At 40.0% G+C, this 108,882-nt stretch overlaps 2 protein-coding genes across 3 annotated transcripts; one reads left to right on the top strand and one right to left on the bottom strand.

Annotated features, from left to right (window-relative positions):
* Positions 1 to 297: 297 nt before the first annotated feature.
* kcna7 (potassium voltage-gated channel, shaker-related subfamily, member 7) lies at positions 298 to 4,768 on the top strand. The gene is made up of 2 exons (XM_057817432.1): positions 298 to 972; positions 3,902 to 4,768. The coding sequence occupies exons 1-2, from the start codon at positions 298 to 300 to the stop codon at positions 4,766 to 4,768; spliced, it is 1,542 nt and encodes a 513-aa protein (XP_057673415.1).
* Positions 4,769 to 12,983: 8,215 nt separating this feature from the next.
* On the bottom strand, positions 12,984 to 70,788 carry slc1a9 (solute carrier family 1 member 9). Of its 2 annotated transcripts, XM_057817430.1 has the most exons (10): positions 63,148 to 70,788; positions 59,699 to 59,851; positions 59,366 to 59,628; positions 59,184 to 59,289; positions 49,557 to 49,683; positions 43,602 to 43,835; positions 39,044 to 39,238; positions 29,087 to 29,221; positions 25,163 to 25,607; positions 12,987 to 14,107 (listed from the first exon to the last, which is right to left on the bottom strand). In XM_057817430.1, exons 1-10 carry the CDS (start codon positions 63,299 to 63,301, stop codon positions 13,937 to 13,939), a joined length of 1,983 nt encoding a protein of 660 aa, XP_057673413.1. In that variant the 5' UTR covers positions 63,302 to 70,788; the 3' UTR covers positions 12,987 to 13,936. The 2 variants fall into 2 exon arrangements, with proteins under 2 accessions (XP_057673414.1, XP_057673413.1); XM_057817431.1 differs by lacking the exon at positions 25,163 to 25,607 and having other exon boundaries at positions 12,984 to 14,107.
* Between the last annotated feature and the right edge of the window lie 38,094 nt (positions 70,789 to 108,882).

The following is a 108,882-nucleotide window of genomic DNA, read 5'->3' as shown; positions in this document are numbered from 1 at the left end:
CTCAAAGTGGGACGGGTGAGCTGTGAGGGCACCTTGAGAGGTTAGCGGTCATGGCGGTGACACTCAGTTGAATCCAAAGAAATCAAAGTAAGACTTCCATTTCAAGCAGAGAGTCTCAAATGGGGTTATCTGGTCTCCTAGGTTCTGTGAAATACAATTTCAGGGTCTGAAAAACAGCAATAGAGTATTGTGTCATGCACATTTCCAGATGGGAACCATGACATAACGACAATGCCGCCACCGACAAGTTGATTTTGAGTCTTTAAAAGCGGTCTTGTTGTGGTTCTAGGTTGAGAAATGGCGAGCCCCGACGAGGGTGGCAAAGACAAGCTTCCGGCCGAGGATGAGGACAAGCGGGCCAAAGATGAACACAACCAACAGGAAAAGGCGAGCGGAAACATGTTGGGGCCGTCCTCGGGTGGGGACACCAAGCGAGAGAAGCGTAGGCCATCGTGGAGGAGCGGGTGCGCCTTGACCGAGCGTTTGGCCATCAACGTGTCGGGCATGCGTTATGAGACTCAGCTGCGCACCGTCGCCCAGTTCCCCAAGTCCCTCCTGGGGGACCCACGGAAGCGGCTGCGCTACTTTGATCCAATGCGGAATGAGCTCTTCCTGGATCGTAACCGGGTGTGCTTCGAGGCCATCCTCTACTTTTACCAGTCAGGTGGCAGACTGCGGCGACCCGCCAACGTGCCTCTTGATGTCTTCTTGGAGGAGTTACGCTTCTACCAGCTGGGGGAGGACGTCCTGGACCGTTTTAAGGAGGACGAGGGCTTTCCCAAGGAGGAGGAGGAGCGACCTATGCCCAGCGGGGAGCTGCGACGCCGTCTCTGGATGCTCTTTGAGTATCCCGAGTCATCCAGCGCTGCCCGCATCATCGCCATAGTTAGCGTTCTGGTCATTATCATCTCCATCCTTATCTTCTGCCTGGAGACGCTGCCCGAGTTCAGGAACGAGAGGGAGCAGAGAGAGGTGTGTGCCGACATTAACATACATCTCTTCAATTAAACGCAAAACTGACATGGTCCTTAGTTCAAGTTGTGTTAGCTAAACTGTAAAGTTACCATAACTTCCGCGGGTCTGATAGTGATAAATGAAGTTCTCTTTTCCTGATAGTATGAAAATTCCAGGCACCTAATATAATGAACATCAGATCTTGATACTTGCTTCATGGGATAACATCTGCACTTCGTATCACAGCATACTGGAAGTAGCTAGTTGAACTATAACATTTTAGAGGTGATGACCACTCAAACAAAGTTGTCAACTGGGCCTGGCCTGTGGCATGTGTCCAGGTGGACTTAGATAGACTCTAGCATTCCCCCTTTGGCCAAATTCACATACGTTAGGACCACATTGTTGGTAGACTGTGAAAGGGGATCATTCTTGGTTTTCAATTAGATTGAGCCTGTCCCATAGACTAAAAATGTGTACATTAGAATCATAAAATACTGATTTGTCGGTAGATCAGGTTCTTTGGTAGTTGTTTCAGATCCTACGATCGACAAGTGAACAGTACATGTTTTTGTTCGCCCCGTAGATTCCAGGGATAGACTCCTATTTCCCTGTGACCCTGAACAAGATATAGAAAATGCACATACAACTGGATGGACATTCCCAACGTAAACATGTGTGGTGTTAATAGGGAGAATAGGTGACAGGGTGATAAGAGGGTGGTAATGAGGTGAAGGGAGGGGGCATCAGTCGGTGAGTGGTGTCCCCTTTCCAAGCAAAAACTCTGCAGGAGAGACATTTCTGAGGGATTAGGAATCGGCAAAGACATCACTCAGTCAAGAACCAGATTACTTCCATTCCTGAAAGATGGAGTTAAATCGAAATGAGAGAAATCAACCAGATGATCTCTTGAAGACTAAACGAAGCCTGATGGAAGAGATGGGATAGGAGAACACATTTAGATGGAGACGATATTCCAGAAGACAAGGTAAAGCCAAGTGCACAGAGGCAAGGAAAGCAGATAAGGTGTTCTCATGTTACCCTTCTGCGATCTGGACCCCTAAATATAGTCAAAGGATAAGCCATCCAGATATGATTATGTGTATTAATAAACAGACACATGGCAATCTATGAGGACAGTCACCGAAGCAAATCAGGCTTGGGTTTGGGGATTATGGGTTTTATTTGGATTTGATGACAGTATGTTTAGGGTTAGTCATAAGGGTTTGAGTTGGATGAAGGCTGGGGTCCATGGGTTAATCAAAGGTTACAGATCGACTTAGGCAATGGCTTCTGAGTTTTGATGAGAATAGAGTTAGTAGAGTGCAAGGATATGGAATGTAGTGGTGCATCCAAATCCAGCTGAATCCAACTTCTATCCAAGCACAGGCTGGCCGGGAATGCTGACATTTTCCCAGCAAAGAACAGACAGTCAGGACCGACACAGCATAACATAAAAACAGAAAAATACAACAAGTGGAGCGCTGCAATAACCATAAACGTGCATGGTAACACAAACCATCTTATTAGTGCCAGGTTCTGTCAAGTCAAACTCTTCTCAGAAAACTTGCTAGTGTTGGTGTGAAACTTGAGTCCATCTTTTTAAATTTAGACCTGGAAATTAAAGTGTATGTGGAAAACAACCACAAGTCCAAGTGAAAGTGGAGAAGTGGTAAATGTTAGCGTCAATGTCAAATTCTCCCAATGTGCTGGGAAACTACTTCCATACTTGTTTTGATTCGCATCAGCATTTCGAAATAGTGATACCAAGCAAAAACTATTACAAGCGAGTTTTTTCAGACTGTTTCAGAATTCTGACCTTCACACAATATATAGAACTTACCGTAAATTCCGGACTATAGGCCGCTACTTTTTTCCCTCCCTCAGTATCTTGCGGCTTATAGTCCAGCGCGGCTTATTTGTTGATTTATTTGGGTTAATAGGTAACACTTTATTTGAGAGTGGCGTCATAAGACCGTCATAATTATAACACTATCAAGGGCATTAATGTATGCTATGACTGATGTCATTGTCATCCGGCAAACTATGTCACTAACTCCATTCATGTCCAGCTCGAATCTTTTAAATCTATTCAAAAGTGAGATAATTTGCCAATGACACAAAATGACATCTGTCATAAGGATTCATTAATGCTCATGGCAGTGTCATGTCATAATTATGATAGTCTTATGGCACGACTGTCAAATAAAATGTTACCAAATATGTCTTATAAATCTTATGACCGTCATAATTATGACAGGACACTACCAAGCATTACTGAATGCTTATGACAGATGTCATCAAGTGTCATCCGGCAAACTATGTCACTATCTCCATTTATGTTCAGCTCGGATCTTTTACATCCATTCAAAAGTGAGATAATTTTCCGGATAACACTAAATGACACCTGGTATAAGCATTCATTATTTGTCAGAACAGTGTCATAATTATGATTGTCTAATGACAGTTTTATGGCGCCACTTTCAAATAAAGAGTTACCAAATACCATATCTAGCAATAAATGAAACAACCGAAACAGTAACTGAAGAAATAATTTGCATAGAACATGAATTTTGATTGTTATTTACATCTGTAGTGCTTCAATGCATGCTAGGAGGCATGTTGGACGACAACAGTGTTGACAGCAGGTGGAGCAGTGATGGGCAAATTAAGCTTCTCGAAGCAATGAAGCTTTTCAGCCCATTGGTTCAAAGCTTCATGGTGGTCTTATGACAGTCTTACAGTGCCGCTGTCAAATAAAGTGTTCCCGGTTGCTATCTTTTGGTGTAAATATTCCATAATTCAGTGATGAGTGCTGCGGCTTATAGTCCAGTGCGGCTTATCTGTGAACACATGCCGTTTTTGTGTCAAATTTGGTGGGTGCGGCTTATAGTCAGTTGCGCCTTATAGTCCAAAAATTATGGTATTCCTAATCTTTGTCTTTCAGAGGTTAAGCAGCGTTCTTCACTCAGCCGTCAGCAATGAGTCCCTCCCGACCTCGATGGTCTTCGGCCCCTTCCAGGATCCCTTCTTCATCGTGGAGACCATCTGCATCTGCTGGTTTTCCTTTGAACTGATTATACGCTTCAGCTGCTCCCCCAGCAAGATGCACTTCTTCAAAGATGTCATGAACACCATCGACTTCTTCGCCATCATTCCCTACTTTGTCACGCTGGGCACAGAGCTGGCCAAGGACAAAGGTGCTCAGCCCTCAGTGTCGCTAGCCCTCATCCGGGTTATCCGTCTGGTGAGGGTCTTCAGGATCTTCAAGTTGTCTCGACACTCCAAAGGTCTCCAGATCCTAGGCCAGACACTTAAGGCCAGCCTGCGAGAACTGGCCTTGCTCATCTTCTTCCTCTTCATTGGCGTCATCCTCTTCTCCAGCGCTGTCTATTTCGCCGAGGTTGACCGACCCGACACGGCTTTCACCAGCATCCCGGAGGCCTTCTGGTGGGCCGTGGTATCCATGACAACAGTGGGCTACGGCGACATGTACCCTGAGACTGTAGGTGGAAAGTTGGTGGGATCCATGTGCGCCATCGCCGGCGTGCTCACCATCTCGCTTCCCGTGCCCGTCATAGTGTCCAACTTCAGTTACTTCTACCACCGGGAGATGGAGCGGGACGACACGACTGAGTACAAACACGTGTCCACGTCCCTCTGGGAAGACGACGAAGATGATGAGGAAGAGATGGACGAAGGGCACGAGGACAAATGGGAAAGCGTGCCGCTTTACGGAAAAAGCATGGAAGTGGACGGAGATCTTGGTGGAGTGAATTTTCTCCTCAGAAAACCTCTGGTCACTCAGGTGTGAATGAACCGTTGAAAGGGGTTACCACTAGAAGTAGGAGGCATGGACAGGGGGAACCTTGAATCAAGCTTGTTAAAGTAATTTGACGTTTCACTACACCAGATCCCACAACTGCAAAGAAACATTACTTTAAAAACTTTTCTGCCAGCTCTTCATTGAAGAAATTATAATTATTGTTAAGTAAAATTTTTGGGGCACCTGCATAAGTGACACGTGCTATTCGGTGAGGCTGACAGGATATACAGAGGCGTAGCAAGGGTCCCTGGGGCCCCAGGCAACATGGGGCCCTTGGAGCGTGTGCAAGTAAGGGGGACAGATGGACTTGGAACAATAGCATATTTAATAAAAGTATAATAACTAGGGCTGTCAAACGATTAAAATTTTTAATCGAGTTAATCACAGCTTAAAAATTAATCGTAATTAATCGCAATTCAAACCATCTCTAAAATATGACATATTTTTCTGTAAATTATGGTTGGAATGGAAAGATAAGACGGATATATACATTCAACGTACTGTACATAAGTACTGTATTTGTTTATTATAACAATAAATCCACAAGATGGCATTAACATTATTAACATTCTTTCTGTGAAAGTGATAGAAAGACTTGTAATTCTTAAAAGATAAATTTGAGTGCAAGTTATAGTAATTTTATATTAAAACCCCTCTGTATGTTTTCGTTTGAATAAAATTTGTAAAATTTTTAATCAAAAAATAAACTAATAGCTCGCCATTGTGGAAGGTAGTGATTGAAATACACCACAAGGTGTCAAGGGCGAGTTTTAAATTAATTAGGGATCTAGCCAAGTTTTTCTAGTGTGTTTTGCCCCTCGACTGACGCCATAGTTTCCGGGTTCATTGTACCTTACGTTCATTTGAGCGTTGACTTCACAACGTATGAGACCTCTGATAGTTTGTATATTGTGACTAAATATTGCCATCTAGTGTATTTGTTGAGCTAAACGGAATGTTTGAATAGAGTTCGACCAAAGTCTGAGTATTATTTTGCATAGCTATTTTGATTGGGAATGCTAGTTCTCTTTGCATTGAGCGCTTTTCTTTTTGTGAACATTATTTTTTTTTGAGAGATAGGAATATTATTTTTGTTGTGCTTTCAGTAAATGATACTATAGCGATTTAACTGTTCCGCCCAAATGTATGATGGGAAGTTGGTCAACCATGACTGTCAGTGGTGGCTGCAAATGGCATATCTTCTCTGCGTTGTGTTCAATACAGGGTGTTCAGAAAAAGATTATCTCTTGTCATTCTACCCCACATCGCTCGCCACAATAGTTAGAATTGTTGTGGAAGAGATGCCAATATCACTTGTCTCTGCTTCTTAGCTCTCAATATACATAAAACGGCGCCATTGTAGTCTGTTTGCTGCAATGCATGAGTGGGTTGTCCCGCGCATGTGATAAATGCGTTGAATATTTTAATGTGATTAATTTAAAAAGTTAATTACCGCCCGTTAACGCGATAAATTTGACAGCCCTAATAATAACGCCTCGGTCTCATAGAGCGCTTTTTAGGATACTCAAAGTACCCGGCTTCTACTACATTAGGACATAAAACTACAGTAACATAGTACACTCACCGCTGTCTTGCTTCCTTTTCTCCTCTTCTGCTTTTTTATCTTTCTTTTGTCGCTTCCAGAAGGATAACTTTTCTTCATTTTGGATAAACGCCAATTAAAAAAAAGCCAAATCGCCGCTTAATCTCACTCTGAGTCACGTGATGGGTGGGGGGAGTGTAGAGCGAGTGAAGGGGCCCCTTCAGGGAACTCAGACAAAAGGCTTTCACTGGCACTGTCGCACTTGTCGCTGCGACAGTGCAGTAAAGCTGTGTGTGCTAAATCTGTTGGCCCTCTGGGGCCCCCTGCTGGCTGGGGGTCTTAGGCAATTGCCTAATGGGACGCGACGCCTCTGAGGATATAACAACTAATCCAGATAAATGCAGGTCCTGTATAAAGCTAAAAAACATCAGAATCTGTCCAAAAGCTAAACAACTAACTCGCGTTTTCTGTCGAATCGGTCTTTGGCTAGCTATTATTGCACAAATAATACATCGCATAAATTTGCTCAAACTGGCAAAGAAATACTTCTACATGTCTGATGAGTCATTGTTATAATTTTTTTTTTACATGAAGGCCGCATACAATCAACAAACTTTGTCACTTTAAGATTTTGTACGTGAATTGAAAACACTGCAAACTCTTCTGATATTCTGCCACAAGTCACCTTTTTGACAGACACCGTGGCAAAAAGGGGGTGTGTTTGGATAAAATCTGTCCTTGGATTGGTTGAATATGACAAGCGCCAACAACTGTGCCAATAAATTTCTTTGCTCACTTACAACTGTGTACATTGCGTCGCTGTCAGAATGTGTAACACAGTTATTAATACTTTTATGGTTCAATCTAAATCACTATATAAAACTGGTGTGCAGCCATTCCATCTCTAGGGGTCAGCGTAGAGCAGGATGAAACAGCTGCTGCTTTTCATTTGCAAAGTGGTGACATGGACAAACATCAACATCCTTCTTGAAATAATCACTACACTAATGGATGCCACATGGTTCTTTGATTTTCTTTGTTTTGACGCGAAAAGTCACGATTGGTTTTTCTGGGCCAAAAATCCTATGAACTCATTGGCTGCCATTGATTGAAACGTGATTGTTACCTTTTATTGATGCTAATTTAAAAAAATTAAAAAAAATTATACTTGCGAAATGCCAGCTGTTCGTAATCTCCTAGGGACCTTAATTAGCAACAGGAGACGACTCATACTATTGGATCTCCTTAGATTAATATTTCATATTCACGGACACATATATTTTTAATTAGTAATTAATATGTGAGTACATGTGTATTGTTTTAAGTCAATCCCAACCACAAGAGATTGTTTAGCGCTGGAATGTCACACAGAAAGAAAGTCTCCAAATGTTTGTGGGGACTCAAATTGGCTCTCATCTTTTGAAAAATGAATACATAATTGCCCCAATCAGATTACACTGCTATTCATCATGTTATAGTTGCCGTATAAATCAAACCTTTTGTATTGCGTTGTACTACTATATCAATTACTGACGTAAACAGCTCCATAGTTCAACAGAACATCTGATCCTAAATAAAAGTTGACAGACCGTTGGGAATTTGCGAATGATGTAATTACCCTGTTTGGCAGAAGAGGTCGCTGTTGCTCAGCACGACCAAGTTGCATTGAGATCATTGGAAGTACAGTGTAAAAAGTTCAAGTGTGGTATTTAGGGCTCCTATTTGACCAAGCTGCAAATCCTCTATCTGCATCCAAACGTATTATTCTACATACATCTCCAACTTGTCCTAACTCTGACTGAAACCACTTACCTGTCAATTTAGCTACCTAAAACAAGTCTCCTCGAAGCAGTACAATTATGTTTTCATACTTCAGTTGATAACATAAAACATGTAAAATTCACAGGACAAAGAGGATAAAGTAAGTGAACCATTGGAAGGAGAAACTGGTTGACTATCACTTGGCAGCAAAAGCATGAACCAAATGTTTCCTGTAGTTGCAGATCAGATGTTCAGACACAAAATTCCTGAGATGTCTGCTGTGAAGAGCTCTCTTAAAGTGATCCTCGATCTTTACGACAAGTAATTCTTAAAAGATAAATATTAGTATGCGTTATAATAATTTGATATTAAAACCCCTCTTAATGTTTTCGTTTTGATAACATTTCGAAAATTATTTTAAGTGATAGGTCGCCATTCTTGTTACGTCGCAGTGCGTGACGTCACCGGGCCGAACTTCCAGCATGTCACTCTTAGCTACCCCAACATGTTGTCGGTTCTGCAGGACAGCACTGTCGGTCGTTCACATGACGAGCATCAAAGGCAAAATGAGAACGGGAAATACAGTACCTTATAAGAGAAGAATTAGGCAAAACTGGTGATGTACTCGCTGCAAGTGCATCTCATTGACAACGGAGCGAGAGAGTGTATGCTGTTGAGAACTCTGGTTTTTGTTGGAAAATCTTCAAGGTAAGATATTGCGTTTTCAAACTTATCCCAGTATAATTATGTAGATTGTTAGTGTCCAGAGCTGTCGTATGCTTTACATACAGTACAAGCCAACAGTTTGACGGGAACAAATCCTGGAATCGAGTGTAATCCATGTCTTGTACAATGTAACACGTGGTAGGTAGGATACGTGCATAAAAGTACCAAAAAGGGGAGAAGCTTCCACTTATGCACATTTATTCACAAAAAATATATATTTTCACCTTGACCACTCGTCACTCGGGAGCTCAGCGGTACGCACACACGCGTTCCCAGACGAACTTCAACATAAAAGTAAGGTCCATGTCAGAGTCACTGTCGTCACTGTAGCGCGCCATGGTGCTTTAATTATTTGGTATGATTTGGGGAAAACTCCCACGAAGAATAGTCGAAAAAAAAGATAGCAATAGTAATCCAAATCCGCGTTTTTTCACTCACTCGAACATTCAGGAATTAGACCGATTTCATGGCAATTTGCAACCGCGATCAGGCCGTCGAATCCACAAAATAGACTGATCCGAAAAGCTGCTGTGGGACCAACAAATCCAGAAATTCGACAGATTCGAAACCAATATTGCCGCCGCGGTGGGACCGTCGGATTACGGATCCCTTACTTGACTGAGGATCCAGGAAAAATGTCCGGGCGCCAGTTGTAACGTGTGGTAGGTAGGATACAAAAAAGGGGAGAAGCTTCCACTTATGCACATTTATTCACAAAAAATAATAATTCCACCTTGACCACTCACGTCACTCCACTTGTTACCATTTGACTGGAAATTGCATCCAAAAGCAGCACATCGTGGCCTTTTACCTCGCGAGTTTAGGCAGCAATATGCAATTGTTGTATACGCTACACATTTGGAAACATCAGTTTTACGTCATCACTGCGAGCCATCAAAACATGGCGCCAACGATCAGTCTAAATGTGTGCTAAATATTATAATATATTGCCAGTGATTTAACATTTTATGTGTTTCTAACAACATATTTTATTACAAGAGAACAATTGTGGTTAATTAGAGCCTACATGTACTTAAGGTAGAGGATCACTTTAAGGTCATGCAATGACATATCAACTGGGTTACGCTCAGAACTTAAGATGGAAACAGTTCCGAATTATGTCTAAAAGTCTTGATGATCACCAATCCACAGTTAAGACCACTTGACTATAAATGGAGTTCAGCACTGCTACTTCTTTTCCTAGGATTCACCATCATGATCATCATGATCACACACACACACAAAAAAAAAAAAAACACTTCATTTTCTGTCACATAAGCGGATTTCGAGGGGGGGCCAGGCCCTCCCCGGTGGCCGATAAGTGTCATTGGATGTAATTTACTTTTTTATATATGGCGGAAAACACTCAGGTGACTTGTCCGATATGTATGTGTGATACACCATTGGAAAGCTTAAAATCTTAATTTTCTGGGGGAAGAAAAATTTTGAACAGGAGGGCGTTTCTAAAAAAAAAAAAATTTTTTTTAAACAGCAAAACCCAATCTGGAGGTGAGAGCACACGAGAGCAGAATTAAAGATGCCATGACTTTAACAAGGTGTTATCGCATACTTACCTTGTTTCGATCCAAAAACTCCAAATGAGTGTCAAGACACAGCTGGATTTTTTGGAGATTTTAAGGGTGAAACATGGGAATATAACAAGGGTCGCGATGCAGAAATCGCAGACATCAGAGAGTGGTCGAGATGTTCTTTTTCACATAATTACCCTTTTAAATGTTATTTTCAATTTTCTTTGTTTGGATCGATTATTTATCATCTAACATATAGGAGAAAATGCGATAGTAATAAAAAAATACAATTAAGGGATAGTTATGAGGTAGATATCCGTGACTTTTTACAGACACCATTTTTTTTCGTTGTGACGTAATTTGTTTAGAAGTTTAAAATACAGTGCTGCTCAAAAGTTTGTGAACCCCCTCAACATTTTGGAATTTTCTATTATTTCAACCTGATTTCCTAATCAATCAATTCAGTAGTTTTTTTTTGTTTTTTTAACAGTTGTGTTGTCGAGACTAAATTAAAAAGAGTTTTCATCAACTGATGTAGGTGCAAAATTGAACTGTTTGGTCACAACCAAAACCGCCATGTCTGGCGAAAAGTCAACACTGCATACCACCAAAAGAACCTTCTCCCAACAGTGAAGCATGGAGGTGGGAATGTCAAGATCTGGGCTTGCTTTTCATCCTCAGGACCTGGACAACTCCACATAGTCCAGGGAATCATGAATTCTGAGGAATATTGTCAAATCCTAGAACATAACCTGACGCCATCTGTTTTGAAGTTAAAGCTTGGCAGAAGGTGGATCATGCAACATGATAATGATCCAAAGCAAGATTCGTGTTCTGGACTGGCCCAGTCAAAGTCCTGACCTAAATCCCATTGAAATGCTGTGGCGGGACCTGAAGCGAGCAGTTCATGCCAGACGCCCATCAAACCTCTCTCAACTGACTGCGTTCTGCAAGGAAGAATGGGCAAAAATCCCCCAAAGTAGATGTGAGAGGCTGATTAGTCACTACAGAAACCGTTTGGTTGAGGTAATCTCTGCAAAAGGAGGCGCAATATCCTATTAACTGAAGGAGTTCACATACTTTTGCACACATGATATCTGAGTTTTTCTTAAATCAACCACTTTTGTTAAATAAAGAATGACAATATAACTATTTCTTTTGTTTCAGTCCATTATTTGGAATGTCAGTATTGTGGATTTGGGTATAACTTAACATTTAATAAGGTTATTTTAGTTTTTTTTACAAAAAATCTGACCATCGCTGTGGGGTTCACAAACTTTCGAGCAGCACTGTATGCGAGTGAATAATTTTTTAAAGTCGTTTTTTTTAAAAAATGAAATATTAGACATCAATTAATGATTCTAAGCTAAAAATGACAGACATTTTGAATAATAAATATAAATAATTACCTACGTTTTATGGATGGGTTGGAAAAAAAGCGGTTGTGCGACGTCTGTAAAGGGGTGGTTTGAGGGTAAAACGGACATATTAAAAATAGTTGGGGGGCTTAATGTGCCATGAATCTGCTATGGCAGCATAGACATATTGTTCTTTCAAACACAACAATTCTTTTGGCTTAAAATACAGCAGTTTATTTTAAAGAGGGTTGCACGAGCAGAAACTACTTTTTCAGTCTTGTGTTTTCTGCCATCTATAAAAGTTGTAAAGCAATAAAACTGCAACAAAAATGAATGAAATGAACAAAAAAAAAATTTTTTTTTATAATGATTCAAAATTATTTTTCGAACAGATCATGTGACTAACAACTCAGATAGTCATTTGCTTTACATATAATTAAATTAAAAAAAATAGGCAAGCGCAATTTTATTTTTCAAATGATTTTTTTCTTTGATTGAAAATATTTTTTTTTTGATTGAAGCCACTTTTTGGGGGATTAAATGATTTTGTCACAAATGTCCTACCCATAATATGGCCCAAACACAAAATGGATTGCTTCAATCAAAGAAAACTTTTTCAATCTCAAATATTTTTTGCATTCAAAAACCATGATTGAAATCTCTTTTTTGATTTGAAGTGAGTTTCTTTTTGAAAATATATATATTTTTTGAAACAACTTATTTTTTTGGATTGAATAATAAAGACAATATTGTTCTAGCCAAAATGTGGCCCAAACACAAAGCAACATTACTTCAATCGAGAAAAAAAATAAAATAAAATCAATTAAAATAAATAGCTTTCACATGCTTTTTTTTTTCTTTCCCAAATGTATTTATTTTATTTATTTTTTTATTTTATTATTTTATTTTCAAATATATATTTTTTGGTTGAAAATATATATTTAGATTGAAGCAACTTTTTTTATTGAAGCAACTTTTTTTTTTGATTGAATAATAAAGACACAAATCTACCTCCATATGGCTACGCCCAGGGGATACAATTTTTTACTGGGGTAACTACATTGGCACGACACCGGCGGGCGTACCATATTCAATGGATGACCATTTGGCGAAAATTATAGCTGTCCTAAGCAGCCTGATTTAGAATTCCCCTCAAGAATAATGGGAAACAAAAATCGCTCACTGTCAACTTATTATTATAAATATTCTTGTAAGTTAATTTTATTGCTGACACTGCGTTTTGGGGTCATCAACATGTTGTGCCCCCCCGCCTCAAAAGTCAAACTCCGCCTATGGCTTATCGTCACAATGACGTGTTAGCGAGCAGATTAGCGCTTCGCCGCACCAAACTTAAATGACGTGCGTCAAACCATTGTCAAACTTTCACCTTCAACACACACAAACACACAGCCGGCCTGCAACGCAATCATCCGCCGTTCTTATGCTGTCTGGGAAGAATGAAAAGGATTGACGTCTTTCTGGCCATCTGCCGCCCCCCATCTACCACCCCTCCATCTTCTTTGAGAGGATTAAGTGTGTTGATATGTGTATCTTTGTCTCATCAATGGTGTGCGTGCCTGTGTGTGTATGTCCATCCAGTAATTTCTTTGTGATTTTTTTTGTCTTTAACTATGACGTGTGACCCCTTTTGCATGGCAAAACCTCCCACAGAAGGTAAAAGAAAACACTGCTCTTAAAGGAACTCTTGGCGAGGTTTTATTGCATACAAGCACGCACACACACACACACGCACACTTAAGACCTGCCACGTCGAAAAAAAGAAAGGCATTCAAGCGGAGTAGGTGAGTGGGAGGTGTGTGCTCTTGATCTGCGAGATAAAATCGGAATAAAAGTCAAAATAAAACAACAAAAAACTTGTGCGCTTCAGCAACAATGAGTCATCCAGCGTAGGAAAAACATCAGAAGAAAAACTGCAAATTGCTAATAAATGGATAGAAGACACGGGAGGTCAAGTTTGCTTGAAGGTGACGCAAAACAGAGGACTACTTTGGCCATTTTGGCTAGTCGACTTGCAGGTGCCCTAGTATACTTCTGGCGTTTCCTGCAAACCGGATGAAACATTGCCGCTTGGTGGAAACGACGGTTTCACGAGGGAGTTTTAGTTTTGAAAATGACCAATCAAACACAGTGACAGATAAATTAATTTAATCATTTTAGCAACAAAATGAGAGGTGTTTTGATTTTCACATGAATTTCAACAACTGGACGGAATTTGTTTTCACGGTAGGTCGCATGGAAGGATGGCGTGCCGCCGGTCATAAGCTGTGTCGTCGCTTTCCTCGCCGTCGCTGGGCTCACCGAGAACTCGTTCTCGTTCTTCCTCCTCCTCAGTTTCGCTCTCTCGGTGCAGACGGTCACGGTCGCGGTAGCAGCGAGGAAGGCCGGGGACCTGCGGGAACGCATGCATGTCATTCCAGGTCCTCTCTCATTTATAAATGCCCACAAACTAGGGTTGGGAATCTCTGGCATGAAGCCGATTCGATATGTATCTAGATACACAGGTTACGATTCGATTAAAAAAACGATACATTTTTAAAGCCGAGCGATTCGATACAGTTTAAGAACGATACGGTTCGATACAGAGTGAAAACGATACGATAGCAAACATTTGTTGTGTGTGGTCGTAAAGTATTTTAAACATATAAAAAAGACCAGATTTCTAATAGCAAAATTAAACAACAAAATTTCATACCAATGTTATGTTTTATTTAGGGCTGTCAAATTTATCGCGTTAACGGGCGGTAATTATTTTTTTAAAAATTAATCACGTTAAAATATTTGACGCAATTAACGCACATGTCCCGCTCAGACAGATTTAAATGTCAATAGAGTGAAATGCCTACTTGTTAATTGTGTTTTATAGAGTTTTGCCGCCCTCTGCTGGCGCTTGGGTGCGACTGATTTTATAGGCTTCAGCACCCATGAGCATTGTGTAAGTAATTATTGACATCAACAATGGCGGGCTACTAGTTTTTTTTTATTGAAAATTTTACAAACTTTATTAAAACGAAAACATTAAGAGGGGTTTTAACATAAAATTTCTATAACTTATACATGTATCTTTTAAGAACTACAAGTCTTTCTATCCATGGATCGCTTTAACAGAATGTTAATAATGTTAATGCCTTCTTGTTGATTTGTTGTTATAATAAACAAATATAGTCCTTACGTACCGTATGTTGAATGTATATATCCATCTTGTGTCTTATCTTTCCATTCCAATAATTTATTTTACAGATAATTTACAGAAAAATATGGCATATTTTATTGATGGTTTGAATTGCGATTAATTGTGATTAATTAATTTTTAGGCTGTAATTAACTCAATTAAAAATTTTAATCGTTTGACAGCCCTAGTTTTATTTTTTTATGAAAAAAAAAAAAAAGGCTTACTATATGACCGTCATTTTGTTGGATGGGATTGATAATAAAATAAACTCCAGTGACAGACAACAATAAAGTGCAGTAATTCGATTACTGTAATTCCTGGTGTTTTGAATACAAGAGGTAAGTAATTTAAGTACAAACTTTCAACGTAAACATCTTACAAACAAAAATATGCAGCAGCAGAAAAAAAGAATTAAACCTGCAATGTTATCATAAATAAATAATAAATTATGCTTTACCACTGGTATAATTGGGGGAATAAAAACATGGCATTTTAGACAGACAGGTCAATAATCATTACTTTAACCTTATAAGCAGCATGTGCCTGTGCTTCCACATTTTTTTATGCCTCATCATTGTCCATATCTTTTTTGAAGGGCAGATTTTTTTCTTGAGGAAGATCAACTAATCCACATGTTCATGTTTAAGTAGACTGCGTTTCGTGGAAAAAAAATCTCCAGAGGGTCGTGCTGCCCTTTCTACCATTGTTGTGGGTTATTTTTCAGGGTTAGAAACTCACGATCTCTTTACCGCTCCACACTTAACACTAGCTCTGTCCCATGCGAACAGATCTGGCTGCCTTCCTCACCTCAAATTCCGACTTTTGTTTTTCCTGGGTGCGTTGAAAATCAATCGCTGCACGTCGCTGGCGTCGGTGCTCAAACGGTCCATTGTTTTAGCATGTTGCTTCGTTGCGACTACTAGTTTTGTTTTGGGCTGTGAAGAAAACGCTACGGAGCGTGTGTTATAGTGGTTTTGTTAGCTCTCGCGTTGTTATGACACGCCCGTGACGATCGGGTAATGACGGCGAATAGTAGCGGTTCTGCCGAAATTCATGGGAAGTTGAGGCAACCACGACCGTTAGTTGTGCTTGTCCATATTATATCATAATTGCCGTCTCAATCTAAGTGCGCTGTGTGGTAAATGACACAAGCGCAGCATGTGAAGTAAAAGCTAAATTATTATCCCATTAAGCAATGCATTGAACTAGGCATTAGAAGCCGATTCTTGTGCTCGCGATAGCCGAATTCTATCTCTACTATCGGTTCATTGAATATTTAATGGCTAATTACTGTCAAATGGTAACTTTACTATCGATACAGCTGTATTTCTCACCTGTAAAAACTAATATCCGGTCGTATCGGTTTATCGTTCTCAAGCTTACCACAAACTATGGTACTTTCAGACAGGGGTGCCGTATAGGGGTGAAAAGTGAGACTGATTCATTTACTATTGACTGGGGGTTCTGATGCTGTTATGTTAATAGTTCAACCCAGCGAATGCTTTCATTATTTTTTATTTGTCATCATTTTCATCATTATTTAATTTTGTTATTATTATTATTATTTTCTTTTGTCTGTTTACTTCTTCAGCCTTTCATGCTGGGCAAAACGATTAGACACATTGGGGCTACTAATTTAGTGGCACTGTTGCACATATGAGAGTGGGATCGAGATTAAGTGGATAGGAATTAGGAAGTAAATGTATCGTATAGGGAAAGTTAGGAAGAGCTTGCAACTTACTGTTGCTATCTGTAAAGTTTTTTGGAAGGTTTTTTTTGTGTTTTCTTATTTATTTCAATGGGTTGGGGAATGGGGAGGGAGAAGCAGTTCTTCATGCTCTAATTTAGGCACTTTAAGGGCTTGTATTTTTATTTTTTATTTTGATGATGATGTGGCAGCGCTATCACTAAGCTTTATATTATATTATGTCAGTACCATTATACTCTGCAGATTAGACAATACATGAATGGTGATCTTAATTTGGTAAGCTGGAATGTCAAGGGCCTAAATCATCCAATCAAAAGAAAGAAGGTATTTAACCATCTAAAGCAGTTTAAACCAGACATCGTCTTTTTGCAGGAGACACATATACGAGCATCTGAGCACCTCAGGCTTATGACGGGCTGGTCAGGGCAGCACTTTCACTCTGCATTTGAAGCCAAGGCAAGGGGAGTTTCTATTTTGGTTGCCAAACATATGCATTTTGAACCAGACAATGTCACAGCTGACTCAAATGGGAGATATATAATCGTTACTGGGAAACTTTTTAACACCAAAATTATATTTGCTAATGTTTATGCTCCTAATACGGATGATGTCCGCTTTTTTGATAATTTTTTCTCCCTTCTTAATGGGTTGGATACACATTACTTAGTTTTAGGGGGGGACTTTAATTGCTGGCTGGACCCGAGTCTCGACCGCTCCTCCAGCAGATCAGCAGTAGTGAGTAGATCTGCATCATGTATTCAATCATTCATCGCTGAATTTGGGATTTCGGATATATGGCGTTTTCTTAACCCTAGAGAAAAACAATTCTCTTTCTTTTCCAGTGTCCATCACACTTATACTAGAATTGATTATTTTTTTATTGATAGCAGACTTATCCCTCGGGTCAACTCTTGTACATACCAAAGCATAGTCATATCTGACCACGCCCCTATCGTGATGTCGGTGTCATTTCCCAATGTTCCCCGGCCTATGAGGCACTGGCGTTTCAACCCTGTTGTACTTTCAAACCCACAGTTTTTTAATTACATAAAAGACCACATTACTCTTTTCTTTGAAATTAATTGTTCACCTGGTGTATCCTCTCTTCTGGTCTGGGACACATTTAAGGCATATATTAGAGGGCAAATTATTTCATTTACTGCAAACCTGAAGAGACAAACGCAAAAGGAGCAATCAGAGTTGATATCAAAAATTCAGGAGATTGATTGTCACTATGCTCTTGATCAAACCTCAGAGCTATTTAACCAACGTGTAGAATTGAAAACAAAGCTGGACCTTCTCACTACTTACCAAACTGAAAACCTCCTGTTAAAAAGTAAAAGCATGTACTATGAGAACAGTGAGAAGATTGGGAAATTGCTAGCTAATCAATTAAAAGGCCAAAAAGCTAAACAATTTATAACACGTATTCAAACAGACAATGGTGATATTTCTCTCGATCCTACTGAAATAAATGACACCTTTAAAAGTTTTTATGCCCAGCTGTATACCTCGCAATTTAACAAGTACGATGATGATGATGATGATGCAACTATTGCAGCCTTTCTTGACCCTCTACCCATCCCAACCATTCCATCAACATTACTGGGGAAAATGGAGGGTCCTGTGTCCCAGTTGGAGATAACCCGGGCTATTGCATCCATGCAATCTTCGAAGATGCCTGGCCCGGATGGTTTACCATCAGATTTCTATAAGACATTCTCAGCATTACTCTCACCGTACCTTGTCACCGTTTTCTCTGAGTCACTCAGGCTTGGTTCACTTCCTCAGTCCATGAATGAGGCTCGTATAACTCTCATTGCCAAAAAGGGTAAGGATCCCACACGCTGTGCTTCTTACCGACCAATTTCTTTGCTGAATACAGATGCAAAAATTTTTGCCAAGGCAATAGCACACCGGCTAGAGGAAGCTGCCACTTTAATAATAGCGCAGGATCAGACGGGTTTCATTAAAAACCGACACTCCTTCTTTAACACTCGGCGGCTCTTTAATATTTTATACTCAAGCCCGAGTAATGTTCCTGAATGTATAGTCTCACTTGATGCCGAAAAGGCGTTTGATCGGGTAGAGTGGAAGTACTTGTTTAAGGTCCTGGAAAAGTTTGGTCTTAGTCCAACACTCATAGCATCGATAAAATTGCTGTATTCTTCTCCCATTGCAAGAGTTCAAACAAATAGCATAAGTTCTCAGCCCTTTGCATTGGGTCGTGGAACCCGCCAGGGTTGTCCACTAAGCCCCATTCTTTTTGCCTTGGCAATTGAACCACTTGCAATTGCACTCCGGAACAACCAGGATATTTCTGGTATTTGGAGAGGGGGTACTGAGCATAAGGTGTCTCTGTATGCAGATGATCTCCTCCTGTATGTGTCTGACCCCAACACCTCGCTTCCAGCTGCTCTTACATTGCTTGAGCAATTTAGCTCAGTGTCTGGATATAAAATCAATATATCTAAGAGTCAATTATTCCCAGTTAATAGAGAAGCGCTTGTTTTGGACCATAGCAGCACCCCGTTCCAGATTGAAGAGAGACAGTTTACATATTTGGGAGTGGTCGTTACACGGCAGTTTAAGAATCTTCTAAGAGATAATTTTACTGTTTTGTTAAATCAGGTTAAAACATCATTATCACAGTGGTCTCCCATAACATTATCGCTTGCCGGACGTATAAACTCAATAAAAATGAATATACTTCCAAAATTTATGTACTTATTTCAGAATATTCCAGTACTTATTCCAAAAGCCTTTTTTGTTTCTCTAGATTCCATAGTTTCCTCGTACATATGGCAAGGAAAAAGGCCTCGGGTCGGTAAAGCCATATTACGGAGACCAAAGAAGGACGGAGGTATGGGGCTCCCAGACTTTCGTCATTATTACTGGGCTGCTAATATTCGCTGTATCGCTTTCTGGACTCATTTTTATCTTCAACTGGATGGTCCAGGCTGGACGTCTTTGGAGCTGGACTCCTGTGAAAATGTCTCTCTTCCTGCACTTCTAGCTGCATCATCAGACTGTCAAATACCAAACTCACTTAACCCAGTGGTACGTCACACCCTTCGTATATGGGTCCAGTTTAGGAGATTCTTTAACTACAAACTGTTTTCTCTCTTGAGTCCGATTGCCTCCAACCACCTTTTCATCCCCTCTTCTTGTGATTATAACTTTCGGATATGGCATGATAAGGGTATCAAATCATTTGCTGACATGTTTGAAGATGGACACTTTGTTTCATTTACTCAACTGACTGAGAAATATAATCTACCCAGAACTCACTTTTTTCGTTATTTGCAAGTCAGGCATTATGTGCGCTCTAATGTGCCCAATTTCCCCTTAGTACCCAGTCCTAATCCAATCGACCGGTTTCTCTCCTTTGATCCACTTTCCGAAGGTGCACTGTCAAAACTGCATAACTACATTTCGTTATCATTGGGTTCAGCTATTGATAAGGTAAGGGCAGCTTGGGAACAAGATTTGGGGCATCTCCCTGATAATTTGTGGGAATCTATACTATCTTCAATACATAAATCATCAATCTGTGCTAGGCACTGCCTTCTTCAGTTCAAGGTGGTGCACAGGGCTCACATGTCCAAAGCTAAACTGTCCAGTTTTTACTCGAACATTACGGCCACCTGTGATAAATGCAAATTTGGGGAGGCTACATTGATACATATGTATTGGCTGTGCCCCAAACTGCAGAAATTTTGGTTTGATATTTTCCAAACTCTGTCCACAGTACTAAATAAGAATATTAACATCAATCCTACCCTTGCTTTGTTTGGTATTTTTCGTGAAGATAATGATCACTTGTCATCTACAGAACAACGTATGGTCACCTTTGCTCTGCTCTTGGCTAGACGCACAATTTTGCTACAGTGGAAGGGGGCTGCCCTGCCCACGCTTATCCAGTGGCGTCGGGATTTAATGTCTTGCCTCAAACTAGAAATGTTGCGCTTCTCTTTGACTAGGTCAAGGAGAAGGTTCCATACGACGTGGGATCCTTTTCTGACGTACTTTCACAAAACTCAAACAAAGCCATGAGATATGCTCAGATGTTCGGAGGGAACCCTTGAGACGTATGGATAAATACAATCATTCTCCTCCTATTTTTACATTTTCTCTCTCTAAAGATAAAGATATATACAGATATGGACATAAACGCAACAGCTTTTATTTTGTGATGCACTGCCTTTAACTCATCATTGATATGTATTTGTTTGCCTAAATACTATAGTTATTCAGGACATTTGGGGTTGTGGGTGGGGAGGGTTTATCTTGTGTTATCTTGTTTGTAAATTTCTGTTTATATACATGAAAAAATTGAATAAAAATATTTGAAAAAGAAAAGAAAAGTGAGACTGATTCTAAGGGCCCATGCCCTGATGGGGGCCCACAAAGAAAATTAGAACATTAGGTAATCGTTTGCAAATTTAAATATTAATCATGATCATTTTAATAGGAATAAATAGAAGGGTTTCGTTTTCTTGTTTTGTTTTTGCCAAAAAGTAAACACCCAGAGAGCATATTTATTGCCAGGCCCCTCCCCCCAAATTTTCATTAAATGGTTTGGTCCGCCCTTCCTTCGATCAGACCGGGAGCATAGCGGTGCACATTTGCTTTTACACCACTCAATGACTCAAAGTGCGCGCAGCGCAGTACTGAAGAAATGTTTTCAAAACAAAAATCGGGTTTTCAAAAGAGGAAATAAAGCAAAACAGTAGATGGGTAGAAAAGGCCAACAGGATGCGACAAAGTACTTCACAAAGGAAGGTTGCTGTCTTGTGTCAGAGTAGTGCTGAAAATTAACATGTTATCTTAGCTCCGAACCGAGGTCCCAGCTCACTCCGTAAGAAATACGGGATTTTCCCAGCTTCAATCACGGCATTTTTTGGTATCCTACAGATGTTTCAAGTTGGTGTGGAAATTTTCTTTTTTAAAATCGGCTTGAATCCACTTTGTGAAGAATTTGTTGAATTTAGTTTGTCATCAATTGAATTTAGTTTGTTAACAAGGGACCTCGCTTCGGAGCTCTAGCCTATAGTGGAGATCGCAAATTTCCAGTTGAGGCTAAGCCTACTCCATAATGAAATACTGTAATTGTTTGCTAGCTAGTGTTTGCTCCACTTTTAGCTTACATTTAATCTGTACAGCAGGCAAATCCTTAGCAATCTCACTATACTAAAACAGTTGTATACTGTATACTGTAATGTATACTGTAGTATAGTTAAGTTCAAACACAACATTTATTCTAAGTCATTCATTATGGTATTTGCTTTGAGAATATTTCTAATAAAAATATATTTAGATTGTAAAAGATGGCCTTCAGTACATTTCTTATAGATGATATCAGTTTATTCATTATTGTTCTATACGCTGTATGTTTACTTAAATATATTTTCATCTTAAATTAATGCAGAAAATGTACAAATTAGTGTGTAAAGATTCACCAGAATGCAGGAAATTACGTAGTTGATACTGTAAATCTGTGTGTGTGTCCCGGCACTGGTGGTGGGGCCCAAAGTGATATCTTTTCATGGGGCCCAAAATCCCTGCTTTCAGACTACAAGCCACTATTTTTTTCTTTCCCTTTTAATCTTGCGGGTTTATCACCAAGTGGCTAATTGATAGATTCCAAGCGGCCCAAATCGTCATGGTGATTTTGCTACTTTTGGTGCATTCAGTCTCTACCTACTCAAACAATTGTTCCATTATCAAAACTAAAAGTTTCTGAGTGCCGCTCTAAACATAGTAGCGATAACATTCCTAAGACTATGGTTGTTAGAAGTCGAGTAATTTTTAGGTGCATGGCGATTTTTCCTGCCACAACAGAAGGACAATTTTAAGTGCAAAAAGCATGTTTATTTCATATTTCACGCAGTATTTTATGCTCCTGAATGAAATAGATCGCTTGGATATGTGTGGAAGCTATCTATTTAGTTATTCAATTTTTGAATCCCGCGCCATGAAAATGAAGGACTACCTGGATTGAGGAAGAATGTGAATGTGACGTCAGCCGGGTCACCATCTCACAATACAGCCATTACTATGTAGCATGCAAAAGGATTGCGTTTTCAACTGATTTTGCAGATTAGTTTATTTTTTGCATCACGCCAGCCCAATGTGCTGCAGACTTTTGTTGCTGCACCAGGGAGAAGCGTGTGAGCATTTTTGGGTTTCAAAAAGTCCCTGTTCACCACGGAGAATGGCCAAAACAACTGTGGGACTATTAAACCGACGAGGAAGTAAGTAAACTATATGTTTTGTATTATGTCAAATACTGGGCTCATGGCACACGTTTTAATAAGGAGGTGGCTTGCATTTTGTGGGTGACAATGCTCCCTGTTCACCGAGAAGGCCACTCCGCCGACGACCGGCAGCTTGTCACACACCACGGTTACTTTCACCCCCTCGGTCCTCTTCGTGTGCCCGCCAATAGACCACTAACCTCAGCTTGGGCTCGGGAAGCCACGCGCTCCTCCGATGTTGGCCGGTTTGTCCGGCTTTGTCCCTGGCAACGAGCACTCTTGCCGGGGCCGCAGCAGGGGAACGACGAGCTGAAACTTGCTCGCCGCTGGGGGCTGGCCGATTGGTGAGGGCTATCACCCTTGCCGCCGTGTGTGACATGAGTTGGAGTAGTTTGTGTGATTTTTCATTTTCGAAAGGCGAAAAAGATTGGAGGAGACGCTCAGCGGTCATTCTCCAACTGCGTTCCCGGCAACAAGCACTCCTGCCGGAACCGAAACTTGCTCGCCGCCGGGGGCTGGCCGATCGGAGAAGACAATCAACCCCGCCGCCGTGTGTGACATGAGTCGGGGTAGTTTTGTGTGATTTTTTTGTTTTCGAAAGGCGAGAAAAAGACTTGAAAAGCCGTTCGGGTTAGCCTTGAAAAGCCATTCGGGTTAGCACGTGGGCTAGCTGTCGCGCCTCCTGTTTAGTTCACGCTCTTTTCTCTGTCTCCAAAGCCAGGGCAGGGAAATAACAAAAGCTGGCATAAAATACCGTTCAGGAGGTTAAGAAGTCTGAGGTTTTGACCATTATGCAGTAATTTTGCCCTGTCGAACTGAATAAACGCGTTTTTATTATTTCATATTCCATTCATTCATTTGTCATGACTATACCATTATTTAGCAATTGGGGAAAATACTTATATAAATATAAAGAATATTCTGTAAAAGTATTGGAGTAGAGCGATTGAAACAATGATGACATTTTGCCGCTCTCTGTCACATTTTCCTCTTTCTGAATCTTTCCCCTCAATGGGCTGAATTCTAAATCAGCTGAAATCGTTACACTGCGGACGTCATCCTCCAGCTGGGGATGCTAGAGCGCTATAATGACAGGTGAGGCTAAACGGCAGATTAAAAGACTAATTTCTCGTCATCTGCGCTTTGCCAAATTGTTGTATATAGTCTAATTGTCTCAAAATATGATTCACGTAATAATGCTATGTAAGATTTTTTTATGCGTCACAAGCACTTTAAGGATAACAATGGATCACAGTTGACTATGATCAAGTTGCTTGGCTGACACACTGCAGTGTAGGGATTTTATCGGTAGAAAAGCTACATCTGAAGCTTGATGCCATGACAGAAGAACAAATATACACTAGCCAAAAATGCTCCAACAAAAGCTCCTACACTCGTGTTAGCACATGTGTTCATGAAGTATTATGGGGATTTGAAGAGGAATTTGTCTGCTGCAAACTAAGAAGCCAGGGTTCAGTGTATTTCTTTTGCAGTTTGGATGTTGGGTTAGTAGAAAGATTTTGAATCAGTCTTTCTGCGTAAGATCTTTCCATGTAAATATATCCCATGTTAAAATGGGGGCTCCTGTGGCTTATGATCAGGTGTGGCTTATATATTTCTTCAATTTAGTGCTGCAACGATTAATCGATTAACTCGAGTATTCGAGTAGAAAAAAAACATTCAAATTAAATTTTGTTGCCTCGAGGATTCGTTTAATTAAAGTGGCATTGTAATGTTTTATTTTGAAAGTGTTTACATTTAGTTTATTGATTGGGGTGGATACATTGTCCTCTGGTCTGCCTCTTTTCCCATGGCTGAATCCAACTGCTCCCTGTTAAGACCAACGTAAGCTAAGTTTTTCTTTGGGCTAATGATTTTTAAATGCATTCGTAATTTAGTTTATATGTATATTTAGCCGTTTTTTGTGGGAATATGAGTCTGAACCATTTGTTGAGAGCATTGGAAAAAAAAGTTAGCATTTAAGCTTTTGCCATGTAAGTTAGCCAATTGTTCTTTTGTTGTACATAGCTCCTCATTTATTTATTTTTAATACCGTTTAAGGCTCAGCTCAGATATTTTAATTTTTCATGTTCGTTTTCCAGTTACTAGATTATTCAAACTAACTAGTTCATGGATTAATCGACTACTAAAATAATCGATAGCTGCAGCCCTACTTCAATTTAATTCAATTTGTGTGATACAATTGCACCCTACAGTGCAGAATTGACGGTGCGCACCGAGCATACAAACCCAAAATAATGTAGAAGAACAATAAAGCAAAATGAGGAGCAGAAAATGTGTTTGTACCTGGTTATCGTGGCTGGGTAGGGCTGAGTAGCCCGGTTCCGTCCTGCAGAGGAGGCGAGGTGAGTGGGCGCGGAATGGTCGAGGGGAGTGGGAATGGGAACAGATGGAACGCGGAGAGGGCGAACGGATAGAGCGCGGCGATGGGGAACGGATAGAACGAGAAGGCGAGTAGGTGACCGAGTGGGACTGGGACAGGACGTGGCCATGGTGGTTCTGCTTAGGAGGACGGGGCGAACGGGGTGGCAGCTCGGGCGGCTTGAGCGGGTCCACCAGGTCCATCTCGGTCAGGATAGGTGGTGGCGGGATGAAATCCAGCTCTTCCTCCGTAGGGAGGATCTGCATTTCAGCAGCGTCGATTTCCTGGAGCTCCGCTTTGGACAAGTGGTCCACGATGCCTGCCCCGAAAGAGTCGCCCACCACGTTGATGGAGGTGCGCATGCGGTCACTAAGTGGTATAAGAATGGCGTCTTAACTATGTCTCTAGTCAGAGTCAAGTTAAACCAATTTGCCAAAATTAACGCAATGGATGTAAAATTCATTTGAACTGGGAATTCAAATGGATTTGGCATTTATCACTGTCAAAGGTGCTGAATGACTTAAGCGAGTCTTAAGTCAAGTTCTACAGTCTTGCTGAACCACAATAAATAATCGCACATTTGAAATGAGTATCCGTACTTTAGTTGCTGATTTGGCAAAAATATTTGCCCAATGACCAACCAACACATGGTAGTGAACTCATCTGCACTAGGCTAATCAGAAGAATGCTGGTTACATTCGAAGGTTCAGAGGATGGACTGAGTCCCAATCAAGCAAATTCCAAAGTAAGCTGCGTAAAGTTTTACAATCTTGCGCAAACACAAAACATATCGCTATCAGTTGCTTCACTAACACATTCACTATCAATAGCCATGTTTCCATGCAGCCAATTATCCTTTAGTTAATTGTCAATAAGTTTGTATTTTAGCCGTTATCCAGTTGTGCAAGGCCATATAAAACGTTAAAAAGATGACAATACTTACAAATCTGTTTTAAAGTAAAGGAAGTAGATGTTGCTGTCTAATATATGGCTAAAACAACGCAGTGAAAGATTTGAACTAGGGGTGTGACAAAATATCGAAATGGTGATATATCGTGATACTCTTTATCCCAAAAGGTTATCGATATGCTCCTGCTAAGAATCAAGATATCGTTTTAAAAAGGTGTCAATGTTAAAAAAAATTAAATAAAAAGGAACCAACAAGTTGCTACCAAAATCTTCCACCATAATAGTGTCTCAGTTAACTCTAAGGGTGCATTGACGGTGCACGACGCCCAATCCATTTAGACCGGGAACGTTCGTTCATTCGAAACCAGAGCATTTAGTCATTCTGTCCGATTTTCAGGGCATTTACAGGTCACCTGCGGTTCATTTTAGGGCATTGACAGGTAATTTCCTGTTGAGTTTGAGTCACTGCCTATTCATTTGGGTGATTCCCAGGTCACTTCCTGTTCTGCAACTCAAAATAAACAGGAAGTGACCCATAAAATATCCAAAAATCAACAGGAAGTAACTGAACATCAACAGGTAACTGACCTTAAATGACCCCAAAATTAACTCATTGCCTGGTATTGGCTGCCTCTGACCGCCATAGACGCTCAATCCGTTTGAAGTGGGAGGGATGGCAGCGAATGAACGAAAGTTCATTCGCTGCCACCCTCCCACTTCAAATGGATTGGACGTCTACTAGTGACAAACTCATTCCAATTCACAGCAGAAACTTGTTTTTCTGTTGATTATTTGTTTGTAGAATATCCTAGAATGATTTCCTGACCAATGTATCAATAATCGTTGTATCGCCGTATCGTCAGATCATCGTTATCGTGAGCTTTGTATCGCAAATTGTATCGTATCGTGAGGTACCAAGAGGTTCCCACTCCTAATTTGAACATTAAGTCTTTTAACTGGCGCTAGAAAGTACCAGGATAGCAAGATGTAGCGAAAAGTTAAGAAGTTGGCGGCGGGGTTCAGTTGAATGCTGAAATGGTCTAATTAGCATCACCCCGATCTCTGTTGCGTATGGAAAATGATAATTGCAAACATCTAAAAAGAAAAATTGACTATTGACCTGAATATTAGTTGCATGTAAATGTGGCCACTACGTTGTACTCTCAAAGGCAAAACTGACAATAAGCTTAGTTCGTGCTTAAGTTATCAGTGTGCGGATTTATTTTACAGTGGGGCAAATAAGTATTTAGTTAACCACCAATTGTGCAAGTTCTCCTACTTGAAACGATTAGAGAGGCCTGTAATTGTCAACATGGGTAAACCTCAACCATGAGAGACAGATTGTGGAAAAAAAAACAGAAAATCACATTGTTTGATTTTTTAAAGTTTTTTTTTTCCAAATTAGAGTGGAAAATAAGTATTTGGTCACCTACAAACAAGCAAGACTTCTGGCTGTCAAAGAGGTCTAACTTCTTCTAACGAGGTCTAACAAGGCTCAACTCTTTACCTGTATTAATGGCACCTGTTTTAACTCATTGTCGGTATAAAAGACACCTGTCCACAACCTCAGTCAGTCACACTCCAAACTCCACTGTGGCCAAGACCAAAGAGTTGTCGAAGGACACCACAGACAAAATTGTAGACCTGCACCAGGCTGGGAAGACTGAATCTGCAATAGGTAAAACGCTGGGTGTAAAGAAATCTCCCTCGTTCTGGGGCTCCATGCAAGATCTCACCCCGTGGTGTCAAAATGATAACAAGAACGGTGAGCAAAAATCCCAGAACCACACGGGGGGACCTAGTGAATGACCTACAGAGAGCTGGGACCAAAGTAACAAAGACTACTATCACAATGCACCGCCAGGGACTCAAAATCCTGCACTGCCAGATGTGTCCCCCTGCTGAAGCCAGTACACGTCCAGGTCCGTCTGCGGTTCGCTAGAGAGCATTTGGATGATCCAGAAGAGAACTGGGAGAATTGGTTATGGTCAGATGAAACCAAAATACAACTTTTTGGTAGAAACACAGGTTCTCGTGTTTGGAGGAGAAAGAATACTAAATTGCATCCGAAGAACACCATACCCACTGTGAAGCATGGGGGTGGAAACATCATGTTTTGGGTCTGTTTTTCTGCAAAGGGACCAGCACGATTGATCTGTGTAAAGGAAAGAATGAATGGGGCTATGTATCGAGAGATTTGGAGTGAAAATCTCCTTCCATCAGCAAAGGCATTGAAGATGAGACGTGGCTGGGTCTTTCAGCATGACAATGATCCCAAACACACAGCCAGGGTAACAAAGGAGTGGCTTCGTAAGAAGCATTTCAAGGTCCTGGAGTGGCCTAGCCAGTCTCCAGATCTCAACCCCATAGAAAATCTGTGGAGGGCGTTGAAAGTCCGTGATGCCCAACGACAGCCTTAAAACATCACTGCTCTAGAGAAGATCTGCATGGATGAATGGGCCAAAATACCAGCAACAGTGTGTGAAAAGCTTGTGAAGAGTTACATAAAACGTTTGGCCTCCGTTATTGCCAACAAAGGGTACATAACAAAGTATTGAGATGAACTTTTGGTATTGACCAAATACTTATTTTCCACCATGATTTGCAAATGAATTCTTTAAAAATCAAACAATGTGATTTTCTGTTTTTTTTCTTCCACATTCTGTCTCTCATGGTTGAGGTTTACCCATGTTGACAATTACAGGGCTCTCTAATATTTTCAAGAGGGAGAGCTTGCACAATTAGTGGTTAACTAAATACTTATTTGCCCCACTGTACCTACTCGTATCTTATCGATTTATGTGGGGTTCTATCGTTGTAGTTGTCACATCTCCTAGCTTTTAGTTTCAAGACCAAGCAAGTCCCACGTACAGTAGTTCTAAAATCCCCCCCCACCTCTGCAGACTTTTGAAATCCCTGCGAGCGGACACCTGACTCACAGCAGCCAGTCGACGGCGATGAGAAGGCTGATATCTTGCGTAGGGAGGCCCACGGCCGTCAGGATCAGCAGCATCGTGACCAATCCGGCGCTGGGAATACTGGCCGCTCCCACGCTGGCTAGGGTGGCCGTCATGCTGGGACGAGAAAGGACAACTTACTTGCATGTTTCTGTCTTTCGTGTCAGCTCCAACATTCATTGGCAAACAAACGACATTTGCAAAGCTGACAGTCAGCAACACGTCGCATATTTACGACGGTCTCTCGGCCGCAAGAGACAATACAGTATTTCGAGGTTAGGCTTCAGCGGTTATGCTGCCATTGATCAAATAGTTGCACACACACTGAGAATCATTTGTCGGTGCGACCGCGACTGCTCCGTCTCCAAACAGAAGTTTGCCATGACTGAGAAACTTTACGAACAAGTGGACTTGTTGCACTTTCTTCTCCGTATGTCAATCGCGAGCGCTCGTTGTTTTCCTCAAGGACTCCTGAATCAATTTGACCAGCGCCAACGTCGTGTTTTTGACTCGAGCGACATGAAAGCGGGGCCGATTTTAAAAAGCGACTTAACTGCAGACAGATGCGGCGGCCAGTAAAATATTGGGCTTATTCCACCATGCCAGGCTGACAGACCACAGACAACAAAGCGCACACAGAGAATGCTGGGAGCCAGTGGAACGGCCAAAACCTCCGCTGGGAATCTATTATATGCAAATGTAAAACACACACGCACGCACACGCAGCACCCAAACAATGCTGCTAGGAAAACAACAACAATAAGTGGATAATTTAATTTGCCATATTTCTACATGGATTACAGTACTTGGTAATGTGTCACATCTGCTAGAGACGTTTGATTATTTTGGCCAAGCTTTCTTTTGTGCCATTTTTTAACACAAATTGTGGATTTTCCATGACAGTTCTGATGGAGAGCCTCCCAAAAATTAGTGTAATGTGTTTCAAGCCTTGGCAGAGTTCAGCTTTATAGTGGGTGTGGTTGTGTCTCAAATTAGATTCTAAAACAAAGAAGTTGTTTATGCGATTACATTTATTTTATTCTTAGAAATTTTGGAGGTTCCAAATGAAAAAGATTGGGTTTCCATCACCGTCAATGGCACTGAAACTTGAAACCATCCCAGTTCAAATGGATTGGAAGGTTATCACCAGGGTTGCCAACTCCCTGAAATAAACTAAGGGACACTCCATTGGTAAAGCCGGCTGGCCTGATAACTGTTAATCTTTATTTGTTTTGGGTTTTTTTGTATGTGAAAAGTTTTTTTTTTTTTTTAATTATCATTATAATATTACAATAATTTTACTCAAAACTGAATTAATTAGGTACTAGGGGTGTAACGGTACACAAAAATCTCGGTTCGGTACGTACCTCGGTTTTAAGGTCACGGTTCGGTTCATTTTCGGTACAGTAAGAAAACAAAATGCAAAATATAAATGTGCTAGTTGTTTATTACACACCTTTGTGCTTTCAACAATAGGAACATTAGCCTATACAAAGCTAGAATTCTGCTCAAAAAGTAGCGGGTATTTAAAGATAATCCAGCAACAATTTGCCTTTCAGACCCAGCGTATTGGTCAGCTTTCTTTCTGAAAGAAAGAAGAAAAAAGAAGTCCTGTGCTAAAGAGAAAAGCAATCCCAATGACAAAGATTTTAACATGTATTTTACAAATGAAATGCCTCAATGAATCATTTTTTCCCCTTATGAACGGTTTTAAAAAACTTTATTGGTGGATTTTCTCAAAGCACCACACAAAAATTAATAAATTTAATTGTGTAAGCAGGATCTGTGTATTATTCTTATTATTTAATTACTGGTGTTTTAGCTCATTTCAATTCATTTTATTTAAATGGGCTATTATTTATTCTATTGTGTGTATACATTTTACAAATGTGATGTGGTATTCATTTACAGTATATTGTATATTTTATGCTGTATAACTTTAGTTCTTATTTGAATATTAGTTCCTACTTGTTTTGTTGTGGTAGGAGGGTTTTGTATTGAACACGGGACCGTGTTGGTTATTATTATAGCAGAGAAGACAGCAGTAAATCAACAAAGACAAGTCAACTGCTCCCTGATCTACTACTCAAGAGATCTGATGGACTCAAAAAGTGGGTTACGATTGCATATTCGTTTGAAAATCGACCGGATCCACCGTATTTTTACAAGAGTGACTTCCGGTGTGCCCGATCCTAGCTACCGGTAGTAGTATTGACGCAGGAGGGTCGCGTCTCGCGTCAAATAATAAATGCCGTTCTTTTTGCGTGCGTCGTGTTGAGCCGCTTCTGGGACGCGTCTAACACGCGGCCGCACTGCGACTGCTGTGCATTGGCTGATTGACTTTAACGTCCGCGTTTCACTGCGTTGTCACGGCGGCCATGTTGTCGCGCCGTTGACGTTTCTGGGTTATACTGTCCTACCGTGTTGGTCCTCATTATAGCAGAGAAGACGGAGTAAATAAAATCTACACAAAGAAACTGTGACCCGATCGACTCACAGCCTCGAAAAGTAAGGGTTACATTATGTCAGAAACTCGTTTGGTACGCCTCTGTTCCGAACTGAGCACCACGTACCGAAACGGTTCAATACAAATACATGTACCGTTACACCCTTATTAGGTACATATTAGAGTGATATAAGCACATGAAAAATAATAATTATCAGCAATGTATTTTTAATACAAAAAAAATACCAGAATAAAATAACATCTGTCATGCTAAATTTAAAACTGTATAATTTAACCTTTAAAGTCCTGAGCCTTTTTTTGCGTGTGTATGTGTTTTTGGCCGTTTTTTTTTTTTTTTAATACTTTTTTAAAAAGTGCAAACATTAACGCAGAGGTAAACATTTTCTTTTTTTAACAACTTAGGTTCATTCAAAGTTCCCTTAGCAATAACAGGGTCGCAAATGATTACTCCAAATATAATGTAGAAAAGCAAACCAAAATGACAGAACACAAAATTACATAATAATAATAATACAAAAAGTGAAACTAAAGTACAGAGATGAGCAAGAAAAAAAACGAACATCATTTTGAACATGCTTTTTACTCTTGCTTCACTCAAACCTCTTATTTCCCACTTTTATGTTGTCTTCCGTTTTCTTCATGGTACACTACAATACCTCCTCGACCAATGAGATGAACGGGATTGTTGTTGTTCCGTCAGCTCATTGGTCAGAAAGCAGGAGAGGTGGGGTATTACGCTCCCCTATATATTCTTGAAAAGCACCATACCAGTAGGCATGTGCCGGTATGGTATTATAACGGTATGGTAACTTTAAGCCAAAATATCCTGGTTTCACAGTATTGCAATCACAGTATTGCAATTACAGCTCTAAAATGTGCAAAACATATTATGATATTGAAACATAAGTACAGTGGTACCTCTACATATAAAGTTAATTCGTTCCAGGACCTTGTTCGTAAGTCAAAATGGTCGTATGTCGAGCAGGATTTTCCCATAAGAATACATTATAATTCCATTAATTCGTTCCACAGCCCAAAAACCTACAATAAATCCTGAAAAAATACGTCTGTTACTATGGCAAATAGCAATTACAAAGAGCAAAACAAATAAATTATGAATAAAAATCTGAATAACAATTATATAATAATAGTAATAATGATAATAATAATACCTGTAATAATGTAAAGAGTCGAGTTCTAACGTGGTGGACTTTTTTTTGCTGTACCTGAACGCAGCGCGGGGCTGACGTGACTTTACTTTCAGTTTTGATTCTGGCGTCAACGGCAGCAGACACTAGACGAGTTGATGGAATAAATGATTAGAAACCTGACGATGCTGGCGATTTCTTTGGCGATGTTACCACAATAAGAAATGTCACCTTAACTTATAAAGACTGGCGAACGGAGGAGAACCGCCGGCCGAGATCAACATTCTACGGCCATATTGTCGACCCAGTTCATAGATGCACACGCCATGCTTATATTTTCCTATCATTCACATCTTCATTTCTGTTAGGTTTTGTGTTGGTTCCCTCCTAGTGTGTCCCTGTGATGCCCCATTGATTTCACCTGTTGTGCCTGCTCTTAGTGTATCCTCCAACTTGCTTCCTCCTGTGCTCACCTGTTCCTCGTTGTCTCGTTACCCCTTGTCTGCGTGTGTGTATATAAGCTCCCATTTTCTTTTCACTCCTTGTTGCGTCATCGTCAATGTCTATGTCTGTGTCAAAGTCAAGGTCCTGTCCAAGCTCTCGTGTACCCTCCGATAAAGTAAGTTTTGTTTGAACCTTGCCAGTTTGATCCCCAGTACTTTTGGTTGTACTTTGTGTTTTTGTTAGTTATTATTACAAGGTTTTTTTGAGATCACCACCACCTGCCTGGCTGCTTTTTGTTTCCCTGCATTTGGATCCACACCACCTGCCTGCCCGCGTATTCCTGACAATTTCAATGGTAAGCGTCACCTTTTCTTTTTTTTTCTCCACCTGCGCTAACCGTTTTGGATCCAGTGTTGATTTGTCTCACAAGAAAATCAGCCGTGCGTCCGTCTTCCTGCAAAACAAAGAAACTGCGGCGCTGTCAAAAATCGTCGCCTTTCGAGCATGTCGTCGGATATAAAAAGAAATGGTGAATGAAATTTTATGTCGGATGTCGAAAAGATCGTGTGTCGAAGCGATCGTATGTCGAAGTACCACTGTATAATGTTAAGTTAAAATAAATGTAAAAAAACAACATAATATTCTAAATAAAAATAAAATAAATGCAGTCCTAAAGCTACAGCTCAACATTATTACCATCAGAACAAAAATAATTGAATTAATTTCCATAAAAAGCACATGTGTATGACTCGTATCATGTTTACATTATTCACACACTCTTTCTCAACACAGAGAGTTGCCAGGGAGAAACACCACCTTTTACCACCGCTAGACACACTAGACATGCTTGAGTTAACTCTCATAGCAGGTGGGAAACATTCATGACAGTGTTGTTCTAACCTTTAATTTGGTATAAATGCGAAATCATATTGGAGATAATGCCTCCTCGGCAGCCACCCTCTGCAAACGTGTTTTACATGTCGGTTGGCCCTTCTCCTCTAAGCCGCGGCTGTCTGTAACTTTTTTGGTAGCCATAGTATTCCCATACCAGCGATTTCGTTTTCATCGATGGGGGAAAAAGTTCAGGAGTTTCACTTCCTCCATCCATCGTGTAGCACAGCTGACTCACTCACACTGAGCAACAACCGCTGGGGGAAGGTTGAGCCTTACAGCTGCACGCGAGGGATTTCTCTATGCATTTTTGTGACAAAAAAAAAAAAAAAAAGCTAATACCTTACGGACGGTATGACGGAAAATTTTTGTGGTTTTAAAACCTTGACATTTTCATACCACAGTATACATTAAAATCGGTAATCAGCACATGTCTACATACCAGTATTAGTTCGTTCTGCAAATACAACACTATTTTCGATTTTTATAATATGGGATAAAGCTCTTGTAAGCTTAATTCGGGACGCGTACTTTTGTTTTTGAATACCGGGCGATTACCTTTTTCAAAGCACGGTTGGCAACACTAGTTATCGCTTAAGCTAACCCAGAAAAAAATGAGTTTGCACAACAATTTGCATTACAAGCAGTGTTGTAATCTTACTTTAAAAAAGTAATTAATTACAGTTACAAATTACTTCTCCCAAAAAGTAATTGAGTTAGTAACTCAGTTACATGAATGTAAGAGTAATTAGTTACTCGGCAAAGTAACTGGTGTTACCTTTCATGTGTTTTTTTTTCATTCCAAAAAAAGAAACATAGGTCACACTATGTGAAGTTCAAAGGGTTTTTGTGACAATTTGCCCTAGCCCAATTCTTTACCTTAAACTTAACTGGACACAGGGGTATTGCGGGTATTGCGATAACTAGATAATCTACAGTAGTAACCGTTGCTATGTTTGGAAGTCATTTAATGTTGTGACTCAACCGTTAAAGTTGTTAAAATTGCTCCCGTTATTGCATTAGTTCCCTTCTGTCCACTTTTGACATGTGAAAGTTTTAAAACAGTTTCATCACTTAAAGAGTCAAGATTTTCCCGATTTAGGAGAATTTCAGATAAAAAGTTACTTAGGTTTGCTAGGAAGGTTCTCAACAAGAGAGCCTTCCTGAAAAGTCTACTGCTTTAAGATGGCAGCTGTTAACCAACACCGGCGAGTCTATCATTTTGCATCTAGTTTTCTATACATGTGATATCTACTGTAGCATCATGTGGGCGTAGTTTGTAGGCTATCGGCTACAGTCAGGTATTATTGGGGCCACCTAGCATCGCGTTTGCAACGGCGTCACAACTCCCTTCCCTCCACCCAAGATATGTCCAAAGTCCAAATGCGGCCCGTGGTCAAATTTCATCCGGCCCCCAGCCTCTGTCATGAAATCAATAACGTCTGGCCCACACACAGACTTAATAAATTGGTCAGCAGTACTGCTACCGGCATATGAAGTATCTTACACACTACATGCTGCTCCTCATTTACCCAGTAAAATGCAGCAACACTCTAAGAAACATAACCCTTTTGACCCTTTACTCCCAATTTTCTAAAATAGCGACAATCAACAACAACAACAAAAAGTTGACTGAGACGGCCGACGCGTCAAGGATAGGTGGAAATTGGATTTTTCTTTACTAAAATAAGCAACAACTGTCTGCCTCATTTGCAAAACGACAGTCGCTGTTTTTAAAGATTTCAATGTGAGGCGATATTACCAAACAAGACAAGCTGACATGTACGACAAGATACGTAGCGAGAAATTGAAGCAACTTGAAGCTAGTTTAATTTCACAGCAGTAGTATTTCGCAAGAGCCCGAGAGTTGAAAGAGAACGCCATAAAGGCTAGTTGCGAGATTGTTGAAATTATTGATTAAAAAAATAATAAAGCAAATGTGACACACAGAATGGCTAGGTAAAATTTGCTTAAATATATTGTTCTACATAAAGAACGTCAGCCAAGGTCAGACCCCCACATTTTTACCACACCAAATCTGGCCCCCTTTGCAAAAAGTTTGGACACCCCTGCTCCACCCCACTCCCGCTCTGCTCTCTCCGGAAGTCCATGTCTCTCACTTTTCTCACTTCGTTCAACCAACGTAGTAACGCACGCCGTTACATCCTCAGTAACGGTAATGGCATTGCAAAGATGAGAAAAGTTATTAATTAGATTACTCACTACCGAAAAAAATAACAACACTGATTACAAAATGTTATTTTTCAAGCTATTTTAGTTGGTCCTTTTGGGGTTCTTCTGCAGATGTGCAGTTTCTCATTAAGCCCCCGAACTTTTTTAATTTGGGCGTTTTACCCTGGAAACCGTCACGCAACTGCTTTTGTTTCAACCCAGCCATAAAAAGAAGCTGAGTAATTATATTTATTATTTGAAATGTCTGTCATTTTTAGCTTAGAATCATTAATTAAGGTCTAATATTTAGTTGAAAAAAAAAAAAAAAGAAAAAAAGAATGACTTTAAAATATTACTCACTTATTTTAAACTTTTAAACAAATTACGTCACAATGAAAAAAATGGTGTCTGTAAAAAGGTCACAGATATCTACCTCATGCTATCGCTTAACTGTATTTTTTTGTTAACGTCTCATTTTCCTCAATATTCTAGATTATAAACGATCGATCCAAACAAAGAAAAATTGATAAAAAAAAGTTTAAAAGGGTGATTACATGAAAGAGAAAATCTCAACCACTCCTCGATGTCCGCGATTTCTATATCGCGACCCTTGTTATATGACCATGTTTCACTCATAAAATCCCCCCAAAATCCGGCTGAGGCCATTCACAGCTGTGTCACACTCGGTGAAAAATGCTACATGGAATTTTTGGATCGAAAAGAGGTAAGTGCGCGATAATATCTCGTTAAAATCGTGGCGTCTCTAATCATGCTCTCTCATGCTCTCACCTCCAGTCAGGGTTTTGCTGTTTAAAAAAAAAAAGCAATTTTTTTTTTTTTTAAATGCCCACCTGTTCAAATTTTATCTTCCCCCAGAAAATTGAGATTTTAAGCTTTCCAATGATGTATCACACATGCATATAGAACAAATTTGAGTTTGGCCAAATTGGGGGTCTCAGAGCGGAATTTCAAGTCACCTGAGCGTTTTCCGCCATATAGCATATACAGTTGTGGTCAAAAGTTTACATACACTTGTGAAGAACATAATGTCATGGCTCTCTTGAGTTTCCAGTTATTTCTACAACTCTGATTTTTCTCCGATAGAGTGATTGGAACAGATACTTCTTTGTCACAAAAAACATTCATGAAGTTTGGTTCTTTTATGACTTTATTATGGGTGAACAGAAAAAGTGATCAAATCTGCTGGGTCAAAAATATACATACATGGACCTGAAAAAGCATTGACTTGAACAAGTCAGGAAAGTCACTTGGAGCCATTTCAAAGCAGCCGGAGGTCCCAAGAGCAAAAGTGCAAACAATTGTTTGTAAGTATAAAGTGCATGGCACTGTTTTGTCACTTCCACGATCAGGAAGAAAACGCAAGCTATCACCTGCTGCTGAGAGAAAATTGGTCAGGAGGGTGAAGATTCAACCGAGAATCACCAAAAAGCAGATCTGCCAAGAATTAGAAGCTGCTGGAACACAGGTGTCAGTGTCCACAGCCAAGCGTGTTTTGCATCTCCATGGACTGAAAGGCTGCCGTGCAAGAAGGAAGCCCTTGCTCCAAAAGCGGCACCTTAAGGCTTGACTGAAGTTTGCTGCTGATCACATGGACAAAGATAAGACCTTCTGGAGGAAAGTTCTGTGGTCAGACGAAACAAAAATCGAGCTGTTTGGCCACAATGCCCAGCAATATGTTTGGAGGAGAAAAGGTGAGGCCTTTAACCCCAAGTACACCATGCCTACCGTCAAGCACGGTGGTGGTAGTATTATGCTGTGGGGCTGTTTTGCTACCAATGGAACTGGTGCTTTACAGAGAGTAAATGGGATAATGAAGAAGGAGGATTACCTTCAAATTCTTCAAGATAACCTAACGTTATCAGCCCGAAGATTGGGTCTTGGGCGCAGTTGGGTGTTCCAACAGGACAATGACCCCAAACACACATCAAAAGTGGTAATGGAATGGCTAAATCAGGCTAGATTTAAGGTTTTCGAATGGCCTTCCCAAAGTCCTGACTTAAACCCCATTGAGAACTGTGGACAATGCTGAAGAAACAAGTCCATGTCAGAAAGCCATCAAATTTAACTGAACTGCACCAATTCTGTCAAGAGGAGTGGTCAAAAATTCAACCAGAAGCTTGCCAGAAGCTTGTGGATGGCTACCAAAAGCGCCTAATTGAAGTGAAAATGGCCAAGGGACATGTTACCAAATATTAGCGCTGCTGTATGTATATTTTTGACCCAGCAGATTTGATCACTTTTTTTCTGTTCACCCATAATAAAGTCATCAAAGAACCAAACTTCATGAATGGTTTTTGTGATAAAGAAGTATCTGTTCCAATCACTCTATCAGAGAAAAATCAGAGTTGTAGAAATAACTGGAAACTCAAGAGAGCCATGACATTATGTTCTTCACAAGTGTATGTAAACTTTTGACCACAACTGTAAAACATATACATATACACATACTGTATATATTTTTAAAAATAAATGTTGGCAAATTTTGAGGATTTTCTTAAACAAAACGTAGTTTATTTTTTAATATTAATTATCAGGTCAATATCTATCCATTTGTTTTCATTTTTCATATAAACCAATAACACGTCTACTGAATGTAGGTCTATCATTATTCTTTAAAAGAAAAGGGTCTTTTTTTTCCCAATGTAATTAGAATGGGGATCAATTATTAGCGGATTTTTGCCAGCCCAGATTTCCTCTTATCCCATGCTGTCCATTTGACATGTTTCAATCAGGGTTATGAATACTGTAATTGAATTTTTTTTCCCTTTTTTTTTTTGAATGAGGATTCCCCCTGACCTGACAGTGACGATCTGTCCGCCATCCAGCGTGATGTCATTCATCTGCGCGATGAAGATGGCCGCCACTGCCTCATAGAGGGCCGTGCCGTCCATGTTGATGGTGGCGCCGATCGGCAACACGAAGCGTGTCACTCGTTTGTCGATCTTCAAATTCTCCTCCAGGCAGCGGAACGTCACCGGCAAGGTCCCGGCGCTGAACATTCAGAAAAATAGATGGACAGGTGGTGACGTCAAGACTGGCACAGAGACAAAATCACGCACAAAGTCCAACGGGAGCGCGCCTCCTCCTGACAGCTGGCGATCCGCCGTGTGTATTAGAGGAATTTGATTCCCGGCTTGGGCTAAGCTGGGGTCGTAATATAATTAGAGGAAACCTTGATAGGATTTCCCATTTGGATGCAAGTCATGTGCCAAAATAACAGTTTGGAACTACTGGACTTCTCCGCTCTGTTTGTGGGGAAGTCATTTGTTGCCATTGATAGACATCCAGAATGATTAAGTTTCAGTGCCATTGACTGCGGTAGACGTTATATCCATTTTGAAAATGGATATAACGTCTATCGTCATCAATGTCAACCAATGAGTTACAGTGCTGGCCAAAAGTATTGGCACCCCTCCAATTCTGTCAAATAATGCTCAATTTGTCCCAGAAAATGATTGCAATTACAAATGCTTTGGTAGTAATATCTTCATTGATTTTGCTTGCAATGAAAAAACACAAAATTGAATGGAGAAAAAAAAAAATCATTATTATTTTTCACAAAACTCCAAAAATGGGCCACACAAAAGTATCGGCACCCTTTGAAAAATCATGAGATGCTTCTTTAATTTGTGTAATTAACAGCACCTGATACCTGTGGCACATAACAGGTGGTGGCAATGACTAAATCACACTTGCGGGCAGTTATAATGGATTAAAGTTGACTCAACCTCTGTCCTGTTTACTTTTGTGTACCACATTGAGCATGGAGAAACGAAAGAAGACCAAAAAACTGTCTGAGGACTTCAGAAGAAAAATTGTGAGGAAACATTGGCAATCTCAAGGCTACAAGTCCATCTCCAAAGACATGAATGTGCCTGTGTCTACCGTGCGCAGTGTCACCAATACGTGTAAAGGCCATGGCACTGTGGCTAACCTCCCTAGATGTGGACGGAAAAGAAAAGTTGAAAATTAAACGAAAGATTTAAATGACAGGTTGTGCGGATGGTGAATAAAGAACCTCGACTAACATCCAAAAGGGAAGGGTTCAAGCTGTCCCGCAGTCCGAGGGTACAACAGTGTGAACCTATACTATCCAATGGCGTCTGAATGAAAAGGGACTCTATGGTAGGATACCCAGGAAGACCCCACTTCCGACCCAGAGACATAAAAAAGCCAGGCTGGAGTTTGCCAAAACTTAACAGAGAAAGCCAAAAACGTTTTGGAAGAATCTTCTCTGTTCAGATGAGACAAAAGTAAAGCTTTTTGAGAAAAGGCATCAACATAGATTTTAGGCCTTCAAAGAAAAAAACACGGTCCCCACAGTCAAACATGGTGGAGGTTCCCTGATGTTTTGGAGTTGCTTTGCTACCTCTGGCACTGGACTGCTTGATCGTGTGCATGGCATTATGAATCCTGAAGACTAACAACAAATTTTGCTGCATAATGTGAGAAAGCTGGGTCTCCGTCAAAGGTCATTGGTCATCCAGCAGGACAATGACCCAAAACACACTTCAAAAAGCACTAGAAAACTAGGCTAGCACTAGGTTTGAGGGAAAGCACTGGAGACTTCTAAAGTGGCTAGCAATGAGTTTAGACCGGAATCCCATGGAACACCTGTGGTGAGATCTGAAAATGGCAGTTTGGAGACGGCACCCTTCAAATCTCAGAGACCTGGAGAAGTTGGCCAAAAAAATGGTCAAAATTCCAGCAGAGCATTGTGAGAAACTCATTGATGGATATCGGAAGCGGTTGTTCGCAGTTATTTTGTCTAAAGGTTGTGCTACCAAGCACTGTATTAGGGTGAGAGTGCCAATACTTTTGTCTGGCCCATCTGGAGTTTTGTGTAAAATGATAATGATTTTTTTTTTTCATTCTCTTTTGTGTTTTTTCATTGCATGCAAAATAAATGAAGATATTACCACCAAAGCATTTGTAATTGCAATCATTTTCTGGGAGAAATTGAGCATTATCCGACAGAATTGCAGGGGTGCCAATACTTTTGGCCAGTACTGTAACTAAATTCAAAATAATGATTATTAAAATCAGAATGGATGGATGGCCGCATATTTTACCTTACGGTTCCATTACTGTGTTCTTTCCATGAGTGTAATGTAATGTAATGGGTGTTTTCATTCCAAGGTCTGAAATGTTTTAAAAACAAAATGATTAAAAACATTTAAAATAGCTATTTTTAATCGCTTCATGCCAGGGATGTCAAATTCATTTTGGTTATCAGAGTTACGGTTTCTTTCGCTGGGCCATTATGGCTGCATTGAGACCACAGGTCTTAGTATACAATTCAGATTTTTTGTCATGTTTGTCTTTTTTGCGTGACCGTTCAGACTTCAGTCTTTTCTCATTAAGCCCGTTCAAGTATTAAGCATGCGCACTTTGCAGTCCACCATGCATTGAGCAAACTGACTTGCATGTGCAGAAGCATAATGAAAAAAAGGAGGTTAGAAAGGTGAATATTATCTTTTTATTTCTTTAAAAATGTTTATTTTTTTATACTTTTAGAAAAGGAAAAATGACATGAACTCAATGCACATAATTTTCCTTTTCACAAAATGACGCCACGGAACATAACTGGTGCCCGGGTCTTTAGTTTGACACTTGTGCTTTAGGTGAAATTGTGTTAAATGCAGGGGCGTTACCGGGGGCGGGGCTGGGCAGTGCCCACCCACGGACACGCTCTCTCCACCCAAAGAAAAATGGATGTAGTATTAACGGCCAGAGGCGTAGCAAGTGTCCCCAGGGGCCCTAGGCAACAAGCAACATAGGGCCCTTCGAGCGTGTGCAAATAAGGGGGACAGTTGGACTTGGAGCAATAGAAGAAAGAGTATCAACACAAAAATACCACCATCGGATGCGGAGGTATATACATTTGTGTGAAATCAGTAGTCAGATTGGCCCTACGACCCACCAAATTCAAATTATTCCGTAAAAAAACACTGATTGGTGGACTACCGACCGAAATGAGTATTAAAATTGCTAATAAAATCGTTTAGGATTATTTTAGATGCATATATGTTATATTTTTCTTATAAACTAATCAACGAGGAAAACGGTAGACCCATTAATAGACATTTTTGGAAAAATCACCATTTCTTTAAATAGTCACATGAATAATGAGGTGGCCTGTGAAAAACTACCTAAAACAACTCGGCATGGACTTGCTAGAGAGAACTTGTTGAGTCACTCTTTAAACAGTCATGTGGTATCAATAGCTGATTGGACTTTCTTAAACATGGAAAATCTTCGTGACATGGTTAGAGCAGATTGGGATTGATGACAGAATCATTACATAATCTGCCAAATGATTCCATGGTATTGAAACACTCCCTACACTTGTTGCTGCGACAGTGCGGTAAAGCTGAATGTGCTAAATCTGTTGACCCTCTGGGGGCCCCTGCTGGCTGAGGGCCCTAGGCAATTGCCTGGTTTGCCTAATGGGATGCGACGCCTCTGCTGACAGCAGTCTGGGCACCACTTTTGGTATCCCATTCAAATAGTACTGATGTGTTCTAAGTTTTAACCTTTGCGTTGTTATCTCCTCTTTCACCTTAAAAAAAAAAAGGAAATGTTGGTTTTGTTCCTAAAGGGCGCTACACACATTTACGCATATTTGGATTTGTTTTTTATTTTTTTAAAAACATTTTATCAAAGTTTTCACCAGTGTTCACCTGGCTGTTGAGTTTGGTGAGCTTTGAAGCATTCTGATGGGGTCAAAGTAGGGCTCAAAGCATTGGCGGGACAAAGAATGACTGCTAGGGGGGGCGCTACATCGTGTATTTGGAATTTGTCTTTACACGGTATCAAAGATTGCATCTGTCTTGATCTGCCTGCCGATTTTGGAGCATTTTGAAGCATTCTATGGGGGTCAAATTGAGCTCAAAGGGGCTGCAGAACAAAGAATAACTATAATAATTATAATAAAATCGAGGAACCACAATAGGTTACCTAAAAAAAACATTGTCAGCTGCATGTCCATACTGTTCAGTTATGGATGTGTTCTAAGTAAAATAAAATCAAACAAACTTTTATCTGTTTAGACCTAATCACAACAACAGTTATCTCAAGGAGAAAACAAAACGTTTTAAGGTGCAGTAGCCCCGGTGGATTTCGACCTACTTGAGCATTGTAGCTTTTTTTTTTTTTGCCTACCCCCCCAGGTAAGACGAATGCCCACCCACACCTGGCATCCTGGTAACACCACTGATTGAATGTGTACACAATATCATTTGGAATCGACACAAGGCCTTTGAATTGAATTATGGCTGACTGTGCATCGTGTTGTTTTCCAAATAATCTTTACCATATTGTATGGTGATGAAATTGTTGATTTAGTTCTTACCTACTGGCCGTTCCGAGCGCGGTGATCCATGCCTGGAAGATTCCAGAGTAGAAGGTAAAGGGGCTCTTGCGGGTGATACCAAAGAATATGGCGGGCAGGATGAGGCCCCCGTGGATGAGCAGGCCCACCATGACGGTCACCATGTACATGCCCAGCTGCCGTGCCATCACTTCCAGGTCCCCGATGGCAGCGATCTTGCCCGCGATCAGAGAGGCGATCCCCACTGGAGAGTACCTGCCGCACAAAAACACGTTCGTACTCAAAATTTCGTTTATTTCAACCAGTTTCTCAAATTGTCGTCCGGGTCAGCTGCCGTGGTGGTTGTTTTCTCCGAAGCGTGCCGCACGCACTCTGATGGATGTCTTCCTCGGAAGATGCGTGTTTTTGTATACACAGGCGTCTGTGTTTAGCTGCCGGCTAATGTGTTTACACAGCGCGAGTGATGCGAACATGCACGCTTCCTCTGGTGACCAGCTGCATATCTTGGACATTTTTTGTGTGTCACGCCCCACTCTTCTTTATGAAGTTAAGTACAAATACACTGGTACATCGACTTTGAAGTTTCATTCCTTCTGTGACCCAACTCCTACGATATTTTCTTGCCACTTCATTTGGTGTTTGCTGTCATTTTCTGACAAAACCACCATTTTATTATGTTTTTAGCTCGCACTGTATTGAGTGAAAGCTTGCCAAGAACGTGTAACTTTAAGGGGCGTGGCTTAGTGACAGACTTCGGAATCTGGAGTCAGATTGGCTAGTTACTTCAGTGAAATCTATGACAACCACACCTTTATTGTGTTCAAAATAACTCCAAAATGAATATAAGACATTATTATCAAACTTGTAATATATATTAGTGATATTAAATGAAAGAGACTATTAGATTTGGGTTGTATGAGGTCAAAGGTCACAAGGGTCAGAAAAGGAATTTTGTGACAGCTCAATAAGGGTTGAGCCTGTTTAACTCATATTAGCAGGTGATATGATGAAAAGAGAAAGGGTCAAAAGTCACGGAGGTCAGAAATAAAGTGATGCTTTGAATTTGACAGCTTAGGCTGCAGACTGCTCTCAGAGTGATCTTCTAGTTTTCTGGATGAGCTCCTTTTGAAGGTTTCTTTGTACTTTTAAGATATTATCCCTTTCAATAAATGGCTAAGAGTGCATGGAAAGTCTACTACAACAACTAAATTTTAATAGCGTACCGCACGAATGCTATTTTTAGACCGCAAGGCTGCGTGACGTCAGCATCGTAAACCCGAAAAGGGGTGAACGTAGAAGCGCGCTCGCATACAAACCATGCATATACATACTGCTTGTTTTCTGCCGGTAATCTTTCACAAAAGAACATGCCGAGTAAACACTGCTGCTATGGAACTTGTAGAAATGACTCTAGACTTTACAACCATCAACATACGAAGAGTGTTTTGGTCATACGTTTCCCAAAGCCAAAAATTTAGAGGAAAAAATAAAAACAATGGATCAATTTGTGCGGATGTCCAAAAGACCAGTTTAACATCAGCAAGATGAAGCCATTAGCCTTTATATGCAGTAAACATTTTGTTGGGGGCCATGGTCCTACAGATGACAATCTGATCCATTGCCTACCACAGCCGGCCCCGAAAAGGTAAGCCATTTTGAGATATATATATATATATATATATATACACACAGTATATATATATCACAAAAATCATGTAGACTTATTTTTGTAAAATACGGATAATTAAATAAATTAGCCATGTTTGGCCTTGGTCTTTTTGCAGTAAGCCTGTTCATGCCTACAGGTAGGCTCTAGATTTAACAGCTTTACCTTTTCTGTTCAATAGAAACAACCTTAGTAAGGGGTAAGTATAAATAAAAAATTAATAGAATTAAGATTTGTTATGAAAGAAAAAATTTAAAGTGTTCGTTGGCTGTCACCAAGAAACATTTGCGATCACTACACAAAAATATTGGGGGTAATTTATATTAGCAATTGGTCAGAGACGTGAGAAAACCAGAGGATATAATTCATAACTAGCCCTGCAAGCAGGACTGAACGGGCCCTCGCGGTATGGCGCAACTCGGAGCTCAGGCAAAGTGGGACGGCACGCAGGTCAGGGCAGTCGACAACAGACAGATATCCGGGCAGATATATTGCATGTCTGAATGTTCAGAATTAGTGGCGAGACAAATTGGCGACAGTCATTATGACTTTCCTTTTGGACCCCTCTGCTTCAGCGAAACAAAATTGTTCATCAGGCACCTGAACACATGTCTTAAGGCTCTCCCGATTCAGGTTTGAGCAGGGGTCGCGTTAACCGAATATTTTCTGTCGTTGACCGATTTTTTAAAACGGTGACGGAAAAAACTGAAGTCCACCTGTCATTTTGACAGGTTGCAATTCACACCCCAGACCACAGGGTGGCGAGTGAGCATATTAATTAGCTATTGTCTCTCTTGATGCATGACGTCGTTGGCCTTACTCTGAAAAATGTCAAGGCAACTGAGTGTCCGAAGTTTCTTCAAAAAGCCCCAAAACGACGATGGTGTTGATAAAAGAGGTGATAAAACAGGGACTGCACAAGCGGGCACGCAATTCAAGTCCATGCGCACCAGGAGGAAGGTGTAAGACTCCGTTCAGGCCACAGCAGGTGAACTGTTAATTTCATTGTTCCATAATGTAGCCTACCTACTGGGGCCACAGTCAGCTGTTTTTGTCACTGCGGAGAAAAAGTTACATATTCATCTGCTTGATGTGTGATGGCACGGTGTGGATTCTCTGTTAAGCTTGTTCGGACAGAATGTTAATTTAAAATGAATGAAAACTAAATACTATTGAATATGTTGAAGCGGTATGCAATGTTAAGAGTCTTGTTAGCTCGAATTGCTGTGTCCAGCTGCTGTAGCTCTGCTGCTCTCTGTGAACTCTCTATTCAAGCCGGAACGCGCGCGGCTCTTAAGTGTCTCTGTCACGTGACTGTGTCGTAGCCGCTAACGCGCTCGGCCAAATGGACACACAAGTACGGAAGGTGAATTATGCCAAACAAAGGGTCACCACAATGTCATTATCATCATTTTAAAAATTTAAGTGACGGGTAAAAATAGATTATGACCGGATATTTATGACCCTGTCAGTCAAAATGGCAGACGACGCAAAAGTCTAGCGCAACCTCTGGGTTTGATGTCAATTGATTTTTGTCCCCGAGAAGCAGGAGCCTTTCTCGTTAATTAAAAGGGTGTTTCCTGTTCCCACTAGGGGGCGCCAGGCATAATGGGTAATATTTCAATAAGGTCATGTGCAGGTTGAAATATCTCACATTCATGCCAGATATGAAAAAGATTGCACCTTCAATCAGGAAGTTATTAGTCATTTACTGAATTGGCGTGTTGTCAAAAATACGCCGCATTTGCTCCCCTTGCCCAGGTCAGGCCCGTGGATGAAATGTCACCATTTTGATAACCTAACATCTCATATTTGTCATGAACAGTCTGACCAATTTTGAGGAGCATTCAACTTACTGCCTCGGCGTAATGGTCTCAAACGTGCATGCTGGTTTTTGACTAAAATGCCATGTTCTGCAAGATTCAATCCATAATACCCGATTTCCTGTTGGGTTTGGAATATGGGTGCAAGAGACTTTTTGGAGCAGTTTTGCACAACGTATCCACTCCCCAAATTTCATCACTCTACGTCGAAAAAAACTAATAGGAAAGGCCTTTTTGAAAGATTGAAGGGGGCGCCACTGAGCCATTTTATTACATCTTTTCGCAATGTTGCTAAATTCATGAAATTTACATGAAGCCGCATGTATGTGCATATTTTAGTGAGTTTTCGAGCATGTTCAGACCTTGAAATTGGCCATTTTGAGACAAAATGCCGAGGGTCTTTTCACTTTCCTGTTTGGGGACTGGTACATCAACGAAAACTCAATATTTTTTATCAGATACCTAAAGACATGTCTTAAGGCTCCCCTGATGCAGGTTTGAGGTCAATTAATTTTTTTCCCAAGGAGGAGGAGCCTTTCTCGTAAAAAAGGCAGTTTCCTCTTCCCACAAGGGGGCGCCAGGCCTAATGGAAACTATTTCAATGCAGTCGTGTTCAGGTTAAGACACCTTACACGCATGCCAAATATGAAAAAGATTGCACCGTGTATCAGGAAGTTATTAGTCATTTACTGAAATTGGCGCGTTGCCAAAAAAAAAACACCCGACTTTGGTACCCTGCCCAGGTCAGGCCCGTGGACGAAAACTCACCATTTTCAGAACTTCATATCTCATATGTCTCATGAAGCCTTACACCAATTTTGAGGAAGATCCAACGTACTGGCTGGGCGCAATGGTCTGAAACGTGCATGCTGGTTTTCCACAAAAATGGCATGTTTTTCAACATTCAATCCAAAATACCCGATTTCCTGTTGGGTTTGGAATATGGGTGCTGCAGACTTTTTGAAGCGGTTCTGGACAACGTATCCACTCCCCAAATTTCATCACTCTACGTTGAAATACATCAAAGGAAAGGCCATTTTTAAACTTGCAAGGGGGTGCCACTGAGCCATTTCTTGATTTTTTTTTTTTTTAAACGTTGCTAAATTATCGAAATTTACGCGAAGCCGCATGTATGTGCAAATTTTGGTGAGTTTTTGAGCATGTTCAGGCCTTCAAATTTGCCATTTTCATTTGCCATGGGAAAAAAAAAAAAAAAAATCCTTCGAAGAACAATAGGGCCTTCGCACGCGAAGTGCTCGGGCCCTAATAAAGATGGCACATGGTGGTAAAGGATAGCTTGTTGAAACAAGAGAATGTCATTGTCATTGGCGTCAGGCGATGCACACAAGAAAAAGGTGTCGATAAAAAAGCTACCTCTGGATCAGGTCAGCTCTTTTTCCCGTCTTTTTCAGCCCTCGACACTCAAGCCATCTCTTTAACTGAACATTTGTATGTTCTTCCACATCTTTACCAGTGAATTTGGAACCAGGGTCATCATTTTCGGACAGAATTGGTAGGTTGAGCTCAATAAACATCACGTTCGTACAGTATTTATATGCATCGAGCATGAGGGACAAACGTGAGTTTGACCCCCCCTAGCAACAGTTGCTAACGTCATGAATATTAATGAGCAAAGGTGACATGCTACGTGCGGTACGCTATTGGCGTTGATCAGACGCACTTGAAATGGGGTCAGGTGAGTGCCGAGTCCCATTCAACGTGAATTTGAAGGGGATTGTTTATTCTGAACAACACTATATCCCTAGTAAAGGAGGCTGCGCATACATGGGCAACATGTTACATAATGTTAGTTATTAACCTTCTTGAACATTTCTAGAGTTTCCATATCCCAATTCTGTCCCTTTTTTTTTTTTTTTTTTTTTAAGTTGGACAAAGCATGGATAATGTTATTTTTGTACTTCTAGCTACTTGTTCTTAACTCATTTACCACTATTAGCAGCAATAAACGTCCAATCCTTTTGAAATGGGAGGGGTGCCAACGATCGAATGATCCCTGTCGTCCCTCCAGTTCAAATGATTGGACATCTATCGCCATCAATGGCAGCATGAGTTTACTACAGGGCATAATTACTTTTGCCAATACTGCTGAGTGGTTCCATTGCGAAGATGTTCCATGTGGTCCCCTTGGGATGAAGTCAACATTGTTCCTACTCCCCCAACATGTGTGCATACCAGAGAGTCCAGGAGCCCATCTGTGCACGTCCTTCACACAGAGCCCCCCCCAAAGCCACCCTTGATGCTGCTGCCGGTTTCCCACAGTGCGCCTTCTCTGTCACTGTCAGCGGCCGCCATGTGCGTTTTCTCCGCCGTGTCAAAATAGCGCAAGTGAGCCAAAGCAGAGATGTGTGTTTTGGCGTCGGAATGATTAATATGAGAAAATAAACCCATTTAGATCATTTTTTTCCTGTGAAATGCAAACTAAAACTATTCATTATAAGAGAGGTGGTGTAAAAGGAAGCCACTGACCACATGATCATGGACACCATGGTCATGATGATCTCGTTGAGGATGTTGAAGAATTCACACATGACTTTGCCGCGCTCGCCCATCCTGCCCATGCAGATGCCAAAGGTGATGAAGAAGCCGATTAAGCCTGAACACACGCAAGCAGACCTTATGAAACAAAGAACAGAACAACAATTTTTACCTCCACCACTAGGTCAAACCTATGGAAGGCAGAGGTTATGTATTCGCTCCCATTTGTATGTAGGTTTGTGTGGTACGAAAAAGTATCTGAACCTTTAGGAATTTCTCACATTTCTGCATAAAATCGCCATCTAAAGTGATCTGATCTTTGTCAAAATCACATAGATGAAAAAGCAGTGTCTGCTTTAACTAAAACCACCCAAAAATGTATAGGTTTTCATATTTTTAATGAGGATAGCATGTAAACAATGACAGAAGGTGGAAAAAGAAGTAAGTGAACCCTCTGCCTAAGGAGACTTAAAGAGCAATTGAAACCATTTTTTAACAATTTAAGTCAAGTACGTGTCCAATCACTAATGAGTGGTTTACTTTGAAGCTGCCCTGCCCACTATAAAATGCACACCTGGTAAGAATTGTCTTGATGAGAAGCATTGTCTGAAGTGCATCATGGCTCGGTCAAAAGAGCTGTCTGAAGACCTGCTATCAAGGATTGTTGATTTGTATAAAACTGGGGAAGGATACAAAACCATCTCTAAAAGTCTGAATGTTCATCAATCGACAGTCAGAGAAGTTGTCTACGAATGGAGAGAGTTTGGCACTGGTGCTTCTCTCCCAAGGAGTGGCCGTCCACCAAAGAGGACGCCAAGAGTTCAGTCCAGAATACCCAGAGAGGTAAAAAAGAACTGTAGCGTATCTGCTGAAGACTTACCTAAATCACTGGCACAGTCCAATATCTCTGTGCACACATCAACTATATGTAAAACTATGGCCAAGAATGGTGTTCATTCCACGGAGGAAGCCACTGCTGTCTAAAAAAAACATTGTTGCTCGTTTAATGTTCACAAAAAGGCACTTGGACATGCCACAGAAGTTTTGGAAAAATATTTTTTGGACTGATGAAACCAAAGTTGAATTGTTTGGGAGTAACACACAACGTCGCGTGTGGAGGAAAAATGGAAAAGCTCACCAACATCAACACCTCATCCCCACTGTGAAGCATGGTGGAGGGAGCATCATGATTTGGGGCCGTTTTGCTCCCTCAGGGCCTGGACAACTCGCAGTCATTCATGGAAAAATGAATTCAAAAGTTTATCAGGATGTTTTGCAGGAAACCTGAGTCCGTCTGTCAGACAGTTGAAGCTAAAAAGAGGATGGATGCTGCAACAATACTATGATCCAAAACACAGGAGTAAATCAACTTCAGAATGGTTTCAGAAGAACAAATTACGCATTCTGCAGTGGACAAGTCAAAGTCCAGACTTGAACTCCATTGAAATGCTGTGGCATGACCTGACAGCAAGACAGCAATTCATGCCAGACATCCCAGGAATCTGACTGAACTAGAGCAGTTTTGTCGGCAAGAATGGACCAAGATTAGTCCTGATCGAAGTGCCAGATTGATCTGCAGCTACAGGAAGCGTCTGGTTGAAGTTATTGCTGCCAAAGGGGGGGGCAATATATTAAATGTGATGGTTCACTTACTTATTTTCCTCCTTCTGTCATTGTTTACATGCTATCATCATTAAAATGTGAAAACCTATAAATGTTTGTGTGGTTTTAGCTAAAGCAGACAGTGTTTTCATCTGTTTGAGTTTGACAAAGATCACATCACATTTGATGGTGAATTTATGCAGAAATGTGAGAAATTCCGAAAGGTTCAGATACGTTTTCATACCACTGTAATTCAGTGTATAAAGGGAACATTATGACATTTGCAGTATAGGTTTTTAATGTGAAACGGCAGAGGTGATTACATTTTGGTGTAATGAGGTCAAAGGTCACTGAGGGTAGGAAATGATTTTGGCAAAACTTAACGGATTAGCCTATTTAACTCAAATTCGCGGGCTAATTGATATGATGCGAAGAGAAGGGTAAAAGCAGAAAATATGAAATGCTTTGAAGGTCTGCTCACTCTGAGTGCTTTTCAAGTCACTCTTGATTTTGCTAAACATTTGAGGTGTAACGATTCATTTATCTGGATCAATACATGGATTAGTTAAAGAGAAAGACAAAACCTTTATCATGTGCATCAAAAAGCAAAAAGAATCTTTGTTCTTAATCAAGAATCTTAATAAGTTAAAACTAGGGCTGTCAAACGATTAAAAATTGTTAATCGAGTTAATCACAGCTTAAAAATTAATTAATTGTAATTAATCGCAATTTAAACCATCTATAAAATATGCCATATTTTTCTGTAAATTATTGTTGGAATGGAAAGACACAAGACGGATATATACTGTACATTCAAATACTGTACATAAGTACTGTATTTGTTTATGATAACAATAAATCAACAAGATGGCATTAACATTATTAACATTCTGTTAAAGCGATCCATGGCTAGAAAGACTTGGAGTTCTTAAAAGATAAATTTTAGTACAAGTTATAAAAATTTTATATTAAAACCCCTATTAATTTTTTCATTTTAATAAAATTTGTAAAATTTTCAATCAAAAATAAACTAGTAGCTCGCCATTGCTGATGTCAATAATTACACAATGCTCATGGTGCTGAAACCCATAAAATCAGTCGCGCCCAAGCGCCAGCAGAGGGCAACAAAACACCAAAAAACACACGTAACAAGTGGACATGACACTGTGCTGTCATTTTAATCTGTTTGAGCGGGGCGTGTGCGATAAATGCGTCAAATATTTTAACGTGATTAATTTTTTAAATTACCGCCCGTTAACGCGATAATTTTGACAGCCCTAGTTACAGTGGGGAGAACAAGTATTTGATACACTGCCGATTTTGCTGGTTTTCCCACTTGCAAAGCATGTAGAGGTCTGTAATTTGTATCATAAGTTCTCTTCAACTGTGAGGGACGGAATCTAATACAAAAAAAACAGAAAATCACGTTGTATGATTTTTAAATAATAAATTTGCATTTATGAAATAAGTATTTGATACATCACAAAAATAGAACTTAATATTTGGTACAGAAACCTTTGTTTGCTATTACAGATACTAAATGTTTCCTGTAGTCTTGACAAGGTTTGCACACACTGCAGCAGGGATTTTGGCCCACTCCTCCATGCAGATCTTCTCCAGAGCCTTCAGGTTTCGGGGCTGCTGCCGGGCAACACGGACTTTCAGCTCCCTCCATAGATTTTCTATCGGGTTCAGATCTGGTGACTGGCTAGGCCACTCCAGGACCTTAAGATGCTTCTTACGGAGCCAGTCTTTAGTTGCCTTGGCTGTGTGCTTTGGGTCGTTGTCATGCTGGAAGACCCAGCCACGACCCATCTTCAGGGCTCTCACTGAAGGAATGAGGTTGTCAGCCAAGATCTGGCGATACATAGCCCCATCTATCCTCCCCTCAATACGGTGCAGTCGTCCTGTACCCTTGGCAGAGAAGCAGCCCCAAAAAATGATGTTTCCTCCTCCATGTTTCATGGTTGGGATGGTGTTCTTGGGGTTGTACTCATCCTTCTTTTTCCTCCAAACACGACGACCTGAGTCTAGACCAAAAAGTTCAATTTTGGTCTCATCCGACCACATGACCTTCTCCCATTGCTCCTCTGAATCATCCAGATGGTCAGTGGCAAACTTCAGACGTGTCTGGACATGCACTGGCTTCAGCAGCGGGACCTTGCGTGCGCTGTAGGATTTTAATCAATGACGGCGTAATGTGTTTCCGATGGTTTTCTTCGAGACTGTGGTTCCAGCTCTCATCAGGTCACTGACCAGGTCCTGCCGTGTAGTTCTGGGCTGATCCCTCACCTTCCTCATGATCAGTGATGCCCCACGAGGTGAGATCTTGCATGGAGCCCCAGAACGAGACAGACTGACCGTCAACTTGAACTTCTTCCATTTTTTAATAATCGCTCCAACAGTTGTTACCTTCTCACCAAGCTGCTTGCTTATTTTCCTGTAGCCCATCCCAGCCTTGTGCAGGTCTATTATTTTATCCCTGATGTCCTTACACAGCTTTTTGGTCTTGGCCATTGTGGAGAGGTTGGAGTTTGTTTGAGCATGTGAACAGGTGTCTTTTATACAGGTAACAAGTTCAAACAGGTGCAGTTACTTGGAGAACGTGGAGAACAGGAGGGGTTCTTAAAAAACAACTGAGAGCCGAAATATTTACTAGTTGGTAATGTATCAAATACTTATTTCATGCAGTTAAATACAAATTTATTATTTAAAAATTATACAATGTGATTTTCTGGATTTTTGTATTAGATTCCGCCCCTCACAGTTGAAGAGAACTTATGATGCAAATTACAGACCTCTACATGGCTTGCAAGTGGGAAAACCAGCAAAATCGGCAGTGTATCAAATACTTGTTCTCCCCACTGTAAAACGTCCCAAATTTCATTTTTTGGATATGTAACTGGAACCCAAATTGCCGGAGCTTGACTTCAAGGCCTAGTCATGGCGGAGAGGGTTTACAGTTTCATGGGCTGAGGATGGCATCGCTGCTTTTTTGCAGATGATGTGGTCCTGTTTGTGTCATCAGCCTGTGACCTGCAGCACTCACTGAACCGGTTTGCAGCTGAGTGTGAAGCAGCGGGGATGAGGATCAGCACCTCCAAATCTGAGGCTCATGGTTCTCTGCAGGAAACCGGCGGATTGCCCTCTCAGGGTAGGGAATGAGGTGCTGCCTCAAATGAAGGAGTTCAAGTATCTCAGAGTCTTGTTTACGAGTTAAGGAACAATGGAGCGTGAGATTGGACGGAGAATCAGGGCAGCAGGAGTGGTATTGCAGTCGCTTTATTGCACTGTTGCAATGAAGAGGGAGCTGAGCTGAGAGGAAAAGCTCTCCATCTACAGGTCATGACCGACAAAACATGATCGTGGGTACAAGCGGCCGAAACGGGTTGTCTCAGGTGAATAGCTGGCGTCTCACTTAGAGACAGGGTGAGAAACGCTGCTACTCGCGAGAGGCTCAGAGTCTAGTTGCTTCCCCTTCACGTAGAAGGGAGTCAGCTGATGTGGTTCAAGCATCTGGTGTGGATGCCACCAGGGCGCCTACCTAGGGAGGTGTTCCTGACACGTCCAGCTAGAAGGAGACCTCGGGGCAGGCCCAGGACTAAGTGGAGGGATTATACAGTATCTCGACACTGGTTTGGGAGTGCCTCGTGATCCCCCAGTCAGAGCTAGTTAATGTGGCCAGGGAAAGGGAAGTTTGCTGAAACTGCTGCGCCTGCGAACTGACTTCGGATAAGCAGTTAAAATGGATGGATGGAAAATCCTGATAACTATAGTAATGAAAAAGATAATGTTTTAACACAAAAAATGACACCACTTGCAAGTGCAGCTATTGTGTGACAAACGTGACATTAGTTACACCACGCGCGTACAGCACATAGTGTAAATGCCGTTAACCCTCCTGTTACGTGATTTGTTTCCAGGTGTTTGACCCAATGTCAATGTCAATGGCAATGAGCGTTAAATGTATCAGAAACTGAATTTTTAAAAATCTAATTGTAAGCATGTGTCCACTAACTTTCCTTAAGCCAAGCAGAACACATTTTATATTCGGAAAATACCTTTTTTTTTTTTTTTTTTTTAAACAAAAAGTTGGGTCAATTTGACCTCTATGACTAAATATTCTAAGATATAATAACCCCACGAATAACTTCACTGCAACATATGTGTTAAACCTTTCCATTATTAAAAATGAAACTATTCAAAATAGGAAAAAAAGGGGCTCAATTTGAACACTGTGAATATACACATCCAAATGAAAAAAAATATCACAAATATCCATTTCACATTAGAAGATACAGTATGTTAAAATTTAAATGCATTTTAAAAACGTATTTAAAATTCAAAACGGGTCAATTTGACCCCTCGACGTAACAGGAGCAGCTGATTACGATACCTGTAAAGCGTTGCTAATAAAACGCACAAATTCTTTGGTTCTGTACCTATTCAGTATGTCTCTGTCTTGCTCATTTCTCTGTCTGAGACTGAGCATGTACACTGCTGGGCAAAAGTATTGGCACCCCGGCAATTCTGTCAGATAACGCTCATTTCTCCCAGAAAATGATTGCAATCACAAATACTTTGGTAGTAATATTTTCATTTATTTTGCTTGCAATGAAAAAACACAAAAACTGATGTGGAAAAAAATGAAATCATTATCATTTTACACAAAACTAAAAAATGGGCCAGAGAAGAGTATTGGCACCCTTTGAAAAATCATGTGATGCTTCTCTGATTTGTGTAATTAAGAGCACTTGTTACTTACCTGTGGCACATAATAGGTGGTGGCAATAACTAAATCACACTTGCAGCCAGTTAACCCTTGAGAGTCGAAGGACGGCGCGTCCTCAGCGCACGTCGTCTTTGAAGCGCCCTCACGTTTTAATTACGTCACCCACATGCCGTTGGTTGGTCTCGTTTTAAAGTGCGGAAGTTGCGGTTTACTCTCGTTATTATTTGAAGTCAATCGACCAACTAAAACGTGAGATATTGTCATTTAAGTTTTATAGTTTTATTGTCCTCTCAAAAAAACATTAAAACGCTGCATGGATCATTTGTTTATGTCTATATTTCCATCATTTCTTGTCCTTTTTCAAAACGGAAGCTCCATGAAAAAAACACAAATCAAACGAACCCTTTCGAAGTCACAGTGGAAGCACAAAATGTTTTTTTTTTTTTTTAATAAATATAACTGCCGTGCGAGGTTCCACCGAACGAGAGGGAGGAGTGTTCTGAAGCAGCGAGGTGGCGAGCGAAGGCCGTTTGGATCGAGCAGCGACTTTTTGTGACTTTGAGAATGAACGGAAAACTGAATTTAGCGCAAGCAATTGTGCTTTTTGATCAACTTGAGGAAGAGGATGGTCCAAATTCGTCATCATCGTCTTCTTCGGAAGAGTCCTCGAGTGAAGATAGTGATGGATTTGAACACGTGGGTGACGCCATCGACGAGCAGAGGTAAGCCAACTCACTTTTTTTTTTTAATGCTGAAAAAGTTTCTTTTGAAAGTTTCTTTTGATATTGCAAGACAAAGTTAATTTTGATGCAATATAAGTGTGTGTTTGTGTATATAATAATGTGCATATCAGATCAAAGTCGTAAGTGCACTGTGTGTATCCCAGGCAGGAATTTATCATTTGTGGTGTTCTTCTTTCTATATGAAGATTAGGGATGTAGCACATATTCAGCTATGGTATTCTTTCTATTGTCATACATATAGATTTCCATTATTTATTGCTGTATATATTTTTATTTTATACTTTATTATTTTCATAAATACTAACTTTTTTCATGTACATTTATAGTGACAATGAAAGTAAAGTGAAATGAAAATGGAAGGGTGGAAAGAGGACCGACACCCCATGGAAGTGTGGTCTGTGTGATGTAGCCTTGTGTCTAATTCCAGGACGAAACTGCTTTTCGGAGTGGCATGCCTGAAAAAATTTTAACTTGTTTATTGTAACTATTTTTGAAAATACTTTTTTCCCCAATGTTATATATATATATTTTTTTCCCCACAATCAGTCTTCTCAATTTGTGTATATAAATGTGTGTTCAAGAAGCTTGATTGTGTGTACATAGTTTTCATCAGGTGATGGGCCGCAATACCTAAACTCATAAAGAGATGGCCTCTAAACACTTTTTGTGTTAGATGGTATATATTTTTTCACTGTTCTTCACTGTTTGGTCTGCTGTTTATAACCTGTTTTGACTAGAGCATGTATAAAGGCAAAAAACGCCTATGGCTATACCTGTTGTATATGTTGAATTGTCAAATATAAGACTATTTATTCTAAATTTTTTGGGTTGAATGTTCATCCTAACATGTTGAATAAATATTACAAAGTTTCAAAACGGTTCGTTACGCATGTTTGGTTGTCAATTGGACATCAATATTAAAAATTTTGACAAAACAATTTTGGAATTTTGGGTCTTATTGGGCCCAAAATGATGATTTATAATTGGTCAGTGAAGGAAACAACAGTTTGGACATGAAGTTCAAGGTGTCACAAAAAAAGGGACCAAACCAGGCCATCGTAAACAATTCTTTCTTTGAAATATAAAGGCAACTTCAAAGGCATGCAAAATCAGACAAAATAGGCCCAGACCTTAAAGGGTTAAAATGGATTAATGTTGACTCAACCTCTGTCCTGTGTACCATATTGAGCATGGAGAAAAGAAACAAGACCAAAGAACTGTCTGAGGACTTCAGAGGCAAAATTGTGAGGAAACATGGGCAATCTCAAGGCTACAAGTCCATCTCCAAAGACCTGAATGTTCCTGTGTCCGTGCGCAGCGTCATTAATAAGTGTAAAGCCCATGGCACTGTGCCTGACCTCCCTAGATGTGGACGGAAAGGAAAAATTGACGAGAGATTTCAACGAAAGATTGTGCGTATGGTGGATAAAGAACCTCGACTAACATCCAAACAAGTTCAAGCTGCAGTCCGAGAGTACAACAGTGCCAACCCATACTATCTGTCGGCGTCTGAATGAAAAGGGACTCTATGGTAGGATACCCAGGAAGACCCAGAGACATAAAAAAGCCCGGCTGGTGTTTCCCAAAACTTACCTGAGAAAGTCAAAACCATTTTGGAAGAATGTTCTCTGGTCAGATGAGACAAAAGTAAAGCTTTTTGGGAAAAGGCATCAACATAGAGTTTACAGGAAAAAAACGAGGCCTTCAAAGAAAAGAACACGATCCCCACAGTTAAACATGGTGGAGGTTGCCTGATGTTTTGGGGTTGCTTTGCTACCTCTGACACTGGACTGCTTGACTGTGTGCATGGCATTATGAAGTCTGAAGACTACCAACAAATTTTGCAGCATAATGTAGGGCCCAGTGTGAGAAAGCTGGATTTCCCTCAGAAGTCATGAGTCTTTCAGCAGCACAATGACCCAAAACACACTTCAAAAAGCACTAGAAAATGGTTTGAGATTAAGCACTGGAGACTTCTAAAGTGATTCCAGACCTGAATCCCATAGAACACCTGTGGAGAGATCTGAAAATGGCAGTTTGGAGAAGGCACCATTCAAATCTCAGAGACCTGGAGCAGTTGACCAAAGAAGAATGATCTAAAATTCCAGCAGAGCATTGTAAGAATCTTCATTGATGGATACCAGAAGCGGTCATTTATTTTGTTATGCTACGAAGTATTAGGCTGAGGGTGCCAATACTTTTGTCCGGCCCATTTTTGGAGTTTTGTGTAAAATGATAATGATTTTTTTTCATTCTTTTTTTTTTTTTGTGTTTTTCTTTGAAAGCAAAAATAAATGAACATACTACTACCAAAGCATTTGTAATTGAAATAATTTTCTGGGAAAATTGAGCATTATCTGACAAAATTGCAGGTGTGCCAATACTTTTGGCCAGCAGTGTATAGGCCATTGATGTAGCACAGTCTTGCAAATACTGTATCATTGTCCAAAAAATCAATATCTTTTGTGTTGTCATTAAATTTTTGATTAACTCACTTCATGTTAGTAATGATGGTGATGGTGATAATTGCAATATGCTCACCAAGGACATTCATGCCCCATTTATATTCAAGTTTCTTCTTGCCGACAATAATCGGTTCCGTTTGGTTTGGGGCCACCACCGCCGTTTGTTTCAGTACTGTCTGGACCTAGGGGCAAAGTTGAAATCCGGTTAATTCATGAAAAGATGATGGCTTGCCGGCAGACTTTCGGGGTCTAAGCTACCTGCTGAAAGCACGCCTGCACCAAGTTTTCAGGGAAGAGGTTGCGGATGAGATCCAGGAAGGCATCCAGGCTGCTGACTTCCTGGCTCTTAGGTGGGCCGGAGGGAGCACCAGTACCACCGCCGCGGAGCTTGGGATTTCCAGGGTGAATGCTGAGCACAAGGATGACGCCTAGGATGGCGGCAATGATGGTGGTGGTCATGTAGTAGACCATAGCTCTGCTGCCCATTCGGCCGCTAGAGCGAGCGTCCAGACCGGCCAGACCTGAAAAGAATATTTTGTTATTGCCGAGATTTTCCTGGCTGTTACGTGCAGGAGCTCTATTATTAGGGACCTGTGATGAGGCTGGAGATGATGAGGGGCAGGATGAGCATCTTAAGCATCCTCATGAGGATTTCGCCAGGGAAGGAGATGGTGGTGAGGGCTGAGCTTTCCGTCACCTTCATGTAGCGAAGCAGCATGCCAAATACCGCTCCCATAACCACACCTGCCATGCCATTACAACAAAGGAAGATTGTCAAGATTATTTATGATACGCTCACAGACTGACTGGGCATTGTCAAAAGTATTGGAAATACATTCTAACTAACTGGCTGTCAATGACGATGATAGACGTCCAAATATCTATCACTGTCAATGGCGGCTAAACAATTAACAAAAAAAATATTGTATATATAGGTAGAACTAGAAGGACTACTTTTAGTTCAATATATATGTATATACAGTATATACAGTGCCTTGCAAAAGTATTCGGCCCCCTTGAATCTTGCAACCTTTCGCCACATTTCAGGCTTCAAACATAAAGATATGAAATTTAATTTTTTTGTCAAGAATCAACAACAAGTGGGACACAATCGTGAAGTGGAACAACATTTATTGGATAATTTAAACTTTTTTAACAAATAAAAAACTGAAAAGTGGGGCGTGCAATATTATTCGGCCCCTTTACTTTCAGTGCAGCAAGTGGAGTGACAGAAGTTCAGTGAGGATCTCTGAATGATCCAATGTTGTCCTAAATGACCGGTGATGATAAATAGAATCCACCTGTGTGTAATCAAGTCTCCGTATAAATGCACCTGCTCTGTGATAGTCTCAGGGTTCTGTTTAAAGTGCAGAGAGCATTATGAAAACCAAGGAACACACCAGGCAGGTCCGAGACACTGTTGTGGAGAAGTTTAAAGCCGGATTTGGATACAAAAAGATTTCCCAAGCTTTAAACATCTCAAGGAACACTGTGCAAGCCATCATATTGAAATGGAAGGCGCATCAGACCACTGCAAATCTACCAAGACCCGGCCGTCCTTCCAAACTTTCTTCTCAAACAAGGAGAAAACTGATCAGAGATGCAGCCAAGAGGCACATGATCACTCTGGATGAACTGCAGAGATCTACAGCTGAGGTGGGAGAGTCTGTCCATAGGACAAAAATCAGTCGTACACTGCACAAATCTGGCCTTTATGGAAGAGTGGCAAGAAGAAAGCCATTTCTCAAAGATATCCATAAAAAGTCTCGTTTAAAGTTTGCCACAAGCCACCTGAGACACACCGAACATGTGGAAGAAGGTGCTCTGGTCAGATGAAACCAAAATGGAACTTTTTGGCCACAATGCAAAACGATATGTTTGGCGTAAAAGCAACACAGCTCATCACCCTGAACACACCATCCCCACTGTCAAACATGGTGGTGGCAGCATCATGGTTTGGGCCTGCTTTTCTTCAGCAGGGACAGGGAAGATGGTTAAAATTGACGGGAAGATGGATGCAGCCAAATACAGGAACATTCTGGAAGAAAACCTGTTGGTATCTGCACAAGACCTGAGACTGGGACGGAGATTAATCTTCCAACAGGACAATGCTTCTAAACATAAAGCCAAATCTACAATGGAATGGTTCAAAAATAAACGTATCCAGGTGTTAGAATGGCCAAGTCAAAGTCCAGACCTGAATCCAATCGAGAATCTGTGGAAAGAGCTGAAAACTGCTGTTCACAAACACTCTCCATCCAACCTCACTGAGCTCGAGCTGTTTTGCAAGGAAGAATGGGCAAGAATGTCAGTCTCTCGATGTGCAAAACCTATAGAAACATACCCCAAGCGACTTGCAGCTGTAATTGGAGCAAAAGGTGGCGCTACAAAGTATTAACGCAAGAGGGCCGAATAATATTGCACGCCCCACTTTTCAGTTTTTTATTTGCTAAAAAAGTTTAAATTATCCAATAAATTTTGTTCCACTTCACGTTTGTGTCCCACTTGTTGTTGATTATTGACAAAAAATTAAATTTTATATCTTTATGTTTGAAGCCTGAAATGTGGCGAAAGGTTGCAAGGTTCAAGGGGGCCGAATACTTTTGCAAGGCACTGTATATACGTAAATATATTCAATCTAACTATTGGGGAAAAAATGTTTTGCTCCATTTTAAATGGTATTTTTTTAAATATTACCTGTTATTAATTTTCATCTACAGTCAATAAGTTAAAAAAAAGTCTTTTAACTTAAATAAATTCATCTTAATTCAAAACTTAATTTTCCTGGTTTATATTTAAATATTCAAAAGTCTCTTTAGATTTTGTTTTGCTCAGTAGAAAAAAAACATGTCAATGAATCTTTTTGTGATTTAAACTTCAATTAAATAAAGATTTTGACAACTGATTTCTAAATTACGCAAAGATGCAAAAAGCAATATTGGAGGAATTCATTCATACACTAGATACATTTTGAAACTTTTTTAGTTTCCCATTAAAAATGAATGGGCAAGTTTTTGGCAAATTTCCGGGGGACCGTAAATTTTTTTCAAAATTCGGTATTCAACTTTTATGCCCAACACCATCCCGGAATTTTTAATGCCTATTTGTGCGATTTGGTCAAAAATTGAAGGACTAGATACATTTTGAAACTTTCTTTGTTTCCCGTTAGAAATGAATGGGCAAATTTTTGGCAAATTACCGGGAAACTGTACATTTTTTCAAAAAAAATTTCTCTGTGACTTTTATGCCCCTCCCCGTGCCAGAATTATTGATGCCAAAATTGTGTGTTTTGGTCAAAAGTTGAAGGAGGAAATACATTTTGAAACTTTTCTTTTTTCCCATTAAAAATGAATGGGAAGTTTTTTGGCAAATTTCCGGGGAACCATACTTTTTTCCCAAATTCTAAATACAACTTTTATGCCCCTCACCATCCCGGAATTTTTGATACCTAAATTATGTAATTTGGTCAAAAAATGTAGGACTATTTCTTGGGTCCGTTTGAAAAAAAGCCATCGTCGTGCAAAAATTCCGGACGTGTCGATACTTGAACGGTGCCGATCGGTCAAGCGGTTCGGGCTGCACGGCGCGCCGAAGGAATCCCGTTCAAAAAAAAAACAAAAAAAAAACAGAACAACACTATCTGGGTCTTTTTCAAAGACCCAGATAATTAGGACAGGTTTCACTAAATCCGGACCCTGGTGCCACTTTTCCTGTCGTGTTTTCCACGTCTCTCTCCCCTAACACACCTGAATCAAATGATTATGTCATCGGCAACTTCTCCAGAAGCCTGATAATGATCCTGATTATTTTGATTCAGGTGTGTTGGAGGAGGGAGACATGGAAAACACGACAGGAAAAGTGGCACCGAGGTCCGGATTTAGTGAACCCTGCACTAGGATATACTGCCTTTTATAAAATAGAAATTCATTTCAAAGGATTTAAATCTAATACTTGTAATCAATTCTTTATTTTTGTTGTTGTTGTTGGACCTGCTGTAATTCACAACCTTTCTTCCACTGACTGAGCACAATTAACCCTACCCATGACGGTGAGCCCCAACAGAAGGTTGTGAGTATTGCGGCTGCAGTGGCCAGCGTCTTTGTAGCCTGTCTCCGTGCCGTCATCTTGCCGGATTTCCTCTACCGCCTTGGTTTTGTTGGCGTTGGACTGCTGTACCGTGGCCTGGTTTGTCATCCTGCCTGGTGAGAGATGCTCAATAACTCATATTAACCCTTTATAGGGAACTCATTTAACTCAGTTAAATAATATGAATTTATTTAAATTAAAAAAAAAAAAAAAACATTTTAGAGTTTTATTTGGGGATTTTAACCTGTGTATTTCTGTTCTGATTTTAAATTTGTTTTCTTTTGATACAACATAGACTTCATAATTATTTTGATGGGACACATTCCACAGACACTGCGCCACGCCTTCAAGTAGGGGGTTGTCCCACACTGCGCTTCAGTTTTTCACAGTCAGTCGCAGTTATTCAACACATCCAAAGCCGGATTTAGGTTGAAAAAGTACGAAAGCTGTACCGCATACAAACAGGAAGGCTTGTCTCTGGAGTGATTTGTTCAAGGATTCAAGGTAATTATTATATTTTTCGTACCATGCATGCATTTTGAAACATTGTGAAAAAAATCAATGGGAGAAATTAACTGCTACGGCATTGGCATCATAATTCGCAATATTTACGTAAAACAAATTCTAACTGCCCGGTTTTTTTGCTTTTAACCAAGAAATAAGACTGTTTTACGTCCATATCTATAAAGAATTCAGGCATTTAAGCATTTATTCACAAGATTTTTCAACGTAAAAAGCTCTTTGTGGTGATAAGGCGGCGCCACAGTGGCTTAAAGACTAGCAGCACATTCGACATATTTACATAAAATAAATGCTAACTGCCGAGTTTTCTTTTTTGCTTTTAACCACGAATCAAGACGGTTTTAGGTCCATATCTATAAAGAATTTAGGGATTTAAGCATTTATTCAGAAGAATTTTCAACGTAAAAAGCTCTTTGTCTGCGTTTCCACTCAGTCAGCTTTGACGGACAAAGGCCCCCTATTAATTGGCCCCGCGTCCCGTCAATATATTATGAAGTCTATGGATATAATTGTAATAATGTATAGATTTAAAAATATACAGAAAAATACAAAACATTACAATGAGGATTAATTTTTTCAAAATGAGATCATTGATAATATCTAAGTTTTTTTTTAAATTCCAAAAATAGTCAAATGCCTAATAAAGGGTTACAGCTGTGATAATACATTGTGATATTGCTCTTTCACAAAATTAGAAAACAAAAATGTGTGAAACATATTTATTTTGGGATATTCCCAATTCCAACATAGTGAGACATTTTATCGCTACGTGCCATGACCAAGTATTGCTACATCATCAGATACAGTATCAATTGCAGTGAAAAGGCAGATATTTCTAGGACAAATTTTGCAAAGTCTGCATTAAGACATTAAAAAAATATATCAGTATTTATTAAATAGTATTCCTTTCACTCATTATACATTATCATTAGCTATCATTGTTATAAAGATACTTTTCTGTTTGCATGAAATCATTGTAGTTACCGTATTTTTCGGACTATAAGTCGCACCTGAGTATAAGTCGCACCAGCCATAAAATGTCCAATGAAGAGGAAAAAACATTTATAAATCGCCCCGGAGTATAAGTCGCATTTTTGGGGGAAATTTACTTGATAAAATCCAGCACATAGAACAGATATTTCATCTTGAAAGGCAGTTTAAAATAAAAAATACAATATAGAACAACATGCTGTATACGGTAAGTGTACAGTATGAAAATGTTACATGATGCATGAACAACAAAATGCGAACGTGGCCAGTATGTTAACGTAACATAGTTATTAAGATTTATTCAGATAACTATAACTTAAAGAACATGCTAACAAGTTTACCGAACCATCAGTATCACTCCAAAAAACCAAAATAACATGTGAAATGATATAATAATGTTTTAATAATTTCACACATAAGTCGCTCCTGAGTATAAGTCGCACCCCCAGCCAAACTATAAAAAAAACTGTGACTTATAGTCCAAAAAATATGGTATTTGATTGGCATTTTATGTTTTCTGCAATACAGCCCGCTCCAAATTCCCAACACTGGCAGCCCAACGGGGGATCTAACTCCATTGTGACCGATAACAACCTGCTCTTCAGAACCCACCAAAAAAACACAGGATCCAATAATGGACTTAAGCAACAGCGCGTATAACTATTTCTATACACGTTTCCTGAGCGAAATATGGACGGCGCCATCTTGGACAAAACGGTTGAAGTTAGCAGTGTTGACGACGTTAAAACTGCGAAATCAAGCCAGAGGAACATACGAATTCTTCAAAAATGGATTCGGAATGACCTAAATGAGACGTAGATGAGATTGGATGATTGTTCTAATCACTTCGTTGATCATTCGTGGACAAAATTATAACAACCTGTCAGCTTGTGTTGACGTAAGGTATCAATTTATACGCCGGCCACTTGAGTGACCAAAATGCGGTGAAATTACAAATTATAATACATTTGCCGAATGCAGAAGGGCTGACACGGATTTTGTTGTTACAAGTGAATACTACAAGGTATGTACATATCATATAAACAAAATCGTATGTCATTCTTTTTTATTGCAGACATTGATCGTGATAAAACATTTGGACAACATGATTCCATTTCTTGTTTTATTTTAAAACGATTGGTGCATGTGCAAAAGAGGTCAATAAATCACAATTTCTAAAATTATTAGAAAAACATTAATGAAGGTTGAGCATACGAGGAATGTGTTATCAGACAGCAGAGCTTAGGGGAGCTTCTCCAAACTTTCACCCAACATCACGGAGACCCTTGGCGGCATCCAAACAGACTTTGGTCATTCCAGCTCCAATAGCATGTCTTAAAATTGCTACAGTTAAAAAGCTCGTAGTTGGATCTCGGGGTGAGACACTGCCTCCAGCCCTCCTCCGGGTAGAATGACGTAGTCTCAATATATGTCCATTAACTTACAGTAAGTGTTGCTGCGAGGCACATCAACTTATATTCCCTTGTCTAACAGCATTTTCCATCTGTAAACAAACGAACAAAAAACTTGTAACGATTGCATTTATGGGGCGCCATCCAACACGTACTGATTAGCAATAGGCTAGCAGCAGTAGTTGTAGTAAATAATATTGAAGATCATAAGTCTGTCATTTTCAAAGTATCGGAATCGGCAAAAAAATATCGGCCATGCCTTTTTTTAATATATATATATATTTTTTTAATTTAATCGTTTTGTAATTGTATTTAACGTTACAAACATAATATGTTACACTCATCCAGAGTCTTTAGTTTAGGCTTAAGGTAGGGTTATCAAATTTATCCCGATAACGGCGGGAGTTTTTTAAAAAATGTATCACGTTAAAATATTTAACGCAATTAATGCATGCGCTGCACGACCCACCCACGCATTGTCGCGCTCAATCTGTAATGGTGCCATTTAACCTATATAGAGAGATAAACGGCAGAGTAAAATGAGTAGAGTGAATTTTGGCAGCCTTTGGAGCCTTATTTTAATTGGCTAAAGCCTTTCAAATTCTCTCCCTACGATTAGAAATATCATGGGAAGCAATGTGGGGAAGCAAGGTAGCAAATGATCTTTTTCTTAACACCTTAAGTTATTTCCCAACGCAGAGAAGATATATCAATTGATAGCACTACGCACAGTCACGGTTCCACTTCCCATCATGCATTGGGGCATGGCTACAGTATCATTTACTGAAAGCTCAACAAATACACTAGATGGCAATATTTAGTCACAATATCCAAAGTCACAAGTCTTTCTATCCGTGGATCCCTCTCACAGAAAGAATGTTAATAATGTAAATGCCATCTTGAGGATTGTCATAATAAACAAATACAGTATATATAAATACGCATGTACTGTATGTTGAATGTATATATTCGTCCGAGTTTTATTCTTTTTTTTTTCTTAATGCCTTGCCAAAATGTATATGATCGGGAAAAATTATCGGGAATGATTGGAATTTAATCGGGAGCAAAAAAAAAGCAATCGGATCGGGAAATATTGGGATCAGCAGATTCTCAAACTAAAACGATCGGGTTCGGATCGGGAGCAAAAAAACATGATCGGAACAGCCCTAATAATTACAATCATCATCGTAATATCAATAGCAAAGGCAACAAATCGTTTCAAGCGCCAGATTTCAGGTTTCATATTTTTGGGGCACATACCTTTCATAAGACAGTGGCAGCATGACTACACGAATGCCCGGGACCCGCGGGACAGCCTGCAGTTTGGACGTCTCTCTCCGGTGTTACCAGTACCCATGGTTTGTGGTACGGAGTATTGAGGCACTGGCTTGGTTCTACATCCGCCTTCATGAAGACAATATTCCCATGTTCGTGTATGAGGACACAGCCAACTTTGTGGCTGCGGAGGTAACGGAATGTCTCGGACCTTCCTAATGACGTTTCCATCCACTGCCGTAGAATCAATAAAATACGATAATATTTTACTTGTGGTCACCCTCGGCCACTTCTTTATGTTGTCTTCCCATGTCGAGATGGCAGAAGGATGCGATATTTCCAAATCGTGTTTTTTCAGGATTTTTACTGAGTGATGCCACTCCAGCGCCATTGAAGTCAATGGTAAAAAAATTGGAAACGGAAATTGTAGGCAGACATAAGGAAGTAAAGCGGAAGTACCTCGAAAAAACTTTTCTATAAGTATTCTGTGAAGAAGGTCTTCTCAGCCTTAACCTGAATAGCAAGCGCTCACCTGGAACAAAAAATAGCTGCTGCATGCACCTCATGAAAACAAGAATCTTCACAGGGTCCTTAACACAGCACAGAAACACTCTGCCTGTGCTCTCTTCAGCGATCACAAAAAAGCTGAGGGCATCCTCATAAGCGGAGTTTAAGGGGGGCCAGGGGGGCCAGCCCCCCCAGGTGGCCAAAAAGTGTCATTGCATGTAATTGACTTTCCTATTGTAAAGCAATAAAACAACAAAAATGAACGAAATGAACAAAAAAGATATTTTTATCATGGGTCAAAATGATTTTTAGAACAGATCATGTGACGAGCACTTTACACTTTGCATATTATTTAAAATAAATAAATTAGGGGAGGGCAATTTTATTTTTCAAATTATTTTTTTTTTCTTTGTTTGAAAATGTTTGTTTTTTTGATTGAAGCAACTTTTTGGGAGATTGAATGATTTAGACACAAATGTCACACAAAAAGGATTGCTAAAATCAAATTTTTGGTTTTGGAAAGTGTTCAAATGCAAATATTTGAGTCTCAAATATTTTTTCACATTCAAAAACTTTTTTTCTATGATTGAATTTTTTCTTTTTTTGGTTGAAGTGATTTTCCTTTTGAATATATTTTTTGTTTGAAGCAACTTATTTTTTGACTGAATAATAAAGACACAAATGTCCTAGCCAAAACGTGGCCCAAAAGCAAAACAATATTACTTGAATCAAAAAAGCTGCTTCAAGCAAAAAAAAAAAAAACAACAACTCCAATTAAAAAAAAAAATCAATAAATAAATCCAAAGAAAAATAGCTTTCAAATGCATTTTTTGGAGTTTCAAATTTATTTTTGCATTCAAACACATTTTTGAATGCACATTTTGACTTTTTAAAATTTAAAATATATATTTTGATTGAATTTTTTTTTTTTTTTTGGATTGAAGGAACTTTTTTTTAATCGAATAATGAAGACACAAATCTACCTCCATATGGCTCCGCCCAGGTGATACAATTTTGACTGGGGTAACTACATTGGCACAACACCGGCGGGCGTACAATATTCAATGGATGACAATCTTGGCAAAAAGTATAGCTGTCCTAAGCAGCCTGATTCAGAATTCCCCTCAAGAATGGTGGGAAACAAAAAAAAAAAAAACCCCGCTCATTTTCAACTTATTATTATAAATATTCATGTAAGTTAATTTTATTGCTGACACTGTGTTTTGGGGTCATCAACATTTTGTGCCCCCCTGCCCCAAAAGTCAAACTCCGCCTATAGGCATCCTGAATGACTTCACATACACAAATCACTTTATCAGAGAGATGGTGTATGTAACTGAATCAACACACTGGAAAAATTCACATATCCCAAAGCTCTTTCAATAACAATTGACAACATAAAATACGCCACAGCAATTTTTATGCTAGGAAAAAAAAGCATTATTTTAAAACAAAAAAAGAGAGATAAACCCTAAGATTACTGTAGTTCTCCATCAAAGCATCTTATCTTTGCAATTAATCAAAATGAGATATTCATCTGTCTGATATATGAGTCATCTGCAAGCATATTTGGTCATTGCGCGACATATTTGAGTTCCGGCGGTTCAACGCAGAATTGTTACAAGATTTCCCTCTCGATTTCTCACGGCCTCCGACGCAACAAAAGCTCTGATTGTAAGCTCGTCCCCAGTCTGGATTTCAGACTCCCACCACCTCATGTAAACACATCTGGAGAGCAGCGCCGCCAGCCAAGTCCACGTCACCGCTTTCAAAACAGATTCTAATCCGCGGACGACACAAAAACGCCGTTACCTGTCGACCTCAAGCGCTCATCCTCCGACCCCCCTCGGTTCCACGTCCGGAGACGGAGAACGTCCCGGTCGCTTTGGACGAAAGGGATGTAATCCTCCCATCCAATGTGGAGCCAGGACAGCAGTGGGAGGAGGGTGGTGGTGGGGGGGGGGGCACCTCTGTTGTAGTCTTCACAAATCCTCTTTTCGATCCTTATGTCATTCTTTGCCCCGATATTGTTTGTTGGGTAGCGGGGTTAGTAAGAGGTGGCACCGGAGAAAGATTGGATTTTATCGGTAGTACTGTTAAGTTTACCGTACCAAAACCTGGTGTTACAATTCTTAGAGGCAAAAACATTGCTGCCGTTGACGGCGATAGACGTATTAATGAATGAGTTAAGCTTTGCGGTATGAAGTCAGGAAAAGCAGAGTTGCAGATAATATTGTGTTCTTGGCAGTAATTAAATATTTAGAAAAATGTATTTGTTGTATTTAAGAAATTTACATCTGTAAATCAAAACACTTGAATATTAGATGACAATAAATCTGTTTCTGGAAAACATCAATACATATTTGTTAACCAAGCAGGTTCCTCATTACAGTACATGTTCGCATTAGGTTAGTGATTTTTGAAGACGCAATGAGTGATTGTCTTTTTTGTTTAAGAGTAAACTTCAACTAGGAGTGGTATTAGTACCTTGGATCTTGAATTGAAAAGCAAATACATATACAGTACTAGCCTATTAGTTGTCTGTAGTTTGAATGCTTATTAAACTGCTACCTGATTGTTTTTTTGTTGTTGTCAGTCCTGGCGATAAGACCTTAGGAAGAGATGATGGGGCTACAGTTGTTTGCTTTTGCAGTCCTGTCCACATGCTCTTGATGCATTCAACCATTTTTTTTCTGGGTATACTCAATTAGAGATTGAACTCGGTGTTGGAATTGGTGCACAAAGTATAATAGGAACTTGAACGATTTGACGTTTGTTAACACAAGGCATGGTTTGGATTTTCCTTAACTTTTGGAGGTATGAAATGTTGTTTTTCTCAATCTTAGGACATACAGTAGGGCAAATAAGTATTTAGTTAACCAGTAATTTTGCAAGTTCTCCTACTTGAAAATATTAGAGAGGCCTGTAATTGTCAACATGGGTAAACCTCAACCATGAGAGACAGAATGTGGAAAAAAAACAGAAAATCACATAGTTTGATTTTTAAACAATTTATTTGCAAATCATGGTGGAAAATAAGTATTTGGTCAATACCAAAGGTTCATCTCAATACTTTGTTATGTACCCTTTGTTGGGAATAACGGAGGCCTAACGTTTTCTGTAACTCTTCACAAGCTTTTCACACACTGTTGCTGGTATTTTGGCCCATTCCTCCATGCAGATCTCCTCTAGAGCAGTAATGTTTTGGGGCTGTCGTTGGGCAACACAGACTTTCAGCTCCCTCCAAAGATTTTCTATGGGGTTGAGATCACTCCAGGACCTTGAAATGCTTCTTACGAAGCCACTCCTTTGTTGCCCTGGCTGTGTGTTTGGGGTCATTGTCACGCTGAAAGACCCAGCCACGTCTCATCTTCAATGCCCTTGCTGATGGAAGGAGATTTTCACTCAAAATCTCTTGATACATGGCCCCATTCATTCTTTCCTTTACACAGATCAGTCGTCCTGGTCCCTTTGCAGACAAACAGGCCCAAAGCATGATGTTTCGCACCCCCATGCTTCACAGTGGGTATGATGTTCTTCGGATGCAATTCAGTATTCTTTCTCCTCCAAACACGAGAACCTGTGTTTCTACGAAAAAAGTTCTATTTTGGTTTCACCTGACCACAACACATTCTCCCAGTCCTCTTCTGGATCATCCAAATGCTCTCTAGTGAACCGCAGACGGGCCTGGACGTGTACTTTTTTCAGCAGGGTGACACGTCTGGCAGTGCAGGATTTGAGTCCCTGGGGCCGCATTGTGTTACTGATAGTTATTGTTATTGTGGTCCCAGCTCTCTGTAGGTCATTCACTAGGTCCCCTCGTGTGGTTCTGGGATTTTTGCTCACCGTTCTTGTTATCATTTTGACGCCACGGGGTGAGATCTTGCATGGAACCCCAGATCGAGGGAGATTATCAGTGGTCTTGTATGTCTTCCATTTTCTAATAATTGCTCCCACAGTTGATTTCTTTACACCAAGCGTTTTATCTATTGCAGATTCAGTTTTCCCAGCCTGGTGCAGGTCTACAATTTTGTCTCTGGTGTCCTTCGACAGCTCTTTGGTCTTGGCTATAGTGGAGTTTGGAGTGTGACTGACAGGTGGACAGGTGTCTTTTATACCGATAATGAGTTAAAACAGGTGCCATTAGTACAGGTAACGAGTGGAGCCTCGTTAGACCTCGTTAGAAGAAGTTAGACCTCTTTGACAGCCAGAAATCTTGTCTGTTTGTAGGTGACCAAATACTTATTTTCCACTCTAATTTGGAAATAAATTCTTTAAAAATCAAACAATGTGATTTTCTGTTTTTCCCCCACATTCTGTCTCTCATGATTGAGGTTTAACCATGTTGATAATTACAGGCTTCTCTAATCTTTTCAAGTAGGAGAACTTGCACAACTGGTGGTTGACTAAATACATATTTGCCCCACTGTACCTGGACAATATATCACACATGTTCCAATACAATTGGGTGGCCTCCAACATAGGCTGTTTATTAGACCTAGAGCCAAAAGGTTGATCTGTTGTTTGATATCCTTCTTTCGATGAAAACCCCAAATGTTTTCAATATAGAATAGAAACTTTGGTCATTGTCTCTACTCCAAGCTTTAGTTGGAGAACAAAAGGAGAATCAGGACCCACTCATGGGCGGGGTTTTTGACGATTAAACTACAAGGACATGTTTAAAGACGTCAACCTGTTTAGCAAATCTCTCAGTTTCCCCAGCAGGCAGATTATTTGCCGTTCCAGGAAATGTACAGAGCAGTTTCAAGGTGAGGCCTCAACCGTCTCCGAGGAACCCTGAAAGCCTGTCGGCCCACGACTATTTAGGATTTTTTTTTTTTTTTTGCCTGAAAAGTAGTTAATTACACTTTACGGGGCCACGGGAAACAGATGCCGATTGTAGGATGAAAGTAACAGGAGAACCAGGCCCGTCTGCGTCACGTTACAGCTTAGCTCGGCTAGTAAAAAACAGAAGTCACGACGGTCAGAGGGTTCAGAGCGGCTGCCGGACCGGCCGGTTTACAGTAAATCCTTGATGTCGGCTTTGAGATTGCGCAGGTGGTTGTCCTCATCTGCCAGGTGGGCCGCTGGGAATTCCTTTAAAAGTGTCATTTGCAAAGAGTGAAACGCGAGTCGACGTCATAGCAGAGGAAAAACGTAAGAACCTCTACTAATAACCTCGCTTGGTATACAGTACCTACGTGGCTTTATTAAAGCAGAAATGTGAAGTAATTTCATAACATGCCAAATAGGGTCACAATTAAAGTAATTAAACATTGTCCAACAAATAAAGCATGAAAAAATAATTTATATGTTGTATATTTGACAAAATAATCGCGTTTCCGAAGTTCGAGCCTGTAAGGGGACGAACCCGGAAGTGAACTGTCACACCGAGAACTGCGATGGCAGCGCTCCATACATACGGCTGCCATACAAAGCCCTTCAAACAATGATTCAAACAGCGATATAAGCGATAGATCGAGCGCAAGGGAGGAGATCCAAGTTTTTGAAGAGTTGGAGGATGAAGAGGAGGTTGGAATTTTATGATGGACCAAACATGTATTAGCCAGACGCTAATCAGGATGCATACAATGGGCCTAGACTACCTGACATGGAATGGAGACAAGACCCATCGAGATTACAAGATTGGTAAAATATAGGCTGTTATTATTTTCATGATTTGAAGATGCAGGCATTTGCACATAATTTTATGTTTTTGTTTATTTGATGACATTGTTTAAAAAAATAATAACCAGACTTCATGTTCATTTTGGCAGATCCGGCAGCTCTCGTGCATATAAAATAATAATATAAAAACGTTGTGGGGAAAGAAGGAGATGAGTCGTTGATGGCTTTCTCCACTTTATTGTGGCAACAATAAGAAAACAAAATAATAGCGGACTGCCTTCACATTCGACCGCAAAGTTTTGCTTATCGCTCATTTCCGCCTCGCCTCGTACTACCAGCTACTACTACTTCCAGTCCCAGCGTCTCTTAAACGGATCGTGCATAGTGTTTTGTTATGAGCTTTTTGTTGATAAAGGTATCGAACACACGACGTGCTGACAACTTTGTTTCTTTATTAACACATGGAGCTAACAGTACAAACACAGCTTGGGGCTCTTGGCAGGAAGTGGCGTCTAATGGCGTGAGGAAATGTAGTTTTTTCACACAAGCGAACAGATTACAAAGCACCACTTCAGTGTTGTCCCGAGACTACATTTCCCATGATTCACTGCGTGACCTGCGCGCTCACTGATTCGCTGCCAGACATTAAAAGCAACACGCTTGTTGGGGTCACCTGTCAGCGGCTCTCGTACAGTAAAACACAAACTAGAAGGCTATCAAGTGATCACCGTGAAAGAAACGCCGAACCGTACAAATGCAATGCAATGCTTGAAGCAAGAAGGTGGAAATACATAATACAAATACAAATAAATGTGCACAAACTCACCGGTGGTGTGTGTATCTTACGGCAACGTGACTGAATTACCGCGACGCCGACCCGCTTATATGCACATCCGCACCCCTTTCCCGATTGACAGTGGATGAACCCTTTCGGACAACATCGTAGATGACGCACAATTTAAATACGCTTAATCTAGCGAACACAACAACAACTATCATTGGGGATTGCCACGAGTTGGCTTTCGGCTAACATCGCTAGCTTCTACTGTACATTCCACAACAGTTGGCAGCTCTGCTTTGACAAAGTCATCAGTCATCTATCCAAAAATCACACTTACTTTTTGGCAAATCCTTGATCATAAGCAGACCGGTTAAGGAAGCAGGCATCTTCAAAGTGTTTGTAGCAGAGAACACTACTCGATGATGGCGTGAAATTCATTTGCTTCGTGAGAACGAAAGATGTCCATTTACGTGCCTTGCTCAAACAACTTTTCGTTAGAGTGAGAACAAAACATCGCCACACAGCGCCGTGGCATCTTACCGAGAAACAATGCAACAAACAATACTGTTGTATGGCGGACTTCCCTCGCACTTCTAGGTGTGACTTCATTTCCGAAGATTTCTGAAGATTGCCGAAGAAAAGCATTTTCGTTGTCAAGGGCGTTGCTATGGGTTAAACAAAGAATCTGGAAGGGCTGCGTTAAAAAAATAACGAAAATATGCTTATAATTGTTTAGCCATTGATATTATTCAAAAACATGGTTGGCCAACCTTACTTCACATTTCCGCTTTAAGTCGCTTCGACTGGAAGAGAACTTTTATGATGTAAACAGGTATTTTTGGCAGATGGTACCATATCCGAATGATCAGGGCTGAGCTAACACACCTGGTTGATGAGGCAGGCAACTGGAAGGTTGAAGACCAGAAAGAGACGGTAAGGGGGCTCAAGTAAAGTTTCCCTAGTGTTTCTGAAGAATCGTTTAAATAAATCACCAAGGTTTCCATAGACCTTCTCATATGCGTGACGACCACGCGTGACAACCTTAGTGATCTCAATCTGGACCGGCGGCCGTTGTACTTAGGACGCAACTTGTTAATCGCCACCGTTTCCACGACAACAGGCGATGACATCGCAAGATAATCCCTCACCACACTTTGATTACTGTAATCGAGTCGGAGCCGCCGAAGAACATGACGTCAGAGTCGGACGCCACTCGTGACTATACGCTGAACTTTACCTACCGATGGTTACTCAGTTCAGCTTCTGTCTGGTTAAAACAAGTTAGAATTTATAGTGGGTAAAATAGTGTCAAATTTCAGCTTCTACCAGGTAAACTTCAGTAAACTTTACCCACTATCAGATAAACGTATTATAATTCCTAAACTTGACTTTCTACTGCCAACATAGAGCAGTGAATATTTCAAGAGTGAACATTATCTTCTACCTGCTTAACTAATACAGCGGTAAACTTCGATTGGAATTTGTGTAAACGTTGCATTGTACCAAGAAGACAACCAGTCAGCTGTTTGTAATATTATACTGACTAAAACACTTATGAACTTAACCTTTCTTAGAGCAAGAATGCGGGCCACAAGTACGGAATCCCCTCCCTCAAAATATTCCCATTTCCATTTTGTTGGCAGGCTGATGATGTCATACTAATCAATGAAAATCTGGTTTGTGAAAGCTGGGTGATAGTGTCAGAAGTTCATGTCAGGTGACGACCGCTCCACACATGAATGGAACAACAAATCAGGATTGTGTAAATACATATTGGAATACAGATCGTATTGTGTGTGTGTTGGGGTGTGTGTATGTGTTTGGTCTGTTCAAGTGTCTGTGTGTGTCTCTGGGGATTACTTGCAACAGTTGATTGTTTGGTGTGGGCTTTGCAAAGGATGGACATATAATCCAATCCCCCCAACCCACCACCATAAGCAGCAACAGCAGCCTACACAACCGCTCTGTGCGCCAAGATGTCCCAGTTGACATTAAACGCACCAGAAATCATAACGTTCTAGAAATAGCGTACAAATTAAAAATTTTAACATATTTTGTAAATACTTTATGATTTACGCCTAAAATTGATCAAAATGAGTGTTTGACCTCATTGAAGTTGGTCAATTTCATGCTTTGTCATTTGATTACAATCACTTTGGCAAGTCGAATTTTAAATCAGTGGCGGTGTGACATAAAGCGTATGTAAACACAGACTCGCCAACAGCCAATCAGAGAGGAGAAATATTCCAAATGGATCCAGTTGGTCACATATGAATGAGAATCTGGCAAAAAGGCCGTACTCAAATAGTTTTCAACGCAAATTATCTTGAAATGATGGACAATGGGCAATTGTGCATAATCCAAATAATCATTCCCTGTTGGAGGTGATGCTGGTGCTCAGTCAAGTAAAATGCTGGCAAAAAAAAGGAAAATATGAGAACAGTAAGCAAAATGTTGCTATTCTGAGTATCGTGCCAGCCTTTCTACACACGCGCGTGTAGGTCTTTCCCTCCTCTACCCTTGCCGAGATGATAATCTGCGTGTATTAATCTGTTGTTTGAACTCCTTAAGCGCAGTCCGTCAATCACATCTGCTCTCGTCACCCTTGCAAAGATGTGCTATTTTTAAAACCCGTCTTGACTTATCTTTCAATACCGGGACCTGATTTCACGCAGCTGACAAGAAATCCCTTTTCCTCATTTGGCCACCAGGTGCCTTGGCGACTCTTCAGTCAATCCCCGTAATAACATATAGAGAACTTTAATCAATCTCACAATGGAGACATTTTAAATGATTGATCAATTTCAAGTCAAATACGAGTCCAATTCACACTTTACCACTTAACCTACAAGTAAACACCCACTTCCACCAGGTAAACTGCTTTACTTTTTACGGTAAATTGTCAGTCCAGCAGTTTAATACTTTAAAACTTTACATCCTACTAGAAAACACCAGATTCCACTGGTCAATCTAGTAAATTCCAACTTCTGCTGGGCAAACTAGCAGTAAACGTCAATGACTACTGTGTAAAATACTAGTTACCTTTGCCAGTTTTTACTTTCGAAATGCCTGCTTTAACCAGGTAAACAACTGTAAGCTTTAAATTCTAGCAGGTAAACTTCCTTTTCTACTGTTTAAACTAACAAGATTATTAAAAAGATCTCAAAAGTCTTCACACAGTCGTCAGATTTAAGATTTTTAGTATTATTGTTATTATATTGAGTAACTAAATTACAATATACCATTAAAAATAAGGGTGTAATGGTACATGTATTCGTATTGAACAATTTCGATACTTGGTGCTTGGTTCGGAACGTACGCATACCGAACGAGTTTCTGATGTAATGTAACCCTTACTTTTCGAGGCTGTGAGTCGATCGGGTTACAGTTTCTTTGTGTAGATTATATTTACTCCGTCTTCTCTACTATAATGAGGACCAACACGGTAGGACAGTAAGAAACGTCAACGGCGCGAGAACGTGGCCGCCGCGAGAACGTAGTGAAACGCAGCCGTTAAAGTCAATCAGCCAATGCACACCAGTCGCAGTGCGGCCGCGTGTTGGACGCGTCCCAGAAGCGGCTCAACGCGATGCACGTGAAAAGAACGGCAGAGTTTATTATTTGACGCGAAACACGGCCCTCCTGCGTCAATACTACTAGCTAGCAGACCGGAAGTCACTCGTGTAAAAATACGGTGGATCCGGTCGATTTTCAAACTAATATGCAATCGTAACCCACTTTTTGAGTCCATCAGATCTCTTGAGTGGTAGATCGGGGCACAGTTGACTTGCCTTTGTTGATTTACAGTTTTTATCCCTGCTATAATAATAACCAACACGGCCCCGTGTTCAATACAAAACCCTCCTACCACAACAAAACAAGTAAGAACTAATATTTACATAGGAACTAAAGTTGTACAACATAAAATATACAATATGAATGAATACTACATCACATTTGTAAAATACAAACACATAATAAAATAAATAATAGCCCATTTAAATAAATTGAAATGAGCTAAAACACCTGTAATTGAATAATAAGAATAATGCAGATCCTGCTTACACAATTGAATTGATTAATTTCTGTGTGGCGCTTTAACTTGAGAAAATCCACCAATAAAGCTTTTGAAAACCGTTCATAAGAAAAAAAAAAAGATTCATTGAGGCATTTCATTTGTAAAATACATGTTAAAATCTTTGTCATTGCAATTGCTTTTCTCTTTGGCACAGGACTTCTTTTTTCTTCTTTCTTTAAGAAAGAAAGCTGACCAATACGCGGGGTCTGAAAGGTAAGTAGTTGTTGGATTATTATCTTTAAATACTCGCTACTTTTTTAGCAGAATTCTAGCTTTGTATAGGCTAATGCTCCTATTGTTGAAAGTACAAAGGTGTGTAATAAACAACTAGCACATTTATATTTTGCATTTCATTTTCTTACTGTACCGAAAATGAACCGAACCGTGACCTCAAAAAAGAGGTACGTACCGAACCGGGATTTTTGTATACCGTTACACCCCTAATTAATAGCTATAAAATCATAAAATAAACGACTAAAAAACATTATAAAAAAGTGAACTTTTCATTTAGATAAAAAGTTGAAAATCTAAGACACCAAAGACCAGCACAGTTGAAAAACTGACCTTCAAAAATGAATCAAATGTGAAGAAAGAAAAAAGCTGAAGTGAATTGGAAGCAATTCAAGTTGATCTGGAATGTGGAAGCTTACCTGCTGAGCGTCGCTGTCTCTCGTCCGCATCGGAGGCATCGGGAGATGAAGAGGAGAGACAAACTCACAGTCTTTGCGTCATCTGAGAAAATTTGCAGATTATACGCCACGACAGCTTGGCGCTGGCTGCGGAATAAAGCCCATCCCGTCAGTGAGCCCTGACCCCCTCCCGCCTTGTCGCAATCTCTCCGAGCGCCGCTCACCTCCTCGCCACCGCGGGTCAGTTCCTGGACGTCCATCATCAGGATCTAAAAAAAAAAAAAAAAAAAAAAAAAAAACTCTTTGGACAAGGGGGTTTAGCCTCCTGTTCACAAGGTGGCAGTGTGACTCTGCACAGCAGCGACGGCAAATGGATCGGACGTCTATCGCTGTCAATGACATCCAATGATTTAAATTCAGAAATGACATACAGTGGGGCAAATACGTATTTAGTCAACCACCAGTTGTGCAAGTTCTCCTACTTGAAAAGATTAGAGAGGCCTGTAATTGTCAACATGGATAAACCTCAACCATGAGAGACAGAACGTGGAAAAAAAAAACAGAAAATCACATTGTTTGATTTTTATACAATTTATTTCCAAATTAGAGTGGAAAATAAGTATTTGGTAACCGACAAACAAGCAAGATTTCTGGCTGTCAAAGAGGTCTAACGTCTTATAACGAGTTCTAACAAGGCTCCATTCGTTACCTGTATTAATGGCACCTGTTTTAACTCATTATCGGTATAAAAGACACCTGTCCACAAACTCAGTCAGTCACACTCCAAACTCCACTATAGCCAAGACCAAAGAGCTGTCGAAGGACACCAGAGACAAAATTGTAGACCTGCACCAGGCTGGAGTTTGGAGTGTGAATGACTGAGGTTGTGAACAAGTGTCTTTTATACCGATAATGAGTTAAAACAGGTGCCATTAATGCAGGTAACGAGCGGAGCCTCGTTAGACCTAGTTGGACCTCGTTAGAAGAAGTTACACCTCTTTAACAGCCAGAAATCTTGCTTGTTTGTAGGTGACCAAATACTTACTTTCCACTCTAATTTGGAAGTAAATTCTTTAAAAATCATACAATGTAATTTTCTGTTTTTCCCCCCACATTCTGTCTCTCATGGTTGAGGTTTAACCATGTTGATAGTTACAGGCTTCTCTAATCTTTTCAAGTAGGAGAACTTGCACAACTGGTGGTTGACTAAATACTTTTTTGCCCCACTGTATATGGACAATATATCACACATGTTCCAATACAACTGGAACATGATAACATAAAAGAACATAAAACATAAAAGACACTTGTCCACAACTTCAGTCAGTCACACTCCAAACCCCACTATGGCCAAGAACAAAGAGCTGTCAAAGGACACCAGACACAAAAAATGTAGACCTGCAACAGGCTGGGAAGACTGAATCTGCAATAGGTAAAACGCTTGGTGTAAAGAAATCAACTGTGGGAGCAATTATTAGAAAATGGAAGACATACAAGACCACTGATAATCTCCCTCGATCTAGGGCTCCATGCAAGATCTCACCCTGTGGCGTCAAAATGATAAGAACGGTGAGCAAAAATCCCAGAACCACACGGGGGGACCTACTGAATGACCTACAGAGAGCTGGGACCACAGTAACAAAGGCTACTATCAGTAAACAATGCGCCACCAGGGATTCAAATCCTGCACTGCCAGACGTGTCCCCATGCTGAAGAAAGTACACGTCCAAGCCCGTCTGCGGTTTGCTAGAGAGCATTTGGATAATCCAGAAGAGGACTGGGAGAATTGGTTACGGTCAGATGAAACCAAAATAGAACTTTTTGGTAGGAACACAGGTTCTTGTGTTTGGAGGAGAAAGAATACTGAATTGCATCCGAAGAACACCATACCCACTGTGAAGCATGGGGGTGGAAACATCATGCTTTGGGGCTGTTTTTCTGCAAAGGGACCAGGACGACTGTTCTGTGTAAAGGAAAGAATGAATGGGGCCATATATCGAGAGATTTTGAGTGAAAATCTTTCATCAGCAAAGGCATTGAAGATGAGAAGTAGCTGGGTATTTCAGCATGACAATGATCCCAAACACACAGCCAGGGCAACAAAAGAGTGGCTTCGTAAGAAGCATATCAAGGTCCTGGAGTGGCCTAGCCAGTCCCAGATCTCAACCCCATAGAAAATCTGTGGAGGGAGTTGAAAGTCTGTGTTGCCCAGCAACAGCCCCAAAACATCGCTGCTCTAGAGGAAATCTGCCTTGAGGAATGGGCCAAAATACCAGCAAAAGTGAGTGAAAAGCTTGTGAAGAGTTACAGAAAAGGTTTGGTCTCCGTTATTGCCAACAAAGGGTACATAACAAAGTATTGAGATGAACTTTTGGCATTGACCAAATACTTATTTTCCACCATGATTTGCAAATAAATTCTTTAAAAATCAAACAATGTGATTTTCTGTTTTTTTTTTTTTCCCCCACATTCTGTCTCTCATGGTTGAGGTTTACCGATGTTGACAATTACAGGCCTCTAATATTTTCACGTGGGAGAACTTGCACAATTAGTGGTTGACTAAATACTTATGTGCCCTAATATAGTGTGATGGTTGTTGATGTGTTTCCTTAGTTTGAGTGTCATAAGTGGTTTTATGCCAAAGTTACGTTTTGGTCAGTGTAAAAAGAGTTCATTTTTAGAACAACTCTGGTATGTCTAGCAATGAGTTAATGAGATTTAAGTACCAGTTAATTCAGTCCGTCCCTCAATTCTATATCAATAGCATTTTATCTTTGTAAAAAGGTGGGATAATGCCGTCTTTACAGGCTGTGTAAAAGGGGCTGCTGTCCCACAGGAGTGACAGATGGAGATGGCGGGCTGCATCGAGTCCATTGTAGCCCTGAAAATCAATCCGCGGCTAATTGCCCGAGCCTCCCCTACACAAAGTCTGCGTGCGAAACTTGATCCGACCGGGCGTTGTACAACGAGTAAAGTGTACAACCTGTAACATTTTCCCTCCGGCGTGGAAGTGGCGAGGCATGTAAGAGGGGGAAGGAGGTGTTAAACCCGTGAGTGGATGATTAACTAGCGACACGCAAGCTGGCCTGGATGGATGGCGTGCTACGAGGCGACACCCACGAGAATTGGCGGTGGTGGAAAGCATCAAAGTGTGTAAACAAGATGGCGCCCAGTTTTCTGTTTTTTTGGGGGGGTTTTTGTAGCTGAAACCCGGAATTGGCCTTAACAGACTATAAGTGTTTGTTGTTTCTCTCGTTTACTTTTTGCCAAACTGTCAAACCTTTGATATGGCATTAATGCAACATTTTGGTCAATGATGTGTCGTCCAACTTAGGATGGATAGCTCTTTGCCAGAGGAAGAGCCAGTTTGTATTTTGAAGCAATTGGTCAAGAAATGGTTTCATAATAAGTAAAAATATAAATCAGAACTAAATAACTGTTTCCATTGGGAACAACAGGCAGCACCATTGTGACAGAAACCCACTGATTTAAACAAACCAGTTCCTACTGATTGAAAGAACAACTTTATATTTTGTACATGCGATTGCTACAGAAAGAACTGACCCCAAATTCATCAAAATTGCTAAAAATGTGAATGCATGCTAAGGAAAATCAGAGTAAATATGTGGTATGCATTTTGCAGGGAATAAGCGGCCCTACTATCACAAATATTGCAAGAGCTTTTTAGACACATATGCCAGTTATGTTATCTAATTCACAGGCATTTGGGTGGTGAAGATATTTTACATGTTGCTATAACGCTGTGGCCGAGGAGTTGGGAGTACTACAGTGCAGTGGTGTTACCAGGATGCCAGGTGTGGGGGGGCTTTAGTCATACCTGGGGGGGGGCAAAAAAAAACAAACTACAATGCTCAAGTAGGGTGAAATCCAGCGTAGGGCTACTGCACCTTAAAACATGTTTTGTTTTCTCCTTGAGATAACTGTTGTTAGGATTTGGTCTAAACAAATAAAAGTTGATTTGATTTTATTTGACTTAGAACACATCCATAACTGAACAGTATGGACATGCAGGTGACTATGTTTTTTTAGGTAACCTATTGTGGTTCCTCGGTTTTATTATTATTATTATAGTTATTCTTTGTTCCGCAGCCCCTTTGGGCTCAATTTGACCCCCTTAGAATGCTTTAAAATGCACCAAAATCGACAGGCAGGTCAAGACAGGTGCAATCTTTGATACCGTGTAAAGACAAATTCCAAATACACTATGTAGCGCCCCCTAGCAGTCATTCTTTGTCTCACCGATGCTTTGAGCCCTACTTTGACCCCCTCAGAATGCATCAAAACTCACCAAACTCAACAGCGAGGTGAACACTGGTTAACAAAAAAAAAAAAAAAAAAAAAAAAAAAAAAAAAAATCAAAATATGCATAAATGTGTGTAGCGCCCCCTAGGAACAAAACCAACATTTCATTTCATTTTTTTTTTTCCTTCCTTTTTTTTTTAAAGTGAAAGAGGAGGTAACAGCGCAAAGGTTAAAACTTAGAACCAGTGTTGGGTACATTACTTTAAAAAAGTAATTAGTTACTTTTTGGAAGAAGTAGTGAGTAATGTAACTGAGTTAGTAACTGAATTACTCTATAGTAAAAGTAACTAGTTACCAGGGAAAGTAACTATTTCCGTTACTTTAAAAAGAACTTGTTGTATGTCAAAGAATTTGAAATTTTCTGAGCAGTATTCGAGTCAGTGGAATAGAGAAGAACAGACATGTAGTTAACTTGTTAGGTGCTTCAGCAGATTTGAATTGCTTACCACAGATGTCGACAAAAGCTTTGCCCCGGGACATAAATTACACATTACATGCAGGTTCTTTCCTTTAATTTCGACAAACTTGAAATAGTGTCCATATCTCCACCTTTTAAAGGACAATTTTTCTTCTGACTGCTCTGTCATCCCGACGACCCTGTGCATTTGTTTTGCGTGTGTGTGTTTTCCGCACGCGCTGTTCCGGTTTGCTTGTGAAATCACCAGCTCTGATTGGCTTACCACGACACATAACTCTAACCCTCAGCCAATCACAATCACTTCCATCCCATCTCTCGAGGGGCTAAATTCAGGTAGGCTAGTTTCCCGACAATTCACGTCACCTTCAAAGCGTCTGCCGTCCTCAAGATGGAAGCATAATTATTGCTGGCTGACAGTGGGAGATGGGAACGAGGCTAGCATCAGGTGTAGCAAACACAGAAACGTTACCAAACTTTGGAAAGCATTGTCTAATTGAATGAGCAGGGACAAACAGCTTGGAGTCAGAAGTACGTGCGCTATTCTCGAACCTGAACGCACCCCAAGTCTTGGATGACAAATCAACAGAGCAGAGAGTCGACTCGACACGGCTGGTAGTTTCTTCAAGTTATTCAGAGTAAGTAACGCACCGCTTTTGACCGTCAGTAACGGTAACGGCGTTGTAACGGCGGAAAAAGTAATTAGTTAGATTAACCCGTTACTGAAAAAAATAACACCGTTAAGTAACGGCGTTATTTATAACGGCGTTACTCCCAACACTGCTTAGAACACATCAGTACTATATGAATGGGATACCATACGCGGTGGCCAGACTGCCGTTAGACCAACATCTAGTTTTCTTTGGGTGGGCAGAGCGTGTCCGTGGGTGGGCACTGCCCACCCCTGGTAACGGCCCTGCTATAATGTCAATAGTTAAAATCTGTACATTTATCAACATGGTATCCTAAGCGAAATGATACCTTCACAACATGTTAAAAGGTCAAAATAATCAAATGCACGAGATGCTAGAGGCTTATGTAGTCAAACGATATTGACGAGAAAATGACATCCTTGTAGGATAGCCATGTGAAGGAGAGGCTATTGATTTACCGTAATGTCTAATGTACAGTACTTATTTTCTTTCCAAAATCAAGGGTTAAGAAAATGGCCCACATTTTCTTGCTGTTTACCAGTATGTCAGGGTTGTAAAATAGCATAAAAGCAGGCAAGAGTGTCTCAAGACTGATTTGGTCGAAGATTCCAGGTAGCCCTTTGCATGCACTTTGAAACGTTGTGAAAAAAATGCATGGAAAAAATTAGCGTAACTTTAGCTCGAAATATTTACGTAAAATGAATGATAACTACCTGTTTTTTTGCTTTTGACCAAAAATCTAGACTGTTCTATGTTCATATCTATAGAAATTTAGGTATGTACGCATTTATTTACAAGAAATTTCAACTTAAAAAGCTTTGTTGTGATGGCCACCAGGTTGGATTTACACATTAGCGTAATTTTGGCTCAAAATATTTACATAAAATGAATGATAACTGCCCAGTGTTTTGCTTTTAACCAAGAATATCGACTGTTCTATGTTAATATCTATGGAAATTGCTGGATGTACACATTCATTTACAACTATTTTCAACTTAAAAAGCTCTTTGTTTTGTGATGGCTGGTATGTTGTATCCATGCACAGTAGCGTAAGTTTATATTCAAATGATCAGGTAAATTTCGGCCAACTGCCCGTTTTTTGGCAAAAAAGTAGTAATTTAGACATTTCTTAGTCCATACAAAAAAATGTGCATTTTACATGTTTTATTTTATTTTACATTTCAATCTAAAATCGACAAGGGACAGATAGCCGGCAAGGCGTGCCTCTGTGCTGAGGTAATAGTAACATCGGAATTCAACCTAGAGTAACATCGGAATTCAACCTAAATAAGTTGTGATTGCATATAGAAAAATGCAAATTTTGCTTTTGTTGAGTAAAACTAAGATGATTCTGTATGCTTTCAACAAGTATTCAGTTTCTGGTGTGAAAATTGAGGTATTTATTAGCTTTTAAAAACTTGCATTAGATTAAAAAAAATAAATAAAAAGTTGTATTTTGGGCAAAAACTTGTATGTTAAATATTGCTATAGACCCTACTCACATGACGTCACAACCACGCCCCCGCGCCATATTGTCCGTCAACTCATCACTGTTGATGCATTACCGCTACGTAAATTCCTCCTATTATGGCGTGTTTTTCTGCTCGTTAACATTAATAATCAAAATGGTGAAGGCGTGTGTGGCGGTCGGTTGCAATAACAGAGAAGATAGACGAAGAGACTTGAAGTTCTACTGGATTCCGAGAGACCTGGAGAGGAGAGTGAGATGGGCTGCTGCAATTCGACGAGAAAACTGGGCTCCAAACGATTACCACAGATTATGTAGTAGTCATTTTATATCTGGTAGGATGCATTTAATATATATTTAGAGGGTTTTGGGCTGACAACCACAATTAAGATCATTGCTAGGCTAATCGCCGACAACATACACTCAGACGTTGTGAATGAACTACCTGAAAATATATAATTATAAGGGGATAATAAGACAGTTGTCATACAATTAATTTACAATTTCACTATTGAGGTCAAAAGCCAAAAAATAAATTCAACTATGGACAATCTGGAGTAGTGCTATCGCACTTCATATTTATTACATATTATATATGTATGTAGTGAGAGTGCTATCGCTAAACCATATAAACATTAAAAGCCCTAGCTCCATTGACAAATGACATGAAATACATTAGACTTGACAGTGGATGTTAGCAAGAACAAAAGATTTTGAATTGAAAATTTCGTAACTCACCTTCCCGAGCACAAGATAGATTCCTGCCGAATTTTCGTGGACGAGAACCTGTTTCACCCAACCAGCAACAAAGTATTTATAAGCCTCCAAGCTCTTAAAGTTTTTCAAACTTTCGTGAGAATAGGCTGATTTTGTGTGGACAAGATAGTTGTAAATATCAGGGGAGTAGATGTCAGGCAGAGACGGCGAAGACAGCGGGTCGAAAAACATCGATTTAGGCATCAAATATGGATCTGGCGAATGGATAAACTGAAGCTTTTCCACATAACGCCTTTTATGCAACGCATCCAATGAGTTTACAGCGTCAGATAACACCGGGGCTTCCATGAATTGCGCTATAAATTGCACGACTAATTGAAACCATTGAGAATAGGGCTAAAAAATGACGGACAATATGGCGGCCGGATACTGCGACACGTCATTTTGTGACGTAGGTGAGTAGGGTCTATTGATCCTGAAAATATAGGTGATTATCTCTGCATTTGGCGATTTTTGTGCATATAGCGAATAATTTGAGAATGTAATTGACATTTTAAATTTGTTATACTTGTTTAAAAAAATTATTCGGGATTTTATTAGGGAACTAATGATATTTTCAAGTGGGCGTGGCTTAGCGATGGGTCCATTACCAGGTTTTTCGATTTCCACCTTTTTCCAGGATATAGTACACTCAATATCACGCTGCTGTACTGTACGAATATTGCACCTGTCCCAAGCAGCGGGCAGGTTTGCTTTGGACAGCCAGACGTCCACCATCCCCCACCCAAATCCAGCCACTGGCGTAAGCTTCACCTTTCAACCTTTACCTCTTTGCCACCGTGTCTAGTGCTGGGACATTTCCAGCCCACTTGGGCTAATTGGGTCAGATTGCAAAGAGCGCTGCATTACTCCTGAAAGTGGAACCATGTGAGGCTTTTACATCACTTTCAGAATGCGTGTGTGTGGTAAAGGTCTACTGGCGAGGTCCTGTGATTGAAAAAAGGATGTCAGGAGTGGAAAGCAGCCAACAAACCAGGCTGAAAGAGGATGGGAAGATGCCCCACCCCCTCCCCATGGCGGGGAGGTTCGGCGACGAGGTTGCCGTAATTGATGTCTGACGTCTGCCACACTTTGGCCGGCCTGACGGCATAATTGACATAATAGCTTGTTTCCAATTAGTTTTCATTGAAGGAGGATGTCCCAACAGTAACAGTAGACGTGTGTAATTATGTCATGCTAACTATGTGTGTGTATGACATCTGGACTCGGGTTCGGGGACCGTGGTCCCGAGCGGGTCTGTGAGCAGCGGGTCGGCGCCAAAGCCGGTGCAGAGTTCATGTACGGAGAGAGGCGGAAATCGGATCAGGTTTGTATTTAAGGGGGATTTGACAGAATGGAAATCTGCTTGGGCTGGTGAAAATGGTGTTTGTCCAAAAAACACAAATCCCACCCCCCATATCCCAAAAGGGAAAAACAGGAAGTGGCTGGTTAGATTGGCGCATCCCGCGCAAATGAAAATAATGCTTACATTTAAATTATAATTTAGTGTTGTGGTCCATTTTCAGTTGAAAATTTGAAAGACTTTTTAAAAAAATTAACAAATGTAGATACTGTTTTTGTTTGTTACAAATTATTTTATTGCTGCTGTTCTCACCCGTTCTCCTATTTTTTAGTGCTAGTGTTTGATAGCAATGATTCATTTGGAAATATTTTGACGTGCATTTTTTTGGGGTTATTTTAGACACACGCATATGGCGGAAAACACTCAGGTGACTTGAAGTTCTGCTTTGAGACCCCTAATTTGGCCAAATTTCAAAATTGTCCTATATGTATGTGTGATACATCATTGGAAAGCCCTAAAATCTCAATTTTCAGGGGGAAGAAAAATTTTGAACAGAAATGCATTTTTTTTTTTTTTTTTTAAACCGCAAAATCCTAACTGGAGGTGAGAGCATGCGAGAGCATAATTAAAGATGCGATTATTTTAACGAGATATTATCGTGTACTTACCTTGTTTCGATCCAAAAACTCCATGTAGCATGTATCACCGCGTGTCAAGACACAGATGTGAATGGCCACAGCAGGATTTGGGGGGGATTTTATGGGTGAAACTTGGTAATATAACAAGGGTTGCGATGCAGAAATCGCAGACATCAAGGAGTGGTCGAGATTTTCTTTTTCACATGTTTACCCTTTTAAAGTTTTTTTTTTCAATTTTTCTTTGTTTGGATCGATTATTTCGCATCTAAAATATTGGGGAAAATCTAACACTAACAAAAAAAATACAATTAAGCGATAGTTATGAGGTAGATATCCGTGACCTTTTTACAGACACCATTTTTTTCCATTGTGACGTAATTTGTTTAAAAGTTTAAAATATGCGAGTGAGTAATTTTTTTAAAGTTTTTTTTTTTTTATTTTTTATACTAAATATTAGACATCAATTAATGATTCTAAGCTAAAAAGGACAGACATTTCGACTAATAAATATAATTACTTACCTTCTTTTTATGGCTGGGTTGAAATAAAAGCGATTGCGCGACGTCTGTAAACGGGGGTTTCCAGGGTAAAACGGACAAATTAAAAATAGTTCGGGGGCTTAATGCGCCATGAATATGCTATTGCAGCATATAGACATATTGTTCTATCGAACACAACAGTTCTTTTGGCTTAAAATACAGCAACTTATTTTAAAGAGGGGTGCAAGAGCAGAAACTGATTTTTTAGTCGTCTGTGTTTTCCGCCATATGCATATATTTCATACATACACTACCGTTCAAAAGTTTGGGGTCTAAACTTTTGAACCGTAGTGTATCATATTCAGTGTTGTTAATCTTACTTTAAAAAAGTAATTAATTACAGTTACAAATGACTTCTCCCAAAAAGTAATTGCACTAGTAACTCAGTGACCTGAATGTAAGAATAATTAGTTACTGTACTTGGCAAAGTAACTAGTGATCATTTTCATGTTTTTTTTTTGTCTTAAAAAAAAAAAAAAAAAAAAAAAAAAAAACAGGTCACACAATGTGAAGTTTAAAGGGTTTTTGGGACAATTGGCCCTAGCCCAATTCTTTACCCTAAACTTAGCTAGACACAGGGGTATTGCGGATTTTGCGATAACTACTGTAGATAGTAACCTATGTGTGGAAGTCATTTAATGTTGTGAATCAACCGTTAAAGTTGTTAAAATTGCTCCCGTTATTGCGTTAGTTCCCTTCTGTCTATTCGACATGTGTAAGTTTTAAAACTGTTTCATCATTTAAAGATAGAATTAAGTTAAGTTTTGTCGATTTAGGAGTATTTTAGATATAAAGTTACTTAGGTTTAGGGCTGTCCCAAACGACTAATTTTCTCCCGATTAGTCAGCCGACTATTTTTACGATTAGTCGACTAATCTAATAATATTTTTTTTTTTTTTAATTTTTTTTTTACTAATTTAGCAATGAAATTTTTGTTGTCGCTTATCAATTCACAAAAAACATATTGGAACACTCAAATTATTTATTAAAGTACAAATAAACACGTAAATAACAATAATAAATCACAAATAAACAATGAGTTCAAATGCTGATAGAATTAACTAGTGTAGCATCCCGATTGATAAGATGGTCTCTTAAACTGATGGTTTACAACTTTTATTCCATCCTTGATGTAAACACACTGTAAGAGCTACGGTGCACACAAATAAAGCAACACAATTAGAAATTAACAAAAACTTTTCACCTTTTTCCTTTTAAACCTTATTTATATATCAATGAATTGCCTATATGAATTGCCTTTACCTTATTACCTTATCATTGACAATCTCTCCCTTGAGTGCAATGACTGTATATACTGTATATATTTATGACCTTTTAACCTTATATAATTTTCTATACATTAAAATAAACCATAACCAGTGTTGTTAATCTTACTGAAAAAAAGTAATTAATTATAGTTACAAATTACTTCTCCCAAAAAGTAATTGCGTTAGTAACTCAATTACCTGAATGTAAGAGTAATTAGTTACTTGGCAAAGTAATTGGTGATAATTACTTTTTTTTTTTCCCCCTCAAAAAAAAAAAAAAAAAAAAAAACATTGGCCACACTATGTGAAGTTTTTTGTGAAGGTTTTTGGTACAATTGGCCCGAGCCCAATTCTTTACCCTAATTTACCCTTTACCCTGAATCAACTGTAAAAAGTTGTTAAAATTGCTCCCATTATTGCATTTGTTCCCTTCTCTCTACTTTCGACATATGAAAGTTTTAAAACTGTTTCATCATTTAAAGATAGATTCAAGTCAAGATTTTGCCGATTTAGAAGTATTTATATAAAAAGATTGGGGGCAATAAAACTATAAAACCGATTTGACATTATTTCCCGTTTTACTTGGTCGATCGACTTCAAGTAAAAACGGGCGTGGATCTCAACTTCCGCACTTTCAAACGAGACCAACCAGTGGCACGTAGGTGACGTAATTACAGCGTGACGAGGCTTCAAAGATGATACGTGTAAACTGTTGCCGCCGACACGTCTGGTGGTAAAAGGTTAACATAAAGATAAATACAGAAAATGGCTAGAGATAGACCGATATTTGGAATTTGACGTATATCAGTAATTTAAAATGGGTTATTTCGGCTCAGTGGCAGCCGCACCTCTCTCTCCTGCCTGCTGTCTCCTGCATTAGTATTCACAACGTCCTCTGATTGGTTAAATTGTAATAGTAAATGTTTTTGATGAGTTACACTTGTATTGTGCCTTTCCACCATTGCAAGGCCTTCAATGCGTTTCACATTAAATCTTCATGTACCTACTGGTGACTCAGCACCAGATGTTTAGTCCTTTAACTACTAATATTCGGTATTGATCCTGCAAAACCCATTTCGGTCAATCTCTAGAATGCATTAGGAGCCATTTTAATAAACATTATTAATAAATATATAATCTGCTACATGTGAATTTTGGCATTTTGTTTTTTACAATGAGACTCATTTACACATTTAAAGGGATCCTCGACCTTAAATACATGTAGCCTCTAATAAACCACAATTGTTCTCTTGTACTAAAATATGTGGTTAGAAACACAAAAAATGTTAAATCAATGGCAATATTTTATAATATTTAGTACATATTTTGACTAGGGCTATTCAAAATTATCGCGTTAACAGGCGGTAATTAATTTTTTAAATTAATCATGTTAAAATATTTGACGCAATTAACGCACATGTCCCGCTCAGACAGTATTCTGGCTTTTGGTAAGTTTTACAGCAAGGCTTTTTGTGCTGTCTAACGGCGAACTCTTGTGGTCGCTTTGCGACATGGTTTATCGTTTTCTTGCCAGTTCAATATGGCTGCACGATGTCTCGGGCTGACGCCTACGTTGTAATGTTGTGCTTATATGATCCTTGGACAAGATTTGTCCGTAAGTATGGTTGTTGTAAAGAATGTACATATTATATTACATATCATGTTGGTAAGCGAAATGTTATATTTTTTGTATGAGACGCTTTTTGTTTATGTTTAGTGAACCTGTATAGCGTGCTAAGCTAACGTTGTTGCTAATGCAATGCTTGTGTACTTTTTTTGTAGTTTTACGACGGTCTAAAGAGGACAATGGTTTGAGGCCATTTTATTAATAAATCAGATGAAAAAGGAAGAAGTCTGATTATTAAGGCGTCGTTCACTAGCTGTCTAGCTTTGGAAAAAGTAGACGCTTCGGAGTGAGGACAGCATAGACAGATTTAAATGACAGTAGAGTGAAATGCCCACTACAGTCCTTATGTACTGGTGTTGAATGTATATATCCATCTTGTGTCTTATCTTTCCAATCCAACAATTTATTTTACAGAATATATATATAATTTACAGAAAAATATGGCATATTTTATAGATGGTTTGAATTGCAATTAATTGCGATTAATTACGATTAATTAATTTCTAAGCTGTAATTAACTCGATTAAAAATTTTAAATCGTTTGACAGCCCTAATTTTGACCAATAATTGGCGCCATGTTTTGATGACGTAAATGGGATGTTTCCAATTGTGTAGCGTGTACAACAATTACGTACTGCTGCTTAAACTCGCGAAGTAAAATGCCACGATGTGCTGCTTTTGGATGCAATTTCCAGTCAAATGGAAATAAGGGGAGTGACGTGAGTCTCCACAGATTTCCTGCTGACAAGAAGAGGAGAAAGGTTGGGGAAAATGCCTGCAGACTGGCAAAACTTCCCGAGGACCCAAGGCTTTGTTCTCGCCATTTTTCTCCTACCGCATTCGAGGCTTTTAGTCGACGACAACTTATAAAAGAACTCACCGGAGAGGCTGGATATACTAGTAAGCGCAGACTAAAAGCAAATGCTGTTCCAACTATTTTCCCTCACAAGAAGACTCAACTTGCCTCAGATATTGAGTGAAATGCACGCAATAAAGCGCCAAAGACAAGACACTCTGGCCGCTCTCTTAAGCAGCCAAGCCGCACCTGTCGCTACAGCGGTAGGCGAACCTTCGGGCGTACCGCTAGTCACAGAGGAAGCTATTCATTCACTTCTACTGTCAGTTCATCAGGCAGTTAGCGTGTCTGTTCAGTATTGACCTAATATGAGTGAGGCTGCTACTCAAACTGATCCAAACACGTCCGATACAATGGTACAGTGGCCAGCTGATGCGCGCCGAGCAATTAATATGGACCACCCTTACGTAGCTAAACATGAGTTGGATGTACAAGACATGGAGGGCACTCGATCCAGATGACGAATTTAATGAGGACAGCCACGACACGACTCCGATCCTGACTATCACACGTGTGCATTCATAGTTTTATTACCTTCAGTGAGAGTTTATAATGTCAATAGTCATGAAAATAAAAATGCACGAATGACAAAGTGTGTTCAAACGTTTGGCCTGTACTGTATGTAAAGCACACGACAGCTCTGGATGCTAACAATCTACATAATTATACTGGGATAAGTTTGATCACGCAATAGCTTACTTTGAAGATCTGCTAACAAAAACCGGAGTTCTCAACAGCATACACTCTCTCGCTCAGTTTTCATTGAGACGCACTTGTACATCACCAGTTTTGCCCAACTCTTGTTTTATCAGGTATTTCCTGCTCTGCATTTTGCCTTTGCTGCTCGTCTTGTGAACGACCGATAGTGCTGTCCTGCTCTTCACTTTTCCGATCTGGTTCAAATTGGAAGGGCAGAACCGACGACATGTTGGGGTAGCTAACGAGTGACAAGCTGGAAGTTCGGCAACGGGCCCGGTGACGTCACCATACTGCAACAAGAATGGCGACCTATGACTTAAAATAATTTTACAAATTTTATTAAAACGAAAACATTAAGAGGGGTTTTAATATCAAATCTTTTAAGAATTACTTGTCTTAAAGATCAAGGATCCCTTTAAAAAATCTAAACATATTTGCCAGTGTGCCAAAAAATATTTTTTTAAGCTCTGGTGTTATATATTAAATTATAGAACCAAGCTGTACAGAATTTTAAAAGAGGCATTGTTTTGCAATAATTATGCATGTCTCAGTGGTTCTTGTGACTTTTCTTCTCGTAATTGTCAAAAATCTTCAAACAGTTGAGTAGTGTCACCTGTTGGTTTGGCATGCACTTAGAATGCCTTTGTATTCATTTTGATGGCACTTTGTTGACCCCGACGTTGAGAACAAAAAAATTGTTTTTAAAAATAGTCTTGAGTGCGTTGACAGTAAAAGGCGTCAACTCCCCGAGGTGACGACACCACTACGAAAAAGAGGAGGAGGAGGAGGAGGGCGCCCTTTCGGCTCGCCACTATTGTTTGTCCGCGCTCGCAACTTTCACTATGCAAACTCTATCTGACGTGACCCCCTTAGGCGCAAATTTTCTGCCAGCACGCAGGGCGAGTCAGGGCAAAGACGGCGCCGCCACCGCCGATAATGGCAGGAGGCTTTTGCAAGATTCGGGCTGAGTGACATTAAACGCTGAGGAGGAGGAGGAATGCCGCAAGGGAGACACCGAGGAGAGTGGGAGTGTGCGCGCTGATGGTGAAGATCCCGCTTAGGAATCTGGGAAATCTAATTTTAGTGGTGCTACTGTGCATCCTTGGAGAGGGCCTCGACTGTCAAACGCTAATACTCATCAAAACATCAGGGAAAACCCCTCGAATATCATCAAAAAGAGTCTGCAAAATGCTACACTGCGATACAAAGTAGACAAAAATTGCATGGAAGCAGAATAAAGCCAGGAAGATTGTTCATAATCACCGTGTTTGCCACTTAATGTTGACAGATGAAAGATTGGAGTTGTCAGAACAATGTCGCAACCTGCAAATTTCCTTAAAGGAGAAATATTATGCATTTTTGCGTCATTCCAAAAACTTTGCGGGTTTGTTCTGAACATGCTTGACTCAAAATACTGTGACGGTTATCAATTATCAAACAATTAGTGTCATTTCTGGTGTAGTGTAGACAGTGGTGTAACAAATCAGACCCACTTGAACTATGTGTTTCAACTAATGAGAGCTTACCAGCCAAATCAGTGTGTTGTGGCTCTTCCTTGGAGCGCCTGGTACCTGGTGAGTCCTTTAACATCAGTGCTATACTCTCGAGAAGAAATGACGGCTATAACAATAACAACCATTGGCAGTTTAACAACTTAATACACACATTTGGCTCCATTTTTTGTATGCCAAGAAAATCTAGACCAGTGCAAGTCTGTGCCCAGGGAAGCGGCATGTTTGACCAGGTTTTGGTAATTAGTAAAAATACGATTTTCTTCACGAAAAATATAAAGTATAAAGTGTTTGCAAAATTCCCAGCACCACGCGGTTATGCCAATAATACTGCCTTCTGTCACAAGGAAGATACATGGAGGACCCAAAACGCAGAGAAACAAAAGGCAGGGCAAGGCAGGCTGAGTGGGAACTCAAAAATACTTTAATAATCAAAAACTGAAAAACAAATTGCAAACAAAAGCAGCGGGGATCAGACAAAAAAACAGGAATCAAAAACTTACTTTGAGAAGAAACAACATGAGGGCTTAGACACTGAATAGACACTCTAAGAGACACTTGGATGGACATGGAATCGACAAAAGGAACAACAACGACCGAACAAGAACAGACAGCACATGGGGAAATAAAATACAGACATGGGGTAACGAGACAATGAGGCACAGATGGGTGACACAAGAGGCAGCGGATTGGTCAAAAGAAAAGGAGCAGGCAACTGTCAGGGCAACGCGGGAAGGCAGGTGGTGTGGACCCAATTGCAGGGAAACAAAAAGCAGCAAGGCAGGTGGAGGAGAACTCAAAACACGTTTTAATAACAACTAACCAAAAGCACAAAGTACAACCAAAAGGACTGGGTATCAAAAAGGCAATGTTCAAACCAAAACTTAATTAAACGGAGGGACTGGTACACGAGGGCTTGGACAGGTCTTGACTTTGGCAAAGACGTAGACATAGACAATGACGCAACAAGGAGTGAACAGAAAATGGGAGCTTATATACACACACGCAGACCAGGGGTAACGAGACAACAAGGAACAGGTGAGCACAGGAGGATAGATTAGGAGAAGGCACATCAGGTGAAATCAATGGGCAATCACAGGGACAAGTCACACTAGGAGAAAACAAACACAAAACCTAACAGGCAACAAATAACAGAGTGCCAAAAAATCGAATTATAGATGCATCGCGATTCGACATGTGACAATTCGATTACGATTCATAAATGTTCAAAAACAATGATTTTCCCTACTAACTTTAGACAGCCGCTCGTAGCGGAACGAAATTCAAGACCCCTCTGCCGCCCGGACACCTTTAACGGATGCCCGCCCAACATTATGATGGATGCTGCCAGTTACTGAGCGAGACATGTACTCCTTTTCAAAAGACTGGAAAATAAATTTGTGTATGAGACAGGCAGGGACTCGGCGGTCGCGCTTCTGTGCACAAGTTATTTTTTAGAGGGAGAGGGGAAGAGCGATAGTTCGTTGCTCCTTATCTTTCAGTTGTCAGGCAGCAGGTTCAAGTCATGTTAATCGGAAAAAGTCCCTAGTGTTTTGCTAAGTCCCGTGTCCGTCTATCAGAGGTGAGTACACGAACCCTCCTATACTGATTAGCCTTTATTGTTGTTGTTTTTGAGATGTTATTAGTTGGCGCCGTGCGCTATGCTAATTAGCGAATTCGCCAACATGTTTCCATATCCATTTGTGCGTTGTTTAGTGGTGTACAAAAGTTACTCTTGATGCAGAACGTGTAAAACCAGGATTAAGTACAGTGGTAACACTACACTACAAACATGCTAAATAGTACAGAAATCTGTGAAACAAAGTAAATTGGTTAAAAGAAGTCTCATTTCTAAAGACACTTTTTTTGCTTCCAGAAAATGTGGAATTCATTCCCCCAGTGTGTATTTTATTGTATTGTTGAGAGAAATAAGTACTGCCTTTGAAACAGCTAATGTTTTTGCATCTTCTTGTGAAAAAGAGTATCTCAACGTCAGCTGTGTGTTGTATGGGCATGTTGAGAAATAAGTACTGCCTTTAATATGGTTAATGTTTTTGCACTTCCTTGGTAAAAAAAAAACAAACAAACAAAAAAACAAAGCATTTGTATGGCCATGTTTCCTTCATTCCTATTGAATCATTAGGAGATTTTAAATAAATAATGGATATTAAATTTGTTAAGCTACTTTGTTAATTAGTAATGTACGATGCATCAGTAATCGTGATAACCCTGATTGTCAATACCATGATCATCGTTCAATAATCGAATCGTAGCACCCTGAATCGTAATCGAATCGTGGGGTGCCTTAGATGGCACACCCCTAGCCACAACGGGTGAAATCAATGGATAATCAAATGACAGGCATGACACCTTCCTGTGATGTCGTAATAAGCGCTATTCACAGTGATGTCACTCAACTTCTGGATTACTCCCGGGTTATTGATAGGAGTGTCTATCTTCAGTATTTTTTCAATGGGGAATGTGTGCACTGCTCCGTAATCCAGAAAATGTCATTTAAATTCGAAAGGAACAAGTTAACATTAATGCTTTTTTTCCCCATTTGTCTTGATAAAATTACATGTCTTTTATGCTTTACCATTCTGAAATTATCCTAAATTCGCCTGGGAATTTATGCTATAAACAATGCCCGTGATGTTGTTTTCTGCCTGTGTGTATCACAGCTATGTTCTTGCTGTTATTATTGTTTTAGAATAATGATAGAATAGTAGAAAAATAGTGATAGAATCATCCAAAGTAAACCTAACAAAGGATTTCTTTTGTTATCATTTTAGCTTAAATGTGTGACTGCACGTCATGCTCTACATTTCTGTCGGTGGTTTTGAACCATTTCAATTTTAAGACCCATTATTCATTTGACATTTGATTATCATACATTGATATTAAAAGGATATAATGAAGTGAGGCTTTACACACATTAAGCTTCCATTCCCACCTAATCTAGAAATGTTCATTATAGTTAAATTCAAAATATGTATACTGTAGCAACAGTTATTATCTGTTCCACCCGCAATGGTTGATTGATAGTTGTGGTAACGGTGGTGACTGGCTGTTGTGGTTGCCATTGTTATGTTCTGTGTGTTCTCTGTTCTGTGTAATACAGTACAATGTGCCGTCTCTTGTGATCGTCTGGTGTAAAGGGCACAATAGCAGCAAGTGTGAAATATGAAAACTGTCTCTCTCTCATTATTTTCTACGTCGCTCAATACAATACATTTAGCAAGACAACATGTTGCCTTGTTGTAAATAATATTAATCTTCATTACACCTTTAGAAATTGAATGTTTTTTCCTTGTGGTCCATATAAACTCAATAGAGTTTCACAGAGGGATACTCCTATCAGCAAACCTGGTCATGTGAATAAGGTCTATTATGGTAAATACCACTTGTCGAGTCAAAAATTGCATGTGAACGCCCCCTCAAGTCGTATTTTCTACTGAAGAACTGGGATTTTATTATGATACTCGAGTTTCTGGGATGAGACGACCTCTTACTTTTCAAAATCACGGCACCTGAATAAGAAGTTGTGAATGGTAAAAAATTGCATGCTTTTTTTCCCTTTTTTTCACCAGCATAATAAAGTACAGTACATAGTTACAACCAAGTGTTTGCAAAAATGTTAATTTATTAACAAAACATACCATTTGCTTTTGATGCGTTGTTCTTGTTGTAGTAGATGAATTAAAAGGTCTAAATTAGTCTTCAAACCAAAATGATGTCTGTTTTGGGGGGGGGGGCTGTTGTTGCTATGACAACAAAAGCACATGAACAGAATGTACTCTTTAATTACCAACTAGCAAGTCGTAAGAATCATCTTTCCCAGAGCATGTGAAGACAGCAAAATAATGGCACAGACCAGTCTCCCAAATTACAAAACATGCTGTCTTTGCTGTCGCAAAACTACAAAAGCAATGTGTTGTTTAGGAAAACTGAGCAATTTGAGTTGCTATAGAATTCGGCACGAGGACGAATGAAATGCATGTCCAGTTTCAGCATTAGGCGTTTTCTCAGCGTTTTATCTGAGGTAAGGTCATGAAGTTAGGTAAGACAGCTGTCTAGTGTTTTTCATGTAGGGGCACTAGTCTGTCACCTAGTATAACGACAAATTAAACTATATGATTTTGAAAGTCGGGGCAGATCAACTTGCGGGCACCTGCGTGTGGCTCTCACGGACGTTTGTCCTGGCCGACCAGCTTTTAATTATTCTTAACAAAATTTATAAGCGGTCATTGCTTCCTCTTTTTTCCTGAATTGTGTGTCATTTCTTGTTCGTTAAGAGAATAAAATAATGTGTAAAAAGAGAAAATCGATTTTTTTCTTCACTAATTTATGTTTATATAGACAAGTTTCCTGAGCGAAATATGGGCAGCGCCATCTTGGAAAATGTCTGCTCCGAACTTCCTGTTCAGAAAGAACAACATGAATTGCTAAGGGCTGTTCGGTCCCTGTGCGACCGGTGTCAGAGTTTGGTCCGCATTGCCGGTAGTAAGTCGAAATCATTCCCAGTGAGGGTTGGATTCTGCCAAGGCTGCCCTTTGTCACCGATCCTGTTCATAATTTTTATGGACAGAATTTCTAGGCGCAGCCAAAGAGTTGAGGGGGTCCAGTTGGGTGACCTCAGCATTGCATCTCTGCTTTTTGCAGATGATGTGGTGCTGTTGGCTTCATCAGGCCGTGACCTCCAACTCTTATTGGAGAGGTTCGCAGCTGAATGTGAATCGGTTGGGTTGAAGATCAGCACCTCCAAATCAGAGACCATGGTCCTCAGTCGGAAAAGTTTGGAGTGATCTCCCTGGGTCAGGGATGAGATCCTGCCCCAAGTGGAGGAGTTCAAGTATCTTGGGGTCTTGTTCACGAGTGAGGGAAGGAGGGAGCGTGAGATCGACAGGCGGATCGGTGCGTCTGCAGTAATGTGGACTCTGCACCGGTCTGTAGTGGTGAAGGGCGAAGCTCTCGATTTACCAGTCTACTTTCCTTCCCTTACCTATGGTCACGAGTTGTGGGTCGTGACCGAAAGAACAAGATGCCTGATACAAGCGGCAGAAATGAGTTTTCTCCGCAGGGTGTCCGGGCTCTCCCTTAGAGATAGGGTGAGAAGCTCGGTCATCCCGGAGAGACTCGGCGTTGAACCGCTACTCCTCCGCGTTGAGAGGAGCCAGCTGAGTTGGCTCGGGCATCTGGTTCGGATGACACCTGGACGCCTCCCCGGAGAGGTGTTCCTGGCATGTCCCACCAGCAGGAGGCCCCGGGGATGACCCAGGACATGCTGGAGGGACTATGTCTCTTGGCTGGGCTGGTAGCGCCTTGGGATCAAGCCGGAAGAGGTGGTTGAAGTGGCTGGGGAGAGGGAAATCTGGGCTTCCCTGCTAAAGCTGCTGCCCCCGCGACCCGACCCCGGAGCAAGCAGAAGATGATGGTATGGTAACATGAATTGCGGTTGAAGTATGCAGTGTGTTGACAAAGTTAAAACTGCAAAATTAAAGCAGAGGAACTCACGGAATCTCCAAATATGGATTCAGCACGACGTAGATGTGATTGTATCATTACTCTTATCACTTCGTTGATCATTCGTGGACGAAATTACAGTATATACGTAACAACCTGTCAGCCTGTGTTGACGTGAGGTGTAGATTAATACGCCAGCCACTTGAATGGCCAAAATGAGGTAAAATTACAAATTATATTACATTTGCCAAATGCAGAAGGGCTGACACGGATTTTGTTGTTCCAAGGAAATACTACAAGGTATGTACATATAAACAAAAATTCCATGTCATTCTTTTTTGATTGCAGATATTGATCGCAATAAAACATTTGGACAACATGATTTCTTGTTTTATTTAAAACGATTGGTGCATGTGCAAAACAGGTCAATAAATCACAATTTATAAAATTATTAGAAAAATATTAATGAAAGTTTAGCATACGAAGAATGTGTTATAAGACAGCAGAGCATAGACTTCATAACGTATTGATGGGACACGGGGCGCGGGGCCGATTTATAGGGGGCCTATCTCCTTCAAAGCTGACCGACAAAAAGCTTTTTCCGTTGAAAATGATTGTGAATAAATGCTTAAATCCCTGAATTCTTTATAGATAAGGACATAAAACAGTCTCGATTCTTGGTTAAACACACACAAAAAAAAAAAACATCCAAGTAGCATTTATTTTACAAAAATATTGCGAACTATGAGGCTAGTCAGTAAGGAAATTAGCGGCCGCCATATGTAAACAAAAAGCCTTTTCCGTTGAAAATTATTGTGAATAAATGCTTAAATCCCTGAATTCTTTATACTGTAGATAAGGACGTAAAACAGTCTTGATTCTTGGTTAAACACACAAAAAAAAAAAACCCATCCAAGTAGCATTTATTTTATGTAAATATTGCGAACTATGAGGCTAGTCAGTAAGGAAATTAGCGGCCGCCATATGTAAACAAAGAGCTTTTTTCGTTGGAAATTATTGTGAGTAAATGCTTAAATCCCTCAATTTTTTATAAATGTGGATGTAAAACTGTTTCAATTATTAGCAGCCGCCATATGTAAACAAAGAGCTTTTTTCGTTGGAAATTATTGTGAGTCAATGCTTAAATCCCTGATTTCTTTATAGATGTGGACGTAAAACAGTTTCGGTTATTGGTTAAAAGCAAAAAAAATGTGCAGGTAGCATTTATTTCACGTAAATATTGTGAACTATGAGGCTAGTCAGTAAGGAAATTAGCTGCCGCCATATTTAAACAAAGAGCTTTTTGCGTTCAAAATTCTTGTGAATAAATGCTTAAACCCCTGAATTCTTTATACTGTAGATAAGGACGTAAAACAGTCTTGATTCTTGGTTAAAAACAAACAAACAAAAAAAACGTCCAAGTAGCATTTATTTTACGTAAATATTGCAAACTATGAGGCTAGTCAGTAAGGAAATTAGCGGCAGCCATATGTAAACAAAGAGCTTTTTCCATTGGAAATTCTTGTGAATAAATGCTTAAATCCCTGAATTCTTTATCGATATGGACGTAAAACAGTCCCGATTATTGGTTAAAAGCAAAAAAAAGGTACCATTCAGGTAGCATTTATTTTACGTACAGTGGGGCAAATAAGTATTTAGTCAACCACTAATTGTGCAAGTTCTCCCACTTGAAAATATTAGAGAGGCCTGGAATTGTCAACATGGGTGAACCTCAACCACGAGAGACAGAATGTGGGAAAAAAATTCCTCAGAAAATCACATTGTTTGATTTTTAAAGAATTTATTTGCAAATCATGGTGGAAAATACGTATTTGATCAATACCAAAAGTTCATCTCAATACTTTGTTATGTACCCTTTGTTGGCAATAATGGAGGCCAAATTTTTTCTGTAACTCTTCACAAGCTTTTCACACACTGTTGCTGGTATTTTGGCCCATTCCTCCATGCAGATCTCCTCTAAAACAGTGATGTTTTGGGGCTGTCGTCGGGCAACGCGGACTTTCAACTCCCTCCACAGATTTTCTATGGGGTTAGGGTTGAAATGCTTCTTATGAAGTCACTCCTTTGTTGCCCTGGCTGTGTGTTTGGGATCATTGTCATGCTGAAAGACCCAGCCACGTCTCATCTTCAATGCCCATGCTGATGGAAGGAGATTTTCACTCAAAATCTCTCGATACATGGCCCCATTCATTCTTTCCTTTACCCAGATCAGTCGTCCTGGTCCCTTTGCAGAAAAACAGACCCAAAGCATAATGTTTCCACTCCCATGATTCACAGTGGGTAAGGTGTTCTTCGGATGCAATTCAGTATGCTTTCTCCTCCAAACACGAGAACCTGTGTTTCTACCAAAAAGTTCTATTTTGGTTTCATCTGACCATAACACATTCTCCCAGTCCTCTTCTGGATCATCCAAATGCTCTCTAGCGAACCGCAGACAGGCCTGGACGTGTACGTTCTTCAGCAGGGGGACACGTCTGGCAGTGCAGGATTTGAGTCCCTGGCGGCGCATTGTGTTACTGATAGTAACCTTTGTTACTGTGGTCTCAGCTCTCTGTAAGTCATTCACTAGGTCCCCCCGTATGGTTCTGGGATTTTTGCTCACCGTTCTGGTTATCATTTTGACGCCACGTAGAGAGATCTTGCATGGAGCCCCAGATCGAGGGAGATTATCAGTGGTCTTGTATGTCTCACATTTTTCTAATTATTGCTCCCACAGTTGATTTCTTTACAGCAAGCGTTTTACCTATTGCAGATTCAGTCTTCCCAGCCCGGTACAGGTATACAATTTTGTCTCTGCTGTCCTTCGACAGCTCTTTGGTCTTGGCCATAGTGGAGTTTGGAGTGTGACAGACTGAGGTTGCGGACAGGTTCGTTTTATACCGATAATGAGTTAAAACAGGGGCCATTAATACAGGTAACGAGTGGAGCCTCGTTAGAAGAAGTTAGACCTCTTTGACAGCCAGAAATCTTGCTTGTTTGTAGGTGACCAAATACTCATTTTCCACTCTAATTTGGAAATAAATTATTTAAAAATCAAACAATGTGATTCTTTTTTTTTTTTTTCACATTCTGTCTCTCATGGTTGAGGTTTACCCATGTTGACAATTACATGCCTCTCTAATCTTTTCAAGTAGGAGAACTTGCACAATTGGTGGTTGACTAAATACTTATTTGCCCCACTGTAAATATTGCGAACTATGAGGCTAGTCAGTAAGGAAATTAGCGACCACCATATGTAAACAAAGAGCTTTTTCCGTTGAAAATTCTTGTGAATAAATGCTTAAATCCCTGAATTCTTTATAGACCCTACTCACGTGACGTCACAGCCACGCCCCCGCGCCATGTTGTCCGGATACTAGTCATGTTAATGCATTAGCGCTTCGTAAATTCCTCCTATTATGGCGTGTTTTTCTGCTCGTTAACATTAATAATCAAAATGGTGAAGTCGTATGTGGCGGTCGGTTGCAAAAACAGAGAAGATAGACGGAGAGACTTGAATTTTTACCGTATTCCGAGAGACCCGAAGAGGAGACCGAGATTGACTGCTGCAATTCGACGAGAAAACTGGGCTCCAAACGACTACCACAGATTACGTAGTAGTCATTTTATACCTGGTAAGATGCATTTAATATATATTTAGAGGGTTTTGGGCTGAGAACCACAATTAAGATCATTGCTAGGCTAATTGCCGACAACATACACTCAGACGTTGTGAATGAACTACCTGAAAATATATAATTATAAGGGGATAATCAGACAGTTGTCATACAATTAATTTACAATTTCACTATTGAGGTCAAAAGCCAAAAAATAAATTCAACTAGGGACAATCTGGAGTAGTGCTATCGCACTTCATATTTATTACGTATTATATATGTATACAGTGAGAGTGCTATCGCTAAACCATATAAACATTAAAAGCCCTAGCTCCATTGACAAATGATATGAAATACATTAGACTTGACAGTGGATGTTAGCAAGAACAAAAGATTTTGAATTGAAAATTTCGTAACTCACCTTCCGAGCACAAGATTCCTGCCGAATTTTCGTGTACGAGGACCTGTTTCACCCAACCAGCAACGTAGCATTTATAAGCCTCCAAGCTCTTAAAGTTTTTCAAACTTTCGTGAGAATAGGCTGATTTTGTGTGGACAAGATAGTTGTAAATATCAGGATATCAGATGTCAGGCGAAGCCAGCGGGTCGAAAAACATCGATTTAGGCATCAAATACGGATCTGGCGAATGGATAAACTGAAGCTTTTCCACGTAACGCCTTTTATGCAACGGATCCAATGAGTTTACAGCGTCAGATAACACCGGGGCTTCCATGAATTGCTCTATAACTTGCTCGACTAATTGAAAACAATGAGAATAGGTCTGAAAAAGAGGTACAATATGGCGGCCGGAAACAGCGACACGCCCATTTTGTGACGTAGGTGAGTAGGGTCTATAGATACGGACGTAAAACAGTCTCGGTTCAGTCTCAGAATGCATTTAGAGACAATATTGGCATGCCACTAGTAAATTTGCACTATATAAAGTGAAACATGAGAGTGAAAATATAGCCATATGGAGAACTAGTTCACCCATTTTCCAACTTTTGAACCCCCCTCCACCTCGGGCCCGCCCTGGGATAGCCGCCCTTCCCTTCCTCCTTCAAGTTCCGCCCCTGAGAGTATGCACTTATGTATAATACCTTCTACAGCAGGGCCAATGCAGAGTACATCTTTAGTTACTGTGACGACTACAGGAGCGGCTACTTGTACCGAGCCGGCATTTGGACTGAGAATGTTCTTTGTGTGAGAAATGGTTTGAGTGCGAGTGAATGAAAAATCTCCCCGAGCGCCCAGGTGAGCCGTTTTAGCGAACGGCAGTTGTGACAAGTGCGAGCGTCTTTCATGACGGGCCGGCGGTGTCCGTGTCTTCTCCCATCCCCGAAGCCTTTCATGGGCGCTCTCCGAGGGCCGTCCCGGTAACACGAGCCCGCCGGCCTTTTGTGCCCATTCTTCTGCTTATCCTTTCATCTCTTGAAACAACCAGAGACGGAAAGCACCGCTCGTTGAACGCTGGGGGAAAGAGATAGTGGGCGGAGGAGGAGGGGGGTCTCAGGCTTTGGGATGACGGGGGGAGGTCGCAGGCTCATCCCGCAATTTATGGCCGTGCTTTTCAACAAGGCCATTCAAGGTTTCGAGGTGGGGAGGCCCACTGGTCAAAAGCGCAAAGCCGCCCCCAGCCCCAGTGTGTGCATATGTCTGTAAAGGGATCACTTATCTGAGGTGAGGACCCCGAGAACCGTTTGGGCGTCGGCCATTTTGGACTACAAGTCACCTTCGTACAGGTGCTGGAAAACACAAAAACGTGAAAGCAGACGCTACCCTGTTTTGGAAGAAAAATCCAATCCAAATATTTTGGGGACATATTTTGAACTGAAAGGTTGTCATTTTATTTCATTATTACAAAAGGTAATTTTTAAAATGTACAGTTTTGGTGAACAACTTGTGAATAGCATTTTTTATGAGATTTTTTTTTCCAGAAAGGGCGTACATATTTAGGAAAAAAAAAAAACGGCCCTCTTTTCTAATCTTGATTTTCTGGGATGTCATCAATTTTTAGAGAAAATATAACGAACTTTGTTGGAGAAGTCGCACATATTTTTTGTAATTTGTCATATTTTAATGCTCTAAATCAGGGTTCACTAAATCCGGACCTCGGTGCCACTTTTCCTGTCGTGTTTTCCATGTTTCCCTCCTCCAACACACCTGAATCAAAATAATCAGGATCATTATCAGGCTTCTGGAGAGGTTGCTGATGACATAATCATGTGATTCAGGTGTGTTAGGGGAGAGGGACGTGGAAAACACGACAGGAAAAGTGGCATCGAGGTCCGGATTTATTGAACCCTGCTCTAAATCAAGGTTCTATTTATAAAGAAGTCTTTTTACGCAGAAAAAAAAAAAATCTTGTTGACAAAATCAATTTTTAGGGAAGATAATACATTTTAAAGTAAAACGTTTTTCATAAATAGTGTTTTTTTTGGTAGAAGACCTATTTTTTGAGAAATGTTCTACATTTTTGTTTGTATAAAAATTGTAGTTGTAAAACATTTTTTTTAACAACATTGAATTTTCTGAAGGAAATGACATTTTTGAGGGAAAAAACATATTCGTCAAAAAAAAGAAAAATTTAAAAGTCAAAAACAGGAAGAAAGTTGAAACTTACAGGAAAAAATAAGTTGTAATTCTTTTAGAAAATAATGGATTTTATTCTCATGAAAAGGATTCATTTTGAAAGAAAAGTATTTTTTTGAGGGAAGAAACTTGTGTGCACGCATGTAGGTCGCATGTGTTGAGCATTTGAGTGCAGGCAGGGCAAGTCTTGACAAGGTTGACCTTACATTAAGAAGACAACAAGCGCTTGGGCACGGATCACTGCAAAGACTTGAACAGCATGACAAGTTCTTCCGAATGTTTGCCTGCTCTGCCGACACAACGCAAAATCTTTTCCATGGTATCCATATTTCGATGTGATGACGCAACATAAAGAAGCCTTGGTAGGAGATCAACGCGTACCAAACGCCCAAGGAGTTAGTCGCACGCGCTGGCAGAATGTAAATCTTCCTCCCTCCGACCACATTTGTCTCCCCGACGGCGCTACATTCCCCAAAAACCAACAAGTTGCCTTGTGATGGGAGGTTTTCTGGCCTCCAGTTGGAGGAGATTAGTCAACGGGAAGTGATGGCACCATCAAAGTCAACCGAAAACTTTATGAGCAAAGAGTCAAGATCTCATAAGTCAAGTCCAAAATGTAAAATAAAAGGCAATTAAATGATTTATCACAGGCTTTGGGGCTTGAGAAACGAGTTCTTAAGTTATGCAAAAAGTTGGCAAGGTGTCATAAAGCTGGGATGCATCTACTTGATTTGCAGTGCATTTAAAAGTCTACACATCCCTGCTCAAATACCAGCGTTTTGTGGTCGTGAAAAAAAAGTAACTTTTCCCACGTATATGTGGGCTAGAAACAATACAACTCCGTAATACTTCATAGAGCACTCAGCTAATTGATTTGCTGCCATTGGCGGTGTTAGCTAGAAAAATTAAATTCTGTCTTTACACTTAACACGCTTTATTTTCCTTCCGTTGGGACACTTATAATCAAGGTCTTGTCTTGTGTTTTAAATGAACTGGATGTCTAAGGCAGGCAATAAGTTTATAGTAAATACTACCTTGATAACTTATTTTTCAAATTTAGTTTTTTTTTTTTTTTTTCATTTTTTACTTTGTTTTAATCAAAAAACAAAAAAGGGAAAATTGCAAATATACTCTCATGCATTTAAAAAAAAAAAAAAAAGCTTTAATGAAAACCATAAAACTGCAATTATTCTCTTTATTTAAAATGTTTATTCTTTTTTTTTTTCATTAAAAACAAAAATTGGGAGAAAAAAAAAACAACCAAAAAAAAAAAATAAAAAAAACCACTTTTTATTTTTCATCAACTTTATTGTGGTCCATACCAAGAGTATTTCTGTTTTTGTTTAATTTAATTGTATTTGTATCAACAATTTATTGATATAACCATTAAAAAAATAAAAACTAAAGACTAATAATAACTAATCATTAATATTATAATCAAAACCTGGCGTCTAAATATGAGGGCATTACATTTTGGGTCATGACCCTCATTAGTATGTCCATGTATGTTATTATGAGGCTAAATTTTATTAAATGGCCCAAATTTGTCACTTGCGCTCTAAAAGGTTTTAAAAAAAAATGTAACATGTCTAAATGGAAGAGCAGACTGGCTAGTTTATTGGCACTTTAACAAATGAAGAGTTTAATTTAAGACTGACCGTTTCATTAGACACCTACACTGCTGGCCAAAAGTATTGGCACCCCTGCAATTCTGTCAGATAATGATCAATTCTTCCCAGATATTGATTGCAATTACAAATGCTTTGGTAGTAATATCTTCAATTATTTTGCTTGCAATGAAAAAACACAAAAGAGGAGGGGGGGAAAAATCATATCATTTTAAACAAAACTCCAAAAATGGACCGGGCAAAAGTACAAGCACCCTTTAAAAAAATCGTGTGATGCTTCTCTAATTTGTGTAATTAACAGCACCTGTTGCATGTAACAGGCGGTGGCAATAACTAAATCACACATGCAGCCAGTTAAAATGGATTAAAGTTCACTCAACCTACATCCTGTGTGCTTGTATGTACCACATTGAGCATGGAGAAAAGAAAGAAGACCAAAGAACTGTCTGAGGACTTGAGAAGCAAAATTGTGAGGAAGCATGGGCAATCTTAAGGCTACAAGCCCATCTC

The sequence above is a fragment of the Corythoichthys intestinalis genome, chromosome 16, assembly GCF_030265065.1.
Source record: "Corythoichthys intestinalis isolate RoL2023-P3 chromosome 16, ASM3026506v1, whole genome shotgun sequence".
Classification (NCBI taxonomy): domain Eukaryota; kingdom Metazoa; phylum Chordata; class Actinopteri; order Syngnathiformes; family Syngnathidae; genus Corythoichthys; species Corythoichthys intestinalis.
The sequence above is the reverse complement of the archived record's forward strand: the minus strand, read 5'-3'. Positions and strand labels throughout refer to the sequence as shown.

Excerpts from the sequence above, each read along its gene's own strand:
- kcna7 (XM_057817432.1), top strand. The coding sequence starts at position 298 with ATGGCGAGCCCCGACGAGGGTGGCAAAGACAAGCTTCCGGCCGAGGAT. Across the intron at positions 973-3,901 it reads ACGAGAGGGAGCAGAGAGAG|AGGTTAAGCAGCGTTCTTCA; the intron begins GTGTGTGCCGAC and ends TTTGTCTTTCAG.
- slc1a9 (XM_057817430.1), bottom strand. The coding sequence starts at position 63,301 with ATGACAAACCAGGCCACGGTACAGCAGTCCAACGCCAACAAAACCAAG. Across the intron at positions 59,290-59,365 it reads TGCAGGCGTGCTTTCAGCAG|GTCCAGACAGTACTGAAACA; the intron begins GTAGCTTAGACC and ends CTTTGCCCCTAG. Across the intron at positions 29,222-39,043 it reads GGACAGATCGTCACTGTCAG|CATGACGGCCACCCTAGCCA; the intron begins GTCAGGGGGAAT and ends TTCTCGTCCCAG.